The 142,466-nt window shown below is 42.1% G+C and overlaps 2 protein-coding genes and 3 pseudogenes across 7 annotated transcripts; 2 read left to right on the forward strand and 3 right to left on the reverse strand.

Moving 5' to 3' along the window:
* Positions 1–5,554: 5,554 nt before the first annotated feature.
* On the reverse strand, positions 5,555–20,665 carry LOC306666194 (MHC class I polypeptide-related sequence B-like). Its single transcript, XM_079148132.1, has 5 exons — positions 20,508–20,665; positions 8,677–8,943; positions 8,121–8,432; positions 7,406–7,684; positions 5,555–7,291 (listed from the first exon to the last, which is right to left on the reverse strand). Exons 1-5 carry the CDS (start codon positions 20,557–20,559, stop codon positions 6,828–6,830), a joined length of 1,374 nt encoding a protein of 457 aa, XP_079004258.1. The 5' UTR covers positions 20,560–20,665; the 3' UTR covers positions 5,555–6,827.
* Positions 12,789–71,486, forward strand: LOC306666960 (trimeric intracellular cation channel type B-like; annotated as a pseudogene). The gene is made up of 2 exons (XR_013766712.1): positions 12,789–12,840; positions 65,528–71,486. The product of XR_013766712.1 is annotated as a trimeric intracellular cation channel type B-like (transcript).
* LOC306666192 (MHC class I polypeptide-related sequence B-like) lies at positions 58,157–76,957 on the reverse strand. 3 transcript variants are annotated; one of them, XM_079148128.1, is made up of 7 exons: positions 76,641–76,683; positions 76,365–76,514; positions 62,380–62,646; positions 61,826–62,137; positions 61,075–61,389; positions 60,863–60,997; positions 58,157–58,782 (listed from the first exon to the last, which is right to left on the reverse strand). In XM_079148128.1, the coding sequence occupies exons 1-7, from the start codon at positions 76,666–76,668 to the stop codon at positions 58,715–58,717; spliced, it is 1,275 nt and encodes a 424-aa protein (XP_079004254.1). In that variant the 5' UTR covers positions 76,669–76,683; the 3' UTR covers positions 58,157–58,714. The 3 variants fall into 3 exon arrangements, with proteins under 3 accessions (XP_079004254.1, XP_079004253.1, XP_079004252.1); XM_079148127.1 differs by lacking the exon at positions 58,157–58,782 and having other exon boundaries at positions 60,514–60,997; positions 61,111–61,389; positions 76,641–76,957; XM_079148126.1 differs by lacking the exon at positions 58,157–58,782 and having other exon boundaries at positions 60,517–60,997; positions 76,641–76,957.
* On the reverse strand, positions 73,185–73,702 carry LOC306666204 (small nuclear ribonucleoprotein G-like; annotated as a pseudogene). Its single transcript has one exon. The product of its transcript is annotated as a small nuclear ribonucleoprotein G-like (transcript).
* Positions 76,958–120,618: 43,661 nt separating the features above from the next.
* Positions 120,619–121,499, forward strand: LOC306666961 (HUWE1-associated protein modifying stress responses 1-like; annotated as a pseudogene). The gene has a single exon. The product of its transcript is annotated as an HUWE1-associated protein modifying stress responses 1-like (transcript).
* The last annotated feature ends 20,967 nt before the right edge of the window (positions 121,500–142,466 follow it).

Consider the following 142,466-nt stretch of genomic DNA (forward strand, 5'->3'; position numbering starts at 1 on the left):
CTGAGATCCATCATTAGCCCAATGGTGGCATTTTTAATCCAGATAGTTCAAGGAAATGGAGCAAGAGTTTATGACACCAAATACAGAGGCATGGTGACAAGGTGTGGGTGAAGCACTATTAGTATGCAGACAGTGAAATCATTACTGGACTTGGATACACACAGAAATTCACAGGAATCAGAGGGGTTTTATTTTTGTCATGATAATGGCAAAATCTTTGCAAAATAATATTTTTCAATATATCATGGTAAGAAAAAATGTATTAATCATAAAAATAATGATAATCTTTGTTTTCATGCTGGTAAAATGGTTAGAGTTGATTTACTCTACCCGCTTGCTCTGTGCTCTTTGCCTTGAGCAAATCCTCAGCTGGTCATAGTTTTTCATTTGGTGGATGAAGAAATTTGCCCCATTTCTGGAACCTACTACCACCTGGTTGGAACTGTAATGATTTAGTCAAAAGGCCCTTCCAACATCCTACAGGTCAACTGCATCAGGATGGTTCAAAGTATGGTTAAGACCTGTGACTTCCAGGAGCATGGGACTGTTGTCTCATTTTCTTGTTATGAATTGAGTTCCTTGATGAATAGCAATGCTTTGTGAAACACTGGTGTTAAACAGGGCATTTTATGAGCCCACAGTTGATCATTTTGCCAAACACTGCGTGTAGGGATGGCAAACCCATATATGGACCAACTTTCTGTATTCTAGTAAGAAGAAAACACTGCTCTTTCTCAAATGGTTAATGTCCAATGTAATCCAATTGCCACCAGAGAACTGATGATCACCATGGGCATGGTGTCATTTTGAGGAATCATAGTTAATGTTGTTTGTAGATTAGACACAGCCACATTGTCCTTGCTGAGTGGAAGTCCATGTCCCTAAGCTCATGCATAACCTCCACCCATGGCACCAAGGCCTCATTTTGCATGAACTCACTGGGCAATGGCAAGAATGATTGAGGAAAGAGGCTGACTGGTAGGTATCAAAATACTTCACCCTATCCTCTTAAAGATTACAATCTTCCCTTGTGAATTTCTTTTTCCACAGATTTATTTTTTATGTCAAGAATTACTATATGATTCTTTTCAAGCCTTTAACTATCCAACAAATCTGCTACATCTCATGGACTGATACTTGTTGGACATATGGTCATCACTCCCTCTAAGCAATGTTAACAACCAGGTTTTTACTTCAAGTTCTGCCCACTGGAAATATTTCCATTCAGTTGTATAATTCCAGGATGTCCCAACAAGGGGCTATAGAAGAGCAGCTGTCCATTTTTCATGATTCCTGAATATCAGGCAGAGCCATCTCTAAACAAGGCACAGGGTTCTCTTCCTCTCTCTACTGGTTATTGGGAAATGAGTCCCAAGTGAAGGAGAGGTATAGCAGGCATAAAAAGTATAGACATGGGGCAACTTCTGAATATAACAAACTTTAAACTTGAGGGCCTACTTGGGTCTGATTACATGCATACCACCAGCATTTGATGATAATGTGCTAGTGTGCATGCACTACTTTATAACTTGGTGGGTCAGATAGCACACAATTCATTCTGAGCAGGTCAGGTGGAGAGTAATCTGTGGGGGGTGGAGGGCTTTTCTCCAAAATCTTAGGAACCTATGCTGCAACTCACCTATAGGAGTTCCCAAAGACTCCAAGTAGCAGCCCTACCTGTGATTTTCACGGCAGCTTGCACTGTCAAGAGTCTTCCCTTGTTCTGGCCCCACTCAAAAACAGGAGCTTTTCGGGTCACTTAGTAAATGGGCCAGAGTAGCACTGCCATATGAGAAATTTGCTGCCTCTAAAATCTGAAGAGGCTCACTGGACATTGTGCTTATTTGTTGGTCATAGGAGGGGCCAGATGCAACAGCATCTTTACCTCAGGAGGAATTCTCAACATGTCTCACAACATTGGACTCACCCAATTACACTTAGGTGGAAGGATCTTGCTTTTTGCCAGATGTATTTTTTACCCTCTAACATGCAAATCTCTGACTGAAACATTCTAAGTAGTGGCTACTTCACATTCACAGGCTCTATCAGTACACTATCATCACTGTAATGGGCAGATGTGATATCTCCAAGGAGGGAAAGGCAATCAAGACCATTAGGATTGAAATTATGAAAAAGGTTGAGGATTTGGTATAGCCTGGAGCAAGACAGAAATGTGCCCTTTTCACAAAGGTGGTGCTGAAAATAAAGAAGAAAGCCCCTGCCCCGACCACAGCCTAAGCCAAGGCATGGAAGACAGAGAAGGGTATGTAAAAAGACATATACGCATGCACACATGTGAACATACACACACACATACACACAGAGAAAATCCAGAAGTTAGGGCACCTGCTTATCACGAAGAAGGCTTTGGGTTCCTTCCTCAGTACCAAAAAAAACATAGCAAACAAACAAACAAAAAAAATGAAGAATAAGATTGACATGTCACACCCAACTTATGGGGGCCCTAGACACTGACACTCAAGAGGTAGCCCAAAAATCCTCAGAAGATTGCCTCAAAGAAATAAGGTGCATCCGGTGCCATCATCAGACTCCACCTGACCACTGAGTCTGCTATGAGGAAAACAGAAGACAACAACACACTTAAGTTCATTGTTTATTTCAAGGCCAACAGGTATCACTCATGGAGGCACAAAACAGTGAGCCCAGCAACCTGGAAGGCTGAGGCAGCAGAATAAAACTTTGAGGCCAGCCAGGGCTACTTGGACACTATCTCAAAATAAATAAAAATGGTTGGCATGTAGCTCAGTACTAGAGCATTTACCTAGCATATGCATGACTCTGAATTCAATCCCAAGTACTGCAAAGACAAGAACAACCAGTCAACCAACAGCAACAACAACACATGGGATGGGGCAGAAGCACCAGATTGCACAGCTCTGAAGAAACTCTGTGGCTGTGACATGGACAAGGTCAATACCTGTTCAGGCCTGAAGAGAAAACAAGGCACTTGTTCAACTGGCTCATGAGTATGATACTTTGGGTATTGCCAATAAAATTAGAATCATCTGAACTATGGCAATGACTAATTGTAAATATATGTATATTTTCCCCTATAAAGAAAATTAAAACAGTGTTCACGTATTGTTGATCTGCAGAACTGGGGAAACTCTTGGACAGCAATGGAGAAAAAGATGTTGCCAGCTTCACAGCTGCACATCAGATACAAGAGGTGTACTTTGCTCAAGCAATGAATTCTCATCTGATACAGCAGCTGCAATTGGAGTCACGCACTGGAAAAGATTACATCACCACAATCCTCCACTTTCTGCACAGGCCAAATGGGTGAGTTGAATGGGCTTGGGTAGCAGTCACTACCCCTGTATTTTTAAATCCTTCTCAGTGGCACTAACCTCTATAGTCCATTCAGGAGTGCAGTATTATTTACCTAGACAGAGGCAGTTCTAGTGGCTTCTGCTTGGCCTCCCCACCACAACAGCCCCACTCCAACATCAAGGAACCATCCTGGAGACCATGTTTATTTGTTTAATTTAATTTGTAAATTAACTGTTGTACGAACCCAGAAAACCACGCTGGACATGGGAATTGACATAAGAGGGTTTATTAAGCAAACAATAACTTCCCTGCAGGGTAAGTGAGAAAATGAGAGGAAAAGAGAAAGGGTACTCGCAAGAGAGAGTGTGAAAAGCGAGGAGGAGAGAGAAAGCAAGTGAGTAGGAGAGAGAAAGCATAAGAAAAAATGGCAGGGAAGCTATCCTTAAGCAGTTGAATTTTGCCAGGCTAATGGGACTAATAACAGAAGAATACTTGCAAGCTTAGGGATGAACTAGCTAGCTAGGATGTTCACAGACTGACAAGTAGCTGGGAGGCGGGGAAATGACTGCAGCGGAAAGGGCGGGGGAGCAGCTTTATATTACAACTATAAAAAATGGGATGGGTTCAGGAACACACTTCAAACATAGACACAAAGCTATGACCAGATATGTTTCATATTTTAAAGTATTTAAACATTTATAGTGTAAAATGATGCAGGTAAGAGGGTAAGGCCAAGAGTTGAGGGTTTGAAGGACAGCAGTGTATTAGGTTCTTGGGAGAAGGCAGAACCAGGATACTTATAAATAAATATCACTTATTAAAATACCATAATAGTATATAATATGTTAAAATACAATAAAATAATGAACATACCTAGTACAGCACTCAACGAGAGGCAGTATATTAGGTTTCTTGGGAGAAGGCAGCACAAGGACACTTGCAAATAAACCTCACTTATTAAAATACTATAATAGACTATAATATGTTAAAATACAATAAAACAATGAGGATATCTGCAAGCACCTCACATGTGCCCCCAACCCCAAGAGTAGGTAAACATGTGTTTTCACATTGTAGAGGTGAGGAAACTAAAGCACCAAGAGGGAAAGTGCTGGCCAGAGCAGGGCTGCACAGTCTGTGCTCCCTATGAAGCTCAAGGAGCTCTCAGCAAAGGCTGACACCCCAGCCATTTGGGTCCAGTGTGGTCACTTGGTACCTTCTGCTGTTGATCCTGGACTGGTAGGCTCAGGTGCACTGGGGAAGAAGGGAAACAATCAGTGTTCAGTTGTAGAATATTGCTGTTTATTCCTTTGGGACCTATCTCTTCAGTTCCTCAAAAATCTTGGCCTTTCTCTAAGGGAAGAAAATGTCCTTTTTTCCCCTCTCTCATCCCATTTTCCTGCCCTTATCAGGCTCCTCTGTGTCTCCATCAGCAGGGTCACTGTAATGGTTAATTTGAACTGTCAACTTGATTGGATTAAGAGATGTGAGTGATTAAGAGGCCTCTGGGTGTGTCCATGAAGGCATGTGCAGGAATGACTGGAATGTGGGATAGTGAATTGAAGTGGAGCCCCTCTCTAAGCATGGGCAGCATCACCCAATAAGGTGGAATAAAAGCTGAAAGAACAAGGAAGCAGATGCAGGTGTAGGTTTGGTTCTACTTGAATGGGGTCTTCATCACTGCTTCCATTGTCTGAGGATATCAGACACTTACTTCTTCACTCTTCCAGAGCAGACTCTGCTAGTGATTCTCCAGGTAGTTTCCAGAAGCCTTGGTCTTAGGCTAGGGTAGCACTATTGATCTATCTCGTTCTGGGGCTACTTCATCCTGGACTGCAATATTGCTTGTTCTTCCAGCTTTCCAGTGGCAGATGGTCATGTTGGACCATCCAGCTTCTTGTCATGTAAGCCAATCTAAAAAATCCCCTTCTTATAATCATATGTTCTGTTGATTCTGTTTCTCTAGAGAACCCTGACTAATACAGTCACCTACCTCTGTTTCCACCATGGAAGGAAGTGAAAGGGCTACAGGATTCAGGGTGAGAATCTGGAAGTCAAGTTTAGTGCCCCCTCCTCCAGAGGCAAATCACTCCCTACAGAGTGGAGCCTCCCAGAGGGCAGCTCCTGCTCCTTCCTGCCCGGGCACAGTCTCACACACAGCCCTTCTCCCCCTTAGTTCTAGCCTCTTCCCCTGCAGAGGCAGGTGCTCACCAGGCAGGGTCTCTCCCACTTGCAGCTCAGTATCCCTCCCTCCCAGCCCTGAGCCAGCAGCTCCTAACAGGAAAGTCCACCAGGAAGCTCAGAATGGAAAAACGTGTCTGCCACATGATCTGTTGCTCACCTGACCAACAACAGCCCATGCACAGGAGACTCAGAATCACCAACCCTCTGCACCTGCTCAGGCTCTCAATCTGCATTTTTACCTCCTCCTACCTGATGGTCTACCCACCCCTGGGAATGCAGCTTCTCCTGAAGGGCTCCTGCTTCCTGAGGCTGCCCTGGACATCCTACCTTCATTTCTAGTGGGGACTTCCACAGGACACAATCCTCACAGCCCTCAGGGGCCTTCTTCCCCCCAAAAAACTAGAGGTTTCCTGAGTTCTTGCAGTGTGGACTGTTGGTCCACACTCTGCACCCTTCTATTGCCATGGCCACAACCCTGGTCTCCCACAGGGGGCACTCCTGTAGAGGCATCTCCAAGTGTGACCTTAGTGCACATCACCACATGGGCACCTGAGAATTGCTGTTCCCACCATACAGCTGAAACTGGAAACATCCTTACTAAGAGTCAACATTTAGAGTGGAAATTTGTGGAAATAAGCAACTTTCCCACTCTCTTCTGGGACACTGCCCTAGTGCCATTCCAGGCAAACATTTCTGACCAGAGTAAAGGAGAACTAATATTCCCCTTGTTCCCCTGTTGGAGAGGCCACAGGTGGGAGTAGCAGAGAGCACAGAGCTGCCTGCCCTTCTAGTGGAGATACAGGATGGGTCCCTGTTGTGAGGTGTCTGCCCCAGCCTGTGGGGTCCAAGATCCCTAGGGCTACACTGGACAATTCAAGACATAGGAAAAACACAGTGACCACAGCTGCCCTATTGACTGATCTCTCTCCCCATATGGTACATCAGCTATTCTCCTGTCCTTGTCATCTGCAAGGTCACTCAAGGAGGAAGAGCTGTGAGGTGGGCACAGCGTGGAGACTGGGGGCCCAAGTGACCCAGGAGACACACCTAGGAGATAGCTCCTGAGGAGGGACTGCAAATGCTGCACACAGAACAGAGGTGACTGTCTGTGCTGCAGAGCCATGGGCCTGCTCTACAAGGGCCTCCCAGGGGCTGCACTGGCAGGGCTCTGGCCCTGTGGGTCTTTTTCTTGGTTTGCTCATGACAGCTGGAGAGACTGGGGGAGAGTGAGGGGAAGGGACCAGAGGCATCACCACTCATGAAAATCCTCTCCAATTCCTAAGCACCCAAAGATCACAACTTATTTATTCTTTGACCTCCTGAGGCCATGATAATCTAGGCCACACCAATCAGCCCACCATTCCCAACACAGATCCCTGGTCAAGCCTGCAGAGCTGAGAGAGAGATGAGACAGCAGGAGCCACGGCACCACTGCTGCTCACTCCTCCCTCTGCAGCCAGAGGAAGCTGATGCTGGACTTTCAAAAAGGTTGACACCCTGGCTTTTGGCAGGCCTAAGGGTGTACCTGGAGACATGGCTCCCAGCTCATCACAAACACAACCTCCATCCCCTGTTCCGGAAGCTTGGTCACCACCACTGCTCTCCATGCAGCGGGAGGCATGAGGGGTCCATAAACGCCAAGCAGGTCCTGCCATCTCCAGTCGCTGACCACTTTTCTCACCTGAACACTCCACAGCAGATGTTGTCCTCTTCTTGTAGCAAAAGACACAAACAAGAATCACAGCAAAAGGAACAGCTCCAGCAGCAACACACCCAAAGATGATCCACGGGTTTGGGAACAGCGGTGCAGTCCCTGAAAGCAGGCTTGTTACACTCTGGGTACTGAAACCTCAAGTATTCTCCCCTCTCACCACCCTGGTCACTGACTCATCTGGTTGGGAACCCCTGCTGGGACCCCCAGGCTCACCACAGGACACAGAGCCAGTGCTGGTATTCCTGCTGTGTCCCACATGGCAGCTGAACCTCTGCTCCTGTCCTTGGGGAATCCTGGTGGACACCCAGGTCTGGTAGGTTCCATTCCCATATGGCAAGACATCCCCAGACCACTGTGTGTCCTGGCTCAGGGGTTCCCCATCCTGAAGCCAGGTCATAGAGATATCCTGGGGATAGAAGCCCAAAGCCCAACATGTCACATGGATGGTGTCCTCTGAGGCCTCATCACAGGTCACATTCACTGCTGGAGACACTGGAGAAAAAAGGGGAAAACCAGTCAGCCATGTAACCAAGAGTCACTCCCCTGGAGGAAGGGAACAGGGCTGGTTTTCTCCACTCTTCTGACTCTGGGCTAAGACTTCATTGACCCCAAACCTTCTACAACTCTGTTCTGAGCCTGGGGCCTGAGTCCTCTGACTGGCAGGAGGATGGGTCTTAGGCCTGTGGCCTCACATTCTCAATTCCACATGTTGATGTTGAGGAGGGAGTATTGCAGGGAATCTGGTTTGTGAGATCATGAGGGGACATTATGGGGGTCCAGGGTTGTGGGACCAGGTGGGAGGTCTCTATGATAGCAGGCTGACTGGAAAACAGGTAGGTGAGGCCTTGCTAGTGCCTGGACACATATATCATCCTGTCTGTATCTAGTAGTATAACAAGAAAGGCACATAAGAACACAATAAACTCACACAAGGTCCCCTGGGCAGAGGCTCCAGGGGAGTGGGAGGAGCCCTTCCAGGAGAACAGATATCTCTGGAGTCTTCCACAAAGCTCTCCATGCACATGGGCCCAGTAATCCTTGCTTTGCATTCCATCTGCATCCCAGGAATTCTTGACTTCCATAGCCAAGTTCTGAGCTGAGGATGGCTGCACCTTCCAGCTGCGAGTCTCTGGATGATAGGCGAGGAAAGGCTCCCCATCATAGTGGAAATTCCAGAAACCTCTGGTGCGGTTGTCCTCTTGAATCTTGCAGCCCCGAGTTTCCTGGAGGGAATGAGACCCTGTCCCCACCCACCAGTCACTTCTCCATCCCCTGGTCCCCCTACCTCCCTGCCCACCAACTGAAAAATACTAGCCTGCCGAGGACCTCAACCTGGCTCTCCTCAAAGTCCCCTGTGCTGAGCTGCATGGAGCTCATTGCTTGCCCTCCCCATTCAACTGCAGCGAGAAGACACAGGTCCCTGCTCTTTTCACCCACTTTACTGGAGAAAACTTCACGTCACACTTGTCCCTGCCAACACTCACCTTCTCTCTGCACCAGCCGGGCATTGATATCTGCCAGGGTTGCTTTTAGCTTCTTGCTGTGCTCTGCCAAGTCCTGCATCTCTGTGTTCCAGTTCTCAGTTCCCAGAGATTTTTCTGCCCATGGCCCCTGGGGCTCTGCACTTCCTTGATCGTCACTATCATACTGAAGGAAGAGCTGATGGTCCCAATAACCCTCAGCGATGGACTTTGATTGCACTGATCCACCTTGGGACCTCACTGTGAGGTTATAGTGGAGACTGTGAGCCCCTGTGGAAGAGGAAACCCCAGATGACACCTTTTTCTGAGAACATCTGCTCATTAGTGCTCATCACAAAGGCTCTGCTGTCTTGAGCACCCTGAGGAGGCAGCAAACACAGAGACAAAGGGACAGAAGAAAGTACAATACAGGAAAGTAGAGAGGAAGGAGAGGCGCACTGAGGATTGGAAATAGGGGGAATGGAGAGGGGCAGGCATGTAGGCCAGGGCCCAAGACGGGGTCATGGACATCATAAGGGTACAGAAATGTGTTCACGAGAGAGGCTGTCATGCAGGGGAAAGAGAGGTACTGGATGGTGCATGTCAGGGTTTGTTAGAGAGGGCTGGGAGGGTGCAGGAAGGACCTATGGATATTGGTGTGCAGACCAAGGATGGCAGGGGCTTGGGGTGGTGGTGGGTGTGCTGTCTCTATGCAGACTCCTCATGGATAAGGTGGGGCAGGCAGGGTGTGGCAGTGGGTGAGAGGGTGGTGATCCCAAAGTGTTGAGAGGAGTTGTACCTTAAAGGAATGTGAAACAGTAGGCTTGTTCCAGAGTAAAATACCAGCATCTCCAGGTCCCAGGTGGGGAAAGGAAATGTTCCTCTAGCCTCTCCTGAGAACAGGCATGTGGCAGTGTTTCCAAAGACCTGATGTATCTTTTCTTCTTTTTCTTTTGTTTTGTTCATTTATTTTATTTGTTCTAATTAGTTATTCAGGACAGCAGAATGCATTTTGACCCATCATACATAGATGGGGTATTACCTCTCATTCTTTGGGTTGTACATATGTAGAGTTACACCAGTTTTGTAATCATACTTGCACATAGGGTAATAATAATGAATCATTCTACTATCATTCTTACCCCCATAGCTCCTCCCCTCCTTTCATTCCCCTGTGACTAATCCAAAGCACCTCTATTTTTCCCTAACCCCCACTACTTGATGTATCTTTTCAATAGATGGTGCTGGAAAATATGGATTTCCACAGAGAAATAATGAAGTTAGATCCTTTACTTACTCATATACAGAAATTAACTCAGTCCTGGGGATATAGCTCAATGATAGAGTGCTTGCCTATCTTGTGCTATGCTAGATTCAATACTCAGAATGCCTACACACACACACACACACAAACTCAAATTGAAAAAAAAATGCAGACTATAAAACCATTCTTAGAAGAAAACACATTGGCAGCTACATGTTGTGATATATGCCTATAATCCCAGCTACTCAGGAGACTGAGAAGGATGAATGTAAGTTCAAGGCCAACCTGTGCTAGACCCTGTCTGAAAATAAAATTTTAGAAAGGCCTGGGGGTAGCTCAGTGGTAGACGGCTTACCAGCATGTGAGAGAGCCTGGGTTCAATCCAAGGTAGCAAATTCAAACAAGAAAGCAAACAAATGTATATATATGAGAATATATTGGTGGTAATCTTCAAAACAAAGGTTTTGACCACGTTTTCAATGATATGACACAAAAAGCGCAGACAACAGAGGAAAAAAATTGACAAATTGGACCCAACAAAATGAAAAACATAAAATCATCTGTACACCAAAGAACACTCACAGAAATGGTGACCTGCATAATAGGACAAAATATTTGTATGTCACATATCTAATAAGAGATAAACATTCAGAACATATGAAGAAATCCTGGGTTGGGGTGAGCTCAGTTGTAGAGCATTTGCCTAGCATGTACAAGAGCCTGGGATAATTACAGCTCCATAAAAAAGCAAATAAAGAGAATCTCAACAACTCATCCATTTAAAAAAAAAAAAAAAAAAAAAAAAGTGAACCTATTCAGAATTGGGCAAATGCTCTCTATGGCCAGTTCCCTGAGGAGATACACAAATAGCCAATAAGCCCCGGGGAAAGATACTCAACATCAGCAGTCATTAGGAAAATGAAAATAAAAGCACAATAACATTATACTCTCAACCCAGGAATATGGCTACTGTTTAGAATAAAAAATGCAGAACAAACAACTTCATAACTACGTAGAACACTGCAGCACTGGTTCATTGCTTGCCTATGTATGCAATGGTGCGGCTGCTATGAAAATTGTATGGTGTTTCCTCCAAATGCTCAAAAAATACTTTCTATATGATCCAAAAATTCTATTTCTGGTCATAAACAAAAGTGCTGAAGGCAGGGAAATGCAGAGATATATGTACACCCACATTCACAGCAGCATTGTTCCCAAAAGACAAAAGGTGTCTATCAACTGATGAGCACCTAATCAAAACATGGCTTATATGCAAAATGAATATTATTCAGCATTAAAAGGGAAGGACATTCTGACATTGTTGCACCATGGATGACCTTGAGGACATTAGACTAAGTGGAAAAGCCAATCATGAAAGGACAAATGCTGTATGATTGTATGAGGCACCTAGGGATTTGAATTCATATAGACAGAATGTGGAATGCTGGCAGAAAGACCCAAGGGACTGGGGTGGGGAGGATGGATGGTTACTGTTTAATGGGTACAGAGACTTTCAGTTTCTACAAAAATGTGAACAGTGAATGCCACTGAATTGTAAACTTAAAATGGATAAAAGCGTAAGCTGTACATTATGTCCATTTTACCATAATTAAACACCAAACAGAAATCAGGGCAGTGTACTAAGATTAATGTAGAATCAGAAAGAAGAAGGAAGTGGAGGCCTGAGAAGAAAGAATCAAGGCAGGTAGACAAGCTGTAAAACCTGGGGAGGCCCTTCAGACAGGGAGGGGGTGGTGGGCTGCTGGTCACACCACAAAAGAGCATCAGGTTAGAAAACCACCACAGGGTCTGGGGGTGTTGCTCAGTTGTGGAGTGTGTGGTTGAGACCATAGGGTCAATGCCCAGTACAAACAAACAAATGAACAAGCAAGCAAAAACATCCCAGGAGGAATCTGGTGCTGGGAGAGGCCATAGTAGAGGAACACCAAGACCAACCAAGAAGCAAAACACAGATTTTGGATCCATAATTGAGGTAGCTAAAGCCCTCTGAGGTAAAGGAACCAAAAAGAGGGGAAGACCAAAGAGTATGTGGACCAAGAGCCTTTTTCTGCAATGGATGGAAAGGGTTGATGGGAAGGGCAAGAGAGATTAGTGGCCTAGGCAAGGAATGACCTAGGAGTGGGGGTTCAATATGACATACCGGTGACCCTGGAAGAACTTGGGTTAGGGTGAGGAGTGGAGCATTGCTCTAGATGAATGCAGATGAGAGAGTCTGTAGTAACTGTAAACTTCCCACCATACGGGATAAATAAAAACTTTACAAGATAAGCAGAAACAAAAAGAATTCATGAGTTCTCAGCTGGTGCTATAGAAAATATTTAAGTACATAATTCACACAGAAAATAACAAAAAAACACATCCAGAGTTCACAAATGGAAAAGTCTCATTTGAAGAGTTGCCAAGCAAATGATAAACAGAACAAATTACATTATAAATAAAACAAAGGGGCAGGAAGTAATAGGTATCCCTCTGTAATAACATTGAATGTAAATGGTCTCATCTCTCCTATTAAAAAATGTAGGTGGACAGAATGAATTAAAAAACAAAACTCAAAGACATGTTGTTTGTAAGAGGCTCACCAGACAGGAAAAGGAGATATAGGCTGAAAGTGAGAAGATGAAAAGCATATACCATGCAAATGGAGCCCTCCTCCCAAAAAGCATGAGTTTATACTCTCACGCCCAACAAAGCAAATTTCAAGACAAAATTAATCAGAAGAGACAAAGGTCACTTCATAATGGTAAAGTGAACAATCCAAGAAGGAAAAATAACCATATTAAGTATTTAAAACCCAAAAGGTGGTGCACCTAACTATATAAAACAGTCACTACATACATGAAAGACTCAGATTCCAGAACCATAATATTGGTTGATTTCAACACACCTATCTCACCAGTAGATAGGTTACCCGGACATAAATTCAGTAAAGACTCTTTGGACTAAAAATATATTATAAATCAAATGTACTTAACACTCTTCAAAAGAATATTTCATCCAACTTTACCCCTAAACAATTGCTTCTAAACTACTCATGGACCTTTTCCACAAACACACCATATATTACATCATGAAGCAATTCATACCAAATACTAAAAATTGATATAGTCCCTTGCATCTTATCTGATCATAATGGAATGAAATTAGAAATCAACACCAAAAAATACCTTCAGAAACTATAAAAACAGGTGGAGATTGAACAATACATTTTTGAATGATGAATGAATGATAGAAAAAACATCAGGAGAGAAATTTAAAAATTCTTTGTCTAAAAAGTATAGTGATACAACATACGAGAACCTCAGTGACACTAGGAACAGAGTTCTAAGAGAAATGATCATAACTATCAGCGCCTATCTTAGAAAATCAGAAAGATCCCAGAAAAACAATCAAGGATGCATCTCAAGACCCTGGAAAAACAAGAACAAACCAATTCCAAAACCAGTAGAAGGGAATACATAATTAAGATCAGAGGTAAAATTGAAGAAATAGAGAATACAAAAACAATGAAAAGGATCAATAACATGAACAGTTGGTTTTTTGAAAATATAAACAAGATTGAAAAGGTCTTGCTAAAGAACCAAAAGAAAAAGAGAAAAGATCCAAATTAGAAATGAAAAAAGAGAAAAGACTAGAGTTATCACAGAAATCCAGAGGATTATTAGGGACAATTTTGAAAATGTGTACTCCAATAAATTGGAAAACCTAGAAAAAGTGGATACTTCTCTAGATGCCTATGACCTGCCAAATGTGAATCAAGAAGACATAGAAAGTTTACACAGACCAATACCTAGCAATGAGATAGAAGCAATAATAAAAAGTCAACTGTTATGGTTTGGATATGAGGAGATCCCCCATAAGCTCATGTGTGAGACAATGGAAGGATTTTTAGAGGTGATGTGATTAGAATAGAGAGGCATGACCTAAGCAGTGGATTCATCCAGAGGTAACTATAGGCAGGTAGCTGTGGCTAACTGGTTTAGGTCACTGGGGACGTGCCCTATGGAGTTTATATTGTATAAGTGAAGCTCTCTCTCACTCTACTTCTAGATAGCTATATCCTGAGCTTCTATCCTCTTCCAAACCCTTCCACCTTGATGTTCTCCCTCACCTAGGTCCCAGAAAAATGTCGTTGCCTATCTATGGCTCGAGATCTCTAAAATGATGAGTGCCAGATAAACTTTTTCTCCTCTAAAATTGTTCTTGTCAGAACTTTTACTCACAGTAATAAGCAGGCTGACTAAAACACCATCCAACACAGAAAATCTCAGGACCACAATTATTCTCATCTGAGTGACACCAGTACTTTAAAGAATTCATGTCAATGCTCCTCAAATTATTCCCAAAATTGTATGGCAAAGAACACTTCAAATTCATTCTATGAAATCAGTATCACTACAGATCAATAGCTCTGCTGAACTCAGATGCAAAAATTTCTTTTTTTTTTGGGGGGGGGGTGCTGGGGATCAAACCCAGGGCCTTGTGCTTTCAAGGAAAGCACTCTACAGACTGAGCTATCTCCCCAGCCCCCCAAAATTCTTAATAAAATATTAGCAAATTGTATTCAACAACATATTAAGATAGCTGCACATCATGACTAAGGATTTATCCCAGTGATGCAAAGATGATTTGACATTCACAAACCAATACATGCAATACACCACATGAATAGAAGAATTTAACAAAATATGACACCCATTTATGATAAAGACAATGAGGAAACAAGGGATAGATGGAATATACCTCAACATCACAAAGGCTATATTCAACAAACCCAAAGCCAACATCATACTGAATAGGAAAAAAAATGGAAGTATGTCCTTGAAAACCTGGACAAGAAAAGGATGTCTACACTCAACACTCCTCTTCAATATATTACTAGAAACTCCAGCCAGATCAAACAGGAAAAGAAGAAAATCAATGGGATAAAAATAGGAAAACAAGAAGTTGAATTGTCAATGGTTCTAAATGAAACAATCCTATTCTTAAAGATCCAAAAAACTCTACCAGAAGACTAGTAGAACCAATAAAGAAATTCAGCAATGTAGCAGGTTACAAAATCAACATACAAAAATCAATAGCTTTCCTATACACCAATAATGAATCTCCTGAGAAAGAAATCAGAAAAACAATCCCATTCCTAATAGCCTCAAAAAAATAAAATACCTAGGAATAAATCAAACCATGGAGGTAAAAGACCTCTGCAATGTAAACTATGGAACAGAGAAGAAATTGAAGAAGACACAGAAGATGGAGAGACTTCCCATGTTCATGGATAGGCAGAATGAATATTGCTAAAAGGAACATAAAACAAAAAGCAAGACACAGATTCAATGCAATCCCCATCAAAATAACCATGACTTCTTTTTATAGAACTATATAAAACAGTTCTAAAATGTAGTTGGAAGGATGAAAGATCCAGAATAGCCAAAGCAATTCTAAGCTTAAAAATCAATGCTGGAGATATCACAACACCTGACTTCAAATTATAATACAGAGCAATAGTAACAAAAAGTGCATGGTACTTGGCATGCCTATGTATATGTATATACATACATATCAAGAGGACACAGAGACACACCCACACAGATACAGACAATCTGATTCTTCACATTGGAGAAAAACAACCTTTAAAAAAAATGGTGCTGAAAAGCAGGCTATCCATATGTGGAAGAATGAGGTGTGACTTCTATTTCCCTGTACAAGTCAACTCAAAATGGATCAAAGGCCCAGGATTAGGCTAGAAACTGTGCCACTCCTAGAAGAAAAAGGTACGCACAGGTACAGGTGATGACTTTCTCAATGGGACCCTTAAGTTCAGAAAATGATGTCACAAGTTAATAAATGGGATGACATCACATGAAAAAGCTTCAGTACAGCAAAGAAAACAGTTAAGAATGTGAAGAGAGAAACTTACAGAATGAAAGAAAATATTACTGGCTACTCTTCTGACAGAGGATTAGTAATCAGAGTATATAAAGAATTCAAAACACTTAACACCATGAAAAGTTCAATTAATAAATGGGTAAATGAACTAAAGAAGACACTCCTCAAAAAAAATACAGATGGCCAACAAATACATGAAAGCATCATTAGGAATTAGGAAAATGCAAATCAAAACCACTGAGATTTCCTTCCACTGAATTGAGAACAGGCAGTTAGTGTAGAAATACTGTATCAGGTCAAATAGAGAAAATGGAGACCATGGAGGCCTGGGAAGTTGGAGACCACCCCTGGAAGAATGGAATGTCAAAGACTTCAGGAGTCCATTGATTACCAAATTTACCTACCCTTACTTTCCTTCTTAAAAGACTGCAAGCAAGGAGTTGTTAATTAATGCCCCCTGGAACTCTACCTGCTGAATCACTCCATTTTGCCCTCCCCGCCCTCTCCCCACCCATCTTCTTCTCAACTTTTTGCCATCTCACCTGCATCTCCTGGACCTAGTCATGTAGGTAGGAAGGGAAGAGATAAGGGGGAAGAACAGGAGAACAAAATCTATTAAAAAGGCAAGACTTACTCATCCCATGGATTCCACCTTTGGGTCCCCTTCTTCCATGCAGGAGAAGTCTATTCTACTTGCCTTTAGTGAAGTTTCTTACTTTCTACTCTAAGCTTGACTCAGCATGCTTCTCTGGTGTTATACTTCAACATCTGAGGAAGCAGGAATCCTCTAACCGGCAATATCACTGGGGTCCCATATCTTCACATTTCAGCACACAAATCATCTGACCATATCAAAGCATAATCTTATGTTCCTTTATACCATCTTTCTTGTGGCCACAAAGATAGCATGATGGTTACAGAGACTTTTTCTGTGACTGGTGCTCCTTTTGAGGATATATTGAGTTGGATGTTCTTTGGCTGGCAGTAACAGTTTCCATTGTAGGAAAAGAAATGTGGAAGAAAATCATCTTCCAATGGTTCTGGTTCATTGGTCTCAAAAACCATGACTGATGGTTCAGAAAATGTTAAAAGAAAACATACTAAGAAAACTGAGTAAATTTACTTGAGCTCTAGAAGGCAAAGATTTTTTTCTACCTATCAGATTGTGATAAATATTTCTATGTAGATGATGTGAAACACAGATTATATATAAGGAATAGAAGTGACAGAAAGAAATTCTGTTTTAGGGTGACTACTACTGTCTTGATTGTAATTCTGGAGTGTCATGAATGTATCATGTGAATTTTTTTCTGATATAAAGTATCTTTTGTGATTATTTAAATAGTTTTACATTGATAAAAGAAATTATAAAAATTTAAAACTTTTTAAAAATTGGGTATTTTCATACATCAAAACTGAATCTATATGAGCTTTAGTTCAGCAGAATTAAAGTTTTATTTTACATTACCATCATAATTCCTAGGTGTGGAAATCAATCAATTAAAAATTTAAAATTCCTATTTAATTTTCATCTGAGAAGAGTAAACTTTTCCTGAAATATATTATAAATGAAAATAAATTCCTGATTTTTATTTGCTATATAAGCATTGTAATTTTGCCAACATTTAATGGAAAATACCTGAAAGTAAACTTAATTTTATCTCTAGTAGTATTTTTCAGTACAAACACAATATTGTAAGTATGAGTTTCAATTTGAAGTCTGTTTTATGCCCTTGTTTCAAAAACTGTTTTTCTTTTTTCCCCTCAAAAGAAAATCTAGGGTTCAATTTTTGATAAATTACTAATCCCATGTTATATACTCTTCAGTTTTCCAAACTTACAAAACATGGGATTTGCTTGTTTCCCCCCTTTCTCTCTCCTTAAATCATGTTTATTTCAACTGTAGAAAAAATTTTCACATTTTACATGTTCTTTCTGACTTTAGTTGTTCTGAACACATTGGGAGCAGTTACCTTAAGGATTCAAGAAAAATGTATTATCTCCATTTAATTTTTTTCCTACATGTCTCCTTTTTAGTGGCTACCTTCAGTTTTTTGTTTGAATGTTCCATGTCAGATTATATATGGTTATTTTAGTTTTAATCTACATGTACATGTATTATTAATTTTATTTAAATGAAAACTGATTAGCTTCATGTGAAAATGCTCAGATCTGATAACTGTCTGTGCACATTTGATAGTAATCAGCTAAGAAACAGATCAACAGAAATCTCATGGTCCTCTTATTTAACTGAAGAATGATGACATTAAATCCGGTTTCTTATTGGCAACATAAAAAATCTAACAAAAAAATGTACTAAATGATGCTAGAGTTTCTTTATCTTATGGTTTCTTTATCTTATCTTCTAACATTCAAACTGTGACATGATTTCTTATGCCAAGACTATGAACTTTTACTACCGAAATCAGGTAGAACTTTTAGATGACTTAGAAGTATTCAAATCATATTCATGTTGAAAGTTCTTTGCTTTTAATTTCTAAAAACTGTAAACACTAGAAGGTACATACTTGCTTAGAGAAACACTTTTTTTTGGTAGGAAGAGCAATTTGATACTCTTGGAATGCTAAGAAGTTTATATTTAATACTGTAACAGCATTAAATACTGTAAACAGCATTCTATATTATATTTGATATCTTTATAGTTGAAAACGTTTAAAAATTAACTTTTTATTAGTCAGTTTTGAAGTTTATATTTAATTGTAGTTAAAATGGTAGGAATCTTTTTTACATTTGTATTACAAGACAAATTCATTAAAATAAGTTATTCAACACAAGAACAGGAAGGACGAGGAGGAGAGAAGACTTGAAAAAACAGTCCAACTAAAATCCTTTGTTTGGGCCTGGGAAGGTGGGGGACAGTTTACAGCAGCATTGGGAACAGCTACTCTAGGTAAAGACTCACAAGTAAGAAGGAAGAAGCTGTGAAAGAATGGACATTTTTTAAAGCTGTCTGTTTTATCTCAACTTCCTAAGGTCTCCCTCCCAGTAATGGGAACAAAGCCCTTAAAGCTGTTCCAGGAAACAGCCCCAAACAGAGAGTAAAAGAGTAAATTGAGCCTGATAGCCAGATAGTGCTCAAACAGTAGGAATACCAGAAACTATTGACCAGAATCTACACCCTGTTGTAAAACATTGTGAAACATGTTGTATGTTATCAGCAAACCCAGACCCCCTTTGAAATTTCCCGGCAGCTTTGTTCCCCATTTTCCCCCCCCCCCCCCCCTTTTCCCCCTTTCACGTGTGACCCCTCCCGATGTGTGGTCTCTGCCTTTATAAACCTACAAGATTTTCTGCTAGGGACTCGACTCCTGGACTCCTGCGTGAGTCATGAGTCGGGTCCCAGCACGCTGGAATAAACACCTCTTGCGGTTTGCATCAAGTGAGGCCTCCTGCGGTTGATTGGGGTTGCTGTGATCCATGGGACAGAGTTGGGGTTTCCTTTTTGGGGACCTTACAGCTGCAGTGGGGAGGGAGAGGAGATGAAGCACAGACACTTTAGAAATAGATCAACAAGAGAAGATGGAGGACAAGGAGGAGGAGGAAGAAGAAGAGGGGAGGTGGAGGGGAGGAGGAGAAAGAGAAAACTTGAAAAAAACAGTCCAACTAAAAAGCTTTTTCTTTCTTTTTTCTTTCTTTCTTTTTTCTTTATTTCTTTTTTCTTTTCTTTCTTTCTTGTTTGTTTGTTTGCTTTGTTTTGTTTGTTTTTGTTTTGTTTTTAACAACGAAGTTTGGGTCTGGGAAGGGCAGGACCTGGGGAGCAGGGTTTTTTCTTACAGCAGCATTGGATACAGCTATTCTAAGCAGTGACTCCCAGGGAAGGAGGGGGGACCTGCAGTGGGGACCTGCAGTGGGGACGGAGAGGAGATGAAGCACAGACACTTTAGAAATAGATCAGAGAACTGCAGGCAGGAGGGGAAAGCAGAGAGGGGGAGGGCAACAGGTCACACAGGATGGGGTGTGTGCAATAGGCAGCTGAGGAGATATGGACAGAACCCCTGAGAACACTGGAGTTCATAGTAGGGTAAGGGAGGTGATGCAAGAAGGGAGAAGACCCCGCCCCCCAGGCAGCAGGAGGCCAGGGGACCTTGACAGGGGAGATGAGAGAAGTCACTGGAAGAATCTCTTGGCCAAAGTTTTCAGCTTCTAACCTCCCTCAGTCTGAGTGTCTGGAGCAGCCACAGTGCCACAGCCACAGGAAGGGCAGTGGGCGCCTGGGATGTCCCTACCAGCTCCTGGCAGGAAGAAAGGAAGACTCCTAACTCCAGGTACTCGGGACTCTAGGGAGAACACGCTGCTGATTCCGGAAAGAGGACAGGGCTTCGGGGTGCTGGAAACTGTCCCCCTCACTGGTGGGAAATGGACCCATGAAAGGCAGACCCGGGACTCCACGTTCTCCAAAGAACCAGGATGTTTAAAAAAAAAAAAAAGGCGCAAGGCTCAGATGGGAGGGAGGGAAGCAAGTTAAAGCACAGATTCAGATGCGGAAGCTGATGGAGGGCTGCGTCCTGAAGATCGTCCTTGAGGTTTTGTGGCAAACGGGTCGCAGCGCGTCCCGCACCCTTCCGCACCCCTCCAGAGCCCGCCAAGCGAGCTCCCTGGAAGCCCACCGCCGCCCTGGATTCGCCAGATATTTCCCGCTCTGAAGACACACAATGAGCCCACTCACCAGCGGCGGTACCCAGGGTTGCACAAATGACGATGATGACCGAGAACAGCATGACACAGTTCAACCCTGTAGCGCGCGAGTTTGACACCCTACCAGCTGACCTGCAGAGCTGGCCTGAGAGTTCGCGGGAAAGGAGGCTCAGATGGAGTTTACCTGTCATGGGGTATGACTCAATAAACACTCACCCAAAAAAGGACAGATGTCTGACACGAGACCAATCGGGAGCAGAGAGGGAGGAGCTACGCTTAAAACAGAACTTCCCGCAACTCAGTGGTGATGTGTTTGCCTAGCATGTATGAGGCCCTGGGTTCAATCCCTATCACCACAAAAACAAGTGTCTATTAAAGTTCTTTACGTTTTAAGCCCTATTAGGCAACATCATTTTAAAAACAGGGTTAAATTCTGAGTTAAATAGTAAAAATAAACATTGAGTGTGAAAATAGAATCTGATTGTATCCAAATGCAATAAATAAAAAAAACAATAAATGATTGAAAATACTAAAATATATATACACATATATATACATATATACACACATATATAAATATATATACATATATATTTTATTTCTTGACATATTAAATAGCCAGACCTGGAAGCAGGTCTCATGAAGGCCAGTGGTTTCACAGCAGTAAAGAGTAAGGGTGTGTTGAGCTCCCTGTCATATGAGAGAAACAAACATCTGTGAATTTAGTTGTCAAAGTAGGAGATATGGCTCCTACTACCCTGGTTCATAATGGAAGAATGTGCTAATTTTCAGGTAGAAAGCAATCATGTACTTTATTATTTCAAGCTTTTATTTTTACTCTTAACCTAGGGTCATCTTTTGTGAACATTTTGTCACACCTGTTCTCTCTTCCTGGCCCCCAAATACATATATGGGTGTTCTTAAGTTTGCTGCTCCTTGGGACTATTAATAATTTGAGACAACATACCTCCCTCCCCGCCCCCTCATTACCAAGGATTGAACACAGGATGCTTAACCACTGAGCCAAATTTCCAGCCCTTTTTAAATGTTTTTATGTAGAGAGAGGGTCTTAAGAAATTACTTGTGGCCTGGTTAAATTGCTGAGGCTGGCTTTGAACCTGCTGTGCTCCTGCCTCAGCCTCCTGAGCCACTGTGATTGTGCAGATAGGTGTTCACCACCAGGACTAGCCCCCATAACTCTTTACCTCCAGATGTGTCTTGGTCTATCTCTTAAGAACATGATTAATTTGTTTTATTTTCTTTATGCAGAACCAAAACACACATTTCAAAGGTGTACCATCCTTCTTAAACCAACTTTACTAATCCATAGTTTACATACGATGAAATGCATATATTTGAAATGTACAACTTCTTGAGTTTGAATACTCATACATGCTTGCGTCACCACCAGTGAATGAAGATGGAGAGCATTCCCATCATCCCCCAAAGAAAATCTATGCAACAAAGTTCTATGTAGCCATTACATGAGCAAAATAAATTTTAATTTATTGCTGTAAAACATATTTCAGGCTTTTTTAAAAAAGGTTAAGACAATACTGGATTATAATGTCACCACTTACATAGCGTATATTTTTTAAGAGGGAAAACCTGGATGATTACCCACCAATGGTTTGACAGTGGTATCTCCAGGGACTGGGAAAACTTGGTGCCTTTTGCTTTCTCTGAAATTCTGGAATTGTATCTTCTAGTATAAACTGGAATTTGTAAGAGGTGTCAGGGAGAGAATATTATAGGTGTAAGCTATGAGAGACTAAGCCCCAAACTCAAGAAAAAACTGTTTTTAAAAAATACAATATTAATTACAATCCAACACCAGAAGCTCTGCCTTAGAATGAGCCTTCAGGTTTTCATAACATTCGATCTTCACTCAATTGCTTTTCAAAATTATACTTTTATTCTTAAAATTGTATTTCTGCAGTGCTGGGGATGAAACCCAGTTCCTCACGCTGCCTGGCAAGTACTCTACCCCTGAGCTACATCACAGCTCTGAAAGGGATGCTATTTTAGCCAACAGACACATAACAAATAAAGCCCCAAATGCAAAATAGTCCAAAGGAGACTGCAGATCATTCCCTTTGCTGCCAACAGGGGGTGGGAGGAAAGAAAAATAATAGTGGAAGCACAAGGGACCCTCTCACATTTCACTCAATGCCTACATTGCCATATCATCCATGGGTCGTGGACAAAGTCCTGGCATATCTTCTTTGGGCCTCAGTTTTCCCTTGCAAACTGTCAAAGGAGCAAGTCTAAAGAATGAGTTTAAATTATTGATATAAGGAGTTTCAAGAACATTTGGGCAGTGCCAGCTAGAATTCTGTAAGGGAACCAAGCCAAGTTGGGTGACACTTTCTGTCTTCAGGGAGGACAACACTGTGGGAATGGCTTCACAGGTCTAACATGGAAAGAGGATTCCAGACCTGGAGCCTCCTCTGCTTAGCTCTAGGGGGTCTGGGGTTGCAGTGGAGGAAAGGAAACTCAGGCAATAATAGGCCGAGGAAGGATGAGGGAGTGGAGGATAAAGCCTGTAGGCCCCTCTTTCCTTTACATATGGTTGATCTTGGAGGGCAGAAAATGGTCCTGGGGAGGGGTGGTGTGTACAAAAAGCTTTTGCCTCAAGATGTCACTTGCTGCCCAGTACCTTTCTCTCTTTCCCTAGGGAATATTGATTAGTTCACACTAGGAGCAAACTGTAAAAGATGTCATTTGAGAGGAGGTGCCTTATCTTCAACTCTGGTGCATTTACAAAAACAAAACAAAAAGCCAAAGGCCAGCAGCCCTCCTCCTCCCTCAGGTGACAGGTACAAAAACTCCAGCTTTGAGGCTCCAGGCTCCAGCCCTGCAGTCAAGCAGGCCCCTCCTGCATGGACTGATCTGACCTTGGACCCAACCCCACTCCACTGTCTCTACTGACTCCTCCTTTTCCCTCTCCAGAGTCAGCTCCTAAGGATCTCTCCACTTTTTTTCAAAGGCTTTCTCCTCCTGGGGCACAAAGACCTCCAAAGACCAGGACAAAGAGATACAAAGACTATTGTGAGAAGCCCTGAACAACAACTGAGGTTCCCCTCCTTGAGTGCAGCCCTCTCCCAACCCACTGCTCTGTGTGTGCAAGTGGAGGGTCAAAGTCCTTCCCCTGGCCACTAGGAAAGCTACCACCTTGGCTCTGCTGCAGGAGTTGATGTGTGGGCACATGTATCTTTCCCTCTGGAGTGGGACAACAATATTCATCATATCAGCAGAGTAACAAGGATCCCCTTTACAAAGCATTCATGTTCCCTCCCTACACCATCCAGGGCCTGCTGTGTGCAGATATCAGTTTCTCAGATATGGCTTCTAATACCAACCTGTCTGAAATGGTGTCCCTGTCATTTTTGCCACCACAAATCTTGTGGACCCAGCACATATTTCTCAAAAGCAATTATCACTGTGTTGAATAATTTCTTTTTGGTTGTCAGTCTGTATCTCTGAAGTATATGATCCTTACATAGAGAGCTTGCCCTGTTGTCACCACTGTATCCCCAGCATCTGGATTAGTTCTAGTATATAATAGGGACTCGATAAATCTGGACTGAATGAATATCTAGATAGATGATTGAATGAACGTGTGTTGGTGTATAACTGTGAGAAACAATTTGATCCCATGTGTGTTCAAGAAATCTATGATTTTAAAATAAAATGAAAAATATAGAGGGCTCACTAGATATAAGATTATTAATCAGACATTATTTGCAATGAAAAAATAAGATACAAAAGGGAACTGGGGATGTAACTCAGTGGTAGAGCATGAGCTAGCGTGCACCAGGCCCTGGGTTCAATCCCAGCAAGAAAAAGAGAGATACATATCAGGACTGGTTATTTCTTATTTTTTTTTCTTTACTGAATATTTGATTGGTAAAAACATTGTTTAAGTGAGTTTGAAATATCATATAAAGTTGCTTATTGATCAGAACAAAGTTTTCAAATGTAAGATTCAAAATAATTCATTTTGTGCTTGTGTGACTATGTAGTCCTGCATACAACACAGGCACAGAAAACAACTGGGGGCCTTAGCGCTGCTACACAGCTCAGCTCCAGGTTCCCCTTCATACTTAAGTCTATGAGCATCTGCCAGTCAAAAGGTTAACCAGAATCCTCCCAGTGGAGATGAAAGGAGGTTTTACATCTCTCTGCTTTTGCTTTAATACATTTTCGTGCCTGATTATTATCCATTCTAATAGGGTAAAATACCCACTATGATGTTTTAAAACCTACAAAATAAAATTTTATTGTAAAATGTCCAGCTGTCCCCCAATCAACTTGAAGCACAATCTGGTCTGGGCACGAGGTCTGGTATGCTCAGCCTTATGGTCACACGGGGGCGCTGCTGCACTGCTCTTGGATCCTCACTGAGCAGCCAAGGGGAGGATTGGGTGTTAACTGGGGATGAAGTTTCTGAGAACCCTGGACTGTACAGGTGTCCAGGTCCTGGATGTGGAGGCTGAAGGAGAGGAGAGCTCAGGAGCCCTTGTGTCCTGCCACAGGTTTCTGTGTCTCCTGTCACCCCTCCCACCAGGATCTGATGTCAACATCCCAGAAAGCTGAAAAGCAGAAATCTTTCCCTCTGCTCTTGTTGCTTTCTAGTGCTCCTTTAATGAAGCAAGGATGAAAGCATTTGCATAATTTTTTTTCAGGAGAGACACACGAAACATTGATGGCATGTTCATCTCTGGCAGGGTCCCTAACGCCTGGGGTCTGGGGACTGAGTAAAATTTCCCTTATACTCCTGTTGGATAGTCTTGAAGGATCTTTCAAAACATTCTACCTGAATATCTCCATCATTTGCAAGACCTTATCTCAAAAATATTTCAGATTGCATGAATGAATAAATGTCCACAGAGACTGACACACTTGCACACACATACGCTCCTCCATGGTTTGTTATATGTCCCTACATAAAGGCTTGTTCTTCAGCACAGTGGTATTGCAGATGCTGTGGACCTTTAAGGGCTGGGGACCAGTGGGAGGTCCTTAGGTCATGGAAGGATTTGGGGGCACGGTCTCCAGTCTCTCTCTGCTGCCTAGCTGGTGATGTAATAGGTTAGCTTTGCACATGCTCACACCATGGCAGGCCACCATCCACTGTCCTCACCAGAACTGAGCTGGTAGAGGCTTTGGACCCTCCCAAACTGTGACCTGAATAAATCTTTTCATGCATAAGTTAGTTGCTTTGTACTTTTTAAATTTATTCTTTTTTTTTTTGTACTAACACTTAAACCCAGTGATACTGTACCACTGAGCTACACCTTCTTAAATTTTAATTTTAAGACAGTGTTTCACTAAGTCACCCATGCTGGCTTTGAACTTTCCATCCTCCTGCTTCAGTCTGCAGAGTAGCTGGGTTTCCAAGCATGCACCACGATTCCAGCTAACACACATATACACTTCAAACTTAATTTCTGTTCAGCATTATATTGTGAATATTTCCCATATTGTTAAGAAATATTAGAGTAAATTATCTCTGAATTACATGACAAAGATAAAAGATTCCAAACTTTGAATATACATAGTACAAAGGTGACTATAGATCATATTAGTTCAATATGGTGTCACATTTGTTAGAGAATGTAAGAAATTATAGTTGTATAATTTTTACTAAAACACTAGAAAATCAATTATTGTGACACTCATTCCAAAGTCAGTGCTCATCTCCTATGAAATGACATTTTTCTTTCAATAACAGTATTGTCATCATACTAAGGAAAATTACCATATTCTGTTAATATGACTTAATGTCAAATAGTATAAAGTTTGCCCAATTACTTCCCACATGCCTTGTGTTTGGGAGCATGATCAGGAGCCCACCGCACTCTCTGAGGATTCTATCTCAACCTGGAGCCCCTGTCTCTGGAGAACAACATCCAGGACAAGAGAAAAGTAGAAACATCTCCTCTACTCTTTATTTTCCAGTTTTTCAAAAATACATTTGTGGAAACACCTTATTTTCTAGGTTTTTAAAACAAAATGACCTCTGCCTTGGGAAAAGCAACTCAATGCCCACCTAATATCCCAGTTTATTATTGGCCACTCAGAACTTGAATGACAGGTATATAAATGGAGCAAACACAAAGGCAGAGATGTACCCTACATTTGAGCCCAGCAGCACTGATTCCCCTTACTAAGGCTGATCCAGATGCTGCCACCTCCCAACATTTAACCTCTCAGAATTAGCTACCAATATGGATCCTGGAGATACCAGTATTCATTTAGATGATCAAGTAGACACCAATAACAAATTGATTACACTGAGCCAGTTGAATCCTGGAAGGGCATGAGGCTCATCCTCCTAGGAATAGACGCTGTGTCAGTTTTTCCTTCCATGACTCAGACGCTCAGCCGGCAAGCACCACTATGAAGGCCATCATGACAAATCCATAGTATCCGAATTGCTCTTAGTTGGTATCTAAACATGACACCTCTCACAGTGAAGCAGGTGAAGCATGGGTCATGACTATGGGACCCACAGGTCATGTCACAGTCTGCTTAAGGATGGTGGGAATCATGGTAAGTCCTGTGAGTTTCATGAGCACCAATCCATTGCCTCACTTCATGGGTTGTAATGTAACTTCCTTGATCAGAAGCAACACCATGTGGAACATCACCATGATGCAGAATGTATTCTGTAACCCACCGCAAAATGTCGGGAAAAAGCATTACCGGCAAGGCACATAAATTGATAGAGAGTAAATATTTATTCCAACAAGAAGACAACATTCCTCCTTCAGTGATGGTAGCTATCCAATATAATTGACTTAACTCCAGATAGCTGCTGATCAGCAAGGGAAATGGTGAAATATTGGGCAATCAGAGTTGACCCTGCTGCTGGCAGATGGACCACAGCCAAAATGGCCTTGACAAATGGAAGTTCCTGTTGCTGTGTTCATGGAAAACATCCAGCCATGGCACCATGACCATGTATATCAGCATCCCATTGGGCAATAGGAGAAGTGTCTGGGAAAAGAAGTTCTGGAATCGACAAAATGATTTATCCTATCCACTTCAGTGTTAAAGTCTTCCTCTACTAAATTTATCCCTTTCCTCAAAGTTCCTTGTCAATGAATTACTATAAAGTTCCTTCCAAGACCTTCACATCCCGCCAATCCATTGGTCAAATGAATTGATATGTAATTGCATATTTGTCCTTTTTCCCCTGGTAGAAAAATTAACAGTTAGGTCTACTGCTTCAACTTCTGCTTGTGGGGAGGGTGCCATTCATTAGGGTTATCCAGGGATAACCCAGGAACAGGATGTAAAGTGGCAGGTGTCCACTTGTGCATGTTGCCTGCATATCATGTACAGCAATCTGTAAATCAGGCCCATGATTTCCCTTTCTCTGTCACCTGGTCATAAGGATATGAGACCAAAGGTACAGAGTGGGAGAGGAGGTAGTAGAGCAGCAATAATAAGCATGGAAATTGGGGTACTTCTTCATGTATTTGACTTCTACCTTCGGAGCCTGCTCAGGCCTGATCTCATACAACACCACTAGCATTTCACAATGGAAACAATGGAGTGCTCCTGTGTACACACAGTGTTACAATTTGATAAATCAGATAAATGTAGTTCATGATGGACAGCTCAGATCATTTGGTAACTTGGTTGTCCAAGGTCAAATGCTCAGTCTCAGTGATAGAGGCTGCTAAGATTTAGTGGAAGGCCAACATCAGTTTCTCAAATGGAAAGAAGTTACCTGTAGAGATATCAGGGCTTTGCTCCAAAATCTTAAGGGGCCTGTGCATCAATTCACATAGTGGGGCTGATCCAGATAACAACCCTATCTGCCACTGGCACAGCAGCCTGCATCTGTTAGAGAATTTTCTATTGTTCTGGGCCCAAGTCCAAACCAAGAGCTTTTCAGTTTACTCAGTTAATGGCCCAGAGTAGCAGTGCCAAATGAAGAATGTCCTGCCTCCAAAATCCACAGGCCCACTAGGCATTGTGCCTCCTTGGTGTTTATAGGAGGAGCCAGATGCAATGACTTTTCCCTCACTTTAGAAGTTCTACCTTGCCATTATTCATACCATTCAACCTCTATTTAATGAGGTGTAACAGGCAAATATCATACTACTTCTCACTCACTAGGTCTAATCAGCATAATGTCATCAACCAATGGAAAATACTGACTTCTTCTGAAAGGGAAAGCAATCAAAACCCTTAGGGGACAGGTGAGGTAGTGTGTGCCTGTAATCCCACCAACTCAGGAAGCTGAGGCAGGAGGATCACAGGTTCAAGATGAACCTGTGAAACAGAGCAAAACTCAATTTCAAGAAAGAAAAGAAGATTCTTATGAAGCAAATAATGACATAGGTCTGAGGAGTTGAAATCTTGTGGAATGAGACAGTGAATGTGCTCTTTTCATGAAAGGGTCTTTCAAAGCAAAGAAGAAAACTTCTCTTCTTTCCAAATCTATATCTGAGGATTTGAAGAGCAAGAAATCAGTGCTGAAAGGCATCCACAGCCACAAAACAAATACCAAGGTTGGGCGTGTGGCTCAGTGGTAGAATGCAGGCTTAGCAAGTGTGAGGCATGAGTTTAATCCCTAGCACCAAGAGAGAAAGGTTCACCCACAACCCCCCTTCCAGGGGACTCCTCAATGATGCTGTGGACATAGCCCAAATATCCTCAGATGGGCATCCCAGGGATAGGGATGGAGCTCAGATGTAGAACACTTGCTAGTAAGAGCAAGGCCTTGGCCCAATCCCCAGGACTTGGGTGAAAGTTGTGCCCGCAGGGAAATAAGCTTCACCACAGTGCAATGAACTTTCTCTGACCCATCAGTCTGTTGTGAGGAAACTAGAAGACCACAACACACTTATGTTCATTGTGGATGTCAAGGCCAACAAGCCCCAGATCAAACAGGCTCTGAAGCAGCTCTATGACACTGATGTGGCCAAGCCCAGTACCCTGATCCAGCCTGGTAGAGAGAAGGCCCATGCTCAATTGCTCCTAACTGTGTTGCTCTGATGTTGCCAACAGAATGGGGATCATCTAAACTACATTCAGCTGGATAATTCTAAACTCTTTTTTTTTACCATAAAGAAAAGAGAGAGGACAGTATGTATTTCTGTCCTTGAGAGCTAAAGACAAACTGCTTCTGGTGGCATGATGGACAGCAATGGAGATAAAGCCATTTTGATTCAGGCATGGTGGCCTACATCTATAATCCCAGCAACTCAGGAAGTTTGAGGCCAGTCTCAACAACTTAGTGAGACCCTGTGTCAAAATAAAAAATAAAGAGAACTGGGCCTGTAACTCATTGGTAAATAGCCCCTGGGTTGAATATTCAGTACCCCTGCTCCCCTCCCCCAAAACAAACAAAAAACCCAGTTGTTTTCTGTTCAGTGCTGCATATCAGGTACCAGAGGAAGTGTTATTTTGCTCAAGCAATAAACCTCATCTGACACAGCAGGTGCAATTGGAACTGCCCCTGCTTACGTTTACTAGAATCTACTGGGATTCTCCAGATCCCCCTGCTCTTCAGCACAGGTCAAACAGGTGAACTGAATGGGGTTGGTGTAGCCATCACCACCCCTGTACTTTTTTGGTTTTTGTAGGTGACACTAATCTCTGTAGTTATCCAGGAGAGCAGTATTATTTGCCTAGGTAGAGGCAGTTCTAGCAGTTTCTGCTTGGACACAACAACAGCCACAACAGCCCCCACTTCAACATAAATAAATCAACCTGGAGACCATGCCTGTTGCTGAGAAGACTTACTCCATTTTTCAAGTTTCTGAACCCTCTGGATCCAGTGTGAGAAGAACCTGACATAAAACTCCATTGATTTTCCTGACCTCCATAAGTTCCTGTTCTGACTGGAAATCATTATTTGATTTCTCTGGGAATGTCAATTTAGAATCAGTGTCCAACAGTAATAAAATATTTGATTATTTTCTTTTCCCCAATGTACATTTTCTCATATAACAGCACACAGGGTCCTTGGAGGGAGGCTGGAAGTAAGATGAACTGTTAAAATTTTCAGCAGTGCACTGGGATCCCTCCTCAGGGAAGCTGACCTCCCTTCATTCCAGGGGTTCTGTCTGAGTCTGTAAACTGGCTCAAGTCTGGCACATGATGGAGGGACTGTGTCTTATGTTTTTGATTCAAGGTGGACATGTGTTAATTTCTCCCAGAAATGTTTAGCTTATCCACCTGAAGAAATGAGTAGACTTTCTATCTGTTTCACTGTAGGAATATCAGAATGAGCGAGCCAATGCCAACAGTGCACAAGTCACACTCTGACTATTGCTTTGACTGGTGTCCATTACTGAAGCCACATTCACCTTAAGGCCTTTGGCTCCTGAGTGCCACCACTTGTCTACCTTGGAATCCAGGTATGCTCGGTATATTTAAGCTTTCACATTCAGGGACTGCAGTTTGTACTCTGAACTTCTGGCCTCATGGAAGCAGAGGAAATCACAAATACTCTAAAATTCCACTTACAAAGTGTCTAAAGCAGACACACTCTTAGAATCTGCAAACAGAATACTGATTACCAGGGGTAGAGAAGGTGGGGTGGTTCTGCTTAAATGACAGAGTTTCTTTTTCTCAATATGGACAATTTCTGAAGATCTAATATATGCCCTGTGCTTATAGATTAACAGTATGGTATTATATATTTAAATGTGACTTTAATGATGGGTGCAGTGGTGCACACCGGTAATCCCAGTAACTTGGAATGCTATGGCAGAGGATTGCAAGTTCAAAGCCAACCTCAACATCTTAAGGAGATCCTGTTTCAAACAAAAACAAATCAAAAAGACTATGGATATAGCTCAGTGGTAAAGCATCCCTGAGTTGAATCCCTACTAGCCAGTACCCACCACAAAATCATTTCAATGATTAATTTGGAGGTTTTTGTTTTTGTTTTTTTGTTTTTTGTTTTTTTGCTACAATCAAATAGTTAGTCCTATTAATTTAGTTGTGTGTGTGCGCGCACATGTGCATGCATGCTTGCTTCTGGGGATGGAGCCCAGGGATGTTCTCTCTGATTATATCCCGAGCCCACCACACTCCCTTGTCTTTGAGAGAGAATTACACTAAATTTCCCAGGCTGGACTCAAAATTGTGATCCTCCTGCTCCAACTTCCCAAGTAGCCATGATGGTGGTTACACTCCAAGTACAGATGACTAGACCACATGCAAGTATGTCAGAAGGGCCCAGAATGGATATATATTTCCAACAAGATAAAATTTAAAATAAAATAAGAAACAAATAAAACTTAACAAAGTCAGAACTTTTTGAGTCATACAAATAGCAACATTACCAAAGTGAAATTAATGAGTCTCACAGAAAAAAATCAAAAGAAAAACAAAGTTGAGTATTAACTCCAAGGACTGTTATACTAGGAGTGAAGTGGTATACTGGAAGTGGAAAATTTGGAAGTTTATACATGAGAGTAAGTGTCATGGAAACAGAAACAGAACGACTGAGCTGAACATAATTTATGTATATAAACATCAGAAGATGGGGGGAGGGCAGGAGTGAGAGAGAACAGTAACTATTGACTTCTGTCTCAGCCATGGGGCACTGCAACAGAGCCTGCACAGAAGGGCAGCAGCCTTAACAAAGGCCTTGTATTTGGAGATACTGAGGTAAAAGGCAAGGGCTATGGATGCAAGTCAGTGAGAGAACATTGCCTGGCATGTGTGAGCCCTGAGTTCCATTTCCAGTACCAACAAAAAAGATGAAGTAAAAGTGAAAGGAGTCAGCTAAAACATTGAAAGTGGTAGCACCTAAGAAGATCAAAAATCAAGAAGAGACAAGAGGGCCCTTATTTTTCATGAAAAATCTTATGTAAATAGTTGACTCTTTAAATTAGAAAAAACTAACTTGAATTAAAAATTATAAAAGTTCATACAAAATGAAAACTCAGGATAATAAACAATGCTTCAGGATAACCAAATGCATTATGTAAATACTTAAATGTATAATATGTCTAAATAAAAAAATGAAAGATGATGTCAATAACCACATCTGTGGATAAAGAGTGTGTGAGTATCCTGGTGTGGTGCACACACCTGCAATCCCAGCTACTCAGGAGGCTGAGTTGGATAGAAAGTGTGAGACCAATCTGGGCAATTTACTGTGAAAAGGGATGAGGATGTAGTTCAGTGGTAGAGTGCTGTTCTAGCCTTGGCTTCAATCTTCAATTCCACCAAATTAAAAAAAAAAAAATGCATAAGTGAATTCAATACCCAGTTTCCTGATTGTTCCCCTACACAGGGAGGGAGGGATCAGGACACAAACTAGGTCCTTCACCAGGCTCTTGCTTCCAGTTGTGCCCTGAATATACTCTTACTGTAGATTCAGGGCACCCACCCCTAATCAGTCTCTGGGTCAGGTGCCTCTGGACACTCCAAGACCAGAAGTCAGGAAGGACCAAGATGCAGGGTGGAGTATCTCCCTCCCTAACATTCCACCTGCTTCAGTCTAGAACCATGGTGGCAGATGCTGGTGTCTGATTCACATACATTCTTGATCACTTACTCTAATCATCTCAGGCCATAAGCACCTGGCAGTCAGTCATCCTTTCCACAGGCAGACTGACCCCTATTGCTCAGCACCAGGACACCCCAAAGTTCCATCACTGTGCCAACCACTGATGTGACACTACAGCTCTGCTTCATCACCTAAGGCTCCAAATCTTCAGGGTAGATGGGCCCCACAGCATAACCCTGGAAGTTTGGCCCCAGCTGCATGGTGCCTTTGTGGTTCCTGTCACCATCTGCTGCTGATCCAGGACTTGTGAGCTCCTAAGCTCTGGAAGAGGGGAGAAGTCAGTTCAATTGGCTGCAGAATATGACTTTATATGCCTCAGGACCTCTTTCTGTATCCTCAGTCCCTCCAAAATCACATTCAGACTGTGAGTGTAGAAAACGCCCCCACTTCTCATTTTCACCAGTCCCCTCTCCTAAATCTATCAGCAGCATCACCTGCCTCTGCTTCTACCATGTACCACACAAGGGAGTGAAAGACCAAAGGAGTAAGTGAGAAGATCCCTAAGTGAAGCCACTCCTCTCACACCCAACCATTCCTGACAGGTAAGGGCCTGCCAGAGAAAGCAGCTCTTATTCCTGCCAATCTTGGACACAGGGTTCACACACAGGCCTTTACCTCCTTAGTATCCAAGCCTCCTCTGTTGCAGAGGCAGGTTATCCAGCAGGGCCTGCTCCAGCTTAAGATCAGCATCTCTTCTTTTCAGCCCTGAGCCAGCAACTTCTAACTGTAAAACCCAAAGGCACCAGCAGGCCCTGCCTGGAAAAACAGGTCTGCAACCTGGTCTGTTGCTCACCTGACCTGGAGCAGCCCATTCAGAGCAAATGCAGAATCCCTGACTCTCAACACTTGTCCAGGTCTCCAATCTGTACTTTGCCATCCTGGGGCATGCACTGTTCACCTGCCCCAGGAAAACAGCCACTTCCTAAGAGCTCCTGCTTCCTGAGACTGCCTCATCTTCCCCCACCCCTGAAACCCTAGCAAGAACTCACACTGGCCACAACCAACCCTAGGAGTATAGCTCAGTGGTAGAGTGTCCCTGGGTAAATCCCCAGCACTTCTAAAAGAACAACAACAACAAAAAAAAAAAAAAAAAAAAAAAAAAAAAGCTAAGAATGGAAACATTTTTATTGGGTGTGAACATTTAGAGCAGAAATTTGAAAATGTGAACACCTGATTTTTACTCTTCCCAACAAATGTCCAGGGAAATTGCAGGCAACTATTCTTCCCCACAAAGAACCAGAACTAGCATTCACCCTATGGCAGAGGCTGCAGGTGAGAGCAAGAGAGTCACCTGGACAGCTCCTGCTGTGGGGTAGTCTTCCAGGCCCAAGGGGACAGTCAACACTGAAACAAGGTTCAAGGATGAGAAACCACCCACCTCCCCAACTTCTAGCCACCCAGGAAGGGCAGAAACAACAGAAAGATCATCCACACCAGTAACGGTTCATGCTTCAACTTGATTCCCTGCTAAAATAATAACTTCCTGTTTTGTCTTTTCCTGACCCCTCAAGCAACTTGACAGACAATGGGAGAATGATTTTGAACATTCCTTACTCCAAATGCACAGGGGACTGACAATCTTAAAGGGGGAGAATGTTCCATGGTGGGCATGGGTGAGGAGAGGCCATAAAGCACAGACCCAACACCAGAACACACACTGCCCACGGGGACTGTGCTCCTGTGGCTGGACAGGAAAACCCCAAGTGTCATGGTCACTTTTCACTGCTGTGACAAATTCCCTGAGGTAAAACACTTAGTAGGAAACATTTACATTGGCTCAAGTTTCAGCAATTTCAACCTATGGTCATTTGTCCCAATTCTTATGGGCCTGTGATGAAGCAGAAAATCCTTGTGGGCAGGGCATGGCAGAGTGACACTCTTCACCTCATGGTGGCCAGGAGTTAGAGAAAGAAGGAGCCAAGAGCCTGGGACAAGATACATCCTTCAAAGGCATGCCTCTTCCAACTAGGCCCCCACCTCCTGAAAGTTTCCACACCTTCCAACATCTGGGACCAAGCCTGCAACTCATGAGGCTTTGGAGTATACTCTACATGGAAACAATAACACCAGGTAGGATAAAAACAGGGACCACAGCCACCCCACAGCTGTGGGTCTCTCTGAGGCATCTGCTTTTTCCTTCTAGTATAACATCTGTGAAGACACTCCGGATGGAGAAGCACTGCAGTGGGACCAGGAAAAGAGCACAGGCCCTAGTGACCCAGTGGACACACGCAGGAGACATCCCTGAGGATTAACTAGAGATGCAGATAAGGTAGAAGATAACTAAGTATGCTGAAGACCACCAGGCCTGCTCTACATGGGCCTCTGAGGGGCAATACAGACAGGGCACTGGCACCACAGGCCTCAGGGGGCTTTTTATTGCTCTGCTCGTAACAGGTGGAGAGACTAAAAAGATGGAGGCAGACAGGAAGGAACTAGAAGCTTCTGGGATGATTCTAACATTTCTAAACTATGCAATCAAACAACCTTTTAGTGTGTCTGCTTGACACTGTGATAATCTAGCCCACACCAATCAGTCACCATTCTGAATGCAGCTCCTAGTCAAGCCCAAAAACCTGACACAGACAGAGATCAGGACAGGGACAGTGCAGAAGCCACAGCCACACTGCTGCTCACTCCTAACCCTGTGATAAGAAGACAGTGCAGCTGGACCTTGGAGGAAGTTTACAGCCCTGGTGTTTGGCAGAACTAAAGCGAGTAGCTGGAGACCTGGCTGCCATTCCCTCACAAATACACAAACCTCTATCCCTGTTCCAGAAGACTGGTCACTTCCACTGTGCTCCGTGCAGCGGGAGGCAAAAGGGACCCTACTACCCAGAACAACTCTGCCACCTCCATCCACTCCCAACTTTTCTCACCTGAACGCTTTGTAGCTGATGTTCTCTACCCTTGTTGCCCCAAAGGACACAAAGAAGAAGAATGACAGCATCAACAGCAGCATCAGCAGCCAGAAAGGCTGCCTTCGGCTGTGAAGTGGTAGGGGTGCCCCTGAGAGGACACATTGCAGACTGGGTTCCAGAGCCTCTAGACTTCTTCCCTCTCACCACCCTGGTTACTGGCCTCCCCAGTTGGGAACCCTTGCTGGGACACCCAGGCTCACAATGGGGCACAGGGCTAGTGACGTCTTACCTGCCATGTCCCACATGGTGAACCTCAGCTCCTGTCCTTGAGGAATCCTGGTGGACACACAGGTCTGGTAGGTCCCATTACCACATGGCAAGACACCCACAGACTGCTGTGTCTCCTGGCTCAGGGGTTCCCTGTTCTAAAGCCAGGTCAGTGAGTTATTCTGGGGATACAAGACAAAAGCCCACCATGTCATGTTGATGGTGTCCTCCAAGGCCTCACCACAGGTCAGTCACTGTTGGGGACACTGGAGAAGAAAAAGCAGAACCATGTGACAAGCAGTCAGTCATGTGTCCAAGCCTCACATCCCTTTAAGACAGGGAACAGGACAGGGAACAGACACTCTTGTGTCTCTGGGCAAAGTCCTCATTGACAAATCAGTTCTTAGCATAGGGCCTCTGTCTTCTGACGGGCAAGATGATGGGTCTCAGGTTCGTGGCCTCGTATTCTCACTTTCACATGTTGATGTTGAGGAGGGGGTGTTACAGGGACTCCTTGTTTGTGAGGCCACAGAAGGTCTGCATGATAAGCAGCTTGCCAGGCAGGTGGGCAGAAAAGGGTTCAACTCCTGCCTAACCCCAGTAGCCTTAGGCTCATGGTGTTTCCTGGTTATGGCGAAGGCAGTTCATATGTTGCCACATCCTCCTGTCTTTATTGAGTGGTTTAACAGGACAGGGAAATCAGAATACATCACACTCACAGAGAACACATGTGTCCCCTAGTACAGAGAATCCCCTGGTTCCAGGCTCCAGAACAATGGGGTCTGGGGTACCTATTGTCTCATTGAGGCTACCCAGGAGTTCAGCTATCTCTGTAGTCTGTCTGTGCTAGTGGGCACAGAAAACCTTGCTTTGACTATCATCTGATTCCCGGTACTTCTGGATTTTTCTGGATTTCTGAACTGAGAAAGGGTACACTGTCCAGCTACAAGTCTCATAGTTAAAGGAAAGGAAGGGCTCCTCATTACAGTAGAAACTCCAGAAGCCCCTGGTATGGTTGTCCTTTTGCATCTCTGCTGCGTCTATTTCCTGCCATTCCGACACTTGACATGGTCTGTTGGAGTAGAGGATCCGACACTTGACACAGTTCTGTTGATCGTCCTCCCTCTTGGGGGCCATAGGCGTGACATGTCTCTGTGTAGTTGCTTTTTAATATTAATGATCGATATATCATTTAGAAACTTATTGGAAAAACATTGGGAAGGTTTTACTGTATTGGGACACAAAATAGTGCATAATAAAAATTTGGCAGTAGTACATAGATAAAATATATGAAAATAAACAATTGTAGCTGTGCTCAAGTTAAAAGGAGCCTGTGATTGCTTTAGTATAATAATAGATGGATAAAGAGGCATTCCTCTGAGCTTGGATGTGGTGTTTAGCCTTTGTTGCTTTCCTAGTTTCAATAGTTGATTCTAGAGATACTTTACATAATAAAAACATTTAGGTTAGTCATAAATATAATTTGTGCTTTTCCTATGTTTAGTCTAATTCTTTAAGAATCCGAATAAGATTGTAGTCCGCCATTATATGAAATTAGAATAGACTAAATATTAATTATAAGTTGATTTCTTTGCCTTTTAATAATAGTAAAAACTTTTCACTGTTAAACACTGGAGTTCATGGTGGGGGTGGTTTCTCAGAAAATCTAGTGATGTGTTTGTTCTGAAGGTTGAAGGCTGGCAGATCATGGTGCCCTCAGTTTAGCTGGGAGACAAGTTGGTTTTAATCAAGCCAGGAAATAAGGTTGTTTTGGTCTGGGTTGTCACATAGAGAGAATGTATAGTTTGAGAAGAAGCATAGATTGTACTTTTGAAGGTTTTTCTTGTTTTAAACTAACCCAAAATGATATAATCATTACTAAAGAAAAATATCTATAAAAAGACTGACAGAAAAAATAAAGACAGATTCAGCCTCAGAACACTGGGTGTCTCTGTGCTGTTTCTCCACCCCGCCAACGCCTCCCATCCACCGAGGACCCCCGATCCTTGCTAGGGCTGGACCCCGGCACATCTCACAGCTTCAAGTCTCCTGGAGTGAATGAGACCCTGCTCTGACCAAAAGGAAATGATAAATATTTGAGCTCATGGATATGCCAATTACTCCAAATTGTTTATTTTAAAATGCATTCATCAAATTGCATCTCATAAATAAATACAACACTTCATCGACAGGCCAAATTTTTGGAGAAAACAAATCAAATCAAACATCATCCAAAAAAAGTTGGGGCTCTTGAAAATTTGGGTGAGGGACAGCAGCAGCAGTGGACAAAATTCCTTGTAGCCAATGGCCCCTAAGATTGGAGAAAAGACCTGTGGTGGGAGAGGCAGGGGCTCAAGCGTGCAGAGAGCCTAAAAATGAATCAGAGAACTACACACAGCAGATGAGGGAGGCGGTGGGGAGGCCAACAAGGCTGAGGGACAAGGAGATGTGAGGAGCAGGCATGGAGAAATCTGGGGAGAACACAGGCATATTAGAAAATTAGAGATCGCATTAGTGTGTGAGGAATAAAAGACAGGACAGGAACCACAGGGAGCAGAAGCCCAGAGGACAATGTGGGTGGAAATGAGAAGTTACAGGAAGAAGCCCTTGGCCCAGCAGTCTTCAGCTGCTCACCTCCCTGTCTCAGTGTTTGGTGCGGCCACAGTCCCCACAGAGGCAGGAAGGACTGTGGGGGTCTGGGATGTCCTTACCAGATCAGGGCAGTGAGAAAGAAAGACCCCTAACTCCAGGAGCAGGAAACTCTACTGAGTTCAGCTGAGAACACACCTATGACTCTGAGGAAAGGACAGGGCCTCAGGAGCCCAAACTGTCCCCAACACTAGTGGGAAGGGGTTCTGTGAACTGCGGACATCAAAGGGTCCCTGAATGTCTTTCAAAGGAGCAACCCAGGAGGCACCTCGGGAACCCAGAGGCAACAGAAGGACAGGAATGTCTGAAAAAGAAGAGCAAGGCGCAGGGCTGAGGCAAGGAAGCATCATCCTAGCATGGCACGTAGAGGAAGTGGACACCCACAAAAGAGAAACTGCATGGGGTGGCAATGGCCCACATCAGGTTCAGAACTCCTCCTCACCATACAGGTCGTGCACCTTAATCCTGAGGGTCCCCGCAGACCCTCTTGAGACCCCTCCCTGCTTCCCTGCAATAGCCAGGCAGCTCCCGCACCGCCAGAAACCTCAAGGAGCACACTCTCCAGGCAGCAGCACCCAGGGGTGCTCCAACAGCAGTTGCAGCCAGAAGTAGCTGGACGTTACTCAGCCCAATGACAACACAATTGGACAACCTCTTAGCTGGCAGGCAGGACCAAACTCCAAGTGGGTTAACCAGGTGCTGGAACTTAATTTCTTCCCACCCGGCCCACAACCACTCACTCAGTGAAAACAGAAGCCTTGACCTTGACACAGCACTTCAGCCTCTAGAGAGGAAATACAGTTAAGGAGCTGGGCGGGTCTCCCCAAGTGTAACTGACCAGACACCCTTATGACGGTCCTTAGCTCCCTAGTGTCATCAGTTCCAGGATCAGGAACTGTGTTCATTTCCTTGTCTCTCCTAAAAATGCTTTTTAAAAAGTGAACAATAGCTCCTTACTAACTATTCCCTAAAGCCCTAGCTTACCCTTTTCCTGTGAGTGGAAACGTCATGCATCAACAAAGTTTTGACAAGTTCTTAGATTTATTTTTGTTTGTATTACATATTTGTAATGTGATGTTTTGTTTTGTTTTCTATTCTAGTTCCTTCTTTTTTTTATTGTAAACAAATGGGATACATGTTGTTTCTCTGTACATGGAGTAAAGGCATACCATTTGTGTAATCATAAATTTACATTTTATTGATTTTTATTAACAGAAGGATTGGGGTCCAATCCCATTCAGAGAGTTTATTCATTAGTGAATGTTCAGGAGTGGCGATGATGTAGAGTGTGAGAGGGAACACAGCTCTCCTGTGAGCTGGTCCCAAGGCCTCTCCTCCATGTTGTCTGTGTACCTTCCAGGACTCACTAGGTGGGTTCAGCAAACTGTCTTGTACCCCTCCCCCGCCCTCCCAAAGACTTTTACTGTCTTAATATATACATGCTAGGTTGTTCCAGAGCATTTACATATGAGTCAAGGAGAGAAGAGGACCCAGGGGATGCCCTGTAGGTCTTGGACTCCAGATGGTGGGCACTGCCCAGGATCTAAGCCTGGCTGCCCCTCCCCCACCAAGCCTCCCAGATTCTCATCTGTGCTTCTACCTAGTGCCTCCCCCTCCAGGCCCTTCTGCTCCGCCCAGTAAACTACTGATTCTCTCTCCTCACTCCTCTTTGCATCCCTGAACTCAAAAATAGGGGCGACTAGGGCCTGGGGTTATGGGTCAGTAGTAGAGGACTCCTGTAGCAGGGGGGAGGTAATGGGTTCAACAGCAACACATATAAATAAACTAAAGCTATTGTGACCACATACAAATAAAAAATATACATTAAAAAAAAAGAAGAAGAATGTGGGTGGCTTTCTCCTCACTGACTTTGGACTTTACTGCTAAATCCAGAAAAGAAACAGAAATCACCCAGCAGTGTTTGTTAAACACAGGGTGAGTCTCCGGCACAATTTCAAGTCTGTAAAGTAGCCTTTACCCAGAAGACTGAAGATCGTCCACTATGGCTTAACTAAAATAAAAAGTGTTGACTGATGTGAAAGCAGATCCAAGGTGCCCATGGGCACCTAGAATTGGGCAAGCATTTGGGTTTGGGGTTTTCAGACCGATGGGCAGTTACACCTGCAGGCTGTGAGAAGGCAGACCCCAGGGTTAGGGGGACATTCTTGGGTGTAAAGAGGGATCTAGAATCCAACACACTTAACCAGCATATGCATGGATTCTGAGGCAGATGAGTCCTGAAATACTTCTTCCCTCTCGTCCCCCACTTCCAACCAGGGGCCAGTCCTTGGATTCTAGGGATCAGAAACACTTCTGCTTGGTGACTGCCAGGAATGGGTGTGCCCACCACACTATGGTCCTACTGGAAACCTGTCAGTCTGGAATAAAAAGCAACAAGTATGTTGTAGCAAAGCCACCCAGAGCCTTACCCTTTAACAAGCTGGGTGAGGAGCTCTGCTTGGGTCCCCCTCTATCAGGCCTGTCCCAAGTATAGGCAGTCAAGTGCCGTGACTAAAATTTTCCATGTTTAGAAGTTCAAAGGATTTTTAAAATACTATCTTTAAGGTGTATTTGGCAGCCCAGAGTGTATCTCAGTGGTAGAGCACCTGCTTAGTTTAGCATGTGACAGGCTATGGAAACAAACATCAGACAAAAGCAAAATACTCACAAAGGATATATTTCAAACATGGGGACTCTCCCTACTATTCAGAGCAAGTATTTACAAATTCTTTGGCTTCAGATTAAGTATCTGATGTCATCCAAATACAATCAATAAATCAAATAAATAATCAAAAACACTGAACTTTATCAATATATCTGGGAGCAGGTCTAACCACTTCCTTAATATCACAGCAGGAATGAGCATAGCAAGACTGTTGAGCTCCCTGCCATACTGCAATGAGCTGAGCAAACACCTGGGAACTTATGGTCAAGTAGGAGATATGGTGCTACTACTCTGGTTTTCTCCTTCTGTTCCTAACTGAAGAAAACGCCAGTTTCCACAGACAAGGCAAACAAGTATTTTATTATTTTTAACTTTCAGTTTTGCATTCTGCCTGCTTTCATCTTTGATTAACATTTTACAGAGCTGTTTCCTCTCCCCCTTCCCCATATCTCAAGATAGGGCTGTTTTTGTGAGAGCAGCTCCTTGTGAGTATAGGTTGCCGAGAGTCTGACCCTTTACTTCCAGATGTGTCAGAGAGTCTATTTCCTAAAAAGAAGGGTTTGCTTGCTTTATTTATTTATTTATTATTTTATATGGCCTAAGTAGTAATTTCAAAGAGGTATTAGCTTTCTTAAACCAACTCTATTGAGCCACAATTTACACCTCATAAAATGCATCTTTTTGAAATGCACAGCTCCTTGAGCATGGGCACTCACACACACTTATGTCACCACCAGCACAGGAAGATGAGAATATTCTGATCATCCTCCGAAGAGAAGCTGTACAATAAAATTCTATACAGCCAGCAAATTGAGCAAAATAAATTTAATGCATTGCTGTAAGCAGAGGTGCCCATAGCTTTAGGCTTCTTGAAAAAGTTGCTAGGTTTTAATGCCAAGTGCGCTTATATAATGTATATTGTTAAGAATGGGATAGGACAGTGAAACAGACATTATTACCTCATGTACATATATGACTACATGATTGATGTGATCCCACAATATGTACAATCAAAAAAAATGAGAAATTACACTCATCTATGTATGATGTACCCAAATACATAAATGCATTCTACTGTCATGTATAACTAATTAGTACAAATAAAAAATTAATAAAAAATAAAAAAAGAATGGGAAAACCTGGAAGCTTTCACCTCAAATTTGACAGTGATATCTCTAGGAACTGGGAAAACTTAGTGCCTTTTATTTTCTCTGAAATGTTGGAATTGTATCCCCTTGTATGGACTCAGATTAGCAAGAGGTGTCAGACAGAGAATATTATGGATTTGAAATTCGTTAACTAAACCCCAGATTTAAATACCTAGTTTTTTAAACCAAATTATTAAAAATATTAATTAAAATCCATCACCAAAAAATCTCCTAAGATAAGCCTTCATATTTTCATAGCTTTGCATCTTCCCCAAACTGCTTTTTAAAGGAATACCTTTATAAGTGTTTAAATTTAATTTCTGTGGACTGGGGATGAAACCCAGAGTTTCCAGTTGTCAGGCAAGCGCTCTGCCACTGAGTGCTCCAAGTTTTAGTGAAAGCAGGCTTGTTGCTTTCACTAAAAACCCACTTTTAGTGGAATGAACAGACATTTAACCAAGGTGGGTAAAAGTGCAGACTGTTCTAGGAAGAAACACGAAATAGAGCATCTGGGTTCTGCACCACCTGAAACAGATTATAAAACTGGCTTACAAATACAGGGGACTTGTCACATTTAAACCCAAACCACATTTGACAACTGCAATCACCGCTGGTCCTTGGGTAGTAGACAAATGTCCCAGCTCATCTCAATTCCTCCAACATCAGTTTGTCTTTGAAAACTGTCCAATGCATTTGAAGCAAGTCTAAAGAACAAGAGTGACTTTCTCATTTAAAAAGGTTTTAAGCATGAATGGGTGCTGTATTTTATCAAATGCTTTCTCAGCATCTATTGAAATAATCATGATTCTTAACTTTAAGTCTATTGATGTGATGAATTACATTTATTGATTTCTGGATGTTGAACCAATCTTGTATCCCTGGGATAAACCCCACTTGATCATGGTGCACTATCTTTTTAGTATGTTTTTGTATGCAATTTGCCAGTATTTTGTTAAGGATTTTTGTGTCTATGTTCATCAGGGATATTGGTCTAAAGTTTTCTTTCCTTGATGCACCTTTGTCTGGTTTTGGAATCGGAGTGATACTAGCTTCATAGAATGAGTTTGGAAGGGTTCCCTCCTTTTCTCTTTCCTGGAATACTTTGAGGAATATTGGTATTAGTTCTTCTTTAAAAGTCGTAGAGAATTCGGCTGAGAATTCATCTGGTACTGGGCTTCTCTTGGTTGGTAGGCATTTGATGGCTTCTTCTATTTCGGTGCTTGAAATTGATCTGTTTAAATTGTGTACGTCCTCCTGATTCAGTTTGGGAGGATTGTATGTCTCTAAAACGTTGTCAATATCTTTGATATTTTCTATTTTGTTGGAGTATAGATTTTCAAAGTAGCTTCTAATTATGTTATGTATTTCAATGGTGTCTGTCGTGATCCTTCCTTTTTCATCAGGAATTCTAGTAATTTGAGTTTTCTCTCTTCTTCTCTTCATTAGTGTGGCTAAGGGTTTATCAATTTTGTTTACTTTTTCAAAGAACCAACTTTTTGTTTTGTCAATTCTTTGAATTGTTTCTCTTGTTTCAATTTCATTGATTTCAGCTCTGATTTTGATTATTTCCTGTCTTCTACTTTTGGTGTTGATCTGTTTTTCTAGGGCTTTGAGATGTAATTGTAGGTCATTTAGTTGTTGACTTTTAATTTTTTTAATGTATGAGCTCAATGCAATTAACATTCTTCTTAGTACTGCTTTCATAGTGTCCCAGAGATTTTGATATGCCTTTGGACAATGTGGCTTTCTGTAAGGGAACCCAGCCAATCTGGGTGACACCCTTGGGTTCCACATAGTGGCAGTGAACAGAAGGACAGAAAACCCCCTAGGATCCCTAGGCTTCCCTGCAACAGCATTGTGGTTGTGGTTGTGGTTGAGGTGAGGAAACCCAGGTCGATATAGGAACTCAGAGGTCAAAATCTGCAAAATGCCATCCTTCCTCTACTCTCTGCTGGCCTTGGAGGGGACCAAATGGACCTGGGAGAGTGGGGGACTACAGGGATCCCGGCCTATTGCAGAGGAAGCCAAGGTCCTGCACAATATTTGACTCCCTTCCCACAGCAATTACAGATTAGTTCTAAGTAGGAGTAGGGTATAAAATTATCTTTTGAAAAGTAGGAATCAAATAACCCACTCTGGTTCATTTACTAAACAAACAAACAAAAAACAAAAGCCAAATGCTGCCTGTAACTTTTCTGGCCGGGAGAAGGATCAGTGGTCTTTCCCTTCCCTCAGAAGCCAGGTACAAGGACTCCAACCCAGAGACTCTGGGCTCAAGTCCTGAAAACAGCAGGACCTCCTTCCAGGGCCCCCTTGCCCTCCTACCCAGCCCCACTCCCCTGTTCCTACTTCCTCCTCCTTTTCCTCTCCAGACTAGGTCCTGAGGGTCTCTCCACTTTTTCCAAAGCCTTCTCCTGAGGCACAGAGACCTCCAAAGTCCAGGACTAAGGGGAGACAATGACCACTGAGACAAGCTCTGAAGGACACCTGTGTTTCCCATCCTAGAAGGCTGTCCTCTCTCCATCCCCTGTTGTGAGTGTGTGAGAAAGTGTGTCCTTGTGCATAAATGGAGGGTCACGGTCCTTCAGTGGCATCTAGGAAAGCTCCCACTTTGGCTCTGCTGCAGTGTTTCATGTTGTGTGTACGTGAGGCTTTCCCTCAAGAGTGAGGCAACAGTACTCCTCAGATGAGCAGAGTTCCAAGGACCTGGATACCCAGCTCTTAAGGGAATCTGAATTAGGAGGAATATGGTGGTGGGAGGGAATCAGGCGGTCACTGTGGCTGTCAAAGTCCATCAAATCTCCATGTGACACTTCAACATCCAGGTAGTGGCTCAACTTGAACCAACACTGAAAACCCCCAAATCAAGTGACATCATGAAGTGTACTGGATGTCTTTATGAGGTCTAGGATTGAAAAGACCTGTCTGTTTGGTCCTGCAGCTCATCAGTCCCTGCATCTCAGAGCCCCTTGAAGGACACTCTTCTTTCAGCACTGCACAGTGAACCCAGTTCTGGAGAGGAACATACCATCTCTTTAGATCCCTGAGCTTTTAACATTTACCCTATGACTTAGTAGATGCTGGTTACATCTTTGAATTTTTATCATCACTTTGTTCTCTAAGTGTAGAACCAGACACTGTACTTGAAGCAGAAGAAAGGGCCTGGCCATGGGAGGTAAAGCCCTCACCCAGGGGCTTCTTTACTATAAACATAGGACATTGTAAGGCAACATGATCCATGTCTGAGAAACAGTCAAAGGTCCATGGATAAATATGTTAGTGCAATGCTTTGAGAAGCAATTTGACAATATGTATGGGGAGCCTTAAATATGTCCATGCCGTTTAACTTATTCCTATTCAACGAATTCATGATTTTAAAACAAAAATCCCTTGGGACTTGGGTTGTGGCTCAGTGGTAGAGTACTCGCCTAGAATGTGAGAAGCACTGGGTTCAATTCTCAGCACCCACATAAAAAAATAATAATATTGTAAAAGAAAAAGTCCCAAATATAGACGATTCTTTTGATGAAGGATAGTAATCAGGCATAATTGAAAATGATGCCAAAAGTTACAAAAGAGTGCTAGGGTTCTAACTCAATGGAAGAGTATGTGTTTAGCATGCTCCAGGCCCTGAATTTAATCTCTACTACCAAAAACAAATGAAAACAAAACCAACAAAATGGAAAGAAAAAAAAAAAAAAACCTCAGAGAGATACAGAAGATGATTGCTCATTTTCCTTTTCAGTGTACAGTTGGCAAACACAGTGTTTACGAAGTGTTTGGAATATCATACCAAGTGCTTATCAATCATAATAAATTTCCAAATGCAAGATTCAAAATAATTCATCATGTGTGACTGTGGCTGTGTAGTTTTGCCTAGAAACCAGTGAGTGGACCGCAGGGCATCTGCTCAGCCCAATGCCAGGGGCCCTTCACACCCAAGCCCAACTCATCTGCCAGGTAAACCAGGATCCTCCCTGGGGAAACAAGAGGTGGTTTTACATCTTTCTTATTTGTGCTATTTAAAAATATTTTCTTCGTTTCATCAGTTTTATTTTCTAATAGAATAAAATATGTACTATGAAATAAAGCTTTAATGAAAAATCCAGATCTTCACAGCTTTTGGCAGCCTTCAACCCTTTCTTTTCCTTTTCTTTCCCCTCCCTCCTTATCTTTTCTTTTCATTTTCTTTTCTTTTCATCATAGGGTTCCCACTATGTTGTCCATGCTGTCCTTAAACTCCTAGGCTCAAGTGATTCACCTCAGCCTCCCCAGTAGCTGAGACTACAGACCTGCACCACTGTGCCTGGCTTTAGCCTGTTTTCTAGTTAAGGGTTTCAAGCCTTCCACAGTCCTACAAGTTTTTAAAACAAACTTAAAAATTAAAGTAAAACATGCAGAACAAAGTTCTCTATTCATAATTCAATATTATTTTCTACATTTGGAACCACTCTCAGCCCAGACACAGAAGATCAGAATTGTCTTTCCCCATGTTTTTCTGGATACTGTCTCCCCTTTGCCCAAGTAGTTGCTTTCCTGTTTTACGATGCCATAAATTAGTTTGATCTGTTTTTAATTTATACACATGGAATCACACAGCACCTACTCTTTTGGGTGTGGTTTGAAGTCAAATAAAATAGAGTAACAAATCTCAAGCAAGTGTTTGGAATATCATACAAAGTGCTTATCAAAACATATTTATATATGTTTTACATATATAAATGAGTTGTGTGTACAAGTGTGTGTGTGTGTGTGTGTGTGTGTGTGTGTGTGTATTGGAGTTTCCTCTCAGTTTTCCAGAGGGGAACTATGTGGCCTTAAGAAAGTCCTGGTTTTAGTTGCACTTGATTTTAGATGGAAGGAGTGATTATTTTCCTCTAGTGTGCCATTGTGCATATTGAAATTGATAGTGGTTTGAGTCTACAATGTACAACTGTTTAGAATTACAGCACATCTGCACTATAGTGCAAATCATAGTTGTGCCTATTCCTATTAAAGCAAGTGGACCTTATACATAAGGATACATAGTAGTCAATGTAATGTGAATGTATATGTCAGTTTTCATATATTGAAGTTTATTCTTTGTAACATATAGTGCTAGGAGTTTTGGAAAATGCATGGAGCCTGTCTACATTATTCCATGTTTAATCAGCTTTCCAACCTGTGACAAAACATCTGATATAAACAACTTCAAAAAGGGGATATTTGTCTTGACTCACGGTTTTAGAAGTTTCAGCCCATGGTTGCTTGGTCTCATCCCTGTGAGCTTGCAGTGAGGCAGAACATCATGGTGGGGAGCGTGTTATAGGGAAAACTGCTCACTTTATATGGGGGAGGAGGAGGGAGGGAGAAAAGAACAGGTGGTGCTAGGGACAATTTATACCCATCAATGGTAAACCTCTCCCTCAACACGCTTGCCTACCTCCTTCAACTAGGTTCCAGGTTCCAACTTCAAGTATTTCCACCCCTTCCCCAAAGCGCTGTCAGCTGGAGACCAAGCATTTAACACATGAGCTTTTGGAGGGCATTTAAGATACAAACCATAACATCCTAGTGCTGTATAAAACAGATCCTTCTTCCTAAAATTTTCTCCTGAATCCTGTATTTCATTCTCTTATCCAATTCTCTTATTTTATTTTATTTGTGTTCTAATTAGTTGTACATGACAGTAGAATGCACTTATACATTTTGATAGATCATATATAAGTAGAGTGTAATCTCTCATTTTTCTGATTATACATTGTGGGGAGCCACCCATGTTTAGCAGAATCAGGCTTGGCTGAGCCATGGGATACAGAGGCCTGACTCCCAGGAACTGGAAGTCAAGAGACAATTGTAGACAGCCAGGGAGTAGGTGGCCCTGTACAGAGGTAGTTCCCCCCTCCCCCCAGGAAATGATAAATCTCAAAGCAAATGGCTTCCCTAACTCCACCCCATCCTCTTCCTCACAGAAGAAGCCCCTCCCAGACTGAGCCCCTTTACCTGTGGGACTATAAATAAAGATGAAGGTGGACTCCTCCATCTTGTTGGAGACCAGATCTGGTATGGTCTAATCCTTGACACCCCTTTCCATTTGAAAAGAGTATTGGCTCTTGTGTTTATTAATTAGATAAGCTCATTAGTAATTAATTGATTGCCAGCACTATCATTCTCTGACAGAAGCGCTTCCCCTCATCCATGCGGGACATGGAAAACGCTGCAGTGCATATCGGCAGAATCACATTGATCATGCAGTCAAACATGTACATGAGGTAATAATGTCTGTTTCACTCTACTATCATTTCTTCCCCCATAACCGTTCTCCTTGCTTCACTCTCCACTACCTAATATAAAGTAACTCTGTTCTTCCTAATTCTGCCCACCCTTATTTTGAATTAGCATCTACATATCAGAGAAAACTTTCAGCCTTTGGGTTTTGGGGGTTTAGTTTATTTCACTTAGCATGATATTCTATAACTCCGTCCATTCCAACTCTTGATAAGAACTCTTAACATTGCTGTAGATTTTCTTTTTAACATGTGCCAAACTTATCTTCACTTTAAATCACCTGCGATGGCTGTAAACAGCCCAAGACCAGAATCAGACATTAAACCCTTCAATCTGATTCACTGGAAGAGTAACTCAGGTACCAATCCTATCTGTGAAACTCTCCAGGGGATTCCAATGAGCAGCCAAGGGAAGTAGCAGGGGCCTAAAGCAGAGAGTCTCAGTGTTGGGTGTTAATCAAAACCAGCTGGGAATCAAAGCAAACTCTATAGCCAGGGAATGTCCTAGTATGCTGTGTAGAGAATTTTGTGGAAAACCACCAACCAGTATCAATGAAGATGTATCACAGATATATAACTCAGATAAATCATAGAAGAATGTGTCCCCCACGGCTCAGAGAGATGGGAATTTGGGATGCAAAGATTACAAACAACTTGCTCAACTCTCTCCTCACCATATCTCCTCAGAGGGCTGGGAGGATGCTCTCCTTGTCAAGGTGTTGATGTGACATTGGACACATCAATGAGAACTGCCAGGTGTTCTGTAGTAGCCAACCTTGAGTCCCATGCCTTCTGAACTCTTACCCAGTTCCAATCAAAGCCAATTTATATGTCAGATGCCATCCAGAGTGGAAAAATCCCTATAATATATTCCAAAGTATATTCTTCTTACAGGGATTTTGCTGAAGGACATTTAGTCATTACCATTGTCCACTGAAAAATGGAAAATGTCCAAATGATCTGGAATTCAGTATCTTTATTTTTTCCCATTTCCTTTAGGGTAAATGCTTTATTGTAACTTCAAAAAAAAAAAAAAGACATTTCCCTTTGCTAAGGTAGTGAAGGTAGTCTATAATATTAATAAATATTTTGGAAAAGATGAGTACAATTCCATTTTTTCCATATAGGTAACCAATTGCCCTGAGATCATTCCTTCAAAATTTGTTCTTTACCATCAATCTCTAATGTTACCAGTGTTACATATCAACACTGTATATTACATATAGTGCCAGTTTTTATGTATGCATGTGTTCTCTATCTTGCATACACACAATCACACATGCATAATGTGTATTTGGTTTGTGGCTTTCTGCTCTGTTCTGAGATCAACTTGTCTAACCCTGTATTAACACCCGACTCTCTGCTTATGATAATTGCAATGTACGTCTTGATGTCTGCTAAGAGAATACAATCCCTTATTCTTCTTGATTAAATATGTCCTGGCTATTATTCATGTATATTTCCATACAAGTTTTAGAATCAGTTAACCAAATGCCACAAAATGCCTAGTAGATAGTTGATTGAGATTTATTAGAATTCTTGGAACATTTCAGGAAATTTTTTATTTATTTATTTTATTGTAAACAAATGGGATACATGTTGTTTCTCTGTTTGTACATGGCGTAAAGGCATACCATTTGTGTAATCATAAATTTACATAGAGTAATGTTGTTTGATTCATTCTGTTATTTTTCCCTTCCCCCACCCCTCCCACCCCTCTTTACCCTCTATACAGCACTTCCTTCCTCCATACTTGCCCCCCTCCCTAACCCTAACTCTAACCCTAACACTAACCCTTCCCTCCCCCCCATTATGTGTCATCCTCCACTTATTAGCGATATCATTCGTCCTTTGGCTTTTTGAGATTGGCTTATCTCACTTAGCATGATATTCTCCAATTTCATCCATTTGCCTGCAAATGCCATAATTTTATCATTCTTTGTGGCTGAGTAATATTCCATTGTATATATATACCACAGTTTCTTTATCAACTCATCAATTGAAGGGCATCTAGGTTGGTTCCACAGTCTGGCTATTGTGAATTGAGCAGCTATGAACATTGATGTGGCTGTATCTCTGTAGTATGCTGATTTTAAGTCCTTTGGGTATAGGCCGAGGAGTGGGATAGCTGGGTCAAATGGAGGGTCCATTCCAAGTTTTCTAAGGAATCTCCACACTGCTTTCCAGAGTGGCTGCACTAATTTGCAGCCCCACCAGCAGTGTATGAGTGTACCTTTCTCCCCACATCCTCGCCAACACCTGTTGTTGCTCGTATTCTTGATAATCGCCATTCTAATTGGGGTGAGATGGAATCTTAGGGTGGTTTTGATTTGCATTTCTCTTATTACTAGAGATGTTGAGCATTTTTCCATATGTTTGTTGATTGCTTGTAGATCTTCTTCTGTGAAGTGTCTATTCATTTCCTTAGCCCATTTGTCGACTGGATTATTTGAATTCTTGGAGTAGAGTTTTTTGAGTTCTTTATAGATTCTGGAGATTAGTGCTCTATCTGAAGTAAGTATGATTGGCAAAGATATTCTCCCACTCTGTAGGCTCTTTCTTCGCATTGCTGATAGTTTCCTTTGCTGAGAGAAAGCTTTTTAGTTTGAATCTATCCCAGTGGTTGATTCTAGCTTTTATTTCTTGTGCTATGGGAGTCCTGTTAAGGAAGTCTGATCCTAGACCAACAAGGTGAAGATTTGGACCTACTTTTTCTTCTATAATCTGCAGGGTCTCTGGTCTGATTCCAAGATCCTTAATCCATTTTGAGTTTAGTTTCGTGCATGGTGAGAGATATGGGTTTAGTTTCATTCTGTTGCATATGGATTTCCAATTCTCCCAGCACCATTTGTTGAAGAGGCTATCTTTTCTCCATTGCATATTTTTGGCCCCTTTGTCTAGTATGAGAAAATTGTATTTATTTGGATTTCTGTCCGTGTCCTCTATTCTGTACCATTGATCTACCTTTCTATTTTGATACCAATACCATGCCGTTTTTGTTACTATTGCTTTGTAGTAGAGTTGAAGATCTGGTATTGCAATACCCCCTGTTTCACTCTTCCTGCTAAGGATTGCTTTAGCTATTCTGGGTTTCTTATTCTTCCAGATGAATTTCATAATTGCTTGCTCTATTTCTGTAAGGTACGTCATTGGGATTTTAATTGGAATTGCATTGAATTTGTATAGCACTTTAGGTAGTATGGCCATTTTGACAATATTAATTCTTCCTATCCAAGAACATGAAAGATCTTTCCATCTTCTAAGGTGTTCTTTAATTTCTTTCTTTAGTGTTGTATAGTTCTCATTGTAGAGGTCTTTCACCAGGAAATTTTTTTTGACAGCTCTTATTTGGATGAATAACAATATTTTAAAGTAAAATTTCATATAATTGAAGTGCTTATAGAAATGCTAGGATGATTTTTAGATGCCATTGTAATATTGAATCACAAACCAGATTCTTGGCAATTCACTTCAGTTAATTGTCTTCTCTAATTACTGAATAAGGTTATTAAAATATCCCATTTGCTATTTTGAGGAAAATTTGTAGGTTTCATTCCAGAAGTGTATTTTTACTATGCTAAATTCACAATCTGATTCTGGAATATGAAACACTGAAATAAACATATTTATCTGGCAACCACAGAAAACTATGTTGATAATTCCAAGAATTTGTCAACATATTATAATTTGCAGTTTGTGAGTGTTCTGTATCTCTGTTCAAATCCTTCTAAATTTATTTATTTTTCTTCCTTGACTGCACTGAGGAGGTCTTCAATTATAATGCATAATAAGAGTGGTGGGAAATAACACCTTAATGCTCAATTTCTATTCAGATTTTCTGGATCATCCATGTTAAAGTAGACCTGTAACCCACAGGAGAACTGGCTGACTGGTTCTTAGGAACAGACTTTTGGGCCTGTCCTAACACAAGGGGTGCCCCATAGGTGTCCTTGGCAGCTTTTAATTCTAACCTTACACTCCGTCCCTGAGAGGCTCCTAGGCACTGGCCTAGCCAGCAGACACCACCAGGACAAAAGCACAGTGTGCTCAACTTCTTCTTCTGGATTTCTGCCTCTGGTTCTAGGCCTGATAAACCTTCAGTGCTTTCTTAGCCCGTCCACCCCTTCAGTCATATTTTTCAAGTACATGATTTTCCCCTCAGTTTTCCAGTTATAGTCCATGGGAGGGGTGGTCCAAATTAATTGGAAATTGGGGGAAACCAAAGTACAGAGTACGATTTTATATGCTAGTCTCATATATCAAGGAAGAAAACCACAAGCACCAATAATGGTCATTTAAGCAAGTGCCACTTAGACAATAAAAACAAAAGGTTCCATGGCATCTCTATATGCCATAATTAAAATATACATCAATAAATGATGACTTGAAAATTGCATGTTTAGCATGACTGTGATCCTGATAGATGAACATGGGAGTAAAGGAAACATATCTGAACACTGAATCGAAAAACACATGTACAGTAAGTAGTTGGAAGTTGAGGTGGTGAGTGGCAGTGTGAGGCAGGCTTGTGCCAAAGGGGCAGGAACAGCTGGGGTGGTGTAGACTACACAAGAGCGTGAAGACTGTGTGGGTGGTGGGATGTCTGAGACATTCTAGAAAGACCCTGGCATGTTGAAGCTAGAACGCCAGAATGACAATCTTGCTAAAAACAGAAGGAAGTAATCTGATCATAGCAGGGCTCACCAGCCCTGGGGATGCCCAATGTAAACCACAAAGGAAAGTTCTGGACTTGAGCATGTTGTGTACATTAGGCTCTAAAAGAGTACAGCGTCTTCCTTGAAGACTGTAGTTGAATTATTTCTGTCCTTGCCATCTTCAAATTCTCCCTGAGCAACCTCTGAGAAAATGCAGTTACACCTAATCAAGAGGGCCCTACAGGACTTCCTCCGGGCCCCCTTCATCTCTGCCAGGCTACAGAGCAGCTGTGCTCAAAGGTCTTGCAAAGGACTGGAACCAATGCTTCAGCTGTCATTAAGAACACTGCCAAATTCCTCAGAATTTGAAGTCAGCACATTCATTCAGCATCATCTGCAAAATGCCACAGACTCTGACTCTCATCATCCTGTTAGATGAATATAGTAAATTAAATAGTGACACTTTTGTTTCTTGAGGCAAACCTGGGAATCAAACCAAGGACCTCACATGTGTGAGGCAAGTTCTCTACTGAGATCTATCATTAGCCCAATGGTGGCATTTTTAATCCAGATGTTTCAAGGAAATGAAGTAAAAGTTTATGACACCAAATACAGAGGCAAGATGACAAGGTGTGGATGAAGCACTCTTAGTATGCAGAGTGAAATCATTACTGGACTTGGATACACACATAGAAATAACAGGAATCAGAGGTTTTTTAAATTTTATCATGATAAGGCAAAGTCTTTGGAAAATAATATTTTACAATATGGTAAGAATAAATTTATTAATCATAAAAACAATGGGAATCCTTGCTTTCATGCTGGTCACATGGTTAGAATTCGTTTGTCTACTCCCTGCTCTGTGCTCTCTTTGCCTTGAGCACACCTCAGTTCTTCACTTGGTGGGTGAAGAACCTTGTCCCATTCCTATAATCTACTACCACCTGGTTGGCACTGTAATATCTTAGTCAAAAGGACCTTACAGGATCCTATAGGTCAACTGCTTCAGGATGGTGCAAAGCCTGATGGTTAAGACCTGTGACTTCCAGGGGCATTGAACTGTTGTCTCATGTTTTTTGGCTATGAATTGAGTTCCTTGATGAGTAGCAATGCTGTGTGGAACACTATGGTGTTGGGCAGGGCATTGATTTTATAAGCCCACAGTTGGTCATTTTGCCAAACATTGCATGTAGGGAAGGCGAATCAAAATATGGATCAACTGTTTATGTTCTAGTAAGAAGTAAACACTGCTCCTTCTAAGATGGCAGATGTCCAGTGTAATCCCATTGCCACTACAGAACTGATGATCATCATGGAGATGATGTCATTTTTAGGGAATCATAGTTTGTGGGGGGTTTCAGTCACATCCAGAATGGATGAAGGAAAGGATAACTGTCAGAGAATAGAGATGGTTATAATCAATTACTAATAAACTTATTTAATCAATAAACACAGAGCCAATACTCTTTTCAAATGGAAGGGGGTGTGGTAGATCAGGTCATACCAGATCTGGCTTCCAACAAGATGGAGGAGCCCACCTTTACCTTTACTTATAGTCCCATAGGTAAAGGGTCCCGGACATGGAGGGGCTTGTTCTGTGAGGAAGAGGATGGGGTGGAGTTAGGGAAGCCATTTGCTTAGGGAATTTGGCATATCCTCAGATGGTGAGCCACTCTATACAGGGTCACTTACTCCCCGATGGTCTGAAACAGTCTCCCATGACTGTCAGTTTCTGGGAGTCAGACCTCTGTATTTCATGGCTCAGCCAAGTATGATTCTGCTAGACATGGATATCTCCCCACAACTGTTGTCAATATTGTTTGCAGATTGGACATAGCCATGTTGTCCTTGGTGAGTGGAAGTCCACATTGCTAAGCTTATGCAAAACCTCCACCCATGGCACCATGGCCACATTTTTCATGAACCCACTGAGCAATGATTAGGGAAAGAGGCTGACTAGTATCTGCAAAATACTTCACCCTGTCCTCTTGGTGATTACAATCTTCCCTTGTGAATTCTTCCTTTTCCACTGATATATATATATATATATATATATATATATATATATATATATATATATATATATTTTTTTTTTTTTTTTTTTTTTTTTTTTTTTTTTTGTCAAGAATTACTACACAGTTCCTTTCAAGCCTTTAACTCTCCAACCAATCTGTTGGCTACATCTCATGGACTGATATATATTGGACATATGGTCATCACTCCCTCTAAGCAATGTTAACAACCAGGTTCACTGCCTCAAGTTCTGCCAGCTGGAAAGATTTCCCTTCAGCAGTGTCATTCCAGGATGTCCCAAGAAGGGGCTATTGGATAGCAGAGGTTCACTTTTACGTGGTGCCTGCATATCAGTCAGAACCATCTATAAACCAGGCACATGTTCTCATTCTCTGTCCACTGGTCATTGGAAAATGAGTCCCAAAGTGAAGAATGGGAGAGGACACAGTATAACAGGAATGAAGACAATAGACATGGGGCAACTTCTGCTTGTAACAGACTTTAAACTCGAGGGCCTACTTGGGTCTGATTACATGCACACCACCGGCATTTGATGATGAAGTACTAGTGTGCATACATGACTTTATGGCTTGGTGGGTCAGATGGCAGACAATTCATTCTGAGCAGGTCAGATGGAGAGTAGTTATCTGTGGAGGTTGGAGGGTTTTCTCCAAAATCTTAAGGAGCTTATGCTGCAATTCCCCTATAGGAGCTTCTAAAAGTTCCAAGTAGCAGCCCTACCTGCTATTTCCACAGCAGCCTGCACTGTCAGTCTTCCTTGTTCTAACCCCACTCAAAAACAGGAGCTTTTCAGGTCACTCAGTAAATGGACCAGAGTAGCACTGCCATATGAGAAATTTTCTGCCTCTAAAATTCGAAGAGTCTTACTGGGCATTGTGCTTATTTGTTGGTCATAGGAGGGGCCAGATGCAACAGCATCTTCTTTACCTCAGGAGGAATTCTCAACATGTCTCACAACATTGGACTCACCCAGTTTCACTTAAGTGGAAGGACCTTGGTTTTTGTCAGATGTATTTTTTTACCCTCTAACATCAAATCTCTGACTGAAACATTCTAAGTAGTGGCTACTTCACATTCACAGGCTCTATCAGTACACCATCATCACTGTAATGGACAGACGTGATATCTCCAAGGAGGGAAATCAAGACCATTAGGATTGAAATTACGAAAGAGGTTGAAGATTTGGTATAGCCTGGAGCAAAACAGAGAATGTGCCTTTTTTACCAAGGTGGTGCTGAAAGTAAAGAAGGAAGCCCCTGCCCCAGCCACAGCCTAAGCCAAGGCATGGAAGACTGAGAAGGCTGCGTAGAAAGAAACACAAACACACTCACACACATACATACACACACACACACACACACACACACACACAAAAGATGCAGAAGTTGTATAATTCCATGTTAGGGCACCTGCTCATCATGAAGGGGGCTTTAGGTTCCTTTCTTAGCACCAAAACAACAACAACAACAAAACAAAACAAACAAACATGAAGAATAAGATTAACATGTCATCCATGACTTATGGGGGACCCTAGACACTGCCTGACTCTTAGGAGGCAGCTCAAAAATCCTCAGAAGTTTGCCCCAGAAAACTAAGCTGGACCATGATGCCATCATCAAACGCCTCCTGACCCCTGGGTCTCCCATAAGGAAAACAGATGACAACCAACACGTTTGTGTTCAGTGTGGATGTCAAGGCCAACAAGTATCACATATGGGGGCACACACCAGTAATCCCAGCAATTCAGAAGGCCGAGGCAGCAGGATCACAAATTTGAGGCCAATCAGGGAAATTTAGACCCTGCCTGAAAATAAAATAAGAAGGGCTGGGATGTAGCTCAGTACTAGAGCACTTACCTAGCATATGCATGACTCTGAGTTCAAGTACTACAAAAACAAAAACAGCCCACCAACCAAGAATAACAACAACAAATGGGATGGGGCAGAAGCACCAGATTACATAGCTCTGAAGAAACTCTGTGGCTATGACATGGACAAGGTCAATAACTGTTCAGGCCTGAGGAAAAAACAAGGCACATGTTCAACTGGCTCATGAGTATGATACTTTGAATATTGCCAATAAAATAAGGATCGTCTGAACTATGGCAACCTGGCTAATTCTAAATATATGTATATTTTCCCCTATAAAGAAAATTAAAACAGTGTTCAAATATTGCTGATTTTCAGAACTGGGGAAACTCTTGAACAGCAATGGAGAAAAAGATGTTGCCCAGCTTCACAGCTGCACATCAGATACAAGAGGTGTACTTTGCTCAAGCAATGAATCCTCATCTGATACAGCAGCTGCAATTGGAGTCACGAACTGGAAAAGATTACATCACCACAATCCTCCACTTTCTGCACAGGCCAAATGGGTGAGTTGAATGGGCTTGGGTAGCAGTCACTACCCCTGTATTTTTAAATCCTTCTCAGTGGCACTAACCTCTGCAGTCCATTCAGGAGTGCAGTATTATTTACCTAGACAGAGGCAGTTCTAGTGGCTTCTGCTTGGCCTCCCCACCACAACAGCCCCACTCCAACAACAAGGCACCATCCTGGAGACCATGTTTATTTTCTTAGATTGTTTATTTTAAATTGCAGTCATGGTAATACACAGGATGAGTTCGGGAACCCACTGGCAAATATGGAGACAAAATGTCATTTTTGCTGATCCTTTCACACTGTCCCTTGCTGTGACATAAACACAGACCAGATATGCTTCATGTTTTAAAGATTTAAATATTTATAGTGTAAAATGTTGCAGACAAGAGATAAGGCCAAGAGTCAGAGAGGGTTTGAAGGGCCCTCAACACTCAAGGATGACAGTATATTAGGTTTCTTGGGAGAAGGCAGAACAAGGACACTTACAAATAAACCTCACTTATTAAAATACCACAATAGTATATAATATGTTAAAATATAATGAAATAATAAGGATATCTAGTACAGCACAGCTGCAAGAACCTCAAATAAAGAACCTCACATATACCCCCAGCCCCAACAGTAGGTAAACATGTGTTTCCACACTGTAGAGATGAGGAAACCAAAGTACCAAGAGGGGAAGTGCTGGCCAGAGCAGGGCTGCACGATCTAATCTCTCTGAGAAGTTCAAGGAGCTCTCAGCAAAGGCTGATATCCCAGCTATTTGGGTCCAGTGTGGTTTCTTGGTGCCCTCTGCTGCTGATTCCAGACTTGTAGGCTTAGGAGATCTGCAGAAGAGGGGAACCAGTCAGTGTTCAATAGGTCACAGAACATTGTTCTTTATTCCCTTGGGACCACTCTGTCTTCTCGGGTTCTCAAAAATCAGATTTGGCCTTTTCCAGAGGGAAGAAAATGCCCTGACTTTTTTTTTCCCCCCTCATCCCATGTTCCAGCCCTTATCAGGCTTCTCTGTGACTCCATCAGTAGGGTCACCTACCTCTGTTTCCACCATGGAAGGAAGTGAAAGGGCTACAGGATTCAGGGTGAGAATCTGGAAGTCAAGTTTAGTGCCCCCTCCTCCAGAGGCAAATCACTCCCTACAGAGTGGAGCCTCCCAGAGGGCAGCTCCTGCTCCTTCCTGCCCGGGCACAGTCTCACACACAGCCCTTCTCCCCCTTAGTTCTAGCCTCTTCCCCTGCAGAGGCAGGTGCTCACCAGGCAGGGTCTCTCCCACTTGCAGCTCAGTATCCCTCCCTCCCAGCCCTGAGCCAGCAGCTCCTAACAGGAAAGTCCACCAGGAAGCTCAGAATGGAAAAACGTGTCTGCCACATGATCTGTTGCTCACCTGACCAACAACAGCCCATGCACAGGAGACTCAGAATCACCAACCCTCTGCACCTGCTCAGGCTCTCAATCTGCATTTTTACCTCCTCCTACCTGATGGTCTACCCACCCCTGGGAATGCAGCTTCTCCTGAAGGGCTCCTGCTTCCTGAGGCTGCCCTGGACATCCTACCTTCATTTCTAGTGGGGACTTCCACAGGACACAATCCTCACAGCCCTCAGGGGCCTTCTTCCCCCAAAAAAACTAGAGGTTTCCTGAGTTCTTGCAGTGTGGACTGTTGGTCCACACTCTGCACCCTTCTATTGCCATGGCCACAACCCTGGTCTCCCACAGGGGGCACTCCTGTAGAGGCATCTCCAAGTGTGACCTTAGTGCACATCACCACATGGGCACCTGAGAATTGCTGTTCCCACCATACAGCTGAAACTGGAAACATCCTTACTAAGTCAACATTTAGAGTGGAAATTTGTGGAAATAAGCAACTTTCCCACTCTCTTCTGGGACACTGCCCTAGTGCCATTCCAGGCAAACATTTCTGACCAGAGTAAAGGAGAACTAATATTCCCCTTGTTCCCCTGTTGGAGAGGCCACAGGTGGGAGTAGCAGAGAGCACAGAGCTGCCTGTCCTTCTAGTGGAGATACAGGATGGGTCCCTGTTGTGAGGTGTCTGCCCCAGCCTGTGGGGTCCAAGATCCCTCGGGCTACACTGGACAATTCAAGACATAGGAAAAACACAGTGACCACAGCTGCCCTATTGACTGATCTCTCTCCCCATATGGTACATCAGCTATTCTCCTGTCCTTGTCATCTGCAAGGTCACTCAAGGAGGAAAAGCTGTGAGGTAGGCACAAGCGTGGAGAGTGGGGACCCAAGTGACCCAGGAGACACACCCAGGAGATAGCTCCTGAGGAGGGACTGCAAATGCTGCACACAGAACAGAGGTGACTGTCTGTGCTGCAGAGCCATGGGCCTGCTCTACAAGGGCCTCCCAGGGGCTGCACTGGCAGGGCTCTGGCCCTGTGGGTCTTTTTCTTGGTTTGCTCATGACAGCTGGAGAGACTGAGGGAGAGTGAGGGGAAGGGACCAGAGACATCACCACTCATGAAAATCCTCTCCAGCTTCTAAGCACCCAAAGAGCACAACTTATTTATTCTGTGACCTCCTGAGGCCATGATAATCTAGGCCACACCAATCAGCCCACCATTCCCAACACAGATCCCTGGTCAAGCCTGCAGAGCTGAGAGAGAGATGAGACAGCAGGAGCCACGGCACCACTGCTGCTCACTCCTCACTCTGCAGCCAGAGGAAGCTGATGCTGGACTTTCAAAAAGGTTGACACCCTGGCTTTTGGCAGGCCTAAGGGTGTACCTGGAGACATGGCTCCCAGCTCATCACAAACACAACCTCCATCCCCTGTTCCGGAAGCTTGGTCACCACCACTGCTCTCCATGCAGCGGGAGGCATGAGGGGTCCATAAACGCCAAGCAGGCCCTGCCATCTCCAGTCGCTGACCACTTTTCTCACCTGAACACTCCACAGCAGATGTTGTCCTCCTCTTCTTGTAGCAAAAGACACAAACAAGAATCACAGCAAGAGGAACAGCTCCAGCAGCAACACACCCAAAGATGATCCACGGGTTTGGGAACAGCGGTGCAGTCCCTGAAAGCAGGCTTGTTACACTCTGGGTACTGAAACCTCAAGTATCTCCCCTCTCACCACCCTGGTCACTGATTCACCTGGTTTGGAACCCCTGCTGGGACCCCCAGGCTCACCACAGGACACAGAGCCAGTGCTGGTATTCCTGCTGTGTCCCACATGGCAGCTGAACCTCTGCTCCTGTCCTTGGGGAATCCTGATGGACTCCCAGGTCTGGTAGGTTCCATTCCCATATGGCAAGACACCCCCAGACCACTGTGTGTCCTGGCTCAGGGGTTCCCCATCCTGATGCCAGGTCACAGAGATATCCTGGGGATAGAAGCCCAAAGCCCAACATGTCACATGGATGGTGTCCTCTGAGGCCTCATCACAGGTCACATTCACTGCTGGAGACACTGGAGAAAAAAGGGCAAAGCTAGTCAGCCATCTGACCAAGAGTCACTGTCCTCTAAGGGAGGGAACAGGGCTGGTCCTCTCCACTCTGCTGACTCTGGCCTAAGACTTCATTGACCCCAAACCTTCTACAACTCTGTTCTGAGCCTGGGGCCTGAGTCCTCTGACTGGCAGGAGGATGGGTCTTAGGCCTGTGGCCTCACATTCTCAATTCCACATGTTGATGGTGAGGAGGGAGTATTGCAGGGAATCTGGTTTGTGAGATCATGAGGGGACATTATGGGGGCCCAGGGTTGTGGGACCAGGTGGGAGGTCTCTATGATAGCAGGCTGACTGGAAAATAGGCAGGTGGGGGCTTGCTAGTGTCTGGGCACATAAACCCTCCTGTCTACATCTAGTGGTATAACAAGACAGGCAAATCAGAACAAATAAACTCACACAAGATCCCCTCAGCAGAGGCTCCAGGGGAGTGGGAGGAGCCCATCCAGGAGACTAGATATCTCCTAAGTCTTCCACAAAGCTCTCCATGCACATGGGCCCAGTAATCCTTGCTTTGCATTCCATCTGCATCCCAGGAATTCTTGACTTCCATAGCCAAGTTCTGAGCTGAGGATGGCTGCACCTTCCAACTGCGAGTCTCTGGATGATAGGAGAGGAAGGGCTCCGCATCATAGTGAAAATTCCAGAAACCTCTGGTGCGGTTGTCCTCTTGAATCTTGCAGCCCCGAGTTTCCTGGAGGGAATGAGACCCTGTCCCCACCCACCAGTCACTTCTCCATCCCCTGGACCCCTACCTCCCTGCCACCAACTGAAAAATACTAGCTTGCCAAGGACCTCAACCTGGCTCTCCTCAAAGTCCCCTGTGCTGAGCTGCATGGAGCCCATTGCTTGCCCTCCCCATTCAACTGCACTGAGAAGACACAGGTCCCTGCTCTTTTCACCAGACTTCCTGGAGAAAACCTCACATCATACTTGCCCCCGCTATCACTCACCTCCTTTCCGCTCCTGCCAGGCATTGATATCTGCCAGGGTCACTTTTAGATTCTTGATGTGCTCTGCCAAGTCCTGCATCTCTGTGTTCCAGTTCTCAGTTCCCAGAGGTTTTTCTGCCCATGGCCCCCGGGGCTCTGCACTTTCTTGATTGTCACTATCATACCGAAGGAAGAGATGATGGTCCCAATAACCCTCAGCGAAGGACCTTGATTGCACTGATCCACCTTGGGACCTCACTGTGAGGTTATAGTGGAGACTGTGAGCCCCTGTGGAAGAGGAAACCACAGATGACACCTCTTCCTGAAAACATCTGCTCATTACTGCTCACCACAAAGGCTCTGCTGTCTTGAACACCCCAGGAGGCAGAAAACACAGAGACAAAGGGACAGAAGAAAGTTTTCCAATACAGGAAAGTAGAGAGGAAGGAGAGGAGCAGTGAGGAATGGAAAGAGGGGAAATGGAGAGGGGCAGGCATGTAGGCCAGGGCCCAAGACATGGCCTTAGACATCATAAGGATACAGAGGGGTATTCAAAAGGAGGAAAGAGAGGTGCATGTCAGGGCTTGTTAGAGGACAGGGAGGATACAGGAAGGACAGAGGTTGGGTGGACCTATGGTCAAAGGTGTGCAACCCAAGTATGGCAGGGGCCTTGGGTGGGCATGGGGGTGCTGTCTCTGTGCAGATTTTTCATGGATAAATTGGGGCAGACAGGGTGTGGCAGTGGCTGGGAGGGTGGTGATCCCAAAGTGGTGAGTGGGGTTGTACCTTAAAGGAATGTGAAATAGTGGGCTTGTTACAAAGTAAAATACCAGCATCTCCAGGCCCCAGGTGGGGAATGGAAATGTTCCTGCTAGTCTCTCCTGAGAACAGGCAGATGGCAGTGCTTTAAAGATATGATATATCTTTTCTTCTTTCTTTTTCTTTTCTTTTATTTATATATTTATCTGCTCTACTTAGTTATACATGACAGTAGAATGCATTTTGACACATCATACATAGATGGAGTGTAACTTCTCATTCTTCTGGTTGTACATGATGTAGAGTTACACCTGCCATGTAATCATACATGCCATAGGATAATAATGTCTGACTCATTCTACTTTTATGCTTACCCCCATAACTCCTCCCCTCCCTTCACTCTCCTATCCAAAGTACCTCTATTCTTGCCTAGCCTTCCTGACCTGATGTATCTTTTCAATAGATAGTGCTGAAAAATTTGGATTTCTCCAAACAAATAAAGAATTTGGGACCCTTTACTTACTCATATACAGAAATTAACTCAGGCCTGGGGATGTAGCTCAATGATAGAGTGCTTGCCTAGCTTATGCCATGCCTGGGTTCAATAACCTGAGTGCATACACACACACACACACACACACACACACACAAACACACACAAACTCAAAATGAAAAAAAAAATTATAGACTATAAAACTAAACATTATTAGAAGAAAACACATTGGCAGCTACATATTGTGATATATGCCTATAATCCCAGCTACTCAAGAGACTGAGGAGAATGAATGCAAATTCAAGGCCAACCTGGGCAACTTCGCAAGACCCTGTCTCAAAATAGAATTTTAGAAAGGCCTGGGGGTGGCTTACTGGTAGACCACTAACTAGCATGCAAGAGACCCTGGGTTCAACCCAAGGGTACCAAAATCAAACAAACATATATATATATATATATATATACATATATATATATATATATATATGCAGTAATCTTCAAAACAAAGGATTTGACCACATTTTCAATGGTATGACACCAAAAGCACAGATAATATAGAAAAAAATGGTAAATTGGACTCAACAAAATGAAAAACATAAAATCATCTGAACACCAAAGAATACCCACAGAAATGGTGATCTGAAGAATAGGACAAAATATTTTTATGTCACATATCTAATAAGAGATGAACATTCAGGACATATGAAGAAATCCTGGGCAGCTGGTCACACCCCAAAAGAGCATCAGGTTAGAAAACTACCACAGGGGCTTAGGAAGTTGCTCAGTGGTGGAGTGCATGGTTGAGGCCATGGGTTCAATTCCCAGCACAAACAAATGACCAAACTAACAAAAACATCCCAGGAGGAAGCTGATGCCTGGAGAGGCCATAGTACAGAAACACCAGGACCAACCAAGTAGTAAAACACAGATTATAATACATGGTTGTGGGAGCCAAAGCCCTTTGAGGTAAAGGGACCAAAAAGGAGGGGGAAGACCAAGGAGCAGGTGAACCAAGAGCCTTTTTCTAGAATGAATGGGGAGGGGTAATGGGTATGGCAAGAGAGATTCCTGGGCAGGAATGACCTGGGGTGGGGGTTCAACACGGCATAGAGGTGATCCTAGCAGAACGTGTGTTAGGGTGAGGACATGGGTATTGTTCTGAATGAAAGCAGATGAGAGAGTTGGTAGTGATTGCAAACTTCCCACCATAGGGCCTAAATAGAATCTTTCCAAGATAAGCAGAAACAAAAAAAAATTCATGAGTTCTCAGTTGGTACTATAGAAAATTTAAGTACCTAATTTACACAGAAGAAATCAAAAATAAACCCAGAGCTCACAAATGGACAAGGCTCATTTGAAGAGTTGCCAAGCAAGTGAAAAACAGAACAAATTAAACATTATAAATAAAACAAAAGGGCAGGGATTAATAGACATCTGTATAATAACATCAACTATAAATGGTCTTACCTCTCCAGTTAAAAAATGTAGGCTGGCAGAATGAATTTAAAAACAAGACTATATGTTGTTTGTAAGAGGCTTACCTGACAGGCAAAGGTAGACACAGGATGAAAGTGAAAGAATGGAAAAGCATATACCATGCAAATGGAGCTCTCCCCCCAAAAAGCATGAGTTTATTCTCTCATACCCAACAAAAGTGACTTCAAAAGAAAATTATTCAGAAGAGACAAAGATCACTTCATAATGTTAAAGAGATCAATCCAACAAGAAGAAATAACTATAATAAATATTTAAAAGTCAAACAGTGTTGCACCTAATTATATAAAACAGTCACTACTAATATGAAGGACTCAGAGATCCCCGAACAATAATATTCTTTCTACCGACTGAGCTATCTCCCCAGCCCCACCCAAACAATAATATTGGTTGATTTCAAACAACTGTCTCACCAGTAGATAGGTTATCCAGACACAAATTCAGTAAAGACTCTTTGGACTAAAAATATATTATAAATCAAATGGATTAACAGACTTCCAGAGAATATTTCATTCAACTTTAGCCAAATACACTTTCTTCTAAGCTACTCATGGACCTTTCCCACAAACACACCATATGTTAGGTGACAAAGCAATTCATACCATATTTTAAAAGTTGATATAATTCCTTGAATCTTATCTGATCATAATGGAATGAAATTAGAAATCAACACCAAAAAATACCTTCAGAAACTATCAAAACAGGTGGAGATTGAATAATATACTTTTAAACAATGAATGAGTGATAGAAAAAAATCAGGAGAGAAATTTAAAAATTCTTTGAGTCAAACAAGAATAGTGGTACAATATACCAGAACCTAAGTGACACTATGAACACAGTTCTAAGAGAAAAGTTTATGACTATGAGTGCTAAGATGAGAAAATCAGAAGATCCTAGAAAAATAATCAAGGATGCATCTCAAGACCCTGGAAAAAGAAGAACAAACTGATCCCCAAACCAGCTTAAGGGAGTAAATAATTAAGATCAGAGGTGAAACTGATGAAATAGAGAATACAAAAACAATAAAAAGGATCAATGACTTGAAGAGCTGGTTTTATGAAAAGATAAACAAGACTGAAAAGTTCTTAGCCAAATAACCAAAAGAAAAAGAAGACCCAAACTAGAAATCAAAAAGGAGAAATGACTACAGATATAACAGAAATCCAGAGGCTTATTAGGGACAGTTTTTAAATGTATACTCCAATAAATTACAAAACAGAAGAAATGGATATATTTCTAAATGCATATGACCTGTCAAAATTGAACCAAGAAGACATAGAAAACTCACACAGGCCAATAACTAACAATGAGATAGAAACAATAATAAAAAGCCATCTGTTATGCTTTGGATATGAGGAGTAATATAATATAAAGCTGCTCCCCTACCCTTTACTCCACAGTCATTCCCCGCCTCCCAACTTACAACATAGCTTGTCAGTCTGTGAACAGCCTAGCTAGCTATTGGTTCATCAGTCAGCTTGCAAGTATCCTTCTCCATTATTTGTCCCCTGTTAGTCCAGGGAACTTGATTGCTTAAGAATGGCTCCCCTGCCATTTTCACTCTCTCTCCTCCTCGCTTTTGTGCTATTTCCTCCTGGCTTTCACTCTCTCTTGCACACGCTCTCTCTCTCTTTTCTTCTCATTTTCTCTTACCTTGCAGGGAAACACTCTGCCTGTTTTCTTAATAAACTCTCTTATGTGAGTTCCGGCGTCTGGAGTGGTTTCTGGGTTCTTACAAGGAGACCTTTAAAGCTCATGTGTGAGACAATGCAGGGATTTTCAGAGGTGATTAGAGAGGCATGACATAAGCAGATTCATCCAGAGGTAACTGTAGGCAGGTAGGTTATGGCTACCTGGTTTAGAATACTGGGGTTGTGCCTTAGGGGCTTATATAGTATAAGTTAAGCTCTCTCTCACTGTCTCTCTCTACTTCTTGATTGCTATTTCCTGAGCAGCTATCCTCTTCCATACCCTTCCACCTTGATGTTTTTCCTCAACTGGAACCCAGAACAATGTAGTCGACCATCAAGAGTGTCAAATAAATTTTTCCTCCTGTAAAATTGTTCTTGTCAGAACTTTTGGTCACAGTAATGAAAAGGCTGACTAAAACGCCATCCAACATAGAAAACCTCAGGATCACAACGATTCTCAGCTGAATTCTACAAGAACTTTAAAGAAGAACTCCTGCCAATGCTCCTCAAACTATTACCAAAATGGTATGGGAAAGAACACTTCAAATTCATTCTATGAAGCCAGTATCACTACAGATCAATATCTCTGAGGAACTTATATGCAAAAATTCTTAATAAAATATTAGCAAATTGTATTCAACAACATATTAACATGATTGTACACCATGACAAAGGATTTATCTGAGTGATACAAAGATGGTTTAACATTCATAAATCAATACATGCAATACACCACATGAATAGAATTAAAAACAAAAATCCCATACTTATCTCAAAAGATGCAGAGAAAGCCTTCAACAAAATTTGGCACCCATCTATGATAAAGACAATGAGGAAACTAAGGAGAGATGAAACTTACTTCAACATCACAAAGGCTATATTCAACAGACCCAAAGCCAATATCATAGTGAAAAAGAAAAAAATTAAAGTATTTCCTTGAAAATCTGGAACAAGGAAGGATGTCTACACTCATCACTCCTATTCAATATACTACTAGAAATTCTAACCAGATAGGCAAGAAAAGGAAATGAGTGGGATAAAAATAGGAAAACAAGAAGCTGAATTATCAATGGTTCCACATGAAACAATCTATACTTAGAAAATCCAAAAAGCTCCACCAGAAGACTGCTAGAACCAATAAACAAATCTGGCAAAGTAGCAGGTTACAAAATCAACATATCAGTAGCTTTCCAATACATCAATAATGAATCTCCTTAGACAGAAATAAGTAAAACAATCCCATTCCTAATAGCCTCAAAAAAATAAAATACCTAGGAATAAATCAAACCATGGAGGTAAAAGACCTCTGCAATGTAAATTATGGAACAGAGAAGAAATTGAAGAAGACACAGAAGATGGAGAGACTTCTCATGTTCATGGATAGGCAGAATGAATATTGCTAAAATGGACATAAAACCAAAAGCGAGACCTAGATTCAATGCAATCCCCATTAAAATAACAATGACTTCTTTTTACAGAACTATATAAAACAGTTCTAAAATGCAGTTGGAAGAATGAAAGACCCAGAATAACCAAAGCAATTCTAAGCCTAAACAGCAAAGCTGGAGGCATCACAACACCTGACTTCAATTATACTAGAGAGCAATAGTAACAAAATGTGCAAGGTACTTGGTATAAAACAGATACGTGTGTGTGTGTGTGTGTGTGTGTGTGTGTGTGTGTATCAGCAGGACACAGAGACAAACCTACACAGATACAGTCCTCTGACCCTCATAAAGGTGCTAAAACACATTGGAGAAAAACAGCCTTCCAAAAAAGTGGTGCTGAAAAACAGGCTATCCATATGTGGAAGAATGAGGTGTGACTTTTATTTCTCACCCTGCACAAGTCAACTCAACATGGATCAAAGGCCCAGGAATTAGGCCAGAAACTGTGCAACTCCTAGAAGAAAAAGGAAGTTCAACTCTCTACCATATAGGTACAAGTGATGACTTTCTAAATGGGACCCTTAAGTGCAGAAAATGATGCCAAGAGTTAATAAATGGGATGGCATAAGATAAAACAACAACAACAACAACAAAAACTTCTGTTCTGCAAAGAAAACAGTTTAGAATGTGAAGAGAGAACTTATGGAACAAAAGAAAATCATTGCTGGCTACTCTTCTGACAGAGGATTAATATCCAGAATATATAAAGAACTCAAAAAACTTAATACCATAAAAGATCCAATTAATAAATGGGCAAATGAACTAAACAAGACACTCTTTAAAGAAATACAAATGGCCAACAAATCATCATTAGCAATTAGGGAAATGAAAATCAAAACCACTCAGAGATTTCCTCCAACTACAGTGTGAATGACAGCCATCATGGATACAAACAATACTAAATGCTGGAGAGAATGTGGTGAAAGAACAACACTTTTCCACTGTTGACGGGATTTTAAATTAGTACAACCACTATGGAAATCGGTATGGAGGTTCCTCTGCAGACAGGAGATGGAACCACCACCCAACTATACCACTCCTTAGTATTTATTCTACAGAATTAAAGTCATTACACTATTTTGATACATGCATACTCATATTTATAGCAGGATGATTCACAATTGCCATAAGTATGGTACCAGCCTAGAATTCCATCATGGATGAATGGAAAAAGAAAATATGGTATATATAAACAATGGAATTTGACTTGGCCATAAAGAAGAATGAATTTTTTTTCCATTTTCAGGAAATGGATGGAATTTGACAATATTATGTTAAGCAAAATAAGCGCAGCTCAGAAAGCAAAGGGTCATGTGTTTTCTCTCTTATGTGGAAGCTAGAGTGGAAAAAACAAAAGAAAGTAGTGGGGGAGGTCTCATGAAAATGGAAGGGAGATCAGTAGAGTAGAGGAGTGGAACCAGGGGAGGGAGGAGCAGATGAAAATGGGAAATACTGGGGAATGATATTAGACAATTACATTGTTATATTGTGTACATGTATGAATATGTAACAACAAATTCCACCATTATGTATAACTATCATTCATCAATAAAAATATAGACAACAAAAAATGGACAAAGAGCTAGGCACTATGGTGCATGTCTGTAATTCCAGTTACTTGGGAGGCTGAAGCAGGAGAATTATTGAGTCATGGATTTTAAGGCAGCTTGGACAACATAGCAGACCCACCTCCAAAATAAAACAAAACAAAAACAGTTGAACAACACACTGTGGCAAATACAAAGAATACCAATCAGTTTTAACAACAATAACAAAAAGGTAATTAGGGCTGAGGATGAAGCTCAGGGATAGAGGGATTGCCTAGCAGACCTAAGAACCTGAGATCAAACTCCAGTATATTTATATTAAAAAATTCCTCATGAAACAGGAAATTGTGTCATTTGTGACAATATAGATAAACTTAGCGGAGACAATGAGAGAATAAAACACACACAAATGATCACACTTATGTGTAGACACTGGGGCAGGCAGGAGCGTTGCTGGTTAGCACAGGTACAGAGTAGAGGGAAGAGGGGAGACACTGATCAAAGGGTTCAAAGTTTCAACTAGATAGGAGGAATAACTTCTGTGCCATTCTACAGCACATCAAGATGACTACTGTGAATAATAATGTAGTGTAGGTCGTAAAATAGCTGAGAGGATTTTAAATGGTCTTATCGCAGGATAAGAAATATTTGAGGTGATGAATATGGTAATTAGTCCGATTTGATCATTAAAAAAATGTGCACATGTATGAAAACATCACACTACATCCTATCAATTTATACAACTATGTGTTAACAAAAAGAAAATAAAACAAGGCCAGCCGGCGCAGCCATATGCTCCCCCACTTCCACCACACTAAAGGGGAACCCCTAGCAGAAGCTGCTTAGGCTGCAGTGGTAGGTTGTAACAATGGACTCTCTGTGGGAGGAACTAACACTGGCCTTCTCCTGCTCATCTATGTTCCCCTATTTTGACATCACTATCTGGTGTCTGTGATGGTGCTGAAGCATTAGCTGGGAGCTGTGAAAGGGGCATGGATGAATTCCGTTTCAAGCTGGTTTCCTGCTATGCACCATGGCCTTGGCAGAGGAATTTTATCATGCTAACTGCTTGCAGAGTCTCCATTGAGGTTTCTTACAAACAACACCAATATTATACTGGCATCTTCAATCTGGTATATTATATATTTTTTGCCCTTGGGGCCTAATTTTCCAGGGCTATTCATTCTTACCTGCTTAACTTCTGGCTGTGGGAATGAAGGAAGTGACCAGAACTTGGAAAACAGTAGGTGGAGTCAGACATGCTAACCTATCACAAAAATGACTGACTAGTCATGATAGCTATTGGACGGGCTCCAGGTGCAAGTGGTATCATTATCACGAATTTTGAACAGTTGGTAAAAGGAGATTGAAACCCAGATGCTGATAAATGGCTGAAGATGTCCTGTCCTTCCAAGGCAACCCTGCAGGGGTCCCCTATCTTCACATTTCAGCACACTAAGCATCTGACCATACCAAAGCATAATCTTATGTTCCTTTATACCATCTTCCTTATGACCACAAAGATAACATGATGGTTACAGAGATTTCTTCTGTGACTCTTGCTCCTTTGGAAGATATATTGAATCGGATGTTCTTTGGCAACAGCATTTTTCATTCTATGAAAAATGTGGAACAAAATCATCTTCCAATGGCACTGGTTCATCAGTCTAAAACCTATGATCAGTTGTTCAGATAATTTTAAAAGGAAACATACTAAGAAGACTGAGTATATTTACTTGAGCTCTAGAAGGCAAAATAAAATTTCTTATCTACCTATCAAATTGTGGTAAATATTTCTATGGACTGGGGTCATGGCTCAGTGGTAGAGTGCTTACCTAGCATGTATAAGACGTGGGGTTTGATTCTCAGTACCACATATAAATAAATGAATAAAACAAAGGTCTATCAATGTCTAAAAAAATTGTTTTTAAAAATATTTCTATGTAGATGATATGAAATAAAGATTATATATATAAGGCATGGAGGTGACAAAAAAAAGAAATTCTATTTTAGAGTGACTACCACTGCCTTGATTGTAATTCTTGTCATGAGTGTATCATGTGATTTTTTCCTAATATAAAATATCTCTTTTGATTATTTGAATAGTTTTATATTGATAAAAAGAAATTATATAAATTTAAAATTTTTTAAAAGTGGATATTTTCATACTTTCAAAAATCTGAATCTATTTGAGCTTTAGTTCAGCAGAATTAAAGTTTTATTTTACATTACCATCATAATTCCTAGGTGTGGGAAATTAATCAATTAAAAATTTTAAATTCCCATTTAATTTTGAGCACTGAGGAAAGTAAACTTTTCCTAAAATACCTTATATTATAAATGAAAATAAATTGCTAGTTTACATTTGATATATAAACATTGTAATTTTGCCCACATTAAAGGGAAATACCTGAAATTTAACTTAATTTTCTCTCTAGTAGTATTTTTCAGTACAAACACAATATTGTTAGTCTGAGTTTCAATTTGAAGTCTGTTTTATGCCCTTGTTTCAAAAACTGTTTTTCTTTATTCCCCTCAAAAGAAAATCCAGGGTTCAATTTTTGATAAATTACTAATCCCATGATTTGTACTCTTCAGTTTTCCAAACTTACAAAACATGGGATTTGCTTATTTTCCCCTCCTTTCTCTCTCCTTAAAACACATTTATTTCAACTGTAGAGAAAATTTCCACATTTCACATGTTCTCTCTGACTTTAGTTGTTCTGAATACATTGGTAGCAGTTGTCTTAATGATTCAGCAAAAATGTATTATCTCCATTTAAATTTTTTCCTGCATGTCTCCTTTCATGTCTACTCTCTCAGTTTTTTTGTTTGAATGTTCTATGTTAGATTACATATGGCTATTTTAATCTACATGTACATGTTATTCATTTTATTTTAAATGAAAACTGATTAGCTTCATGTGAAAATACTTAGCCCTGATGAGAACTGTCTGTGCACATTTGATAGTAATCAGCTAAGAAACAGATCAACAGAAATCTCATGGTTGTCTTTATTGAACAATGATGATATTAAATCTGGTGTCTTAGTGGCCATATAAAAACAAACAAGAAAAGGTACTAAATGTTGCTAGAGTTTCTTTAACTTATGGTTTATAAAAGTACACTTCTAACATTCAAACTTGTGACATGATTTCTTTTGCAAGACTATGAACTTACTACCTCAATCAGGTGGAACTTTTAGATGGTTTAGAGGTACTCAAATAATATTCAAGGTGAAAATTCGTTGCTTTTAATTTTTAACAACTGTAAACACCAGCAGGTTCTATACTTGATTAAGAGAAATGACTTGGGGCCGGGGCAGGAGGAGCAATTTGATGCTCTTGGAATGCTAAGTTTATATTTAATTAAATTGAATTCTGTATTATATTTGATATCCTTATAGTTAAAAATTTTTTCAAAATTAACTTGTTATTAATTATTGGTCAGTTTGTTTGCTACTAAAAAGTTTACTTAACAAAAATTTCACTAAGAAAAAGTACATGGCACAATTTTTATGTCATAGTTAAACAGGCCCTCTGGAGAGAGGACACTGATTTCTCTGCTGAACAGCCAGTATTTATACTCGTTCCAAGGCTTCTAACATGATGTTACTATTTCCTCATATTACTACTATTCCAGTATTATTCTGTTGCCCACGAGTTTCCATCTCCATACATTCATCTATCACAAGATTCATAAAAAGGTCTAATCCCCGCAATCCCTTGGACATGTCTGCCACCATTTAATTTCAATGATAACTCCTTGTCCATAAATTTTTTCAGCTCAGGAGGGTGAGCATTGCTCACCTTGTCAACTCCACAGGCTCAGAAATGCTTTGAAATAGAGTAAACTCTATTGGTCAGTTTTGAAGTTTAGATTTAACTGTAGTTAAAATAGTAGGAATCTTTTTTTTACATTGTATTAAAAGACAAATTCATTAAAATAAGTTATTCAATACCACAAAATAAAAAGAAAAGACAACTTGGGGGGAAAAAAACAGTCCAACTAAAAACCTATTTTTGGGCCTGGAAGGGGGGGAAATAGGGGAGATTTTTACAGCAGCATTGGGTACAGCTACTCTAAGCAATGACTCAGGGAATGGAGGAAGGACCTGCGGTGGGGAGGGAGAGGAGATGAGACACGAATACCCTAGAAATAGATCAGAGAACAGCAGGCAGGAGGGGAGAGCAGCGAGGGGGTGGGCAACAGGGCAGACAGGTGGGGTGTGTGCAACAGGCAGCTGAGGAGGCATGGAGAGGTCTAGTGAGACCACTGGCCTTTATATTAGCGTAAGAGGGGTACAAGAGGGGAGAAGACCCTGCCCCGCAGGCAGCAGGAGGCCAGGGGACCTCCGGGTGGAGATGAGAGAAGTCACAGGAAGAATCTCTTGGCTGCAGTCTTCAGCTTCTAACCTCACTCAGTCTGAGTGTTTGGAGCAGTCACAGTGCCACAGGACCAGGGCAGTGGGCGCCTGGGATGTCCCTACCAGCTCCTAGCAGGAAAAAAGGAAAACCCCTAACTCCAGGTACTCAGGACTCCAGTGAGAAACACTGCGGGTTCTAGGGAGAGGGCAGGGCTTCGGGATGCTGAAAACTGTTCCCCTCACTGGTGGGAAGTGGTCCCATGAAAGGCAGACCTCCATGGGTCCTTGAATATCTTTCAAAAAGCAAAGCAGACCTGGGTCCCAGGCATCCTAAGAACTGGGATGTTCGAAAAGGAAGAGTAAGGTTCAGAGCGGAGGGAGGGAAGCCAGGTGCAGCACAGATCCAGAGCCAGATGAGGGAGGTGATGGAGGGGTCTGCCCTGAAGAGCGGAGTTGAGGTATTGTGGCAAATGGGTCGCATGCAGCCCCACACCCCTCAGCAACACTCCAGAGCCCGCCAAGCGACATAGACACTCACTGGAAACCGCCCGCCAACCTGGATTCACCAGACATTTCCCGCTATGCAGACTCACAATGAGCACACTCACCAGCAGCAGCACCTAGGGGTGCACAAATGAGGACGCAGGCCAGGAGCAGCATGATACCGCTCAGCCCCATAGCTCACAAGTTTGCCACCCTCCCTGATGATCAGCAGGCCTGTCTTGCGAGTTCCCTGGAAGGGAGACCCATGTGAAGTTTAGCTGTCATTGGGTGTTGCTCAATAAGCACTCACCCAATAAGACAGATGTCTGACTCAAGAGGAAACAGTAGCAGAGGGAGGACCTATGCTTAAAATAGAACTTCCCTGCAAGCACAGGACCAAAGCTGAACTGTTCCAAAGACACTGGGAAATATTCACTGGGTCCCACCAGCCTCAATGTCCAGAAAAGCATCTGTGATTTTGGATTCCCCAGGTAGGTTAGACATGCAGGTAAGGGCAGCTAGGTGAATGCTGTAGCATCAGATTCTGAGTAACTGCCATGGTCCGACCTTTAGATGCACTTCCACATCACTATGAACCTAGTCGAATCTCTGCCCACAGAGAATCTTGGGTCTCACCAGGCTCCTGTAGCACCTCACCCATATGGCCAGCTCTAGCTTGTTTCCTGCATGGCACACTTCTGAAAGAGCCAAGCCTTGATACTCTCCAGCACACTACCCTCAGTCAGTTACAGCCTTTTTGGCAATGTTATCAATAAACACGTTACAAGAGCTCTTTGCAGATTTCAGTCATCTCTGCTCTCAACAGCACCTTCTGAATTAAAATCAATTAGGTTCCAAACTCCTTTAGATGTTTCCCCAATTCTAATCTGTTCCTTCCCTACCACTGGCTCTAGGATCCAGCCAGGTCTATTTTCCTCTGGCCACATCCTGTAACTGCCCTAGCTCTCCCGGGGAAACTCACAAGCCCCTTCAGGTTGCTCCCCATGGACCAAACCAACACCAACCAAACTCACTTAGACAGCTGCATCTCTGGGCCCATTTGGCCCTCAAATCAGACAGGTCTATAAGCCCACTCCACATCTCTCCCACCACTACAGACTCCCCAAACATACACACACACTTTTCCTACTTCTCTTAATTGCATCACCACACTTGGTCACTTCTAATTAACCCTTTCCCCTGACTCTCTGGCTTCCCCAGGCAGCTCTTAAATCTTTTTACATCTTCACAGTCACTACCTTGGTCCATCCATCTACCTTCATCCTAGAATACTACAAAGGCTTCTTCCTAAATACTGTACCTATCCCCAGTTGTCACTGTAATGCTCCAAATCAACACACAGCTGCTCCATCTGCTGATTTTAACACAATTTGCCTCTACCCTCCCATCAAAACTTACAAGTGCCACAGCCTGCTGTCTAGCATCACTCTGTTCCCCCATTTCTCTGGTGACGCCTCTCATAGGCTGAGGTCAAAGCAGGCTCCCCTGGTCTCCTCACCCTATCTTAACAGGATGCTACTGCTAAGCAATCTCCCTGGCAACTGCTCCTGCCTCTGCCTTCCAACCACCAGACCTAGCTACATCCTTAAAGTCGTCCCATGAAGATAGTGGTGATGGTGGCCCAACCACTGAATTGCACACTTTCAAAGTGCCACTTAAAGTAAATGAATTATATCTTAGCAGTAATAGTAGTAACCATGCTTACCAGAAAGCTCCTTATACTGGAAGTTTTCCTTGTCCCCAACACACATGGCTTGGTCTTTGGAACACAGGGTCAGTTCTTCTCTACCTTGGCTGCTTAGGACAACCACCTGGAAAGTCTTTAATATCCTTGTGCCCAGGCCACAGTCAAAACCTATTCAATAGGTAAAGCTAGGGGGAAGTAGGCTGCATTGTATTTTAAAGTTCCTTAGTTGTTGCAAATATGTAGGTAAGTTTCAGAACCAGGGTTCTGGCCAAGCTGGTCCTAACTGTTTCTTACCTTGAACCCTTCTTACCATCCATGACATCCCCCAGTGGACTGCACACCATTCCAGGATCAGAAATTGTTCATTTCATCTTTTTGCCCCTAAACATGTCTTTATAAAAATGAGCTCTACCTATCATCCTTGCTAATTATTCCCTAAGGCTGTCATCTGTACTTTCTCTGTGGGTGTAAAGTCCATTCATGGAGACATTTTGGCAAGCTCCTAGACTTACATTCCTTTTTATTGACTGTGATATTTTTTAGCCCAGAAAGGACTGAAGGATTGGGGTTCAGTCTCTTTTTCTGAGAGGCTGTTTTCATTAGTGAAGGTCACAGGTGGTAGTGATACAGAGTAGGAGAGGGGACACAGCTCTCCTGACAGCTGGTCCCAAGTCCTTTCCTCCCTATGGTCTACCCTCCTTCCAGGACTTCTTAGCGGGGAACCTGCAACCACCTGCCTTATTCAGCTCATTCCCCCAAAAGACTTACTACATAATAGTTACATGTAAGGTCTGCTCCAGGGCATTTACATATGACCAAAAGGAGAGCAGCCTCAGAGGCGGCCCTGCAGGTCTTGTACTCAGGTTTGGGGTTCTGACAGGACCCAGGCCTGGCTGCCCCTTCCTAACCAAGACCCAAGACTCTCAGTAGTCTTTTCTTTTCTTTTTCTTTTTTTTTTTTTTTTTTTTTTTAGTTGTTGATAGATCTTTATTTTATTCATTTATTTATACGGGGTGCTAAAAATCTAACCCAGTGCCTCACACATGTGAGGCAAGTGCTTTTTACCACTAAGCTACAACCCCAACCCCTCACTGCACCTCCCCTGCCTCCAAGCCCCTGTTCTTCTCTAAGTCAGTAAACATCCTTTCTCCCTCCACTCTCCCCTTTGAACCCCTGGACTCACAAGAATACCCAGGGCTTTCTCCGTGCTGACCTTGGGAGCCATGCTGAGTTCTGGAATAGAAATGGAAACCATCCAGCTCTGACTTACATAAACCAGGGCGTGGTCTCTTGCCCATAGTTAGACACGGTTTGAAGTTTGTGGTGCCAAACTTTACTGGGATCACTGATGATAACATGTTAGCTCCATTTTGACCCAAAGAAAATCAAAGCTGTTGGTTGATATAAACACAGATTGAAGGCACTTGTGGGTGCCTGGAGGTGTGCGAGCTGCTACTAGGTTTCCAATTCTCAGTCTGCTGGGAAGTTAGTCTGCAGACTGTGAGAATGGAGACCTCCATGGTCTGAATTGGAGTCTGACACTTCAATCCAGCATCTTCCTGGATTGTGGCGAGTAAGAAAAGCTTCTCCCACTGTTTGGAGTGTGGGAAAATTACAAACCACCACCCATAATGAGCCAAATTGAAAGGGAAAAAGGATTTTTTTTAATGAGCATGCCAAGCAAGCAGTGACTTGGAGTAGGCTAACACCTCAAAAAACTCCCAGCACCTGAATATCGGAAATAGAGTTTATAAAGGCAAAATTTGTAAAAACCACAACGACAATTGAGGCATGGGTAGGTCAGAAAAAACCTTGCTGAGGCAAGTATTTTGATTACATGAGAGAATACTTTTGATTATACATTTCAGAGTTATTTTTGTTATACATCAGGGCCATAGTCAGGGATGTGGGAAGATTCCACTGTACTGGCCAGGTAGATACTGCTTCAGGAGGCTGAAAGGAAAACATGACAAGCTAGCATTCAATGGAGTCAGGTCAGAACAAAATAGCGTTACTTTGGTTCTTTTCCATTTCACCATCACTTCCCTGTGTGGGTGGTGGGGGCTGCCATTCAGTTCTAGAATCAGAAAAAGAAAACACTTCCTAGGGCTATTTACCCTCTATGAACGGAATTTCTGCCTCAAGGAGGTACTGACTGACACCTGCCAGATCGAAAGATAAAGACCAATTCCAAGAAATATCCTCTTAATGCTCCAACCCTTTAGTGAGGATCCTAATTCAGTCACCAAGTGTGATCTCCAGGGAAGACTGAAGTGACTTTCACGGAACCCATCCAGGAACAGCCGGCCTCAGACAGAGCCTCAGCACTTACAACAGCCTGGGGAGGGACCCTGCTAGTGTCCCCCTTTTCCTTTGGCCTGTCCAAGGTGGATGCAGTCCCCTGGTGTTGGCAACCAGGCTTCACAAACAGGGTGAAATGGAATAGAGAGAGTGAAGAAAAAAGGGTCGGGGCGAGAATGGTTGAAATGCTGAATAAAGGAGAGAAGAGAGGAAGAAAGTAGGGGGAGGGGAGAAAGAAGAATTTAAAAAGCAAGGACAGCAGGACAGGGAAAGAGAAGCAGAGACTGGAATGTCTGCAAGACCTGGGCTCTGCTGTCCACATCAACCCCCTTAAGATTCCAGGGCAGGATGCAGACCCTGAGCCTTAGGGACCCCATAGTCCCCACTGCAGAAAGGGCTACAACCTTCCTCCATTTATCATATTTAAAGCAAAAACCAGCAGGTAGTGATGGCACAAGCCTATGATAGCTGCGATGTGGGAGGCTGAGACAGGAGGATACCCAAGTTCAAGACCAGCCTCAGCAACTTGAGAAGCCTGAGCAATTTAGTGAGACCCCTGTCTCAAAATAAAAAATAAAAAGGGCTGAGGTGTACTGAATGGTACAGTTCCTCTGGGTTTAATCCCCAGCATCCAAAAAAGAAAAAAATAGAGAGATATACATAGACATATAGATAGATATAAATAGATCAAGCTAAAAAGAAATGTAAGTAAGGGTAACAGTTCTGTTTTCTCCCATGATTATGAGTCCAATAATTTTTTTAAAATATCACATTTAAAATTTATTTAGGGGTTTCCAAGATGGTGGACTAGAGGGTGGCTGCATTTCATGTTGCTCCAGGACTCAGGATTCAAAAGAGGAGATATTGAGAGACTTGGGACCAACTCAAAGCAGCCGGGTGAGTCTCTCCCGTTGGGGAGGTGTCCCGGATAGGGCGGTAGTCCTGGAACACAGGGAACTTTGTGAAGTAGAGCTGCCCGGCGAGACACCCCTCCCCCCGCTGGAGCAGTGAACTCGGACGACTGGGAGTGTCATAGAGGAGGCCGCTCGGCACAGCGCTGGGACTCGGAGCCACCACTGGGGCTCCGGGCGGTGGCCCAGAGGAGGAGCAGTGAGGAGAGCTGTTTGGACTCAGAGTGACCACTCCTGAACACCCGGGCCTGCCCGGAGGAGGAGGAGGAGGAGGAGGAGGAGTGCAGCCACTTGGACTCGGAGCGACTGCACCAGAGCTGCAGACAGTTGCCAGAGGAGGAGCTGCACTGTGAGCTGTTTGAACTCAGAGCAACCGCTTCTGAACACCAGGGACCGGCCTGGAGGAGGAGGAGGAGCGCGGGAGGTCGCTTGGGCTTGAGTGACTGCATTAGAGCTCCAGGAGGCTGCTCAAAGGAGGAGGCAAGTGGTGAGTTGTTTGGACTCAAAGCGACCACTCCTGAACACTGGGGGGCTGCCTGGAGGAGGAGCATGGTGGGTCGCTTGGTCTCGAGCAGCCGCACCAGAGCTCCGGGGGGCTGCCCAGAGGAGGTGTGCAGCGGGTCGCTTGGACTCACAGCGACTCAGAGCAACTGCTCCTGAATTCCTGGGGGCGCTGCCCGGAGGAGAAGGAGGAACAGGGCGGGTCACTTGGACTCAGAGTGACTGCCCAGGGCTACAGGCGGTTGGCGGGAGGAGGAGGCACGCAGTGAGTTGATTGGTCTCCTAGTGACCACTCCGGAACATCGGGCGGCTGTCCGGAGGAAGAGGCGTGCGACGGGTCACTGAGTCTCGGAGGGACGGTACAGGGCTCCAGATGGCTGCTCAGAGGAGAGACCACATAGCCAGGTGATTAGGTGCAGAGCAGGGTCCCAGGACCTAGGAGGCTTCTTGGTGGAAGAGCCGCACAGAAACACGCTTAGGGGCTGAGCAAAGGTTCCAGGACTGTGGGCAGATTCTCTGAGGAGAGGTAGCCTAAGGAGACTCGTCTGCGAAGGGTGAGGTTCCCAGGCCCTGGAGGTAGGTCTGGGCCCCTGGGAACATTGCAGAGGAAGACAGCCCAGCCCAGGCGGTAGTTGTAGATTGAGGGAAACCTCTAGGAGGGGAACTGACCAGCGAGACCTCCCCACCAGGTGAGTCTTCCCTGCCGGGTGAGGTTTTCCCACAAGGACGGGAAAACCAGAGACACAGGCCCAAACAGGCCTTGCCTCAGCCCGCAGCCTACTTCCCCTTTGGATGACCATTGGTCAACAAGTGGAGGCACCTCTGCCCACTAACAGGGAATATACCCCACTTGAAGGCCACCACCCCTAGAGAGGCAGCTTCCTTGTGGAGCACTGCACTATCAACTTCCTCCAAGACTTCAGCCTACTGAAGGCTAAGAGGGGATATAATAGAAATCTTCAGGGACATTTTAAGTCAATAGAGGAAATCTGCAATATCTCAGCGGTCCACTGATACCTGAACAATATGAGAAAACAAGGTAAGAAAATGCCCCAAACAAATCTAGATGTTACATCAATAAAATCCAATGACAGCATGGCAGAAGAAATGACAGAAAAGGAGTTCAGAATGTACATAATTAAAATGATCAGGGAAGCAAATGATGAGATGAAAGAGCAAATGCACGCACTGAATGATGAGATGAAAGAGCAAATGCAGGCATTGAATGATCGCACCAATTAACAGTTAAAAGAGCAAATACAGGAATCAAAAGATCATTTCAATAAAGAGTTTGAGATATTAAAAAAAAAAAAGAAATTCTTGAAATGAAGGAAACAATAAACCAAATTAAGAACTCCATAGAAAGCATATCCAGTAGGATAGAACACCTGGAAGACAGAACCTCAGACATTGAAGACAAAATATTTAACCTTGAAAACAAAGTTGAACAGAGAAGATGGTAAGAAATCATGAACAGAATCTCCAAGAACTATGGGATATCATGAAAAGGCCAAATTTAAGAATTATTGGGATTGAGGAAGGCTTAGAGAAACAAACCAAAGGAATGAACAATCCATTCAATGAAATAATATCAGAAAATTTCCCAAATCTGAAGAATGAAATGGAAAATCAAGTTCAAGAGGCTTATAGGACTCCAAATACACAAAATTACAACAGACCCACACCAAGGCACATTATAATGAAAATACCGAACATACAAAATAAAGACAGAATTTTAAAGGCCGTGAGAGAAAAGAACCAAATTACATTCAGGGGGAAACCAATACGGATATCAGCAGATTTTTCAATCCAGACCCTAAAAGCTAGAAGGGCCTGGAACAACATTTTTCAAGCCCTGAAAGAAAATGGATGCCAACCAAGAATCTTATACCCAGCAAAACTTACCTTCAAATTTGACGATGAAATAAAATCCTTCCATGATAAACAAAAGCTAAAAGAATTTACAAAAAGAAAGCCAGCATTACAGAACATTCTCAGCAAAATATTCCATGAGGAAGAGATGAAAAACAAAGAAGCAAATCAGCAAAGGGAGGAATTATCCTAAAGGAATTGTCAAATAAAGGAGGAAACAAGTTGTGTCAAACAAATAAATAAATAAAATTTAAAAAATGAACCAAATGACCGGGAAACCAAATCATATCTCTATAATAACCCTGAATGTTAATGGCCTGAATTCATCAATCAAAAGACATAGACTAGCAGATTGGATTAAAAAGAAAGATCCAACAATATGTTGCCTGCAAGAGACTCATCTCATAAAAAAAGATACCCACAGACTAAAGGTGAAAGGATGGGGAAAAACATACCATGTACATGGACTCAGCAAAAAAGCTGGAGTATCCATCCTCATTTCAGATAATGTGGACTTCAAGCCAAAGTTAGTCAGAAGGGATAAAGAAGGTCATTTCATACTGCTTAAGGGAAGAATAAATCAGCAAGATATAACAATCATAAACATCTATGCCCCAAACAGTGGCTCATCCATGTATGTCAAACAAATCCTTCTCAATTTCAGAAACCAAATAGACCATAACACAATAATACTAGGTGATTTTAACACGCCTCTCTCACCACTGGACAGATCTTCCAAACAAAAATTGAACAAAGAAACCATAGATCTCAATAACACAATCAATAATTTAGACTTAACGGACATTTATAGAGTATACCATCCAACCAAGAGTGAATACACTTTCTTCTCAGCAGCACATGGATCCTTCTCTAAAATAGACCATATATTATGCCACAAAGCTAATGTTAGCAAATACAAGAAGATAGAGACACTACCATGTATTCTATCAGATCATAATGGATTGAAGTTAGAAATAAATGAAAGAGTAAAAAACAGAAACTATTCAAACACCTGGAGATTAAACAATATGCTATTATATGATGAATGGATGACAGAAGATATTAGGAAGGAAATTAAAAAATTCTTAGAGGTTATGAGAACAAAGAAACATCATATCAAAATCTCTGGGACACTATGAAAGCAGTACTTAGAGGGAAACTTATTTCATGGAGTGCATTTAATAAAAGAAGTAAAACTCAACAAATAAACGACCTAACACTACAGCTCAAAGCCCTAGAAAAAGAAGAACAGACCAGCACCAAAAGAAGTAGAAGACAGGAAATAGTTAAACTCAGAGCTGAAATCAACGAAATTGAAACAAAAGAGACAATACAAAAAATTGACAAAATAAATATTTGGTTCTTTGAAAAAATAAACAAAATTGATAAACCTTTACCCACACTAACAGAGAAGACGAGAGAAAACCCAAATCACTAAAATTCGGAATGAACAAGGAAATATCACAACAGACATGATTGAAATACAAAACATAATTAGAAGCTATTTTGAAAATCTATACTCCAACAAAACAGAAAATTTCAAAGACATCAACAGGTTTCTAGAGACATATGAATTGCCTAAACTGAACGAGGAGGACATACACAATTTAAATAGACCAATTTCAAGTACTGAAATAGAAGAAGTCATCAAAAGCCTACCAACAAAGAAAAGTCCGGGACCAGATGGGTTCTCAGCCGAGTTCTACAAAACCTTTAAAGAAGAGCTCATTCCAATACTTCTCAAAGTATTCCATAAAATAGAAGAGGAGGGAACCCTCCCAAACTCATTTTATGAAGCCAATATCACACTGATACCTAAACCAGACAGAGACACATCGAGGAAAGAAAATTTCAGACCAATATCCTTAATGAACATCGACGCAAAAATTCTCAATAAAATTTTAGCAAATTGCACAGAAAAACATATTTAAAAGATAGTGCACCATGATCAAGTGGGTTTCATCCCAGGGATGCAAGGTTGGTTCAACATCAGGAAATCAATAAATGTAATTCACCATATCAATAGACTTAAAGTCAAGAATCACATGATAATTTCAATAGATGCAGAAAAAGCATTTGATAAAATACAGCATCCCTTCATGCTCAAAACACTAGAAAAAATAGGGATAGTGGGAACACTCCTTAACATTGTAAAGGCCATCTATGCTAAGCCCACGGCTAATATCATTCTAAATGATGAAAAACTGAAAGCATTCCCCTTAAAAACTGGAACAAGGCAGGGATGCCCTCTTTCACCACTTCTATTCAATATTGTCCTTGAAATTCTAGCCAGAGCAATTAGACAGACCAAAGAAATTAAAGGGATACGAATAGGAAAAGAAGAACTCAAACTATCCCTATTTGCTGATGGTATGATTATATACTTAGAGGAACCAGGAAATTCCACCAGAAAACTTTTAGAACGCATAAGTGAATTCAGTAAAGTAGCGGGATATAAGATCAATGCACATAAATCTAATGCATTTTTATACATAAGTGATGAATCTTTGGAAAGAATAATTAGGAAAACTACCCCATTCACAATAGCCTCGAAAAAAACAAAATACTTGGGAATCAATCACACAAAAGAGGTGAAAGACCTCTACAATGAGAACTACAGAACACTAAAGAAAGAAATTAAAGAAAACCTTAGAAGATGGAAAGATCTCCCATGTTCTTGGATAGGAAGAATTAATATTGTCAGAATGGCCATACTACCTAAAGTGCTATACAGATTCAATGCAATTCCAATTAAAATCCCAATGACGTACCTTACAGAAATAGAGCAAGCAATCATGAAATTCATCTGGAAGAATAAGAAACCCAGAATAACTAAAGCAATCCTTAGCAGGAAGAGTGAAGCAGGGGGTATTGCAATACCAGATCTTCAACTCTACTGCAAAGCAATAGTAACAAAAACGGCATGGTGTTGGTACCAAAATAGAAAGGTAGATCAATGGTACAGAATAGAAGACACGGACACAAACCCAAATAAATACAATTTTCTCATACTAGACAAAGGGGCCAAAAATATGCATGGATAAAAGATAGCCTCTTCAACAAATGGTGCTGGGAGAATTGGAAATCCATATACAACAGAATGAAACTGAACCCATATCTCTCACCATGCACAAAACTAAACTCAAAATGGATTAAGGAATCAGACCAGACACCCTGCAGATTATAGAAGAAAAAGTAGGTCCAGATCTTCAACATGTCGGCTTAGGACCAGACTTCCTCAACAGGACTCCCATAGCACAAGAAATAAAAGCTAGAATCAACCACTGGGATAGATTCAAACTAAAAAGCTTTCTCTCAGCAAAGGAAACTATCAGCAATGCGAAGAAAGAGCCTACAGAGTGGGAGAAAATCTTTGCCAATCATACTTCAGATAGAGCACTAATCTCCAGAATCTATAAAGAACTCAAAAAACTCTACTCCAAGAATTCAAATAATCCAGTCGACAAATGGGCTAAGGAAATGAATAGACACTTCACAGAAGAAGATCTACAAGCAATCAACAAACATATGGAAAAATGCTCAACATCTCTAGTAATAAGAGAAATGCAAATCAAAACCACCCTAAGATTCCATCTCACCCCAATTAGAATGGCGATTATCAAGAATACGAGCAACAACAGGTGTTGGCGAGGATGTGGGGAGAAAGGTACACTCATACATTGCTGGTGGGGCTGAAAATTAGTGCAGCCACTCTGGAAAGCAGTGTGGAGATTCCTTAGAAAACTTGGAATGGACCTTCCATTTGACCCAGCTATCCCACTCCTCAGCCTATACCCAAAGGACTTAAAATCAGCACACTACAGAGATACAGCCACATCAATGTTCATAACTGCTCAATTCACAATAGCCAGATTGTGGAACCAACCTAGATGTCCTTCAATTGATGAGTGGATGAAGAAAATGTGATATATATATACAATGGAATATTATTCAGCCATAAAGAATGATAAAATTATGGCATTTGCAGGCAAATGGATGACATTGGAGAACATCATGCTAAGTGAGATAAGCCAATCTCAAAAAACCAAAGGACGAATGATATCACTAATAAGTGGATGATGAGGACACATAATGCAGGGAGGGAGGGGTTAGTGTTAGGGTTAGAGTTAGGGTTAGGGAGGGGGGCAAAAATGAAGGAAGGAAGGACTGTGTAGAGGGAAAAGAGGGGTGGGAGGGGTGGGGGGAAGGGGAAAAAAACAATGAATCAAACAACATTACCCTATGTAAATTTATGATTACACAAATGGTATGCCTTTACGCCATGTACAAACAGAGAAACAACATGTATCCCATTTGTTTACAATAAAAAATATATAAATAAATAAATAATAAAAAAATAAAATAAAATGAGAACCAAAAAAAAAAATAAAATTTATTTAATAGTGGATTGAGTCCACGGTTCAGCGGTAGAGTACCTTCATAGCTTGAAATAGGCCCTGGGTTCAGTTCTCAGCACCACAAAAACAACTACAGCAAGAAAAGCAAATAAAAACAAATCCAAAAAATGTTTCAAGCATGCAGACTTTCCCTACTTAAGAACAAATATAGAGGGTTGGGGATGGAATTCAATGGTAATGTGTTTGCCCAGCATGTGTGAGGCTCCAGGTTCAATCCCCAGCACCATAAAGACAAGTATCTATTAAAGTTCTTTATATGTCAAGCCCTATTAGGCAACATCTTTTTTTTTTTTACATAATATTTTTATTTATTTATTTTTATGTGGTGCTGAGGATGGAACCCAGTGCCTCACTCGTACGGGGTAAGCACTCTACCCCTGAGCCACAACCCCAACCCACATCTTTTTAAAAACAGGGTTAAATTCTGAATTGGATAATAAAAATAAACATTGAGTGTTTGTATCCAAATGTAATAATAAATAAAAATACAATAAATGATTGAAAATACTAAAATATATATATTTTTAAATTTCTTGACGTATTAAATAGCCAGACCTGGAAGCAGTTCTCACCAGGACCAATGATATCACAGCAATAAAGAGTATAGAGGATGTGTTGAGCTCCCTGCTCTACTGCAATGAGAGATGCAAACATCTGTGAATTTGGTGGTCAAAGTAGGAGGTATGGCTCCTACTGCTCTAGTTCATAACGGAAGAATGTGCAAATTTTCAGGTAGAAAGCAAACGTGCATTTTACTATTTCTAGCTTTTATTTTTACCCTTAACCTAGGGTCGTCTTCTGTGAACATTTTGTCACAGTTGTTCTCTCTCCCCCACCCCAAAATAAACATATGGCTATTATTAAAATTGCTGTGCCACCATAACACACTCTCTCTCTCTCTCTCTCTCTCTCTCTCTCTCTCTCTCTCTCTCTCTCTCTCTCTCTCTCTCTACCGGAGATTGAAACCACTGAGCCAAATTTCCAGTCCTTTTAAAATATTTTTATTTAGAGACAGGGTCTCACAAAGGTGCTTACGGCCTATCTAAATTGCTGAGGCTGGCTTTGAACCTGTGGTCTTCCTGCCTCAGCCTCCTTAGTTGCTGGGATTGTTCAGGCATTAACCACCAGGCCCAGTCCACCATAACTCTTTACCTCTGGTGTGTCTGGGTCTATCTCTTGAGAACTTGGGTTTGTTTTATTTTCTTTTTGCAGAACCAAAATACAAATTTCAAAGGAGTACTAACCTTCTTAAACCATCTTTAGTAATCCATAGCTTACATACAATAAAAGGCATATATTTGAAATGTACAACTTCTTTTTTTTTTTATTGTAAACAAATGGGATACATGTTGTTTCTCTGTACATGGAGTAAAGGCATACCATTTGTGTAATCATAAATTTACATAGGGTAATGTTGTTTGATTCAGTCTGTTATTTTTTCCCTTCCCCCACCCCTCCCATACCTCTTTTCCCTCTATACAGTCTTTCCTTCCTCCATTCTTGCCCCCCTCCCTAACCCTAACTCTACCCCTAACACTAACCCCTCGCACCCCCCATTATGTGTCATCATCCACTTATCAGTGAGATCATTCGTCCTTTGGTTTTTTTGAGATTGGCTTATCTCACTTAGCATGATATTCTCCAATTTCATCCATTTGCCTGCAAAGGCCATAATTTTATCTTTCTTTATGTCTGAGTAATATTCCATTGTATATATATACCACAGTTTCTTTATCCATTCATCAGTTGAAGGGCATCTGGGTTGGTTGAAATGTACAACTTCTTGAGTTTGGGTACTCATACATGTTTGTGTCACCATCAGTAATGAAGATGGAGAGCATTCCCATCATCTCCCAAAGGAAATCTATGCAATAAAATTCTATGTAGCTATTAAAATGAGCAAAATATCTTTTAATTTATTACTGTAAAAAGAGGTGCCCAACATATTTTAGGCTTTTAGTTTTAAAAGGATAGAAAAATACTGGATTATAATGCCACCACTTACATAGTGTATATTTTTTAAGAGGGAAAACGTGGATGATTACCCACCAATGGTTTGACAGTGGTATCTCCAGGGACTGGGAAAACTTGTTGCCTTTTGCTTTCTCTTGATGTGCTGGAATTGTATCTTCTAGTATAAACTGGGATTTTCAAGAGGTGTCAAGGAGAGAATATTACCAGTTAAAAATATGAGAGACTAAGCCCCAAACTCAAGAAAATATTGATTTTAAAGAACAAAATCTTAATTACAATTCAACACCAGAAGTTCTTAGGATGAAACTTTGGGTTTTCATAGCATTGGCTCTTCCCTTAATTGCTTGTGAAAATGATATTTTCATTTTTAAAATTGTATTTCTGAGGTGCAGGGAATGAAATCCAGTGCCTCACGCTGCCAGGCAAGTGTTCTACCCTGAGCTACACCCCACCCCCAAAAGAAGTACTATTTTAGTGGACAGACATGTAACAAATATGGTCCAAAACGCAAAACAGAGTGCAAAGGAGGCTGCTGTGGATGAATGCATCCTCACCAACAGCGGGCCGGGGGCAAAGGGGAGCAAGAAAAATCAAGTGGAGGCACAAGGGACCCTGTCACATTGTACACAAAATGGGTTTGAAGCCAGCATTCCTTTTTATTGTCCATGGGTTGTGGACAAAGTCCTGGCATATCTCCTTCTTTAGGGCTCAATTTTCCCTTGCGAACTATCAAAGAAGCCTGTAAAGACATGTAAAGAATGAGATCGAATTTGCGATATAAGTTGTTTCAAGAACATTTGGGCCTGCAAGGATTCTGTAGGGAAGCCCGCCACAGTGGGTGACTGCTCTCGGGCGCCACACAGTGGCATCGCCAGGCAGGACAGCGGTCTCGGAATTACTTCTGAAGTCTGAGGTGTAAAGAGGATTCCAGCCTTTAGAGCCTCCTCTGCTTAGCTCTAGGGGGATTTCGGTTGCAGGGGAGGGGAGGAAGCTCAGGCAATGGCAGAAGAAGGATGAGGGGGAGAAGGCTAGAGCCTGCGAGCCCCTCCTTCTTTTTCCCATAGTTGACCTTGGAAGGCAGAAAATGGTCCTGGGAGGGGTGGTGGGTGCAGAAAGGTCTTGCCTCAAGATATCTCTTGGTGTCCCCCATAGTACCTTGCTCTCTTTTCCTAAAGATTACTGATTAGCTCACACTTGGAGCAGACTGTAAATGATGTCATTTGAAAAGTTGCATTTTGTAAATGCAACTCTGGTGCATTTACAAAAACAAAACAGAAAGCCAAATGCCTCTTCTCTATGTTTCTGTTTTTGGAAGGCAGATGGGCCAACAGCCCTTTCCCTCCCTCAGGTGACAAGTACAAAAACTCCAGCCTTGAGGCTCCAGGCTCCAGCCCTGCAAGAGGCAGGTCCCTCCTGCATGGGTGATCTGACCTTGGACCCAGCCCCACACCTCTGTCTCCACCAACTCCTCCTCTTCCCTCTCCAGACTCAGTTCCTAAGGATCTCTCCACTTTTGCAAAGGCTTTCTCCTCCTGGGACATAAAGATCTCCAAAGTCCAGGACAAATAGATACAAAGACCACTGAGAGAAGCCCTGAGACACCTGGGGTTTCCATCCCTCTCCCCATCCCCTGCTCTGAGTGTGCAAGTGAAGGGTCATAGTCCTTCACCCGATTACTAGGAAAGCTACCACCTTGGCCCTGCTGCAGGAGTTGGTGTGTGTGCACATGTATCTTTCCCTCTGGAGTGGGACAACAGTATTCATCATATCAGCAGAGTAACAAGGATCCCCTTCACAAAGCATTCAGTTTCCCTCTTTACACCATCCAGGGCCTGCTGTGTGTGCAGATATCAAGTTCTCAGATATGGCTTCCAATACCAACCTGCCTGAAATAATGTCCCTGTCATTTTTGCCACCAACAATCTTGTGAAACCAGACACATATTTCTCGAAAGCAATTATTAATGGTGTTGAATAATTTTTTTTGGTCATCAGTCTGTATCTCTGAAGTAGATGTTCCTTAGGTAGGGACTTTGTCTAGTTGCCACCACCTGTATCCTCAGCATCTAGAATAAGCATACTGTAGAACAGGGACTTAATAAATCTGAACTGCATGAATATCTAGATAGATGGTTGGATGAACGTGTGTTGGTAAGTGTGAGAAATAATTTGATCCCATGTCTATTCAAGAAATTCATGATTTTAAAACAAAATGTAAAATATAGAAGGATCATTAGATATAAGATTATTAATCAAACATTATTTACAGTGAAAGAATAAGATACAAAAAGGGTCTGGGGATGTAACTCAGTGGAGAGGATATGCCAGCATGCACCAGGCCCTGGGCTCAATCCCAGCAGGAAAAAAAGAGAAATACCAATCAGGAGTGGTTACTTCTTTTTTTTTTTCTTTCTTTCCTTTTTTTTTTTTTTAACAGATTATTTGGTTGGTAAAAACAGTGTTTAAATGAGTGTGAAATATCATATAAAGTTGTTTATTGACCTTAATAGTTTCAAATGTAAGACTCAAAATAATTCATCTTGTATTAGTGCAGCTCTGTAGTCCTGCATACAACACATGCACAGAAAACCACTAGAGCGCAGCTCCAGGAACCCCTTCACACTCAAGTCTATGAGCATCTGCCAGTCAAGAGGTTAAGCAGAATCCTCCACTGGGAGATGAAAGGTTTTACATCTCTCTACTTTTGCCTTAAAACATTTTCCATGACTGATTATTGTACGTTCTAATAGGGTAAAATACGCACTGTGACGTTTTAAAACCTATGAAATAACATTCTAATGTAAAATGTCCAACTCTCCTCCGACTAAACTTGAAGCACAATCTCTGGTCTGCGTCCTAGGTCTAGTGTGCTCAGCTTATGGCCACACGGGGGCGCCGCAGAGCTACTCATGGATCCTCGTTGAGTAGCCGAGAAGAATAGGCATCAACTGTGGTTGAAGTTTCTGAGCATCCTGAACTGCACAGGTGTCCAGGTCCTGGATGTGCCATAGACTGAAAGAGAGGGGAGCTCAGGAGCCTTTGCACTCTGCCTGAGGTTTCTGTCTCTCCCCTGCCACCCTTCCCACCAGCCCCTGATGGCAACACCCCTGAAAACTGAAAAGCAGAATTTTTTTTCCTCTGCTCCTGTTGCTTTCCAGTGCTCCTTCTTAATGATGAAAGCATTTGCATAATTTTTTTTCAGGAGAGATACATGAAATTGATGACATATTCATCTCTGGTAGGGTCTCTGGGTTCCTGGGGTTCTGCAGACTGAGTAAAATTTCCCCTAAACTCCTATTGGATAGTCTTGATGGATCTTTCAAATCATGTTTCCTGAACATCTCTGTCATTTGCAAGACCTTGCCAGGGTCCAGCCCTAGCAGGGGTCAGGGGTCCTTGGTGGATGGGAGGCATCAGCGCGGTGGAGAAACAGCACACAGAGACACCAAGTGTTCTGAGACTGAATCTGTCTTTATATTTTCTGCCAGTCTTTTTATAGATATTTTTCTTTACTAATGATTATATCATTTTGGGTTAGTTTAAAACAAGAAAAATCTATGCTTCTTCTCAAAGTATACATTCTCTCTGTGTGACAGTCCAGACTAAAACAATCCTATCTCCCAGCTAAACTGAGGGCACCATGATCTGCCAGCCTTCGACCTTCAGAACAAACACATCACTAGATTTTCTGAGAAACCACCCCCACCATGAACTCCAGTGTTTAACAGTGAGAAACTTTTACTATTATTAAAGGGCAAAGAAATCAAATTATAGTTAATAGTCTATTCTAATTTCATATAATGACAGACTACAATCTTATTCTGATTCTCAAAGAATTAGACTAAACAGGAAAAGCACAAATTATATTTATGACTAACCTAAATGTTTTTATTATGTAAAGTATCTCTAGAATCAACTATTAAAACTAGGAAAGCAACAAAGGCTAAACACCGCATCCAAGCTCAGAGGAATGCCTCTTTATCCATCTATTATTATACTAAAGCAATTGCAGGCTCCGTTTAACTTGAGCACAGCCACAATTGTTTATTTTCATATATTTTATCTATGTACTACTGCTAAATTTTCATTGTACACTATTTTGTGTCCCAATACAGTAAAACCTTCCAAATGTTTTTCCAATAAGTTTCTAAATGATATATTGATTATTAATATTAAAAAGCAACTACACATAGAGACATGCCACGCCTATGGCCCCCAAGAGGGAGGACAATCAACAGAACCGTGTCAGGTGTTGAGTCCTCTATTCCAACAGAGCCGTGTCAAATGTCAGAGTGGCAGGAAACAGACACGGCAAGACCTTATCTCAAAAATATTGCAGATTGAATGAATGAATGAATGTCCACAGAGACTGACAGGCTTGCACACACATATGCTCTGCCATGGTTTGATATGGGTCCCAATATAAAGGGTTGGTCCTCAGCATAGTGGTATTGCAGATGCTGTGGACCTTTAAGGGCTGGGGCCCAGTGGGAGGTCCTTAGGTCATGGAAGGATTTGGGAGTATGGTTTCCAGATTGTCTCTGCTGCCTATCTGGTGATGTAATAGGTTAGCTCTGCCACATGCTCACACCATGGCAGGCCTCCATCAACTGTCCTCACCAGAGGTGGAGGCTTTGGGTCCTCCCAAACTGTGACCTGAATAAATCTTTTCATGCATAAGTTAGTTGCCTCAGGTTTTGAACTGTAGTAATATGATGCTGGCACAGATACACCCTCAACTGAGGCTTTCTCAAAACCTGCATAATATTTTATCACTTTATTCTTGTTTTTATTTGTACTAGCACTTAAACCAAGTGGTGGTCTACACTGAGCTACACATCTTAAAAATTTTAATTCTGAGACAGTGTTTCAGTAAGTTGCCCAAGCTGACCTTGAACTTGATATCCTCCTGCCTCAGCCTGCAGCGTAGATGGATTTACAGGTGTACGCTACCATTCAGGCTCACACACATGTACACTTGAAACTTAATTTTTGTTCAGTTTTATATAGTGAACATTTCCCATGCTGTTAGGAAGTATTAGAGTAAATTATCTCCAAATTACATGAAAAAGATCAAAGATTCCAAATTTGAATAAATAGCACAATGGTGACCATAGACCTAGTTAGTTCAATATGTTATCACATTTGTTAGAGGATATAAGAAATTACAGTTGTATGATTCTTGCTGAAACACTAAAAAATCCATTATTGTGACACTCATTCCTAAGTAAGCCAGTGCTCATCTTCTATGAAATGATGTTCTTTCAATAGCAATGTTGTCATGACACTAAGGAAAATCACTATATTCTCCTAATATTATCCAATATCAAACAGTATAAAATTTGACTACTTACTTCCCATATGCCTTGCATTTGGAAGCATGATTAGGAGCCCACTGCACTCTCTGAGGATCCTATCTCAACCTGGAGCCCCTGTCTTTTGAGAACAACACCCAGGACAAGAGAAAAGTAGAAATATCTCCTCTACTCTTTATTTCCCAGTTTTTCAAAAATACATTTGTGGAAACTCCTTATTTACTAAGGAGTAAATAAGTAATGACCTCTGACTTGGGTATAGCAACTCATTGCCCACCTAATATCCTATAGTGTGGATATGGACACTGGGACTATCAGGGCAAGGTCACAGCCTCTTTCTTCCCTGGACTCTGTTCTCCTCAGCAGACAGAACAGGGCTCTGTGTTGGGTTTTCTTGCAGTGTTCAGAAATGGCACCTTCAACAGCAGGGCTCAGCAGACCTGGGCCTAGGAGAGCACCCAACTCTCCGCAGCTCAGGAATGAATCATGCACAGCCTAGTCAACCTCTACCCTCAGACACTCCACAGGTCAGGGGACAAGAAAGTTTCCACAATAGCATTAACCCAAACCTCATCTCCATCCGCAGAGACAAGGCCCAGACCCACTTGATCCCATACCTGTCCCTCTCCCAGCCCACCTCTCTGTCTGTCCTGGATCTACCAGGACTAACCTCCTGTGTCCTCTCCGTGTTTGGTTACCCATGCTAGGTCCCCTTCAATGTCCTGCACTGTCATCCTCATTAGGCTCTGCACCCCCCTGTTCTGTCTCCTCTCGTCCCTGACTCCTGGAATCTTTCCAAGGCACACCCTGGAATTTTCTGCTCATGAAAAACAAACCTGCAAAGTTCTCTCAAGATGTCCTCGCCTCCCAGCTTTAACAGAAATCTGGTCTCCTGAGGACATAGGCCTTCCAAAGTCCCTTCCTATTGGGGTTTCCCTGTGGACCATGTACTTCTGGACCAGCAGCTGAGGTGGGGTCCTTGCTCCACACAGATGTTCTCAGACCATTCTGCTCCCCCTCCCAATATCCCCTAGTCTGGCATAAGATGGGAGCCCCCAACTTCCCTCATGGTAGGCACTCCAGGAAATTTCTCCATCTCTGCATTCTTGGCTCCTCCGTGTCCATCATTTTCTCAGACATGCTATCTCCTTGCTCCTCACTGATTTCAACACGAGAAGACATGGGTTCTGAAGAATGGTCCCTGCAGATGCCCAGGCTCTAATCCTTGGAAGAGTGAGTAGGTTGTATCATTTGGCAAATGGGTCGTTACTGCCGTAACTAAGATGAAGATCAGAAAATGGGGAGATTGTCTGGACACCCTGGGACACCCAATCAAGTCACAGTAAAACTTCCAAGCTGAGACCTTCCTCTGGCTGGAGTCAGAGATGCCACAAGAGGCAGGCGGAGGAGATGCAGCAGAGGGGACTTCAGAGGTTCCAGTGGAAGAAGGATAAAATGTGCTACAGGGAGCACCTAGGAGGACCTAGAGAGGGTTCTAGGAGCTCAAAGTAGCTCCTGCATGACAGTCAGCAAGGACATAGGGACTGAATTCTCAAAACAACCTGGAAGCAGATTCCTCACCAGAGCTTCCAGTAAGGAACAGGCAGACCTACTGACACCTTGACCCTGTGAGACTTGGAACCTACATAACTGTGAGGTCATAAATGGAGCTACATAAAGCCACTTGAGTTGTGGTAATTTCTATGACTCTATGTAAAGACTGGAGAGGTGGTATTCAACTCTCAGCAGGTGGACATGTCTTCGATGCTCAAGAAGACAATGGAGGATGGAATACAGAGGTTGAGGGAAGAGGGCATGTGGAAAGGAGAAATTCTTTGAGGCCACAAGACACAACAGGGAGTTGAATTTTAAATATCCCAGAGGACATTTTCACCAAAGCCCACAGGGATATGCTGGTGATAAGGACTGCTTCACTAAAAAGGCGGATGTTTTCCTATGCAGGCTGGGATGAGGGTAGGAAAGGGGTCATTCATATTCACAGGTATAGTCTGGTCCTAAAAGGACATGAGACCAAGTGGTGGGAGTTAAACAGCACTGACAAGAGACTGTGCCCACCACAGCAACCCTAGAGCAGCAGTCAGGGATGCTCTGATCTGTAAGGGCCTGTGCAGGTTCATGGAGGGTGGTGTCCCCAGGGTCAAACAGACAGGTTTCCAGCAAGTGCACTGTTCAATATTAGCAATAAACATAAAACTGGAGAGCAGGAGGCTGAAGGTGCTCGAACCATGAGAAGTCAGGATTCCATTCTCAATTCCCAAATCTGAATCAGTGTTCAGATTCTGAACCCAGTGACTAAAGGAGTGTCCACATCAAGGGAAGAAAGAGCCTAGAATACCATGATAAAGAAATGTGGATATGATTCCCTCAGTCCTTCTGCCAAGGAAGTATCATTAACCTGGAGACTTCATGGGGAGAGGGAAACAGGCAGGATGTTGAGGAGTGCTGTGCACTGGGACTGAGCTGACAGCAACACCCATGTAGCCATAGCCTCACCATCCCTGCCCTCTGTGATCAGTGTTAAGAGCTCTGGACGGGCTGCACATCCCATAGAACTTAAAGTCATTTCATTTCATCCCACATCAAGCTGTGTAGGATGGATGAGCAAGAGGCTAAAAGTGCCCTGGAACACCTGATGAGGCACAGGTCCTCAGAAAGTGGAAGATAAAACTTTCAGAGATTCAGGAGTGGCACCTTCAGTGTGATTTATGGGGCCAGGTTTAAAGACAATCAGACATGTCCCCTCCACAGTACAAGATGAGCTGCTGAAACTGGCACCTCTCACTGCAGGGAAGGAAGCAGGCATCCTGAGCCTCTTTGGGTTCTGACAACATCACCTTCCTCACTGAGGCACAGTATTTGCACTGCATTTTGAGTGACATAAGAGGCCATCTTCATGTGGGACCTGAACAGGAATGGATACTGCAACAGTTCCAGGTCAGCCACCACCCCTGAGACTGCATGGACATGGAGGTGTCAGTGGCATGAGAGATGCAGGATTGAACTGAAGCAAGCACAGGGGGAGAAACACCATCAAGGACCCTGGGGTCTGAGGGAGGCCATGCCTTCTACACACAGAAACAAGCCGCTCTCAGTAATCAGCTTTGGTGTGTCACAAGGCCCTAGTGAAGCAGAATATTTGACCATGGGACACTAAAGAACATTGGGGTGACAATACCCAACATGTGTGGGGTTCTGTGGAGGTCACAAGGTCACAAACTGGACAGATCCAGAGCAGTCTTTCATAACATGGAAGTGGTATGTTTTAGTCAGCATTTTCACCACTGAGACTAAAGGGATCTGGCCAGCATGATTGTAGAGAAAAGGTTTATTTGAGAGCTCAGGGTTTCAGAGGTCTTAGTCCATAGAAAGTCAGCTCTATTCCTCGGGGCTCCAGGTGAGGCAGAACATCATGGCAGAAGAGCATGGCAGAGGGAAGGAGCTCACATCATCAGGAAGCAGAGACACTCCACTCTCCAGTTACAAAATATACACCTCATAGCCATGCCCCAATTCCCACCTCCTCCAGTCGCAGCCTACCACTTCAGTTAATTCCAACTGAATTAATGCACTGAGTTAAGACTCTTAAAACCCAGTTATTTCTCCTCTGAACTTTCCTGCATTGTCTCACATGTGAGCTTTTCCTCACATCCAAACCATAACATGGTACATCTGCACATGAGCCTGAATCACATGCAGAAAACATCCTCCCCGAAGTGACAATGAACAACCAAGCACACAAACTGACATGATCCAACTGTTACAATTTGGGTCTGGAATGCCCCAATGGTCAAGTTTTTAAGACTTAGAGAGGTGGAACCTTGAGGAGGTGGGTCCTACTGAAAAAAACTAAGACCTTGGGTGTGTGTCCTTGAAGGTGATATTGGGGTCTGGGCGCCTTCCTGTCTCTCTTTTTGCTTCCTGGCTGCCATGAGGTGAGCAGATTTCTCTGCTAGGTGCTCCCCACGTTCATCTTCTGCCTCACGGCAGGCCCTAAAGCAACAGAGCCTTCAAACCAGGGACTGAAAGTTTTGAAAGAGTGAGCCCAAATAAACCTTTCCTCTTTTTGGTTTTCTCAAGTATTTCGCAAGAGTAACAGAAATCTGACCAACATATTAGTGTTCACTACCATCCACCCAGGACTTAAGTGACAGGCATATGAATAGAGCAACCACAAAGGCAGAGATGTGCCCTACATTTGAGCCCAGCAGCACTGATTCCCCTTACTAAGGCTGATCCAGATATTACTACCTCTCAACATCCAACCTCTCAGAATTAGGTACCAATACTGATCCTGGATTTCTCTTTCTCTGTCACCTGGTCTTACGGACATGAGAACAAAGGTTCAGACTGGGAAAGGAGGTAGTAAAGCAGGAAAGATAGGCATGGATATATGGACCACTTCTCCATGTATTTGACTTCTGCCTTCAGAGCCTGCTCAGTCCTGATCTCATACACACCCCTAGCATTTAACAATGGAGTGTTCCTATGTACATATGGTGATACAACTTGATGAGTCAGATAAATGTAACTCATGATGGACAGCTTACTTAGATCATAAGGTCATTTGGTTGGCCAAGGTTAAATGTTCAGTCTCAGTGGTAGAGGCTGATAAGACTCAGTGGAAGACCATCAATTTCTCAAATGGCAAGTAGTCACCTGTGGAGATAGCAGGGCTTTGCTCCAAACTCTTAAGAGGCCTGTGCATCAATTCACATAGTGGGGCCGATCCAGATAACAACCCTACCTGCCACGGGCACAACCGATTGCATCTGTTAGGAGTTTTCTATTGTTCTGGGCCCAAATCAAAACCACAACATTTTCAGTTCACTCAGAAAATGACCCAGAGTAGCACTGCCAAATAAAGAATGTCCTGCCTCCAAAATCTACAGACCCACTACACGTTGTGCCTCTATAGGAGGAGCCAGATGCAATGACTTCTCTCTCACTTTAGAAGTTTTATCTTGCCATTACTCATACCATTGGACCTCTATTTTAGATGTTAATAGACCTTTATTTTATTCATTCATTTATATGTGGTGCTAAGAATCGAACTCAGTACCTCACACATGCTAGGCAAGCACCCTACCACTGAGCCACAGCCTTGTACCTTTATATTAATGAGGTAGAAGACCCTAAATTTTTGTCAAATATACTTATCCCCTGTTACATACAGGTATCATACCACATCTCACTCACTAGAGCCAATCAGTATAAGGTCATCAATATAATAGAAAATCCTGACTTCTTCTGAAAGGGAAAGCAATCAAAACCCTTAAGAGACAGGTGAGGTAGTGTGTGCCTGTAATCCCACCAACTCAGGAAACTGAGGCAGGAGGATTGCAGGTTCAAGGTGAGCCTGGACAGCAGAGAAAAACTTGATTTCAAGAAAGAAAAGAGATTCTTATGAACCAAATTATGACATAGGTCTGAGGAGTTGATATCTTCTGAAATGAGACAGTGAATGTACCCTTTTCACCAAGTGTCTCTGAAAGCCAAGATGAAAAATGTTCTTTCCAAATCCAAAGCTGAGGCTTTAAAGACCAGGAAAGCAGTTCTGAAAGGCATCCACAGCCACAAAACAAACAAATATCAAGGTTGGGCTTGTGGCTCAATGGTAGAGTGCATGCTTAGCATGTGTGAGGCCTGGTTTAATCCCTTGCACCAAGTAAGTTCAACACACAACCCATCTTCCAGTGAACCCCTCATTGCTGCTCTGGACATGGTCCAAATACCCTCAGAAGGGCATCCCCAGGGACAGGGATGGAGCTCAGATAGGGATCCCTCAGGGATAGGGTAGAGCGCTTGTGAGTAAGTGCAAGGCTCTTGGCCCAATACCCAGGACTGGGGGAAAAAATCATGCACCCAGGGAAATAATCTTTACCATAATGCCATCAACTTCCCCTTACTACTGAGTCTGCTGTGAGGAAACTAGAAGACCACAACACACTTGAGTTCATTGTGGATGTCAAGACCAACAAGCACCAGATCAAACAGGCTCTGAAGCAGTTCTGTGACACTGGTGTGGCCAAGGCCAGTATCCAGATCAAACCTGATGGAGAGAATTCCCATGCTCAACTTCTGTGTAGCTTTGGATGTTGCCAAGAAAATGGGGATCATCTATACTGCATCCAGTTGGATAATTCTAAATACAAATTTTGTTCACCCTAAAGAAGAGAGAGAGAGAGAAGACAGTGAATGTGTATTTCTGTCTTTGAGAGCTAAAGACAAACTGCTTCTGCTGACATTATGGACAGCAATGGAGATAAAGCCATTTTCAGGTCAGGAATGGTGGCATACAGCTGTCTATAATCCCAGCAACTCTGGATGTTTGAGGTCAGTTTCAATCACTGAGTGAGACCATGTGTCAAAATAAAAAATAAAGAGGAATGGACAAGTAGCTTATTAGTAAATAGCCCCACTGGGTGAATATCTAGTACCTCTGCTCCCTCCCAAAAAACCCCAGCTGTTTTCTAGGTTAATAGCTGCATATCAGGTACCAAGGGAAGTGTTCTTTTGCTCTAGCAATAAAAGCTCATCTGACACAGCAGTTACAATTGGAGGTGCCTCTGCTTAAGTTCACTACAATCCACTGTGATTCTCCAGATCCCTCTGTCTTCAGCACAGGTCAAACAGGTAAGTTGAATGCGGGTGGTGGAGCAATCACCACCCCTGTGTCTTTTAGGTCCTTGTTGGTGTGTCACTGATCTCTATAATCCATCCAGGAGTGCAATGTTTTTTTGCCTAGATAGAGGTAGTACTAGGAGCTTCTGCTTGACTCCCCACCACAACAGCCCCACCCCAATATCAACAAATCAACCCGGAGACCAAGCCTGTTGCTGAGATGGCTTATTTCATTATGCTTTTAGGAACCATGGGAATAACACAGACTGAGTTTATGAACCCTCTGGATTCACTGTGAGAAAAATCTGGGGTAAAACTCAGATGTAGCACAGTGGAAGAGCACTTGCCTAGCATGTATGAACCCTGAGTTCAACCTTCATTACCAACAACAAAAAAAGATGAAGTAAAAGTGAAAAGAATCACTAAAACATTGATTTAGGTGTGGTAGCACCTAAGAAGGGAGAAAATCAGGAAGAGACAAAGAAGGTCCTTACTTTTCATGAAAAATCTTACATAAATGTTTGACTCTTTAGAGGAAACTACCTTGGATTAAAATTTTTAAAAGATTATGCAAAATGAAAACTCAGTATAACAAATAATGCTTCAGGATAACCAAATGCACATGCTAGTCTTGGGTTCAATCCTCAGTACAACCAAAATAAAAAATAAATGAAAAATTTACAGGCTAATTCTCTACCCAACTTCACTATTGTTCCCCTAGGGGACACAGGCAGGGGGAGGAATCAGGACTCAACCAAGGTTCCTCACCAGGCTCTTGCTTCCAGGTAGGCCCTGGCCTACTCTTGCCGCAGACAGAGGGTGCCCACCCCTGCTAAGTCTCTGGACCAGGTGCCTCTGGAGACCCAAGACCAGCAGTCAGGAAGGGCCAAGATGCAGGGTGGAAGATCTGTCTCCCCACCACTCTGCTGCTTCAGGCTGCACCCATGGTGGCAGATGCTGGTGTCTGAATCACACGCATTCTGGGTCGCTTACTCTCATCATCACAGTCCATAAGCACCTGGCAGTTACTTCTTTCCACAGGCAGACTGACCCCTATTGCTCAGAACCAGGACACCCCAAAGCTCCAACCCTATCCCAACTACTGTTGTGACCCTCCAGCTCTGCTTCATCACATAAGGGCTCCAAATCTTCAGGGCTGATGGACCCCACAGCATCACCCTGGAAGGTTGACCCCAGCTGCATGGTGCCTTTGTGGTTCCTTGTCACCATCTGCTGATGACACAGCACTTGTGAGCTCCTGAGCCCTGGGAGAAGGGAGAAGGGAGAAGGCAGTGTTCAACTGGTTGCAGAATGACTTTATCTCTCAGAACCAATCTCTTCTCAGTCCCTCCAAAATCACATTCAGATTTCTGAGAGAAGAAAATAACCCCACTTTTCCAGTCCTCACCAGGCTCCTCTTGCAAATCCATCAGCAGAATCACCTGCTTCAGTTTCCACCATGTACCACACAAGGGAGTGAAAAACCAAAGGAGTAAGGGACAAGATCCCAGAGTGAAGCCCAGTGAAGGCTCCTTTCAAGTCCAGCCATTCCTGACAGAGTGGGGGCTCCCAGAGAAGGCAGCTCCTGCTCCTGCCAATCCTAGGCACAGAGTTCACACACAGGCCTTTACCTCCTTAGTATCCAGGCCTCCTCTGTGGCAGAGGCAGGTGTTTACCCAGCAGGGTCTGCTCCAGCTGCAGCTCAGCATCCCTTCCTCTCAGCCCTGAGCCAGCAGCTCCTAACTGGAAAGCCCAAAGGCACCAGCAGGTCCAGCCTGGAAAAACGGGTCTGCCACCTGCTCTGTTCTTACCTGATCTAAAGCAGCTGACTCAGAACAAATGCAGAATCCCTGGACCTCAGCACTTGCCCAGGTTCCCAGTCTGTACTTTTCCCTCCTCAGGCCTGCCTGGTCCGTGTGACTCAGGAAAGCAGCTCCTCCCCAAGGGGTCATGCCTCCTGAGACTGTCTCACTTTTATCCCACCCTAAGAGGGACTCATACAAGCCACAATCCTGGGGGTGTAGCTCAGTGGTAGAGCACCCCTGGGTAAATCCCCAGTACTACTAAAAGAAAAAAAAAAAAAAAGATGAGCTGAAAATGGAAACACTTTTATTGGGTGTGAACATTTAGAGCAGAAATTTGGAAATATGAACACCTGATTTTTACTCTTCCTGGCAAATGTCCAGGGAAATTGCAGGCAACTATTGTTCTCCTCAGAGAACCAGAACTAGCATTCATCCTACAGGAGAGGCTGCAGGTGAGAGTAGGAGAGAGCACTGACCATCTGCCCTGGCAGGAGCGTCACCTGGACAGCTCCTGCTGTGGGGCAGTCTTCTCAGGCCCAAGGGGACATCAAAAACTGAAACTAGGTTCAAGGATGAGAAACTACCCACCTCCCCACTGCTGGCCACACAGAAAGGGCAGAAACAACAGAAAGATCCTTCAAACCAGTAACTGCATGCTTCAACTTGGTTCCCTGTTGAAACACCAACTTCCTGTTTTCTCTTTTCCTGACCCCTCAAGAAACCTGACAGATGACAGAGGAATGATTTTGACCATCCCTTACTCCACATGCACAGGGAATTGACCATCTTAGAGAGGGGGAATGGCCCAAGGAGGACAAGGGTGTGGTAAAACCATAAGCAGAGACCCAGCACCCCAACACACAGTCCTTGGGGATTGTGGGGCTAGACAGGAAAACCTCAAATGTCTTCATCACCTTTCACTGCTGTGACAAATTAACTGAGGCAAAACACTTATGAGGAAAGATTGACATTGGTTCAAGTTTCAGCAGTTTCAGCCCAGGGCCATTTGGCCCCATTCCTGTGGGCTTGTAATGGAGCAGAAAATCCTAGTGGGCAGGGCATAGCAGAGTGGCACTCCTCACCTCATGGTGGTCAGAAGGCAGAGAAGAGAGACCCAGGAGTCTGGGACAAAATACACCCTTCAAAGGCATGCCTCCTCCAGCTAGGTCCACCTCCTAAAGCTCCCATGCCTTCCAGTAGAACCAACAACATCTGGGACCAAGCCTCCAACTCATGAGCCTTCAGAGGATATTCCACATGGAAACTATAACACCAGGTAGGACAAAAACAAGGAACACAGCTGCCACACAATGGCTGGTCTTTCTCCCCAGATGATCTGGCATCTGCCTTTTCATCCTTCTATAACATGGCCACCCTGTTAAACTGGCCACCCTGAGAAACTGAACATGGACGAAGGGCTTAGAACATGAATTTCCAATATGAGGAAACAGGAAAGGAGGAAAGAAGGTATGGGAACTGAGAAATGGAGGAAGGGGACATGGAAACAGGCTGACACATAGTTTGGGTCCCAGAGAAAGGCACAGGTTCACTCAAAATATAGGTTGGGAGTGGAGGGGGAGACTGGCCTTCAGGGGAAGGCCTGCACAAAGGTCAAAGGTGAAGGCAGGATGGCTCAGGAGGAGGCCAGGGTAGGAGGACCCATGGCCAGAAGATTTGGAGACAGGGAGGTCAGGGGGCAGAGAGGAGGGTGCATCCCCTGTGTGGCCTCCTAAAAGACAAGGTAGGGCAAGTGCTATAGAGGTGCAGGAGGTGCTGCAGATCACAACCCAAAGGAATTTAGAGTGGGGTGGTTTCTCCAGAGGGATGTGAAACAATGGGCTGGGTGCAAAGTAGAAGATAGGCCAGGTGAGGCCCCAAGTGGGGAAACCAGGTGGTACTGTCAGCATCCCCTGTGGACAGCCAGATGACAGGGTTCCCAAAGAGCTGGTATATCTTTTCTACACAGGGTGCTATGAAAAGTGGAGATTCACATGAAAACAAATGAGGGTGGAAACTTTTCTTACACATACATGAAAATTAATTCAGTGCTGGAGATAATGCTCAGGGGCAGAGCTCTTGCCTAGCATGTGCAAGGGCTGGGCTAGATCCCAGCACCATAAAAACAAAGAAACAAGCAAGAAACCCTACAACTAAAAAATGACAAATCATTCAACCCATTGAAAGCTGGGCAAAGGATCTCTACAGACAGTTCCAAGAAAAGGTATACAAATGGTCAATAAGATCAGGAAAAGATGCTCAACATTAGTGGTCATTTGGGAAACGCAAATCAAAAACACTACAAGATACTATTTTGTACCATCAGGTTGGCTACTGTTTACAAAAAAAGCATGCAGATATAAAAAGTTTGCAAATGTGCAGAGAATCTGCCTCTGGGAAAACGAGATAGAAGAATGAAAACAGACCCTTATCTCACCTTTCATACAAGAATCAACTCAAAATGGATTAAAGATATGATTGGAAGAACTGAAGCTGAGTGTGGAGGGGAGACCTGTCGTCCCAGCTACTCTTGAGGTTGAGGCAAGAGGATCACTAGAGCCCACAAGAGTAAGACCAGCCTGGGCATAATAGAAAGACCCCTTATAAAAAAAGTAAGACCTGAAACTATTAAATTACTAAAAGAAAACATAAGGGAAATGCTCTCTTCTTTTGGTTCAGGCAGAATTTTCTTGGATATAATCCCCAAAACAAAGGCAAAAGAGACCATATAGACCATTGGGATCACATCAAGCTACAATACTTCTTCCTGGCAAAGAAAACTATTAATAGAATGAAGAGATGACCTGCAGATTGGAAGAAAACATTTTTCAAATCATAGGTCAGATAAGGAGTTATTACACAAAATATACAAATAACCTTATATTTAAAATGGGCAAAGAATCCAGACTTTTCTCAATATATGATATATAGATGGTCAATGATATGTGAATTAATGCAAATGGAAACTAAAACCACAAGAAATATCATGTCACACCTATTAGACTGGTCATTGTCAGAACATAAAAAATGAGGAGTGTTGGCAAGGATGTGGAGAAAAGGGAATGTGCACGGCTGGTGTTGTAATTTAGTAGAGTCATTTGGAAAAACATTATGGAGATTCTTCCCAAAACTAAAATATAGAATTCCTATATGATCCAGCAACCCCACTACCTCATACACTTCCAAAGGAATGGGAGTCAGGATGCTGAAGAGAGACCTACACTGCATGTCTGTTGCAGCATCAGTCACAACAGTAAAGATATAGAAGCAACCTAAGTGGCTACCAATAGATGAATGGATTTTTAAAAAACTGTCTTAAACCAACTGGTGCACAACTAAAATCCTAGCTACTCAGAAAGCTGAGGCAAGAGGATCACTTGAGCCAGAGTCAGAGGCCAACCTGGGGAAAACAGCAGAACTATCTCTCAAAAAGAAACCAAAACAAAACCATTATGGGATATACACACAAAAGAATATCAATCAGCCTTTTTAATAAAAGGAAATTAAGGATGGAAATGTAGCTCAGGGACAGAGGACTTGCCTAGCAACCACAAGGCCCCAGATTCTATCACCAGAAACTTCTCCCACTAAAAAAAGAAAGAAAGAAAGAATGAAAGAAAAGACTTAAAAAACAGGCATTTGTGTCATTTGTGACAATATGGATGAAATTAGAGGACACTAAGAGAAAAAAATAGGCATAGAGAGACAAATGATCTGACTTCCATGCAGAATATAAATAAATCAAAACTCATAGAAGTAGAGAGCAGAATGGGGGGGGGGGGGGGGGACCAGAGGCTGGAGGACTAGGATGAGTAGAAAGTAGATAGAGAAAGGAGAGACACTGGTAAATGGCTATAGAGTTTCATCTGGATAAGAGGAATAGTCCGGTATTCTATAGCACAGTCAGGTGACTCCAATTAATGGTATAGTGTATATTTCAAAATAACTATGAGAAGAACTTAAATTTCTTTGAATATTTAAATGATAAATATTTGAGGTGATATATATGCTAATTCCCCAGAATTGATTATTCTAAAATGTATGCATGTAACCAAATGACATATTGCGTCCCACAAATAGATACAACTATTTGTCAAAGAACAAATTTTGGGAGAAAAATTAAAGTAATAATCATTTAAAAAAAAAAAAAGTTGGGTCTCTCAAAAGGGGGCAATGGACAGTGGCAGCAGTGGATAAAGTTCCTTGTAGGCAATAGACCCTAAGAACAGAAGGAAAGGCCTGCATTGGCAGGAGGCAGGAGATCAAGTGTGCAGACCTCCTAGAGAAGGATCAGAAAACAGCACACATCAGGGGAGGGGAGGCAAGAGGGCTGGGGGACAATGAGATGGCAGGGGAGGATGCAAGGAGAAATCTGCTGAGAACACAGGCATATTAGAAAATTAGAGATCATTTTAGGGTGAAAGGAGTACAAGAGGGGACAGGACCCTGGGGAGCAGGAGCCCAGGGGACAATGTGGGTGGAAATGAGAAATCCCAGGAAGAATCTCTTGACCCAGCAGTCTTTAGCTGCTCACCTCCTCAGTCTCCCAGTCTCCCCACAGCAGCAGGAAGGACCATGGTGTGCTGGGATGTCCCTACAAGCTCAGGGCAGGAAGAAAGACCCCAAATTCTAGGTAAGGAGGACTCCAGTGAGCTCAGCTGAAAACACACCTATGACCTGAGGAAAAGATAGGGCTTCAGGAGCTCGAACTGTCCCCAACACTGATAGAAAGTGGTCCCATAGACCCTTGAAGGGTCCTTGAATATCTTTCAAAGGAGCAATCTAGGAGGCATTCTGGGAACCCAGAGGCGACAGAAGAACGGGGATATCCGAAAAGAAAAAGCAAGGCACAGGGCTGAGACCTGGAAGCACCAACCTAGGATGTGGGGCATCGGGGTGGTGAGGTACCCAGAAAAGCAAAATTGCATGTGGTGACAATGGCCCGTGTCAGGTCCAGCACTCCTCTCCACCAAACAAGGCCGTGCACCTTAACCCTGAGGATTCCAGCAGACGCTCATTGAAACCTGCCCGCCTCCCTCCAATAGCCAACTGCTCCCGCATGGTCAGGAACCAGCAAGGAGCTGGCTCAGCAGCACCCAGGAGTGCACAAAGAGTAGTAGCGGCCAAGAGCAGCAGGATGCAACACAGCTCAATGGTGACACAAATTGACATCCTCTTTGCGAGGTTGGTACGACCAAACTCCAAGTGGGTTATCCAGAGATGGAAGGTAATTTCTTCCCAGCCCCTCTCCAGAATCACCACCCAGTGAAAACAGGCGCCTGGAAGTCAGCACTGCCCTTTAACAGAGAGGGAGGAATTACAACTTAAACAGCTTCATTTCCTGACTGCAGGAAATGCCAAAGACACTGGAACACCAGCCTTTTTGCCTGGCTTTGCTGTCTCGAAAAGCATCTTTGATTACTGGTTCACCAGGGGGGTTAGATGCACAGGTGAGCCCGCCTGGGTGAATGCTGGAGGGAAGGATTCTGAACAGCTGGCATCACTCACCCTTAGAAGCACACCCAAATCAGTGCCAACTAGGTTGACTCCCCTTCTAAGGTGCAGTGAGGGTCTCCTCAAGTTTCAGTAGGCAGACATCGTAACCCGCTTGTTCCTTCCAGGACACATCTGAAGAAGAGCCAATACATTGTTGTTTTCCCAACAAGTATTTCACAACCACGCATAGTCTTCCTGGCAATGTCACCAGTAAACATTTAAAGACCTCTTTTCAGCCACCTCTGCCTCATAGAAGCACTTTGCACATTTAAATCACCCAGGGTCCAAACTCTTGGAGCCAGTGGGAGGAGGAGATTGTAATGGCTGTACTAAGAGCCAGTCAGTTCTCTTTTCTTCTGGCTGAAATTTCCCAGAGCAGCTCACAAGCCCCATGAGGATCCCCTCTCAACAGCACCCCTCCCCCACCCAGTGGGCCTCTCCTACATCAACCACACTCCCTTTGCCAACTTGCCTCAGGACATCTGTATCTCTGTCCCTCAAATCACACAGGTTACAAGGCCATTGTAACTCCCCACCACAACAGCCTCTCCACTTCCCTGGTTTTCCTAACAGCATCGTCCTTAGTCCCTTCCACTTGGCCTTTCCCCTTGCCTCTTAGGACTCAGAGTCTTTTTCAGTCCCATGGCTGTTACCCTGGTCCAGGCTTCATCTATTCATCATAGAATACTGCAAAGGCTTATTCCTAAACACTGTGCTTGGGATATTCCCAGTTACCACTATAATGTCCCAAGCCATCCACAGCTGCCCCATCTGCTAACTTAAACACAGCATGGCTCTACTCTCCTACCTAAGTCCACAGCTGCCACAACCTGCTGTCTAGCAACATCACACATCACCACCACCATCCCATCATTTCTCTGGTGACATCTCCCTTGGGCTGAGATAAAAGCAAACTCCCCTGGTTTCCTTTCCCTGTCTCAACAGGATGCTACTACAAAGAAATCTCCCTCCTGGGACTTGCTCCTGACTCTGCCTTCCAACCATCACAACTCTTCACATCCTCAAAATCATCCCACGAAGACAGCGGTGAAGGTGGTACAACCTCATGATTATGCTGTAAACTACTGAAGTGCACACTTTATAAGTGTGATTTATGATATATGAATTCTATCTTGATAATAATAGTAATAATCATGATTACCTGAAATTTCCTTCTACTATAAATCTCCTTTGTCCCAAACATACATCTATTGGTCTTTGGAACATGAAGAGAATCATCCTCAAACTTGGCTGTTTAGTAGAATCTCTTGCAGAGTAGTTACTATCCATGTGACCAGGCCACAACCAAAACCACTTGAATAGTAAAGCTAGGCTTGAACTAGGCCTTAGTAAGGCCTTTAAAATCCCCTAGGTGGTCACAATGTTCAGGCAAGTTTAAGAAGCCGGGGTCCAGCCCATGTTTTTGATCTCCACGATGGTACTAACTGTGCCTTGCCTTGAACCTGTCTTATCATGGATGACATCACCCTGTGGACAGGAACCACTCCAGGATGAGGAACTGTGTTCATTTCACCTGGTCTTCCTAAAAGTGAACTATACCTATCCTCACAAACTATTCCCTAAGGCCTATCTTACACTTTTTCTGAGTGGAAATGTCATGCATCACAAAGTTTTGGCAAGCTCTTAGACTTATTTTTATTTGAATTAATTATTTTGACTGTGATAAATTTTTTTAGCACAGAAGGGACTGAGGTCCAGTACTGTTCTTAGAGTTTATATTCATTAGTGAAAGTCACAAGGTAGTGATGATGCAGAGTGGGAGAGGGAGCACAGCTCTCCTGTGAGCTTGTCCCAAGCCCTTTCCTCCATGTTGTCTAAGCACCTTCCAGGAATTTCTAGGTGGACCAGCTCCAGCAGACTGTCTCATTCCCCTCCCCAGAATACTTTTGCTACCTTAATAATTACACGCTAGGGTTGTTCCAGAGCGTTTACCTATGATTCGAGGAGAAAAGAAGCCCCTGAGGAGGTCCAGCAGGTCTTGGGCTTCCGATGCTGGGCACTGCCCAGGAGCTAGGCATGGCTGCCCCTCCCCGACCAAACCTCCCTGAGGCACTTCTACCCTGCCCCGCCCCCTCCCGGCCCTTCTGTTCTGCCCAGTGAACGACTGCTTCTCTCTCCCCTCTCCTCTTTGCATCCCTGAACTCACAAGAATGGGGGTGACTTTCTCCTCGCTGACCTTGGGGTTTATAGCCGAGTCCAGAAAATAAACAAATCACCAGCGCTGTCGTTTAAACCCAGGGCGGGTCTCGCGCGCGGTTTCGAGTCTGGTCCCCACTTACTGAGAGGGCTGAAGATCACCCGTCACTCACCCTGGCTTAACTGAAATAAAAACTACTGACTAATGTAAAAGCAGGTCGAAAGTGGGCGCATGGAGGCGGGCGGGCTGCATCTGGGTTGGGGTTCTCAGACTGCTGGGCAGTTACACCTGTGAGCTGCGGGAAGGCAGACCCCGCGGAGGCCCGGGGCCGGCATTCCGTGCGAAGCGCGCACTGGAAACCACCCACATCAACCAGCATCCGCCTGGATTTTGAGGCGGATGAGTACCGAAATGCCTATTTCATCCCATCCCTCACTTCCACTTGGGGGCCGGTCCTTGGGTTCTAGGATCAGAAACACTTCCTTGTGCTAGTTGAACCACCAGGAAGACAAGTGCCTGACTTGGGTGGTCCTAATGGAAACCTGCCAGGTCTGGAATAAAAGAAAAACCCTGAGTGTTCTGTCCCTTTAGTAAGGATCCTAAGTTGGACCCCGAACATGATCTCCACCCAAGACTGGAGTGATTTTCGTTGAAACCATCCAAGAACTGCGCGGCTATATGGCACCTTACAGCTTCCACAAATCGGTGAGGAACCCTACCTCAGGTCCCCATTTATCCAACCTGTCCCAAGTGAACACAATTAAGTGTGTTGGCCACCAGGCTCCAATACAGAGGGAATGAAATGTAGAGTGGGGACAAGACGGTGATGTGGACAGCATGGGTGACTTGTTGAAGACAGGAAGAGGAAGAAACAAGGAGAAAAAGGAAAGAAAACGTGAACGAAGAAAGAAGAAGCAAGGACAGAGCAGGAAAAAGCAAGAGATGCAGAACTGAGGGGTCCACAGGCTCTGCCCTCTCCAACCTTCCCCTAGGTTTGGACTCTGCTGTCCCCTTTAGACAAAGAACAGGATCCAGACCCCACAACTCCCACTGCAGAGAGGGCTACAGTTTTCTTCCATTAGTTATATTTAAAACCAAAACTAGATCAAATATAAAACAAATGGAATGAATGAAGTACAACAATATTCTGATGTTTTCCATGATTAAAAGCCCAAAGGATTTTTAAAATGTCATCTTTAAAGTGTTTTTGGCAGCTGAGACTGTATCTCAGTGATAGAGTATTTGCTTTAGCATGTGACAGGCTATGAAAACAAACACCATACAAAACAAAGTACCCAGAAAATATGTTTCAAACATGCAGACTCTCCCTACTATTGAGAGCAAGTATTTACAAAACTCTTTGATTCAAAATACAATAAATGAATAAAATAAATGATTTCAAATGCAGAAACAGGATAATATATCTGTTTCTTTCTTGACATATGAAATAGCCAGACATGGAAGCAGATCTAATCAGTGCCATATATCACAACAGGAATGAGTATAGCAAGAGTGTTGAGCTTCCTGCCACACTGCTATGAGCTGAGCAAACACCTGTGAATTTATGGTCAAACAGGAGATATGGAGGCTGCTACCTTGGTTTTCTCCTAAATAAAAGGTCAGTTTTCACAGACAAGGCAAATGTGTTTTATTATTTTTAACTTTCAGTTTTGTACTCTGCCTACTTTCATCTTTTGTTGACATTTTGCCACAGCTGTTTTCTCTCCCCTACCCTTTCAATCTCAAGATAGGACTGTTAATCTCAAGGTACTGATGACAGTACCTTGTGAGTGTAAGTTTCAGACAGCCTGACCCTTTGCCTCCAGATGTGTCAGGGTCTATTTCCGGAGAACAAGAGTCCTTCCTTCTTCCTCCCTTCCATTTTTCTTTCTTTCTTTCACATAGTTGAAGTACAAATTTCAAACAAGGATTATCTTTCATAAACCAGCTTTAATGAACCACTATTTACATATAATAAAATTCATCTATTTGAAATGCACAGCTCCTTAAGTTTGGGCACTCACACATACTTCTGTCAACAACAGCACAAGGAAGATGGAGAACATTCTGATAATCCCCCCCAAAAAAGCTGTGTAATAAAATTCTATGCAGACATCAAGAGGAACAAAATAAAGGCATTGCTGTGAAAATAGTTGCCCAACATAGTTTTAGACTTTTTTAAAAAAAAGTTTGGAAAATGCTAGATTTTAATATCACTAGTTTACTTACATAATGTATATTTTTAATAGTGGGTAAACCTGGAAGCTTTCCCCCCCAAATTTTGACAGTTATACCTCTAGCAAGTAGGAAAAGTTAGTGCCTTTAACTTTCCCTGAAATGTTGAAATTGCATCTTCTCCTATAAACTTGGATTAGCAAGAGGTATCAGGGAATATTACTGATTGAAAATACAAAAACTAAACCCCAGATTCAAATTCTGATTTTAAATACTAAAATATTAAAAATATTAATTATAATCCATCACCAGAATATCTCTTAAGATAAGCCTTCATATTTTCATAGCTTTGAATCTTCCCCAAACTGCTTTTGAAAGGGAAAGCTTTATCAATTTTTAAGTGTAATTATGCAGACAGGGGTGAAATCCAGGGTGTCATGCTGCCAGGCAAGCGCTCTAACACTGGGTGCTCTTTTAGTTAAAGCAGTTTTACTAGTTTCACTAAAAATTCACTTTTAGTGGAGTGAACAGGCATTTAAGGAATGTGGACAAAGACGCAGACTATTATAGAAAGAAATGCGAAATAGAGCACGGAGAAGGTATCCGGGGTCCGCACCACCAGGAACAGACATTTTAAAACTGCCTTGCAAGTGCAGGGGACCTTGTGACATTTATACCCAAACCACATTTAAAAATTGCAATCACCACTAGTCCTTGGGTGGTAGAGAATGTCCCGGCTCATCGCATTCCTCCAGCATCAGTTTGCCCTCGAAGCAAGTCTGAAGAGTGAGACTGACTTTCTGATTTAAAGAAGTTTCAAAGTCCTTTGGGAAATGTGGCTTTCTGTAAGGGAATCCAGTCAAACTCGGCGACGCCCTCGGGCTCCACACAGTGGCCGTGACCGGAAGGACAGAAAACCCCTAGGGCCCCTGTGTTTTCCTATAGCAGGATTGTGGTTGTGGTTGAGGAGAGGAAACAGGTGGATGTAGGGGTGTGGGGCAAAATCTGCAAAATGCCCTCCTTCCTCTACTTCCTGTTGGATCTGGAGAGTAGGTGGGTGCAGGGATCCAGTCCATTGGAGGGGAAGCTAGGATTCCTCACAGTACTTGACTCCCTTCTCCCAGAGATTACAGATTAGTTTTAAATAAGAGCAGAGTATAAATTGTAATTTAAAAAGTAGGCACCTACCTGATCGCCCACTCTGGTTCATATACTGGCCAGTAGAAGGAGCAGTGGCCCTCCCGCTTCTCAGGTGCCTGGTAGAAGTACTCCAGCCCTGCAACACTGGGCTCCAGCCCTGTAGCCAGCAGGTCTCTCCTTCCCGGGCTCTCTTGACCTCCCACCCAACCCCACTCTCCTGTGTCTACTTCTTCTTCCTTTTCCTCTACAGATCAGTTCCTGAGGGTCTACACTTCTTCAAAAGCCTTCTCCTCCTGGTGAGCAGAGACCTCCTAGGTCTAGGGAAAAAGAGACACAAGGACCACTGAAAGAAGCTCTGAAGGACCCCTTTGTTCCCACCCTGGAGGGCTGCACTCTTCCCACCCCTGCTCTGAGTGGTAGAGAGTGTGTGCACTTGTGCATAAATGGAGGGTCCTGTCCTTCAGCTGTCATCTAGGAAAGCTCCCACCTTGGCTCTGCTGCAGTAGTTCATGTATGTATGAGTGTGTACATGAGCCTTTCCCTCAGGAGTGGGGCAATATATTCATCAAATCAGCAGAGTTGCAAGGACCTGGCTTCCCAACACTTAAGGAATGTGAATTGGGGGCGGGGGGGGGGGGTGGCGGCGGGGTTAGGCAGTCACTGTGAATGTTAAAGTTCATCAAAGAAATTCCACTATGGCAAAATCTTCATGTCACACTTTAACATCCATGCAGCAGTGGCTCAACTTGAAACAATATTAAGAAAAAAAAGAAACAAAACAAAACCCAAATTCTAGCTCAGGTGGACATCATGAAGTTGACTGGAAGTCTTTGTGAGGTCTGGGGTAGAAAACATTTCTCTATTTGCAGCCCAATAGTCCCTGTATCTCAGGGCCCCTTGAAGTTCCCTATTCCTTCAGCAGTGCACAGTGACCCCAGTTCTCTAGAGAAATGTACCATCTCATTAGGTCCCTGAGATTTTAACATTTACCCTATGATTTAGTGGATGTTGACTTCATCTTTGAATTCTTACCATCACTTCGTTCTCCAAGTGTAAAACCAGACATTGCACCTGAAGCAGAAGCAAGGGCCTGGCTGTGGGAGCTAAGACTCCCACCCAGTGACTTTTTACTCTACACTAGGACACTGTAAGCCAACACAATTCATGCCTGGACAAACAGTCAACTGCCCATGAATGAATATGTTAGTCCAATGCTTTGAAAAGGAATTTGACAATATGTATGGGGAGCCTTAAATGTGTTCATATCATTTAGCTTATTCTATTCAAGATTTTTGAGATTTTAAAACTAAATCCCAAATATAGAAGATTCTTTAGATCTATTACAGGATGCTAATTGGACCTTATTTATAATGATGGAAAAAAGATACAAAAGAGGGCTGGGGATACAACTCAAAGGAGAAACAAGTGTTTAGCATGCTCCAGGCCCTGGCTTCAGTCCCTACAAATAAAATCAAAGCAAAAAAAAAAAAAAAAAAAAAAACCCGGAAAGGGAGATAAGAAAGAGCTGTGGTTATTTTTTTTAAAGAGTGTACGACTGGCAAAAACAGTGTTTATGAAGAGTTTGGAATATCATAAAAAGTTGATTATTGACCATAATAACTTTCCAAAAAGATTCAAAATAATTCATCGTGTGTGACCACGTCTGTGTAGTCCTGCCTAGAAACCAGTGGGTGGACCACAGGGTGTCTGAGCAGCACAGCCCCAGAGGCCCCTTCACACTCAAGCCCAACTCATCTGCCAGTTTACCAGGATCCTCCCAGTGGAAACAAGAGGTGGTTTTATATTTTACTGCTTCTGTGCATTTTAAATATTTTCTGTGTTTGATCAGTATTTACTTTCTAGAATATAATAAAATATGCACTGTGAAATAAATTTTTAGTGAAAAATTCCCAGAGAAGGGCTAGAGCCTGTTCTACTTGCTGCCTCTGATCTTTACTGCTTTACTAATTTGGTGGTGGCCTTTTACCTTTCTTTATTAACTCCATCTTTTCATGGGACAAGGAGGGTTCTTCCTATGTTGTCAACCCTTTCTCAAACTCCTGAGTGACCCACCTCAGCCTCACCAGTAGCTGGGATTACAGGCCTGGCTTTAGCCTATTTTCTAGTGAGGGTTTCAAACATTTCACAGTCCTACAAGTTGGTTAAATGAACTTAAAAATGAAAGTAGAACATTAAGACAGAAGTTCTGTCCTCACAATTGCACATTATGTTCTTAACACTTTGCAAATTGGTACAACCACTCTGGAAGGCAGTATGGAGATTCCTCAAAAAACTTGGAATGGAACCACCATTTGACTCAGCTATCCCACTTCTCCATTTATACCCAAGGGACTTAAAATCAGCATACTACAGTGACTCCACTTCATCAATGTTTAGAGCAGCTCAGTTCACAATAGCTAAACTATGGAACCAACCTAGGTGCCCTTCAACAGATGAATGGATAAAGAAAATATGATATATATATATATATATATATATATATACAGCCATAAAAAAGAATTACTTTATGACATTTGCCTGTAAATGGATGGAACTGGTGACTATCATGCTAAGTGAAATAAGCCAATCCTTCAAAACCAAAGACTGAATGTTCTCTATGATCTGTGGATACTAACCCACAAAAAGGTGGGGGAGGGCAAGAATAGAAGTTTATTTGATTAGACAAATGAGAAAGAAGGGAAGGGAGGGGTATATGAATAAGAAAGACAGTGGATGAATCTGACATAACTTTCCTATGTACATATATGAATAGACCACTGTGAACTCAACATCATGTACATCCACAAGCTTAGGATCCTAATTAGAATAAGATATAATCCATGTTTGTATAAATACATCAAAAAAATAGATTCTACTGTCATGTATAACTAAAAAAAGAACAAATAAAATATTAAAAGATCACACTGTATGCTATAAGTATTATAATGTCTCCATTACAAAAATCTTTTCAAAATTGAAAAAATATATTTTAAGTGTAATAGGATTTTGTCTTTTTTTTTTTTTTTTTGTACTGTGGATTGAACACAGGTTTGCTTAACCCCTGAGCTAAATTGCTAGCCTTTTCTATTATTTATTTTGAGGTAGGATCTCAAGTTTGCATAGGGCCTTCCTAAGTTGCTTCCTAAGTCACCAACTTGTGAACTTCCAGCCCTAGCCTCCAAAGTCACTGGACTTACAGGCTTGTGCCACCAAACCAGCTTGTTGTGGATTTAATTGGCATTTCCATAATGACAAACAATGATGAGCCTCTTTCACATGTCTGTTTCTCACCCAGATGTCTTCTTTGGTGCAGTTTCTGTACAGATCATTCACCAATGTTTGGGATTTTTCATTTTTTCAGTTGTCAAGTGTTGCTTTTGTTTAGGTATTTTCTTTGCAAGTCCTTGAACATGCATATATCTTGCATATTTTAAAAATGCTTTCTTTCCCAATGTGCTTGAATTTTCATTTACCAAACAGTATTTATTGTAGAGCAAACACTATACATTTTTATGAAGTTTATCAATTTTTTTCTTTCACAGATTGTGCCCCCTGGTTGTTTATTTAAAACTTCATCCCCAAAATCAAGATCATGAAGATTCCCTCCTTCATATTCTAGAAGAATTATGGCTTTACATTTTATATTTTGCATATGATCAATTCATTTTCTAAAAACTATAATATAAAGTATTGTTGACATTTTTTTACCTACAATTGTTTATTACCACTTGTTGAAAGGATGATCCCTTGTCACTAGATTACCTTTGCACCTGTATTTAAAATCAATGGACTCTATTGGTGTGAATATATTTCTGGCTTCTCCATTCTGTTTTATGTCTACCTTTTTGCCAGTGGAATTCTCTTCATTTCTGTACCTTCATAGACATTTTGAAATGGTATTACACAATCTTGGATGGTATGTTTTCATGATCATTCTGTTGAAGCTATTTTCCAATTTCCCTTGTGTTTTCTTCTTTGATCCAGGGTTATTTGGAAGGGTGCTATTACTATCCAAATAACTTATTTTCTCTCCTAGATAATTTGCTCTTGATTTCCACTAGAATTCATTTTGTCCTGAGAACTTCAATCATTGGACTTCAATCATTCTCCAACCTCAATCATTGGAAATTTATTGTCGATGTACATTAGTCAATGTCCCACATGCACTTTAAAAATATGTGTGTGTTCAAAAGAAGACATATAAATGTCCAACATAGAAGTGAAATCTGTTCAACATCACTAATCATGAAGGAATTGCAAATCAAAACTATAATGAGATGTCACCTTACCCAGGAAGAATGACCATGATCAAAATGACTAAAGAGAACAAATCCTGGCCATGATGTGAAAGAAGGAAGCCCTGCACACTGCTGGTGGGAATGGCTGAGTCACCTAAACGGAGCTGGTGTCTTCTGTCCTCAGTCCTATAACCACACAGGGCACTGCCGTGCTGCCTTGTATCTGACTGTGCTCCTCTGGAGAGGACCAGGCCATGGGCTGAGAGGGCCAGAGGTGGGAACACTAAGGCAGTCACGTGGCATGAAGATTCCTCCTGAGTATCCCTGGTCCCCCACAGAAGTCAGGGTAGATTTTCTTGTCTTGAAACAGGAGAGGGATCATGGAGAAGCAAGAGGCAGTTCTAGAATTTATACTGCAAATACATGTCAACCAGGGTGAGGTCCAAGGCCTGGATTGACTCTGCCTTGGAGAGCCCTGTCCTGGATGGAGTTGACAAAAATGTACCTCTGCATTTACAGGAGTTTCAGAGATTGTAGGAAAGTCCAGAAGAAGTTTGTACCACTTTATTTCTTACATCTCTGAAACACATTTCTGGGAAAACATTTCTGTGTTTTCTCAAGGGCAAAAAGAGCAATGGAAAGAGAATGAAATCCACAGATTCAAAGAAATCTCCATCAAAATGGTCAATGGCTTTCTTCACAGAACTAGAAAAAATAGTCCTAAAATTCATATGGAAGAAGAGAAGAGCCAAAGAAATCCTTAGCAAACACAAAACAAAACAAACAAACAAACAAAAAACTAGAGTTATTACCATAAGCATCTACAAATCATTCCAAAGAGGTATAGCACAACATGTTACCCACATAAAAACAGACACATAGACCAACAGCACGGATTAGAAGATACACAGATATACCCACACAAAAATAGTCATCTGATGTTTGACAAAGGCACCAAAACCACATAGAAAAAAAGCAGCCTTTTAAACAAATGTCTCTGTGATCCCAGTCAGTCGGGAAGACTTGTAACCTCTTGTCACCCAGGTGACTGGAATTGCACCAAGTTACCCTTCATCAGTAAAATAGAAACTTGAATAAGCTATTTCATGAAGTTGTCATGAGGATTAGATGTATTTTAATGCATCAAAACACCTAGAATGGTGCTTAAACCTACCAAATGACAAAGTCTTTGTTAAATAAGTACAATCTGTCGGGTGACGCTGACAATTCTGAACTTACTCCTTTCTGCCTGTGGGCATAGCCAAGAAAGTATCATTATTAAAGTCTCTCTTCCTACTGCCCTCATGTCTAAATCAGAGTCTCCTGAAAAGCCTGAACAGCTGCCAGCTGTGGAAGCTATTCACTGGAGGGCTGAGCTTTGAAACAACTGATGAGAGTCTGAGAAGCCATTTTGAGCAATGGGGAACACTCATGGATTGCACAGTAATGGCAGACCTAAACACCAAGCATCTAGGGGCTTTGGGTTTGTCACTTATGCCACTGTGGAGGAAGTGGATGCAGCCTTGAATGCTGTGTGAACAAGGTGTATGGAAGAGTTGTGAAACCAAAGAGAGCTGTCTCAGGAGAAATTCTCTCAAAGACCAGGGGCCCACTTAACTGTGAAAATGATCTTTGTTGATGGCATTAAATAAGACACTGAAGAACATCACCTACGATATTATTTTGAACAGTATGGAAAATTTGAAGTTATTGAAATCATGACTGACCAAGGCAGTGGGAAGAAGAGGGGCTTTGCTTTTGTAACTTTTGATGACCCTGTCTCCATGGATAATATTGTCTTTCAGAAATACCATACTGTGAATGGCTACAACTGCGAAGTGAGGAAAGCCCTGTCAAAGCAAGAGCTGGCTATCACTTCATCTAGCCAAAGAGGTCAAAGTGATTCTAAAATCTTTGGTGGTGGTTGTGGAGGTGGTTTGGGTGGAAGTGACAATTTTGGTTGTGGAGGAAACTTCAGTGGTCATGGTGGCTTTGGTGGCAACCATGGTGGTGGTGGATATGGTGGCAGTAGAGATGGCTACAATGGATTTGGTAATGATGGAAGCAATTTTGGAGGTGGCAGAAGCTACAATGATTTTGGCAATTGCAACAATCAGTCATCAAATTTTGGACTCATGAAGGGTGGAAACTTTGGAGGCAGAAGCTCTGGACATTATGGTGGTGGAGGCCAGTACTCTGACAAACCACAAAACCAAAGTGGCTATGTTGGTTCCAGCAGCAACAGTATCTATGGTAGTGGCAGTAGGTTTTAACACTGACAGGAAACAAAGCTTAGCAGGAGAGGAGAGCCAGAGTAGTCACAGGGAAGCCACAGGTTACAACAGATTTGTGAACTCAGCCAAGGAGTTGTGGCAGGATCTAACTGCTACAAAGAAGACAGGGTTTAGACACTACTCATGTGTATGGCAAAAAAGAATTGAGGACTGTATTTGTGACTATTTGTATAACAGGTGATTTTAGTTTCTGTTCTGTGGAAAGTGTAAAGCATTCGTCAAAGGGTTTTAATATAGACTTTTTTTTTTTTTTTTTTTTTGCACTCATGCTGTTGATTGCCAAATGTACTAGTCTGATCATGATGCTGAATAAATGTGGGGTTTTTTTTGTTTGTTTGTTTGTTTTGTTTTTGCGGTGCTGGGGATTGAACCCAGGGGCAAGGCAAGCACTCTACCAACTGAGCTACCTCCCCAGCCCTAAATGTGTGTGTGTTTTTTTTTTTTTTTTTTTAACTATGTGCTGTGTAAAATTATTCTACTCCAAAGCCATTGTGGTAAAACTTTCCCAACAGTGTACAGTTAGAATTCATTAAGGTTGCCACACCTCCCGCGCCCTGCGAGGCGGCGGGGCAGGGCGGGGCGGCCGCGGGCCGCCCTCCCTCCCCGAGACAGCGCCGCGGGGGGCGGCCGGTACCGGGGCCTCCCCGGCCACCCGCCCTGGGCCCTCGCCGGCCTGGAGCCCCCGGCTCGGCCGGACCCGGCCTGACCCGGCCCGGCCCGGCCCGGCGGGCAGGGAGGAGCCCCCGCCGCAAGATGGCGAAGGCGGCGGCGGCGGGGCCATTGTGCACGTGCCCCGGGCTGCGGGCCGCCTGCCCGCGCCGACGCCGGGGCCGCACCGCGTCCCCGCCCGCCGCGACCCCGGGTCCGGGCCCCCAGCGTCGCCCGGGATCCCGAAACCCCGTACAAAATGGCGATGGCCGTTTGGAGTGATTGACACCCAAATAACATTCTCTCCCCTGTCTCTGTCTGTGTCCTTGTGCATGCGTTTCTTTTCGTTTTCTTTCGTCTTTTTTTTTTTTTTTTTTTTTTATCGTTTTCAGACCGAGTGTGTCAGCAGCCAGGACTTTCTCTCTGGGTCCCCTTCCAAAACGCAGCCACCGCGGTCACCAACCTCTACAAAGAAAGTGCGGATACCCTTCAGCGAAGTTTTGATATTGGAATTCAGATTGGCTATCAGTGACGCAGTAAGGATGTGCTGGCTTGGGTTAAAAAACGCAGAAGAACTATTCGTAGAGAAGATTTGATCAGCTTCCTGTGTGGAAAGTTTCCTCCACCACGAAACTCTAGAGCTCCCCCAAGGCTGACTGTAGTGTCCCCTAACCGAGCTACTTCAACGGAAACTAGCTCATCTGTAGAGACTGATTTGCAACCCTTCCGGGAAGCCATAGCTGTGCAGGGTCTTAGTGGTGCAATGGCTAGTATAAGCGTGCGCTGGAGTACCCCAGGCTCTCCTACACATGTAAGCAGTGGATCGAAAGCTAGTCGAAGGAGAAATGGACTCCATGATGTCGATTTGAACACTTTCATATCAGAAGAAATGGCACTCCACTTGGACAATGGTGGAACTACCTCAGCCCAGTGTGGCGATGTCATTACAGACTCACCAACCCATAAACGCAACAGAATGATCTAAACTGCAAACATTCTCACACCCACCATGCTGCTTGAAAGCCACTGGATCCTCAACATATACTGTTATTGCAAAGGCAAAATGAGGCCATCTTCCCTTGTTCACTATTTAAGACAAGTGAATTCGATAGTGGTTGCCATAAAAGGAAGTTCTAGGTATTTACAGTAGATGCCTCTTGTAATATGGCTTTCTCAAAAACTATAATCCTAGCAGAGGATATCAGATATCGTGTAGTCATTAGCAAGATCATCATAGGCAAACATATCCGTTCCAAGGCTAAAAGTGACCTTAACTATATTTATTCTAAAAGGGAAAGGAAATATCAGATAATATTTGGTTATAGAATTTTTTTTCCTCCCCAGTCCATTTCCTGCTGTGTTGAGTATTTTGCTTCAACAGTATTGCCAGGTTCCCCAAATTATCTAAAAACAGGATTTAATTTCCTTGTCAGATCTGCAGGCTTCCATTTTTACAGCTGCACTGTACCAGGCACCTGGTTTCTATATAGTAATGGTGTGCAACTTTCTAATTATTGGACTGTGCCCTGTTTTTAGTTTTCAACACAGTTTCTAATTCTGGTGATTGTGTGATGTAAAGAGGTGCTATGATGGTCATGCAATTAATACTTAATATTGAATCAATACACAGAACTTTATTGGATTCACTTTGTGTGTGTTAGTGCTCTAAAAATAGCAATATTATTGATCTGCCCCAGATTAACCCTGTAGGTTTCAAATACTCAGTTTTAAGACAAGTACTACTTCTATGTGGGGTACTCCTTACAGTTAATGTAAACCTAGACTGCATTCAAGGTGACCTGAAATAGAGAGGTCATGAACTTTGAGAGTGGGCTTCCTTTTGGTTCAGTATTAGTGAGGGGAGATGGATGGTGGGGTAGGTATTTATTCAAGCCTTTCATTTCCTGCTTTTCATTTTTCATGGACGCCCTACTTTGTGCAGTTTCCATTGTAGTGGGTGGAAGGTGACAAAGCTGTTTTATCTACTAATAATGTGATCACAACCTAAGTAGCAGAACCCAACTCCCCCGTCCCTTCATTCCCCCTCCTCAGAAGTGCAGTTTGGAATCTCATTCTGGAAAAGGTGGAATCCCATGGAGGTTCTCTAGATGTTAGATAGACCTAAATAAAAGTTCTCAATAGAGTCCTCTTGGAGTAAATGCAAGACCTCTTGTAGCTACAACATTTTAGAGCATGTTTCATCTTCATTTTTAATATCTTGAACTAAATGATAGTCTTTTTTAGATGAAGAACTGATGTCAGCCTGCCAGGTACTGTAATTTATCCTATCCTTATTATATATCAAGTAGGACAGTGAAAAATATTTCCTTGCAAACTTGTAGTCCAGTATCAGTTACTTCCCATTTTTATCCTTAAATGACCATTGCAAATCAGTGTAAGGGTTTTTCCAGTAATTACTCACAGCACTTTGTTAAAGTTTGCAATTTCTTCAGCCATTTAATAATATCTTTCTGTGAAGAAACTTTGCTAAGTTAACCATATTGACTGGGTGGGATGTGAATGGAATGTTAGAAATGTTGTGTGAATTGAAGTTCTGTATTCGTTATAGATATAACCCTTATTTAAAACAATGAAATCCACACTCAAAAGTAGGAATGAAAGATTTCTAAATTTTTGCAACAGTGGATCATTTTTTGTTAGAGTATAATAGCAGGAAGAATTATAGCAATCTGTCATTTTACCTGAAACAGACATGCCTATGTATTATGAATACTTTAAAGCTTCCCTTTGGAATATACCAAGAAATGCATTTGGAATTATCTTTGCTTCTCTGTCATTGTAAATTTAGGTTCCAGAATTGGGGTTTGGTGGTGTAACGCATTGCTCACAAGAGGCCAGAACTCCTATTCCTACAGGATTTTGCGATGGAGGAACACATATTTAATCTCCCCTTCATGCCTTGGTTCTTGTTCCTCTTTCTAAGTTGAATAACAATATTTTTGGTTGTTTTGTTTTAAGTTGGTGCTCTGAAGCTTAATCTTAGTACCCTTTACTCTCAATTGTCAAATTTTGATAAAACGTGCCATTTTCTTTGGTAAGAGAAAGCAGGTCTGCCAGATCACAATTTATATGCCTTATTGGCTCCATTAAACTGTTTAAAAACTTAAAAAAAAAAAAAAAAAGAATTCATTCAGGTTAATGTCAGGTTCAGAAACCTTGGTGTAGTTGTTGTGAACTTCTGAAGTTCTTTCATTTCAAGCGTCACCCAAACACAGCTATGGAATTATTTGGTTATAAAAATGATTGTTGGCCTATGTTATGCAATACCTAAATTGAATAATGGTACCAGATAAATAATAGATGGCAATGGAGCTTGTGTATCATCCATTATCATGTGTAATCAATAAACCATTTAGTTCTCTTGAATGGAAGAAAAAATGTCAATCCTTTCTGTATACCCAATAATGTTTAACATTAATTTTCAATTTCCACTTAGGCATCCACAATAAAGTGTTCTGGATAAATGAATGAATTGCACAAGGTGTTCTTCATTTCATTATTGTTATTTTTTGGTACTGGGTTTTAAACCACTAGTTCTTTTTTCTTTTGAAACAGGGTCTTGCTAAGTTGCTGAAGCTTGAACTTAGGATCTCCTGCCTCAGCCTCCTGTCCAACCCTCATGCCAAAGTTGATACATTACAAAATGTTGGTATGTTATATCCTAATAAATAATTTACTGTTTTCACAAGCTTGACTTCCTTTTAATTCCCTTCTCCCCATATGACATAAAATTACTGTGCTAGATTTTAATGACATAATAATTTTTAAAATACAGTGGCCATAATAATTATAAGCACCTTGGATAAAGAATTTGGTTATAGAAAACTACATAGTTTTCAAATTTCCCTAGTTCCAGCAAGATTTGGGATTGGAAAAGTAAGTCAGTTCACATACAAATGAAAATTTATTACTATTTTTCAGTACCTATGGAGAACCATGATAAGTAGGTTTCTTTCTTGTGATTCTAATATTTTATTAGCTTCTGAGTTTAAGAAAATCTCACCCCTGAAGAAAGCTTAAATCGCCTCTATTAATGATTCTTCCCAAAGGTGGAAAGCACAAAGCTGTCACTGATAGCCAGGGGTGGACTTAAAAAACCTGAGTTACAGTGGACCCTTCGTTCATTTTCTCCAGTGCTGCCCTGTTTACATGTGACTATCTAAATTTAAATCGATTAACATTAAAGAAAATGTAAGAGCCAGTTCTCACTTGCACTAGCCACATTTCAAATGCTCAGTCACAGGCAGCTCCTGACTGTGGAGATGAGTATGATAGACAGAATATCCCATCATGGCAAGAGGGACCACTGGACAGTGGTGTTCTAGTGAATTCTGGTTCTATAGATGGGATCCTGAGTACAATTAAGAGATGACCACAATTCCTCCTTTCAATTAATCTTCATGATCTCTTCTCTGGCTAGTCGGGGTCCATCTCCTTTTTGACCAAAGGTTAATTTTTCCAGTTACACATAAGTAGTTCATATTACTTTTTTTTTTTTAAACTGGTTTTACCCCATAAATTACAAGAGAGGCTCATGAATTATATGTACATATTATCAAAAGGTTGTAGAAGAAAGTACCATGTTTTTAAAAAAGAAGAAAAGAAAAAGATAAACCCACCAATTTCTGTACCAATTTCCATAGTAATAACAATACATGGCTCCCCTGAGAGTTACCCATCATCTTATTTCAGGATCTTCCTCTTCAGGCTGATCCATAAAGTTTTACTCCTATTGATGCATCTCTAAATAATTCAGAATATTTAAAACTCTATAAACATTTTTAAAAATTTTTTATACAAATAGGATCATGCTATCTTTGACCTCATTTTAGCTCAGATATGTGTTTTCTAAGTCTTTAAATGTATGTATTTAAAGACTGCATTATAGCATTCCGTTAAATAGGTAGTTCACATGTTGAATTGCCCCTTCTACTCTTTGTGGTTATTTAGTTCATTTTTAGATTTGGGAAATGATGAACAAAGCTGCTGTAAGCCTCATGGTACGTATTTGTTCCTACACATGAGCATGTGGTTCTCAGAATTATGTGTGCAGGAGTGGAAATACTATGTGTGTGTAATAGCCAACCTAATAGGCAGTGCCACACTGCTATCCAGGTGTCTGTACCCCTGTACACTATGGAAGCAGTGTAAGGAAGCTTTCGATGGTCCAACTTTTCATCCACAAGGAATGGTCAGTGGTTGTAATTTAGAAATTCCTTTGGATTTTTCATGGGATCGCGTTATATTCTTTACAACTTTACTGAATTATAATTCACATACCATTCACACATTTAAAGTCTACACTTCAGTACACGCACAGAGTTGTGCACCAGTCACACATTCAATTTTAGACTATTTCCATCATCCATGGAGAAATCCCATGTCTGTTCACAGTCACCTCTTTTTCCCCATCCACAACCTCTCCCTAGCACTAGGCAACTGCTATTCTACTTTCCATCTCTATAGGTTTCATTATTCTGAACATTTCATGTAAATGGATTCCTACAATACGTGGTGTTTTGTAACTGGCTTCCTTTGGCTAGCCTGTTTTTACAGCTCATCCAGGTCATCATTGTGGTTTGATGAGCATTTCCTCATTAGCTAATGGGAAACTGATGAGCTAATGAGATGAAGCATGTATCCATAGGCGAGCTGGAAAGTAGATTTTTTTCCCTTTTGAATTTTTCATTCATCCTTCTCCTGCACAATCATGCTCTGCGTGCTGAGGGCTCTTCTTCCCAGTTTCATAGGGTGGTTGTACTTCTAAATGTCCCCTCAGCTTCTGCCTTCTGTTGGGTTTGGTAAATTGGGATCCTGAGTTCATCTCTCTCTGAAGCAGATTTCCTTAGACTCACTGGTTGATCACTTTTTATGTATTCCATTTACCAGTCCTTGCCACACAAGATGCTTGGCAAATATTTTCTCCCACTCTGCCTTCTCTTTTCACTTTTTTTTTTTTTTTTTTTTACACTCAGAGGCACTCAACCACTGAGTCACATCCCCAGCCCTATTCTGTATTTTGTTTAGAGACACGGCCTCACTTAGTTGCTTAGCACTTTGCTGTTGCTGAGGCTGGCTTTGATCTCATGATCCTCCTGCCTCAGCCTCCTGAGCTGCTGGGATTAAGGGCATGTGCCACCAGCCCTGGCTCATTGGTGACTTTTTTTAAAGTCGAAGATACTCTTTTCCAAAGTTCCACAAAAAAATTATTTCTGTTTTTGATAGGGATTACACATAATAAACAGGTTTTAAGACCACTGATAATTTTTTTCCATATGGAGACTTAAAGTCAATGGACATGGGATATTCCCCTATTAAAATATTTCAATAAAACATTGCCATTCATACTGTCTATCTTGTGGTGGCTTCATTTCAAACATCTTGAAAGCTTACTCTAGTCATCATAGTCTATTTCAATTATATTTTTGAAGTATTAATTGTGTTCTGTAGAAATACAAGTGATTTTTGTCTCTATTTCTTGTCTAATATCTGTTGCAAATTTTGTCAGTTCAGATTTAGTTTGTATTTTCTCTTGCTTTATTGCACATGCTAGGAAATCCAGTATACTTTTAAATGTAGTGGAGATAGCAGGTATGCGGGGTATGTTCTTTCTGCCCTGCAGATCCAATCTTCATGTATATTCCTGCTTGTGTCCTGGGAACTACCCTATATGGACTGCCTGATCTAAGTGGGAGCATTGGGATGGAGGAGAGGGTGGAGGAGAATTGGTTTGTGCTCTTTCTTCCCCTGGATTCCTCTTACAGTACAAGGGAAATGAGATATGGTTGGTCTGAATTCTTTTCTATGGTTTCTCTTAACCAGCTTCTCAGATTAAATGTGTTGTTTTGAATGTCAAGCATTTTTCTGCATCAACCAATTTGGCTAATTAAAACCTAAATTCATCTGTGCACTCGACCAATGTTTATCAAACTTGTCTTCAGGTTAAGTTTTCTGGAGAGACTTTAAATAGGTGTAAGTTAGGATCAAACATTAAACCCTTAAATCTGATTCATCAGAAAAGTAATTCAGGTACCAATCCTGTCTGTGAAACTCTAATGAGCAGCCAAGGGAAGAAGCAGAGGCTCAGAGCAGAAGGTGTACCCTCAGTATTGGGTGTGAATCAAAACCAGCTGGGACTTGAAGCAAACTCAGAGCCTGTGCATTATCCTAGTTTGCTGTTCAGAGAACGTTGTGAAAAACACCAGCCTGTATCAATGAAGATGTATCACAGACATATATCTCAGATAAATTGTAGAATTGTAGAGGAAGGTTTCCTCAGCAGCTCAGAGAGATGGGAACGTGGGATGCAAAGATTATGTACAACCTGCTCAACTCTCTCCTCACCAAATCTCCTCAGAGGGCTGGGAGGATGCTCTTATCCCAAAGGAGTTGATGTGCCACTTGATACATGTAGATGTAAGAACTGCTAGTGTTCTGAGTAGTAACCAACCCTGAGTCCCATGTCTTCTGAATTCTTACCCAGTTCCAACCAAAATCAATTTATATGTCTGATGCCATCCTCTGAATTGGAAGGCTAATACCTTTAAGAAAGATCCCTATAATGCATTCCAAGGTTTATTCTTCTTACAGGGATTTTGCATAAGAACATTTAGTTGTTACCACTGTCCACTGAAAAATGGAAAATCTCAAATGATCTGGAAGCTCATGTTTAATGTCTTTAATTGTATCACCTCTCCCTTAGGGTAAATGCTTTACTATAACTTGAATAAAAATTTTTTCCTATACTTAGACTAATGGGAGTCTACAACATTAAGTAATATCTTGGAAAAGATGAGTATAATTCAGTTTTTTCCATAAGGGTAACCAATGGAAATTTAATTGGCCTTAAATCATTTGTTCAAAATTTTTGTCCTTTACCCATCAATCTCTAATGTTACCAGTGTTATATATTAACAATGCATATTATATATAGTACCATTTGTATGTATACATGTGTCATCTCTCTCTATCATACACACAGTCACAGATGCCTAATGTCTACACGTGTGTTGTTTGGTTTGTGGCTTTATTCTAAAAGCTACTTATCTAACCCTGACTCAACACCCTACTCTCTATCTACAATAATTCTAATGTAAGTTTTGATATGTACTAAGAGAATACTGTGCCCTTGTTCTTTTTGTTTAAATTTGTCTTGGCTATTATCCATGAATATTTCTAAACAAGGCTTAGAATCAGCTAACCGTGTATAACAAAATGCCTAATAGATATTTGAGATTTATTAGAATTCTAATGTTTTAGGAATTTAATGCCATTGTAATATTGAATTACAAGTGAGAATCTTGGTAACTCTCTTTAGTTAATTGTTTTCTCTAATTGCAAGTAAGGTCTTTAAAATATCCCATTTGCTATACTGAGGAAAATTTGTAGGTTCATTCTAGAATTTTGTAAAAGAGCACTTTTACTATGTCAGTGACATCTTCGTAAGTTTTCAAACTCTGCTTCTGGAGTGTAAAACACCTAACAGGGGAAACTATGTAATTAATTCAAAGAATTCATAGTGATTTGGGATGTTATGATTCGATATATTATCATCTGCAATTTATGAGGGTTCTGTATCTCTGTTCAAACCCTTCTATATTTATTTATGTTCTACCTTCACTGCATTGAGGAGGTCCTCAATTATAATGCTTAATAAGAGTTGTGGGAAATAACACCTTTTGCTATTCAGAGTTTCTGGATCACACATGTTAAAGTAGAGCTGTAACTCACAAGAGAACTGACTGACTGATTCTTAAGGGACAGCTTTTTGGGCCCATCCCAACACAAGGGATCCCTGGTGCCCCATATGTGCCCTTTGCAGCCTTTAACTCTAACCTTACTCTCCATCCCTGAGAGGCTCCCAGGCACTGGCCCAGCCAGCAGACACCAGCAGATAAAAGCACAGTGCTCTCTATTTCTAATTCTGGGTTTCTGCCTCTGGTTCCAGGCCTAGTGAACCTTCAGTGCTTTCTTAGCCTGTCCACCCCTTCAGCCATTTCTTCAAGTATGTGCTTTTCTCCTCAGTTTTCTATTTGTATTCCATGGGAAGTGTGCTCTGGAGTAATTGACAGTTCCTGGAAACCAAAGTATAGAATACAATTTTATGTGTTAGCAATGGGATATTACTCCACCATAAAGAATGATAAAATTATGGCATTTGCAGGCAAATGGATGAAATTGGAGAATATCATGCTAAGTGAGATAAGCCAATCTCAAAAAACCAAAGGACAAATGATCTCGCTGATAAGCAGATGATGACACATAATGGGGGGTGAGAGGGGTTAGTGTTAGGGTTAGGGTTAGGTTTAGGGTTAGGATTAAGGAGGGGGGCAAGAATGGAGGAAGGAAGGACTGTATAGAGGGAAAAGAGGGGTGGGAGAGGTGGGGGGAAGGGAAAAAATAACAGAATGAATCAAACAACATTACCCTATGTAAATCTGATTACACAAATGGTATGCCTTGACTCCATGTACAAACAGAGAAACAACATGTATCCCATTTGTTTACAATAAACAAAAAAAATTTATGTGTTAGTGTCACATATCAAGGATGAAAACCATAAGTACCAATGATGACCACTTAAGCAAGTGTAACTTGGAATAAAAGAAAAGGTTCCATATCATCTCCATATGTCATAATTAAAATATATACCAATAAATGATGACATGAATATTGTACATTTAACATATGACTATGATCCTGATAGATAAACATGGTAGTAAATGGAATATTTAAACATGAAATTAAAAAAATAAAACACACATGCACAGTAAGTGTAGGAAGTTGGAGTGGTGAGTGGCAGAATGAGGCGGGCTTGTGCCAAGAGTGCAGGTGCAGCAGGGGTGGCCTGTGTTACACAAGGGCCTGAAGACTATGTGGGTGGTGGCATGTCTGAGACATTCTGGAGAGGCCCTTGTATGTTGGAGCTCGAACACCAGAATGACAATCTTGCTAAAAACAGAAAGAAGTAATCTGATCACAGAATGGCTCACCAGCCCCATCTCTGCACAATGAAAACCACACAACAAAGTTCTGAACTTACATATGTTGTTTACATTAGACTCTGAAAGAGAAAAAGGTATTCCTTGGAGACTATAGTTCAATTTTTGTGTCCTTGCCATCTTCAGATTCTTGCTGAGCAATGTCTGAGAAAAGGAATCTATGACTATTCAGGAAGGCTCCACAGTACTTTCTCCTTACTCACCTCATCTCTGCTCTGCTACAGAGAAGCTGGGCCTAAAGACATTGCCTCAGCTGTTATAAAGAAAACTGCCAAATTCCTCAGAATTTGAAGCCAGTATAGTCATTCAACATCATCTACAAAATGCCACAGACTGTAGTTCTCATCATCATGTATGTTAGATGAATATAGTAAATTAAATAGTGGAACTTTTTGTTTCTTGAGGCAAAGCTAGGAACCAAACCAAGGGCCTCACATGTGCTAGGCAAGTTCTCTGCTGCTGAGATAATGACATTTTTAATTCAGGTATTTCAAGGAACTAGAGCAGATCCCAAGAGTTTACGACATCATTATGCCAGAGGCATGGTGACAGAGGCATGGTGACAAGCTTTGGGTGAAGCACTCTTAGTACTCAGACCAACAGTGAAATCATTACTGAACTTGAATACATACAGATAGATTCACAGGAATCAGAGGGCTTTTTCTTTTTATCATGAGAATGGTGAAGTCTTTGCAGTATATTATGGTAAGAATAAATTTATTAACCATAAAAAACAATGGCAATCTTAGGGATTTCAGGTCACTCAATGTACAGAGAAGTGATGTTCTCAAGTTGAGTAAACTCCTTGGACAATAGGCCCCCTGTTTGCTCTGCATCTTTCTGCCCTTGAGGCCTGGAGACATTATCTTATTATAATAACATTTGGTACTAGTGGACTCTGAGAAGCAAGCAAGTTATATCATCTACACATGCACAAAGCTAACTGAACTATATAACCTAATGTAACTTGATATGACCCAGGAATAGAAGATAATAAACTGAACTGGTTTTCCCACAGAAGCCACTTCTTGCTGTTCACCATCCTCTGTGCTTGCCTCTTTATTAGCTCTCCCCTTAATCTTTATAGCTAGACCCCAATTAACTTTACAGCTGTTGCCCTGAGCAGGGACACTTCTGGACATGTTGATGGGAGAAGGGGTTGGCTTACTGCCTGGAACAGGCTTTGATGCTAATCTGTCATCGACTGGTACCGATCCCTCTAGTAAGATGGGGAATTCCCTGTCTGACCTCAACACTGTCATAGGGCTGAACTTTCTTATTTGTTTCGTAAGGCTTAATATATTATAAGTAATACTGATCTTGCTGCTTTGCTGTCTGAAATAGATTCTTGCTGTCCATGGTATCCAGAGAGTGGGTCCTTAAGACCCAAAGATTGGGAAGACATAGGTAAAAAATTGCATGAGGAGCCAAGGGCTTCTATACCTGTGCTACATGCTTGGTATTTGTGTCGAGATGCTATCTCAAAAATAGCCTTGACAGAGCCACAAACTTCTGTAGTTTGTTTCTAAGACTGAAGTTTTTTCCCAGCCCCCTCCTTGCATTCCTACTCCTCCCCCTCCTCCTGCTCCTACCCCAGTCCAGTCTCATTTATCTGAATGTCTCAGGCAGGCAGCTGCAGAGGGAGAAACTCAGATCTTGGCTGTCTGCCCCATTAGATTAAACAATGCTAATCAGCCAAAACATGAACAATTGCCTTTAGCTCTGTTTAAAGAATTAAGAAGGGCAGTGTTGGAGAGTGAAATTAATAGTAATTTCACTCAATATGATAGAGGGGCTGGGAATGAGTTATGCCTTGGTTCCCAATGATTAGAAAACATTGGGAAATGGTTACTTCTCCTACCCAAAATACAGTGTTTTTTCTCTAATTTAGCCAATGTTCAAGCTGAGGATAATACTCAAGGAAATGTTAATATTAATTATGATGACTTGTTTGGTGTGGATCAAAGAGGGACATTATAACAACAAGCTCATTTCCCTGCAGTCACCATTGCCCAGATTAGAACATTAGTTTGTAAAGCAGGGAGGAGGATCCCGGATACTCAGGATCCTTCCAAGTCTTTTGCTGTAATTCAGCAAGCCTCGGGGGAGTCTTTTATTAATTTTAATTGATTAACTAAAAGCCAAGTAGACAATTTGGAGACTACCAATATTCTGACCAAGCAACTGGCTTGTGAAAATGTCAACTAAAATTGTAAGGAAGTAATGAAATCTATTTACCATGAAGTGAATACTACACTTTCTAATTTAATAAAGGCATGTCAGAATGTTGGAACTGAAACTCATAAAGTGACTTTACTGGCCACTGCTTTAAAGCCCTCCAATAAACTTTGTTACAATTGTAAAAATCCTGACCTTCAAAAGAATTTTAAGATTAAAAAAAAAAAAAAAGGCCCACCAATATAGGCAATCAGAAATGTCCAATCTGTCATAAAGGATTTCATTGGGCTAATCAATGCAGATCTAAAACAGACATGTCAGGAAACCCAATTACGGGTCACCTCCCCACCCAGGGCCAACGGAGGAGGAACGCTTTCACCTGCAGTTGCAGATGTCGCCTTCACAAATGTTTCCAATTCAAACAGAAGCTCCTTCCAAAATCCTTTCATGTCACTAGAGGGAGCACAGGGATAGATCTGATTACTTCTGAGGATGCCCAAATACATCTCCCTGGGGAAGTTTGTTTAAAATTGCTACCCAAATTCAAGAACCTCTACCCAAAGGTACCTTTGGTTTAATTTTGCCCCACTCCCACAGTGCTAAAGAAGGAAAATTCATAATTCCTGGAGTAATTGATTCTGATTATACTGGTATAATATATGTTCAAGTTTGGTCTCATATGCCCTTAAATCTCCCCAAGGGATCCTCTATTGCTCAATTAATTGTGATTCTTTATATTACTGCCCAACAACCCCTAAATGAAAGAGGGAACAGGATTTGGTTCCACTATTATTGGAGCATGTTTACCTATTACTGAAAATAGACCAAAGTTAACCCTTTGTTTAAATGAGCAGTCAATCATAGGATTATTGGACACCAGTGCTGAGAGGCCTCTCAATGTGGCCTCGTGCATGGCCCTTACAAAGGACCACCCCAGTTTTGGGACATAGGAGGAAATAACAAAGAGGTGTTTAAAAGCTCTCTATGGTTGTGATGCTCCACCCCTTCCAAACCACAGCAAGTTATTACTCGTATTCAACCATACATTATGGCAGTTCCCTTTCCTATATGGGGCAGAGACATCTTGCCCAAGTTACAAATGTCTATGGAATCACCTTTTTTGTAGGGGCCTCTGTGGATTTGACTGTCTGGTCAATAAAATGGAAGGTCACCACTCCCGTCTGAGAACAACGGTCATTGTCTAAGGAGAAGGTGGCAACCACAGTGGCCCTCATTCAAGAAAAGTTACATTGGGGACATATTGAACCTTCTACCAGTCCATGGAATACACCCATTTTATCATAAAGAAGAAATCAGAGAAATGGAGATTGTTATAAGATTTAAGAGAAATTAATAAATGTATACAACCTATGGGTCCACTTCAGTGTGGATTGCCTAACCCTAATCTAATTCCTCAGGATTTTTCCTTATATGTAATAGACCTAAAAGACTGGTTTTTTTTTACTATTTCTCTCTTTCCTGATGATCAAGAAAAATTTGCTTTCACAGTTCCTGTTTCCAATCATCATAAGTCTGTTGTTAGATATCAGTGGAAAGTTCTTCCTTAAGGTATGTTAAATTGTCCCACATTGTGTCAAAAATTTTGTAAACAAGCCTTTTCAGTCTTTTTGACAATTATTCCCACATATTCTTGTTTATCATTATATGGATGATATTTTGATTACTGGGCCAATAATTACAAAAGATACTTTAACTAAACTGCAAAACGTTCTATTACAATTTGGCATCCATTTGGCCACAGAAAAAATTCAACGACAACTCCCTATTAACTATTTAGAACATAAAATACTCCAATGTTATTCTATTCCTCATCTTCCAACATTGACTCTTCCTTCCAAATTTTCCCTAGTTCATTTGCAACAATTTTTAGGACATTTAAATTGGGCCCAACCATATATTTCTTTAACTACTGATATGCTGTCACCTTTTTTACAGCTGTGGAAAAAACAACATAATCCCACCAGTGTTTTCCAGTTAACCCCTGCACTGACTACAGCTCTTCAGCTTATTAATGAGAAATTTTCTACAGTTCTTATAGACAGACTCTCAACACTCAATGTTCCTTTATCTCTAATAATCTTTACAAGAAAGCCTTATGGCCTTGCTGCAGTTGTTGCCATTTATAATCAAGACGTATATAATAGAATGGTTATGTTCTCCTCACTTCTCAGGAAGAAATGTTCTCCCATATGCTGATATGTATGCTTCATTAATCTCAGATGGTCGCAATTGTATTTTATCTCTTACAGGAACAGACATTCACGTACTTTATCTTACTTATGGAAAGACTTACAGTATTATTCTTATTATCAAGCTGTCTTAACTGGTTTTTTAGCTCCTCTTGCTTTTCATGCACCTCTGGATGAACTCCTTTCCTTATTGTGTCAAGTCTCTCATGCTCCTTCTTCTATAATCTCCTCCATTCCACTTTCCAATGGGATCACTGTCTATACTGATGGAGGAAAACACTGGGGTGTGGTATCTATATTCACCGATAAAAAATGAACTGATTATTACACTTTGCCTCAAGTTTCTCAGCAAGCAGAATTAGCTGCAATTATTTTGGCTCTTCTTATGTTTCCCACCACCTTAAATATCATTACAGATTCTCAATATATAGCCAAACAGATGCCTTATATTTCCTCTGCAATTTTGTCACCTCATTTGGACGCTAATTCATTATCCTTGTTTATCACTCTTCAAACTCTTTTACAGGATCATATGGCTCCAGTATTTCTTGCTCACATCTGTAGCCACACTGAGATTCCTGGACCACTCACTGAAGGAAATGCTCATGCTGATGCTGCTATAAAATCACTTTATCCTCTCTTTTCAGATGCCATGGAATCACACAATTTTTTTTCATCAAAATGCTTGCTCTTTAATGAAAACCTTTTCTATTTCCTCTCAACAGGCTCATTTCATAATTAATAATTGCTCTCATGCACACCTTTATTCCCCTACTTGGGAAACTGTAAACCCTTGAGGTTTACATTCTAGTGCCCTTTGGCAGATGGATATAACTCATTTTCCTCCCTTCCACCCCTATATCTTTTTTTTTTTTTTTAATTGTATAGCCCTTTATTAGCAACTAAAATAGAAAGTATCTGTTGTACAACACGGGTAGTAATTGTCTATAACTGGAGATTTATTATATTCTAATACGGGTCATTTATAAATACAATTTCTTTATTAAAAAGCTTCCACCCTTTTTCTTTTTTTTAGTTTTTAAAAAAAAATGTTTATTTTTTCAAAGAAAAACGGCAATAGCCAATTGGAAACCTACTTATTCTTCAACTCCAATTTTGTTTTCTTTAAATTTAGAAGTGACTTACTGATTTACTATTTAAACAACCCCCCCTTTCCCCTTTAAATGTTTACCATCTACTCGTGCTGAATCCTTCCAAGGAGATTGCTCCAGCGTATATCTCCAGGTCCTCGCTTTGCTCCTTTTACCAAAAAATGCAAAACACAATTCCATCGTGCATCTTAAGGACTCCAATCGTCAAAAATAGGAAAAAAAAAAATCTTTGGAATAGCCAATTAAGTTGAATAAAAAAATCCACACGAATGCGGTTTGGTTGGGGCAGGAATCCACTCCTATGTTCCTGGTAATCTGATCCCGCTCCATGAATCCTTGTAATTCATCCTCCCTATCTTATCCACATTATGATTTGAATCCAAGGATTGGGATCCAGTGAGCCCTCTCCAATCCAAACCTTTATAACCAGCAAAACCAAAAAAGAGGAGGCAAAATGTTAGATACTCTAATCAAAAAAGGTTTCTGGGAAATGATGAGTTATGTCTGTCATCATTTTAACAGATGTACATCAATAACTATCAAATTCCCCAAAACAAGTTTCTGAATGGTGTTCAGATAAATCTTAGAAACTTAATCATCATAGAGACTAATTGGAAGAAGCATTTTATATTTACAGTTCAACTGATAATGCCAACACTTTCTTACTGTACAGCGTATTACAGGTTTTGTGGTTGCAAAAAGTTATGTAGCTGAAAAGTTTACTGATATTGTTACCCACCTAAGTCTAAACTAAATCTAATGCTCCCATCTGCAATTTAATTTGTAAATTAAAGTGTCTTAAACATGAGTCAATTATGAATATTAGTTTAAAGGGGAAGGTGAGACTTAAAAGTACTCCCAACTAGATACTAGATTATCTACACCAATACATTGGATTCTATATTCTGCTTTCATTTTGTCTTAAAAAAATGAAATAGCAACACTCTTATCAGTCACACAGAGGACATGCAGATTTAGCAGTATTGATATTATACTCTATCTTGTTGGAATTAAAGACACCCTGTACCCACAAGTACACCAACAGCAGGTCACACATTAACAGTTGTAACTAAGCACTGTGACAAATTAGCCAGTTCTTCCCACATTAGTCCCTATTAAAACAAAAAAAAAGGTGGGGGGAGTCCACCCTTTTTTTTGTTTGTGTACAATTTGCAAAACTATTCTGAAAATGGAATATGTGTGCACAAGTCTGCAAAGAGTGTAAATTTAGAATATGGTGAATGCTTTACAAGTTACTTTCAAAAAACTATCTGCCACAACTGGGCCTCACATTGTCACCTTTTATAATCAAAATATTTTTGAGACCAGCCTTCCTTCCACTGCCCAAAACTATAAAGTATTTTTTAATGAACTGAAATTAAGAAGGACTACACCTGGGAAAAAAAAAAAAAAAAAAACAGAACCAATATCTTGGGAGAGGCTAGGCTGGGACCCTGGACAGAGTGTAAGAACGTGCAGGTGGTATCCATGAGGATTCAGAGCTTCAGTGGACTGTGAGTACTCCAGTTGCATAACTTTTTACATGTTACCAGTTTCTACACTGGCCTGACTGGGCATAATTCAAAAAGGAAAAGCTCATATTCATTCCATTCTTCTGGAGCTCTGTGATAGCATTTAATAACACCCCAATGGGATGTCTCCCACATATAGTGTTATGGTATTTCTTCAAGTAATTACTAAAAGGTATGGGATCTAATTGTTCTGTAATATCCATACCCATTTTGTCTAGATGTTCAATGGATCTATAAATCTCCCCCTGGAATTCATCACAATAACTATAATGGAAACTTTGGCCCCGATGGCAGAAATCAGATGAAATCACAAAGAGATTACTAGGATCTGGTAGATCTTTACTGAAGAGTTTTCTGAGTTCCTGTTCTTTTGACTCACTCAGAGCTTCAACCAGTACAGGAATAAAGGTAAACTTATCCTTATGACCTTGTCAATTGTGAAATAAACAGATCATACAGATCTCCAGTCCCTCTGCAATGCAGAGTCTTCTTGGGCACAATCTGCATCTTTACATGGCTTTAGCTGTATAAGGCAAATGCATTTCAATACTGTGTTCATCTTCATCTGTTTGTAGAGTCATGCGTTCAAACATTCCTGTCTTCCATAGCTCTCCATAAATTTTTTGGTCAATACGAAGGTCATACAGAGGTGTCCTATATGTATCCACACTGGAAAGTGCACATCAAGAGAGGGGCACATAATGAGAAGGCCCAAGGATGAAAATTCTCCAGGTAATAGATGGATCCACTTGTTTGTAAGCATGTGCAGCACAAGACCCACAGTACATATATATCCTGCATGGGGTGCGATCATGGTTCTAGCAGGTCTTTTTGTCTTCTGTACTTGTGAAAACCAACCTTCTAGCTGTGCATTCAGCTGCAGTCCTGAGGTTGTGTACCAGACCCTGGCATGACTGGCTTCCTGGCAGACCACTCCGTTGGACATCTTGGTGTCAGTGCCGCCTATGGTGCATGAGGATGAAGGAGGAGATGGCTGCAGAGGTAGCAGGAGCAGCTCCATGAGGGGATGAGACACCGAGGGCCCAACCCAGGAGGAGGTAGCAGCGGGAACCACCCCTATTTCTTTTTACATGTTACCATAGATACATCCTCGGGCCTTATATGGGCCAGTGCACATCATTCAGAGAAAGTCTCAGCCTGTATCTCTCATGTGCTCCTCTGCATTGCCACCATAGGTGAACTCATCATTTAAAAACTGACAATTCCCCTGCTTATACTTCTAGTGCCTTTGCTCAGTTTTGTAATCAATGGAATATAATTCTAACCCATGGAATTCCCCCACAATCCTACTGGACAGGCCTTAGTTGAACATGCACATCACGTACTTAAAATATGCCTTTTAAAACAAAAACAAAAAAGGGAACCTAGCCTTTCTCATGTTAACAATGCTCTCAATATTGCCTTTTTCATAATAAATGCTCTTAATGTACAATATGAAGATAATACTCATCACTGGTCCTCTGCTGTGGATAGGTACTTTAACCCTAAGGAACCACTACCAAAGAATTATGTAAAATACCAAGTTCCACCAGATCCAATACGGCTGGACCCTGTTACCTTTGATTACATGAGGGAGGGGATATGCTGCTGTTCTTACTCCTACAGGTCCTGTCTGGATTCCTGCTGGGTGTGTGAGACCCATCAATCATCATGAGTTGATATCAAGGACTTCACAATCTGATTCCCAAATTCCATTTGATCCTGGATAAAGAAGACCCTTCCAAGAAGGGACCTCCAAAAAGAACCCAAGAGACCTCCAGTCTTCTAATCATCTAGTGACTTGGGGGATATTAAGAGTTTAACAACATCACCGAACTATTCTTGATAATAGGGCTATTAATTATTTGTTGTTGTTACATCATAAGAGATGCCAGGAATTTTATAATATGTGTTGTTTCAATTTAACTGATAATAGTAACCCCATTCAAAAGGAATTTTATCATCTTAAATACATTGTAAAAAGGTGCAACAAGATGATGGAGGTTGGGATTTATTAGATTGATTAACCTAATGGCTACCAAATTTTACATGGAACAAACAGCTTTTCATTGGAGGATGTTTATTGATACTTGCCTTATTATGCTGTGCTTGTTTTTGCCAATGTGTGACTTGCTTTCTCCCTCCACCTTCCTTAAAAAGAAGATAAGGCATGTCTAATTGAAAGGCCATACAAAACAAAAAAGGGGAGTTGTAGGGATTTCAGATCAGTCAATGTACAGTGAAGTGATGTCCTCAAGTCAAGCAAACCCCTCAGACAATAGGTCCCGTGTTTGAATGGCTTAGAAATGCTTTGCAACTCCTCTATCCTTGAGGCTTGGAGAAATTACCTTATTATGAAAACATTTGCTCCTAGTGTACTCTGAGAAGCAAGCAAGCTATATCATCCGCACATGCACAAAGCTAACTGCACTATGAAACCTAGTGTAACTTGCTATGACCCTGGAATAAACTGAACTGACTTTCCCACAGAAGGTACTTCTTGCCATCCTGTGTGTTTGCCTCTTTATTAACTCTCCCCTTAACCCTTAGAGCTGGACCCCAACTAAATTTTACAGCAATCCTTTTTCATGCTGGTCACATGGTTAGAGTTCATTTACTCTACTCCCTCCTCTGTGCTCTCTTTGCCTTGAGCAAATGCCTCAGCTGGTCACAGTTCTTCATCTGATGGGTGAAGAACTTTGTCCCAGTCTTTTAACCTACTACAACCTGGTTTGCACTATAATGACTTCATCAAAAGGCCCTTCCACCAACCTTCCAAGTCAACTGCTTCAGGATGGTGGAGAGCATGGTTAAGACCTGTGACTTCCAGGAGCACTGGGCTGTTGTCTCATTTTGGGGGCTGTGAATTGAGTTCCTTGATGAGTAGCAATGCTGTGTACAACACCATGGTGGTGGAGAGGGCATTCTGTAAGCCCACAGATTGGTCATTTTGCCAAATGTATTGCATGTTGAAAGGGAAAATACATATATGAACCAATTGTCTATATTTCAGTAAGAAGAAAACACTGCTCCTTATAAGATGGTAGCTCTCCAATGTAATCAACTTGCCACCAGAGAACTGGTTATCACCATGGGAAATGGTGTCCAAAATCTTAAGGAGCTTATGCTGCAATTCCCCTATAGGAGCTTCTAAAGGTTCCAAGTAGCAGCCCCACCTGCTATTTCCACAGCAGCCTGCACTGTCAGTCATTCCTTTTTCTGGGTCCACTCAAAAACAGAAGCTTTTCAGGTCACTCAGTAAATGGCCCAGAGTAGCACCACCAAATGAGGAATGTGCTGCCTCCATAATCTAAAGAGGTCCAGTGGGCCTTGTGCCTCTTTGTTGGTCACAGGAGAGGCGAGATGCATCACCTTCTCCTTCACTTCAGGAGGCACTCAACATGTTTCACAGCATTGGACTCTCCCAACTTCACCGAAATAAAAGTCCCAGGGTTTTATCAGATCAATATTTCACCCTCTAACACACAAATCTCTGACTGAAACATTCAAAATAGTTGCTACTAGGTTCAGTCAGTACACTACCATCACTGTAATGGAAAAATGTGATATCTCCAAGGAGGGAAAGACAATCAAGACCACTAGGACTGAAATTATGAGAAAGGTTGAAGATTTGGTATAGCCTGGAACAAGTCAGAGAATGTGACCTTTTCACCAAGGTGGTGCTGAAAGCAAAGACAGAAGCTCATGCCCCTACCACAGCCTAAGCCAAGGCATGGAAGACCAAGAAGTCTGTGATGAAAGGTGAAACACACACACACACACACACACACACACACACAAGATTCAGAAGTTGTTTGTGTAATTCTGTGTTAAAGCACCTGCTCCCCCTGAATAGAGACTTGAGCTCATTCCTCAGTACAAAGACAAAAAAAGGGGGGGAGTGGGGAGGAAGAATAAGACTCACATGTCACCCCCATCTTATGGGGTGCCAATACAATGCCTGACACTCAGGAGGTGCCCAAAAATCATCAGAAGATTGCTCCAAAGAAATAGCCATCGTCAAACTCTACCTGACCACTGAGTCTGCCACAAGGAAAATAGAAGACAACTACCCACTTCTGTTCATTGTGGATGTCAAGGCCAACAAATGTCACACATGAAGGCACACACCACTAATCCCAGCAATTCAGAAGGCTAAGGTAACAGGATCACAAATTTGAGGACAATCAGGGAAACTTAGACCCCGCCTGAAAATAAAATAAGAAGGGCTGGGATGTATCTCAGTATTAGAGCACTTGCCTAGCATATGTATGGCCCTGAGTTCAATCCCCAGTACTGCAAAAAACAAGAACAACCAAACAACAAACAGCAACAACAACAAATGGGATGGGGGCAGAAGCACTAGATTACACAGCTCTGATGCAGCTCTGTAGCAGTGACATGAACAAGGTCAATACCCTGTTCAGGCCCGAGGGGAGAGCAAGGCATATGTTCAACTGGCTCATGAATATGATGCTTTGGATATTGCCAATAAAATTAGTATCATCTAAACTGAGGCAAGCTGTCTAATTCTAAATACATATTTTTTACTGAAAAGAGAAAGAAAACAGTGAACATATATTGCTGGTCTTCAGAGCTGGTAGACCTCTTGGACAGCAATGGAGGGGAAAAGATTACCCAGTTTCACAGCTGCACATCAAGTACCAGGACATGTGTTACTTTGCTTAAGCAATGAAACCTTGTCTGATATAGCAGATGCAACAAGAGTCACCTGTAGATAAGTTTACAACAATCCATTGTGATTCTCGAAGATTCTTCCATCTTCTCCATAGGCCAGATAGGTGAGTTGAGGTGAATCTTTTCAGTCCTTGATGGTGGCACTAATCTCTGCAGTTCCTCCAGGAGTGTAGGATTATTTGCATAGGCAGAGGCAGTTCTAGTGGCTTCTGCTTGGCCTCCTCACCAAAAGAGCCCTCACTCCAACATCAAGAAACCACCCTGGAGAACATTCCTGTTACTGAGATGCTTATTCTAATTTGAAAATATGAGAATACCACAGGATAGGCTTAGGAACTCTGTGTCAAACATGGAGAAAAACAAATCCTTTTCACAGACCCTTTCACTCTGTCTCTTCCCAAAACGTGAAGGAAAATACAGACCACATATGTTCCATATTTTTTAAAAATATTTTGTTTTAGTTGTAGGTAGACAAAATACCTTT

This window comes from Sciurus vulgaris (genome assembly GCF_902686455.1).
Source record: "Sciurus vulgaris genome assembly, chromosome: 7".
Taxonomy (NCBI): domain Eukaryota; kingdom Metazoa; phylum Chordata; class Mammalia; order Rodentia; family Sciuridae; genus Sciurus; species Sciurus vulgaris.

Bases quoted from the DNA above. Each gene is read 5' to 3' on its own strand.
- LOC306666194 (XM_079148132.1), bottom strand. From the start codon at position 20,559: ATGCTGTTCTCGGTCATCATCGTCATTTGTGCAACCCTGGGTACCGCC. The intron at 8,944-20,507 runs GTGAGTGGGCTC...CCTCTTCCACAG, and splicing joins AACCCTGGGTACCGCCGCTG to GGGCTCACAGTCTCCACTAT. The intron at 8,433-8,676 runs GTGAGTGTTGGC...GGGTGGGGACAG, and splicing joins CCGGCTGGTGCAGAGAGAAG to GGTCTCATTCCCTCCAGGAA.
- LOC306666192 (XM_079148126.1), bottom strand. From the start codon at position 76,668: ATGTCATGGATGGTAAGAAGGGTTCAAG. The intron at 76,515-76,640 runs GTAAGAAACAGT...CCTATTGAATAG, and splicing joins GATGGTAAGAAGGGTTCAAG to GTTTTGACTGTGGCCTGGGC. The intron at 62,647-76,364 runs GTAAGCATGGTT...CCTCTTCCACAG, and splicing joins CCAGTATAAGGAGCTTTCTG to GGGCTCACAGTCTCCACTAT.